At 36.8% G+C, this 118467-nt stretch overlaps 10 protein-coding genes across 15 annotated transcripts; 5 read left to right on the top strand and 5 right to left on the bottom strand.

Annotated features, from left to right (window-relative positions):
- Positions 1-4746: 4746 nt before the first annotated feature.
- LOC128862920 (uncharacterized) lies at positions 4747-29532 on the top strand. 2 transcript variants are annotated; one of them, XM_054101747.1, is made up of 3 exons: positions 4747-4837; positions 4906-5326; positions 29318-29532. In XM_054101747.1, the coding sequence occupies exons 2-3, from the start codon at positions 5083-5085 to the stop codon at positions 29398-29400; spliced, it is 327 nt and encodes a 108-aa protein (XP_053957722.1). In that variant the 5' UTR covers positions 4747-4837; positions 4906-5082; the 3' UTR covers positions 29401-29532. The 2 variants fall into 2 exon arrangements, with proteins under 2 accessions (XP_053957722.1, XP_053957723.1); XM_054101748.1 differs by having other exon boundaries at positions 4756-4837; positions 4909-5326.
- LOC128862919 (histone acetyltransferase KAT7) lies at positions 12768-49092 on the bottom strand. Its single transcript, XM_054101746.1, has 7 exons — positions 48962-49092; positions 47248-48908; positions 46823-47195; positions 38800-38887; positions 15983-16140; positions 15776-15871; positions 12768-13346 (listed from the first exon to the last, which is right to left on the bottom strand). Exons 1-7 carry the CDS (start codon positions 48980-48982, stop codon positions 13230-13232), a joined length of 2514 nt encoding a protein of 837 aa, XP_053957721.1. The 5' UTR covers positions 48983-49092; the 3' UTR covers positions 12768-13229.
- Positions 49093-50334: 1242 nt separating this feature from the next.
- On the top strand, positions 50335-53072 carry LOC128865408 (probable ATP-dependent RNA helicase DDX23). The gene is made up of 2 exons (XM_054105758.1): positions 50335-52234; positions 52297-53072. Exons 1-2 carry the CDS (start codon positions 50478-50480, stop codon positions 52958-52960), a joined length of 2421 nt encoding a protein of 806 aa, XP_053961733.1. The 5' UTR covers positions 50335-50477; the 3' UTR covers positions 52961-53072.
- A 590-nt stretch (positions 53073-53662) lies between these two features.
- On the bottom strand, positions 53663-68412 carry LOC128865407 (cysteine-rich protein 2-binding protein). 3 transcript variants are annotated; one of them, XM_054105757.1, is made up of 11 exons: positions 68327-68412; positions 56607-57080; positions 56396-56547; positions 56187-56343; positions 55722-56120; positions 55138-55602; positions 54835-55075; positions 54611-54763; positions 54413-54548; positions 54164-54345; positions 53663-54094 (listed from the first exon to the last, which is right to left on the bottom strand). In XM_054105757.1, exons 2-11 carry the CDS (start codon positions 56987-56989, stop codon positions 53918-53920), a joined length of 2445 nt encoding a protein of 814 aa, XP_053961732.1. In that variant the 5' UTR covers positions 56990-57080; positions 68327-68412; the 3' UTR covers positions 53663-53917. The 3 variants fall into 3 exon arrangements, with proteins under 3 accessions (XP_053961732.1, XP_053961731.1, XP_053961730.1); XM_054105756.1 differs by lacking the exon at positions 68327-68412 and adding an exon at positions 57169-57320; XM_054105755.1 differs by lacking the exon at positions 68327-68412 and having other exon boundaries at positions 56607-57320.
- On the top strand, positions 59342-60230 carry LOC128865410 (cytidine deaminase-like). The gene is made up of 2 exons (XM_054105760.1): positions 59342-59608; positions 59681-60230. Exons 1-2 carry the CDS (start codon positions 59545-59547, stop codon positions 60091-60093), a joined length of 477 nt encoding a protein of 158 aa, XP_053961735.1. The 5' UTR covers positions 59342-59544; the 3' UTR covers positions 60094-60230.
- LOC128865409 (cytidine deaminase-like) lies at positions 63767-64891 on the top strand. Its single transcript, XM_054105759.1, has 2 exons — positions 63767-63979; positions 64118-64891. The coding sequence occupies exons 1-2, from the start codon at positions 63907-63909 to the stop codon at positions 64540-64542; spliced, it is 498 nt and encodes a 165-aa protein (XP_053961734.1). The 5' UTR covers positions 63767-63906; the 3' UTR covers positions 64543-64891.
- A 1971-nt stretch (positions 68413-70383) lies between the features above and the next one.
- LOC128863296 (uncharacterized) lies at positions 70384-71604 on the bottom strand. Its single transcript, XM_054102402.1, has 2 exons — positions 71279-71604; positions 70384-71191 (listed from the first exon to the last, which is right to left on the bottom strand). Exons 1-2 carry the CDS (start codon positions 71489-71491, stop codon positions 70538-70540), a joined length of 867 nt encoding a protein of 288 aa, XP_053958377.1. The 5' UTR covers positions 71492-71604; the 3' UTR covers positions 70384-70537.
- A 3346-nt stretch (positions 71605-74950) lies between these two features.
- Positions 74951-78143, bottom strand: LOC128863976 (sorting nexin-32). Of its 3 annotated transcripts, none has more exons than XM_054103423.1 (8): positions 77937-78143; positions 77164-77580; positions 76989-77110; positions 76459-76903; positions 76185-76367; positions 75857-75874; positions 75442-75551; positions 74951-75382 (listed from the first exon to the last, which is right to left on the bottom strand). In XM_054103423.1, exons 1-8 carry the CDS (start codon positions 77940-77942, stop codon positions 75289-75291), a joined length of 1395 nt encoding a protein of 464 aa, XP_053959398.1. In that variant the 5' UTR covers positions 77943-78143; the 3' UTR covers positions 74951-75288. The 3 variants fall into 3 exon arrangements, with proteins under 3 accessions (XP_053959398.1, XP_053959400.1, XP_053959399.1); XM_054103425.1 differs by lacking the exon at positions 77937-78143 and adding an exon at positions 77702-77798; XM_054103424.1 differs by lacking the exon at positions 75857-75874 and having other exon boundaries at positions 77937-78141.
- Positions 78144-80209: 2066 nt separating this feature from the next.
- LOC128864054 (mediator of RNA polymerase II transcription subunit 15) lies at positions 80210-83540 on the top strand. The gene is made up of 9 exons (XM_054103541.1): positions 80210-80615; positions 80674-80813; positions 80931-81508; positions 81570-81783; positions 81856-82380; positions 82446-82588; positions 82661-82779; positions 82849-83069; positions 83161-83540. The coding sequence occupies exons 1-9, from the start codon at positions 80563-80565 to the stop codon at positions 83382-83384; spliced, it is 2217 nt and encodes a 738-aa protein (XP_053959516.1). The 5' UTR covers positions 80210-80562; the 3' UTR covers positions 83385-83540.
- Positions 83541-91237: 7697 nt separating this feature from the next.
- Positions 91238-97995, bottom strand: LOC128863481 (Krueppel-like factor 10). The gene is made up of 2 exons (XM_054102665.1): positions 97496-97995; positions 91238-93858 (listed from the first exon to the last, which is right to left on the bottom strand). Exons 1-2 carry the CDS (start codon positions 97559-97561, stop codon positions 92338-92340), a joined length of 1587 nt encoding a protein of 528 aa, XP_053958640.1. The 5' UTR covers positions 97562-97995; the 3' UTR covers positions 91238-92337.
- Positions 97996-118467: the final 20472 nt, after the last annotated feature.

Raw genomic sequence — 118467 nt, 5'->3', positions numbered from 1 at the left:
TCCTGGTCATTTTCTACATAATACCCGTATGCTATCGCTCATCCGCACCGTTCACCCTGCACCCGTCTGCAGCATTCTTTAGCAAGAATATGAAGAATAATATGTTGCTGCAGAAAGATTTCTACATTCCTATGCACGGCCATTTGTACTTTCGTACGTACTATACATTTATGTATGTATATGTGATGGTTCCAAATGTTGAATTGCTCGCATATATTTATTTATTTATTTACCGACTCCTATTATTTAGCTGATTCGGGTACGTGTTTTTTACGCCGATACTTTGTCATTATAGTCTTGAATATGCCGGCGCCGCGGCGTTTTATGTCTCGGTGGCACCAGTTTCCACTTATTCTCTGGCATTTTTCGTATCAGTTCAGCGGGTGTGTGTGGTTTCCTTTGTGTGCCAGCACTATGCACACTTGCGTCACCATTAATTTAGTCACCACTGCGGCCAGAGCCATAGTCGTTTTTTCATTTTTTTTCTTCATAAAATCTGCTAAAAATAACCAGATCTTAGGCAGTTAGTTCATTTGTTCCACAAGTAGTCGAAAATTAAACAAATATTCGTGTCTGTATAATGGGGAAAGGGGGCGAGCGAACCATTGATTGCTTTCTAATCGGGAATTTTTCATCGACACCAACAAAACAATATGCGATAAATGCAAAGTTTTCCGCTGCTAATGTCCTCAGCGTCGACGTCGCCTCACTGTTAAATGCATCACTACTTCTTTGTGCCACTGTATAGTATCCGAAGCTGGAGGCCGGCCTCGCAGAATTTCACAATTCCATAGCTTTTCCGGTCGAAGTGCACTTCCGATTGAATTGTCTTCGCTTTTCTATCTTGTTGGCCTTTTTTGCCTTTTGCCTCACATACACGCGCACCAACACTAGCGAATTTTGCGATTTGTAGGAGCAGTCGAGCAGTATCACAGTCACAAATGTACTTGTACACGGGAACACGGACACATGCAGACTGACTGCGCCGCCTATATACGGTACACGCATGCATGCATACATTGATATGTATGTGCGAGAAACATACATGTGCACAACACCGCACCGCAGTGCACAATGGCCGTTTGTCGTTTGCCGTTTGCCGCAATGCCGTCCGTCATATGACGATGACGATAACAATAGTACAAACAAGCACACACAGCAATACAATTAATTTTTTTTTGTTTTTTCAATATTTCAATATTGCCAAAAAGTATCCGCTTAGTGGGTTTTTATAACATTTTCGAAACGCGCAGCAACGCCTTTAATATGCTTAAAATCCAAATAACCCACATGCATGGTGCTGTAGCGTAATTAGTTGCTTATTGCGAAGTTTGGCTGTTGTTATTGCGAGGTTGTGTTTGCGATTGCCAATGATGGCCAAGTCCACCAGCGAGAAATCAGCTGTCCACTACCATCAGCGTACGCAGTCAAAATAGAAATAAATAACTGCCTGCAGTAAGACGGGTTGACTGTCTGACTATCTGCCCATTGATGTCTGCATGCAATATTTCTGCTTTGGTGTGCGTTTTGATTGTTTGACTTTTGTTCTGTCTCAAAAAGTCTCTCTCTCTATGTGTGTGTGTAAACACCGCTGCGTGGTAATCGACGTAGAGCAACTATTTTTAAGGCGAACCGTTCAGACCGGCTGTGTCTGATCAAATGAGTGTTGCTCGGTGTCGCTGTTCAATCAAAAGCAGCCAGCGCCAGCTATTCGCCACAAAATTTCATTCGGTCCGAGTTTACAAGTAAGCTTCGTGGTTTCTTTACTTGCAAACTGATTACCCGTATGTATGTGTAATATACATACGTTTCTATGTACGTACATACATATCTGTATGAATGCTCTTGCTGATTCTGCCCGTGCTTGCGTCCGGAGAGCTACCCAGTGTTTTGCTAATTCAAGTGTGTAGTTATTGTCAGTGTCAGAGTGCCGGAGACCGAGCCAGTGTTTCTCCCACCGTCGTTTGCCAATGCCGGTAATCGCGTACTGTTTTTTTGTTTTTTGTTTTGTAAAATGTGTACGCACATACATATGCATGTATTCATATATCCGTATGTGCATATGTATATATTTTTTCGCATACTTCGACGTCGTCGTCGTAGTCGCTGACGATGATGGCAACGACCCCGTCGCCCGTCTCTTGTCTTGCAGCTACTTCTTGTTGGACAACAAAGGCCATCGGCATTGCCACTGCCACTGTCGACGCCGCTGTTTCCGTCTCCGTCTGTGACTCTGGCTCAGGGACTCAGTCATCGCCATCGTCACCATAACCATAACCATCTCGATTGATGTTATGGCCGTATTCTTGGGGCGTTTAAGTTTGCTGTTTCTGGTTCTCGTGCTGTTGTTGTCGCAGTCGCTGTCGCTGTATATCGTGTCTGATGTAGCAGTGAGCAAGCGCCGAAAAACCGATTATGCACGAGTGTTTACATGCGTACGGTGAATACGAGACTTTCTTGCTTGCAATGACTGCATGTGTATATATGTATGTATTTGTGTCTAAAGTGCATAAATACGGTGGGTATGCATAAAGTTTCGTTCGAAGAAACGTCTTTAGAGAGAAGAGAGAATCAATTGTTGGTTAGCGTTCGAAAACATGGAAAAGCTTTGTAATTAAACATTTTTTTCAATTTTCGAGATTTCAAATCAAAACAGGTCACGAATATAAAGCTTCTGAGCCAATGAAAAAATAAATAAAAATGGATAAAAAAAAAATTAACAACAACATTGCATCTGCAGTTGAGCCTGCAGTGAAGGTCGTATATTTATTTGGTGGACAGTCGGATATGCCAGCTGATTCTGTACCCGGCTCCGCTGCATCCCATGTCATAGAAAAATTACGTTATCAACACCAATAGGGCAGGGTCTAAGCCTTGCTTTATACTAAGTCCTCATAACAAGACAGAAGAGTTCAGGAAAGAGAAGACATGATAAAAGCACAGAAAACAAAGAATTTGTTGGAGATTTTCAACTAGAAAAGCTTCAAAAGGCTAATTAATCTAAACTAAAAAAAATAGCTTGAATATGTTGTCAAAGTAGTGACAACGAAAGTGATTTGCACAAGCCTGGCGAATAGTCAAATGGTTTACGTTGATTTAGCGACGAAGCCGCAGAGGCTTTCGAGAACCTGTTGCTCGAGTGCGGTGCAATATCGAAAGGATAGTATTTTTTATATTCTCTAGGAGAAAAAGGATTAGGCGAAATATTGTACGCAACTGACTCTGAAATCGCGCTGAATAATACTGATAAGTACATACGTGCGCATGATAAATATTTATATCCTTGTTCACTCCGCTTGGGCATAGGGTCTCGACAAAACACTTCCATCGTACAGGGTTCTGGGCTTTGGTTTTTGCGCCGTCCCAATGTCGGCATCTGCTAGCTCGCGCAACGACGACCTTCTCAAAGTAATCTTTGGCCTACAGCAACCACTGCACGCTTGCGGTTTCCAGTCCAATGTAATTTTCGAGAAGCCATCAGGTGGTTTTCTAGGCGTGTGGCCTATCTATCACCCAGCAACGACGTGCTGATTGTGTTCGGCAAGATTATTCTGCGGATGATGCGGAGGCATTTGTTGACGAAAGATTGTAGTCTCTGTGTGATAGCTCTCGATAAATTCCACCGGGCACGCATCAATCATTATATGTCTTGCGTTGTTGTGGTTGATTCTCAAAGTCTTCGTTTTGGCGATGTTGATCTCCAGTTCGGCAGCGCGTGCCAGAGTCTTCGGTCTGTCCGCCTTCGCTTGCATGCCAGTGAGTTTGTGAGAGAGGAGGCAGATGTCATCGACGAAGTGCAGATCCTCAAGATGTCTGGTGAAACTCCATACGAGCCTCTTTTGTGCAAGGTTAATTGGCTCATGTCGACATCTAGAAAGATGGCGAAGAGAAGTGGCGGCAGGGGGCAACCTTGCCTTACGCCTGCGTTGGTGGTGAATGTAAGTACATTTACAGGCTTGGAGATTGGAGGCTCTCTCGAAATAGGCGTCGATTACATGAACTGGATTTGAATTTGGCCAATTTACCCGTCTACCGAATGTGCCCGACGCATGATGCCAATGTCAAGTTATCCTGGCACAACGCAAAGAGCTGTAAAATATATATTTGAATATAAATCGAAGAGTTATGTGAATCTCATTGTGAAGCTTGCAAAGATTGCCGAGCTTCATCTCGGTTATTAATTAAAAAACATTTCAAAAATCTATTTCAAAAATGACCAAAAAAACTTTTCCAAAAAGGGGAAAGAAATTCATTATTTTTACGTAATATTTTTGCGCAAATGGTCTATTAACAATTTTGAGCTCCGAATAGGTATCAAAATGAAATAACTTTTTCAAAATTTTTTCACTTTAGTTCTTATTATACCCAAGCCTACAAATAAACCAATTTTCAGAGGAATTGACGACAAAACTCAAGCACTTGAATCACTGACATGAGAATTTCTCAAATATTCGACTCTTGTACGACCAAGGACTACCACTCCAGCAGCATTTATAACATTTCTCGAATACTATTTCTTACCATTACAACAACAACTACAAGTACGACAAATATGCACTACATTTCGGAATTTTTAATCGTTCCCACACATAGCAGTTTACATGAACATCAATTGAACCTTTGTCGAACCCCACCTGGGTAGTTAACGCACCAGTGGTGATTCATTTCCATTGTTCATTCTTGAAATTGCAAACAAAAGCACTCCCAGACAGACTGAGAAATATTCTAGAGTGGCTTCTTAGACGAATTTAAGTTTGCTTCTTAGGCTGAGAAGCTTAGCTGGGAATCTGCGTCTATTTTCGACTTCATTGATGTGGAGTGAATTGCGTTTTAGCAAGTGTGTATCTCATATATTTATTGCTTGTGCCAACACTTTTTGAAACAAAATTTCCGATATGCGTTTAGCAGGTAACAACGTACTGACGCACTGAGATTGCAACTGCTTGATTTTTATGAATCTCAATTGAACACAAGATACAGCTAACCTCCAACGTACCGCGGCCGCCAAACCTTAGCCCTACCACCCCACCTTAAGTGCAGTTGTCAGTCACCATCGCTTCACCGCTGCCATTGTCATTAGTGATGTGGCAGTGGGAACTTGTGCAGTCGAATTTGGGTGTATCGGGTGATGTTGTTGAGCACCCAATGGCGTGTTTCATATATGAATACGCTTTCCAGCCGATGATACCTGCTACCTCCAATGTTAACTTACTAAATTTACTCGGTGGGAATGCAAGCGAACAGGGCGGCACAATGGGGCCAAGTGACAATTACAGGAGATATGAAGTTCACTCAAAAGATCGTAATTTACTGCCTATATACGGAGGTATGTATATGTGTATGTATGTATTTACTAATTATAATGAAATATGAATGCGTAAGCCCAAAAATCTCTCGCGAATTTTTACGAAATTTTGCAAATTAACATTTATGCACAACATTTATTTGGTTGTGAAGGTTCTCTGCTAGATGTGCCACACACACAAGTGTGTATATGTATTATTTTTATAAAAAGGGAAAGTAAAGGGTCTTACAAAAGTGGCACCCACATGCCAGCAGTGAATAATTCCTAAACGGTACACTTTTTTATGTCAACTTTGACATTTCTCAAGTGGACAGATTGCACAATTTTATATCATACAGTAGAACAATACGTTAAAATTCACCTTCACCTTTTCCATTGAGAAAAAATTTTAATTTATATATTAACTAAATATTGAAATCTATCTGGATTTATGGGTTCAGAATTTTCAAAAAATTTGATTTTGTTTGCAGTTTCTTAAAGTATAATGTCTTAAAAATATTGAGTGAAAATTTGAGGGGAATCCGACCAATACTTTTCGAGTTATTCAGCAATTATCAAAGGGCGCTCGGGCACTCCGGAGCAGATAGCAAAACTTTAAATGCGTTTTTCTAAAAACTATGTTTTTTGAACTGGTGATCACTGTAACTTAAAAACCGCTTGGTAGATTTCAATAATATTTATACTGCTTTTGAAAAACATAAAAAACTCGTGCCTGATCGAAGAATTTTTTTTCCAAAAATTTCAATTTTTTTTAACAATTAATTGTCGGTTTCGAAAATCTGAAAAATATTTCCTGAGGCCGCCATATTGTTAATTTTGAAAAAAAGGGTCGATGAGGCACAAGATTATCTATCAATAAAACAAATTTCTCTAGTCCGATTGATTTTAGACGAATCTCCAAGGACTTGTGATGATTACCGCAAGGGACTTCTGGAGAAACGGGATCCACACAAACAGCGATAACTTTTACAATTATTAGTTTTTTTTTTTAATTTTGCTAAAGTCAAGTCGAAACATGCTATGTATTAATGGTATGTTTTTATTTTTGCAAAATAAAGCAATTGACTAGCAAAAAAAATTATTGAAAATCATAATTTTTTCGGGCCTCTGGCTACTCCTCTTTTTTTTTTTTGTGGGTGGGGTAAGGTTAAAAATGTCTTCACACTAACAGCGACCGTCGTGTACTGCGTTGAGTGGTGTGGCCACTGGAACAATCCTCCTCTTCCTCCTCTTCTGGGGAGACTCCTTTCTCGGAACTACTTTCTACATTACTTCGGGAGCACCCAGAATGACGTCCATCAAATGTACCAGTTCTATTCACTCATGTCTGGGTCCACCATATTTGTAATCAGCTTCCTGCTATAGGCTCGTCTTCTTATGTCTCTATCTGTGTCGCGTTTGTGTCTATCGGCCACAATTGGTTCCTGCGTGCTCTGCTTTTGACATATAGCAGTTTTATGACATCGATAGTCTCAGTTGCTCCGCTTTTTGAAGCAAAAGAATCATTGAAAAAAAGCGATATCAAATTTGTTAGTACCGACTTGCATCTCGTCTGATATCGTCGTGAATCAAACAGTTAGAGCCTTCTTGGTATGTAAGAAACATTGGCTTAAATCGTGACCTCAAGATTATGTTGGTATCTGAAGTTGTGAAAAAATATGCTGCAACTCATACCAAAAGGACTTGCTAATCCAGATAGGCAATGTCGGAGGCTTAAGTGGAGAAAACCTTACGATCTTGTTCCAGAAATTAGAGCGGGTGACCAACAGATATACATTTCTGTCACCTCTCTTCCAGTATGTTTATGTATTTCCTGTAAATACTGTCGCATTTTAATTAATAAAAAAAAAATGACTTGATAATTGTAACTAAGCGTAATTGAATGAAATGTATTTAAGAACTTACGAGTATAACATTAAAAAAAAAAAATTAAAATGTTTGATCTTTAAGAAAAACATATTGGAAAATTCGTGATTATGTTGGTGGACATAATCGTCCGAATGGGTCGAAAATTAAAAGGTTGTTGAAAAAATTTCAAGGTAGTGGTTCTGTCGGTTGTGTGCGCAGAGAAGGAGAGCAAACTGTTAAAGGTTGCACGCAAAATTTTGGGATTGTTAACAGTCAGAATTGGTGTGTCATCGACTTTAACCTTGAGTTGCAGTTTGACCTCTTTTGTCCATTTGGTAAAGAGGGTCGCCGTGGACTTTGTGGGGGAAAGCTGTATATTCCTCGCAGTGAAAAAACGAGAAAGATTGGATAGGTAATCGTTCACTTTGGCGCTCAGGCCATCAATGTCATTGCCCGACGCCATTATCGGGTAATCTGCAGCGTAGGAGACCATCAGCATTCCCATGGTAGCCGGTTCTACGTTATCGGAATGACTCGGGTTTTTCCCGACCAAGACCTGCCGCCCCAGTAAGCTAGCCCTGTCTAGAGAACCGTATACCATCCCCTTCTATCAACTTGTTGGTCTTTGTCCTTTGACTAAGTGGAAAATTTCTCGTAGGGATCTTGGCTTACGTGCCTATAAAATACAGTTCATACAAGAATTGAAGCCAAATGAGCACCGTTCACGTTGTATTTTTGCTGATTGGGCTCATTTAGATTTATTGTTCAGGAAAAAGTAGGCAAAAACTCCACTACTTACATGGCATATGCCTGATATCTTATTCACAAAAAGCCATGAAATAATCTACCAGATTATAATAAAAAAAATGAATTCCAACAATTTTTCTGTTTTGTATTATCATTTTAAATTCTCAAGCTCTTAAGAAAAACACCCTTTATATATAACAGGAGGCCCAAGCTGAGGCTCGTGAGTCCCATGCGGCTCTTAGTAGGATTATTTGTGGCTCTCGGTAAATGTACCCGAGTTCCCTTTTCATTTTCTCTTGATTTTTTCTGAATCCATTTGAAATTAGTATAAGTCAAGATGAGTTTTCCATTTCCAATATAATTATGACCCAAAAAGCATCTGGAGAATTAGAATTAATAGAGCTGCAAGAAGATTATGCCCTACATCTGAAATATAAATTGACTCCGACTACTGAATTTTGGAAATTTTTACCAGAATCGAAGTATCATATCTTGAATGAAAAACGACCGCTTGTTGAATTATTTCAATATTTTTTTTTCATTTCATTTTACTCCACTTTTAAATTTGTGAAATCCAAACATCGATCGGTATTAATTAACCAACATCTCAAAGAATTACTGAGAAGTGCTGTCACCAATTATGCACCAAATTTTAAGGAATTATCAAAATAAGTAAAATAAATGTGTTTAATTTTTGATATTTAAATTTAATACAAAATGTGTACTTTTATTTATATGTTTTAAATAAATATAATTTCTGTAAAAAAGGGTTCTAATACCTTTTGGCATTACCGTTCAAATACTTATTTAACTGCGGTTTCCGAAAATTTTCAAATTAAAAAAAATGGCTCGGCCTATCAAGGAGCTTGACCACCACTGATTAAGGGTTTTCCAATAAGAGGTATTTTCCCGTAAAAGATCAATGGTTTCGTTGCTTGTGTGGCACGTAGTGCCGTCTTATTGAAAATAAACGTTGTCCAGATCAATACCATCCAATTCCGGCCATAAAAAATAGTTAATCATCTCTCGATAGCGCAATCCATTCACCGTAACTGTTGCTCCAGCTTCATTTTCGAAAAAGTAAGGTCCAATGACTCTGTCGGACCATAAACCGCACCAAACAGTCACACGTTGAGGATAGAGAGGCTTTTAAACAATAACTCTTGGATTTTCTAGGTCCCAGATCCGACAATTTTGCATGTGCACGAAGCCACCACGGTGGAAATGGGCCTCATCACTCAAGATTATTTTTCGATGGAATTCCGTATCTTTTTCATGCATTTCAACGACCCAATCAGCAAAGACACGACATTGTTAATGATCGGCCGGCTTGAGTTCTTGTGTTAACTGGACTTTATAAACGTTAAGACGCAAATCTTTATGCAAAATACGGTGTAATGACGTTTGTGGAATGCCTGATTCCAAAGAAAGACGAGGAGTGGACAAACCTGGGTTTCCTTCAACACTTTCGGCTAAAACAGCAATATTTTCAGCTGTTCTTGAGCGACGTGCACGGGTTTTATTCTTCACATCACTAACTTGTCCCAACAGTTCGAATTTTTTCACCAATTTCTGTATTGCGCTCCGACAAGTTGCTTCACGATGACCCAAAAATGTTCGAATTTTACGAACCGTCTCTGCTTATTTTTCACCATTTTTATAGTGAATTTTAATAACTTCAATGCGTTGTTTAAGCGTAAATCGTTCCATTTTTATTCATGGCGTAGTTTCTACTTGTCAAATATCAAAAAATGACAGCTTCAAAAATGATATCTACCAAAATAGCGGGCTATTCAAAATAACACCTGTTATTGGAAAACCCTATATATAGAAATATCAGGTCAGTCCATAAGTTCGTGCGTATTTTACCCATAATTTCACTTTTGTACGATTTTTGCATACAAAAAATTATTCGCGGAATATAACGGAACTATTTATATTTTCTTTGATATATTGTGCATTCAGCAAGTGATTTTAATCGCGGATAGAAGCACGTGTTGTTAAAAAATAAAATGGAATCTTCGAACGCGTATAAGAGGCATATTTTGTATTCTTTTTATAAAAGTGGTAAAAATGCAACAACTGCTGCTGCAGAAATAAACACTGTTCATGAAGAGGTAAGGACTGCGCAAAAGTGGTTTTCAAAATTCCAAAGTGGTAACTGCGACGTGGAGGATGCCCCACCCGTTCGACGTCCTGAAGTCTTTAACTCCGACGCCTTGCTTGAAATCGTGGAAACTGAGCCAAATTTGACAGTCGATATAGATGCTTTCCATTTAAATTCAACCGGGCTATTCGGGTCATGTTCTTCGATTTCGATGTAACTTAAATATGTTGCTCTCTGGTCAAAATAATGAGACACGTATTTTTTTGTTCGCCCGAAAAAATTTTTTTTCAAGAGTTATCGGCAATTTTGTTTTTCGCCTCAAACTCGATTTTTTTTAATTATATAAGAAACATTTTTTTTTAAATGCCCATAACTTAGTCAAAAATGAACCGATTTTAATAATTCTGGGTTCAAAATGATCGTAATTACATACACAAGCGACTTCATGTAGAAACAATTGCAAAAAAGTAGTTGAAATTTTTTTATTTAGCAAAAAGGAAAAAAAATTGAAATTTTTTCGAAATTCAATATTTCAAAAAGTGTATTTTTTTTTTTTTTATAACTTTTTCCAAATTAAAAGGACATCTCAAACTTTAATTGAGCTGCATGCCTAGTAGCTAAAATGAGTTGTTTTTGAGTAATGAATTTTTGAGTAAACACCCTGTTTCGCAGTTTTTGTTTTTTGCAAAAGAAAAAATTTTCAACTACTTTTTTGCAACTATTTCTACATGAAATCGCTTGTGTAAGTAATTACGATTATTTTGAACCCAGAATCATTCAAATCGGCTTATTTTTGACTAAGCTATGAGCAATTAAAAGAAATTTTCTTATATAGATTCTTTCCATTTCAATTCAAAAGGGCTATTCGGGACATGTTCTTCGATTTCGATGTAACTCAAATATGTTGCTCTCTGGTCAAAATAATGAGACACGTATTTTTTTTTTCGCCCAAAAAAAATTTTTTTCAAGCTTTATCGGCAATTTTGTTTTTCGGCTCAAAATCGATTTTTTTTTAATAATATAAGATTTTTTTTTTTTTTAATGCTCATAACTTAGTCAAAAATGAACCGATTTTAATAATTTTGGGTTCAAAATGATCGTCGTTACTTACACGAGCGATTTCATATAGAAATAGTTGCAAAAAAGTAGTTGAACATTTTTTATTTTACAAAACACAAAAAGTGCGAAACTGGGTGTTTACTCAAAAATTCATTACTCAAAAACAACTCATTTTAGCTACTAGGCATGCAGCTCAATTAAAGTTTGAGATGCCCTTTTAATTTGGAAAAAGTTATAAAAAAAAAAAAAATACACTTTTTGAAATATTGAATTTCGAAAAAATTTCAATTTTTTTTCTCTTTTGCTAAATAAAAAAATTTCAACTACTTTTTTGGAATTGTTTCTACATGAAGTCGCTTGTGTATGTAATTACGATCATTTTGAACCCAGAATTATTAAAATCGGTTCATTTTTGACTAAGTTATGGGCATTTAAAAAAAAATTTTTCTTATATAATTAAAAAAAATCGAGTTTGAGGCGAAAAACAAAATTGCCGATAACTCTTGAAAAAAATTTTTTTCGGGCGAACAAAAAAATACGTGTCTCATTATTTTGACCAGAGAGCAACATATTTAAGTTACATCGAAATCGAAGAACATGACCCGAATAGCCCGGTTGAATTTAAATGGAAAGCATCTATATAGCTCAGAGTTTGAATTCAGCGCATGGAACAGTTCACAGGCACCTGGTTCAGTTGGGAAAGGTTTCAAAGCTGGGAAAATGGGTTCCGCATAGACTTTCCGTCGCCAACATTCAGCAGAGAGTGAATGTGTGTTCTCAGCTGCTGCAACGGCTTGGAAATGAAAGTTTTTTGAACCGTATCGTTACTGGTGATAAAAATGGGTCCTTTACAATAATCCTGTTCGCAAACGCCAATGGTTAGATAAAGATGAAACACCAGAACCGACCCCTAGAAGAAGATTCTCCTGTCTATTTGGTGGGATATGGCCGGTATTGTTTGCATGAACTTCTGGAACCAAACCAGATGACTATCGACGAAACCATCAGCTATCAAACCTGAATGAGACACTTAAAAAAAATCGACCGTCTTTAGTGAATAGACGCAAAGTTTTGTATCACCACGACAACGCAAGACCTCATACCGCAAGGCAAACATTAGGCAAGCTGAACGAGCTCGGATGGGAGCTAATGCTGCATCCACCATACTCTCCGGATATTGCACCTTGTGATTATCACCTTTTCCGTGGACTTCAATCCCATATGAGTAACAAGAACTACTCCTCAAAATAAGCTATAAAAAGGGATAGCGAAGCGTATTTTGGCTCCAAGGACAAACAATTTTTTGAGCAGGGAATTAAAAATTTGCCTAAACCTTGGGAAGACATTGTAAATAATGAAGGAATATATATTATTGATTAATAAATACTTTAAACATATTTTTTTATTAATTTTAAAACCACCTTTAAAAAACGCACGAACTTATAGACTGACCTAATACAATGTTTTTAGTATTTGACGAGCAGTGTTTTCATCACTTAGCTCAGGACGACACTGGTTGCATTTTTTAATTAACTCGTCTGAAATCGAGTCCGTTGAACGATTCGGTTCCACATTTTTGTACTTACGAATTACAATAAAACGAATACCTTTAAACGGCGTAAACTCCAACTCGCATGGACAATAAAAACACAACTGGTTTATACGTTCTATAAAAAGATAAATATTACACTTTAATCAATATCTATTTTGGTACTTGGTAATAAATTCTATTGATTTTTTCTAAATATATATTTTACAAGCATAATTTTTATTTTAGTTATATACATATTTCGTTTGTTAAAATTGTTCTTATTGTTGTGTGGGGAATTTGTCATTTCTCCTGCCATTCGCACTACTGCAAAATGCCCTAAATAGTACCTAATATATACAAAGAGTGATACAAAAAACTATTTTTTTAAAACATATTTTCTACACTTAAGTGATTAATTGAGAAAATTTAGTAAGTTGTATGCAAACAGTTATAAAGTAAGTGTGTGAGTGCATTTGATGATCACAAAAACGCTAAGTAACTAAGTGTGTGTAAGTATAAGTAAGTATATGCATGGTTACTAACTAACCATATAACGGTATTAGTTGAAATATTCATATTCAGTGTACGTAGATAATAACTATGGTCTCCGTACGCGAACTTATAGCCTACTATTATGGAGAGTTATTAGTTTGTGTTGGCACAAAGGGACTCCAACGCAAGCAACTGTCATCGATTTTCGGGAAATTACCCCGTTGCTTAACACGTTTTTCATACTCATCGAGCACATCCTGCAAAAAAAATTGAAAATAGTTGCAAATCGTTAGTTTTTCAGACATTCAGCGAGGTGTTGCATTTGAAATGAGCGACAACGAACAAATATTTTATGTATAAAATTGAAATTGAAATTGGAAAAGTCGAACACCAAGAAGTATCGAGGGATTCGGTAACTTCTAAAACACTCAGGCTAAAAAGCCCACTGTATTGGGTTGGGGAAGAAGTTCATAGCGTTTTTATATTTTCTTTTATTTTACAACGATTAAGCTTGGAATTCCGTACAACCCCTATTGCAGAAGCTGAGGAGATCGTGCAAAGAAAGATACTGTTGAGCACTTTCTCTGCAAATGTCCGGCTCTGGCGGCTAGGCGCTTGCGATTCCTTAGCGTGCCTTTGGCGATGGCTTGAGGAAGTTCTCCAGCCTAGATCCCTTTTCTCTCCTCCACTACATCAATCGCTCTAGATGGCTGTAGATGGTTTTCTCTTTCCCTAAATTTTTTCGCAGGTAGTGGTCCACGTTATGGTATCAAAACGGCACGTAAGTGCTACTTGTAGTGAACCTGTGGTACTCTTGCTAGGCTTAGAAATGGAATACCAAGTTGGCAAAAATCAACATTTTCGACACCTGCTCTTCTTTGCTTTTCATCGAGGTCAGAAAGCTGGGACATTTGTGACGTGTATGGAGAAGGTGTCACAGGTGAGTCTACAGCACGGAAATGGTTTGCAAAGTTCAAAACTAACAACTTGGACGTCGGTGACAAGTCCCGCAGCGGAAGACCTTCTGAATTCGATGAAGAACGTCTCAAATCAATTCTGAAGGAGACACGGTCGCCAAACCAGTCGTGAATTGGCAGAAAAAATGAACTGCGGTCATAAAACGATTCTCGATCACCTTGATGCAATAGAATTTACCGAAAAATTGGGAGCTTAGTGTCTCACGGAAAAACAAAGAAAATCGCCTTCAAATTGCTTCTCAGCATCTCGCCCGCCATCCAGCAACACGCGCATCAAAAACAGCGCTTTTTGCACCCAATCGTCACGGGAGATGAGAAATGGTGCCTCTACATCGATATGAAGCAAAGAAAGAAGTGGGTAGCTCCAGGAGATACGCCAAAGCCAAGAGTCAAGAAGCTCATGATATGTGTTTTGTGGGATTGGGACGGCATGGTGGACTGGGAAATGCTCGAAAAGAATGCCACGGCCAACAAAGAGTCTCTACATTGCTCAGCTACACCGCTTTTCGACTGAAAAGACCTGATCGACATGGTCACTTCCACACCAGGCCCCATATTGCACAAGTCGTCAGAGCCTCACTCCAAGAGCTCGAATGGGAGGTCCTTCAGTATTCACTCTCCGGAGCTTGCACCGACCGATTACCATCTTTTTCGCTGCCTGTTAGACTATATGAACGGCGTTACCGTCGATAACAAAGATGCCCTCAAAAACTGGCTCAACAACTTCTTTGACAATATACCGATTTTTGGCGAAGCGGCATCAAAAAATTGGTTGAGAGGTGGGAAGAGTTTGAAAAAAGCAATGGCGAATATATAATTGATTTTTTTCTTCCTGATTCACTCCTCTCGGGAGCATAGGTCCTCGACAAGACTTGTCTTGCATTAGTTTCGTTAATCTATTTGATGTCTGGCAGGGTAGGTGATTAGCCTGACGCTACCAATACTACGTGGTGGAAATGCCCACCTGCTGTTGTTTAGGAACAACGCCTTTTTACTGCTTGGAGCGCCATCTGTGTTTCACATTTTTCTGGCAGAAGGATCGCACAGATGGTTGAGGACTTGCGAAATTTTGGTGTGTCTGTGCTATTACCGCGATTGCCCGTTTCCTCTTGCTGGCGCCACTGATGCAATGTGTAACTGTTTGTTTTTGCTTTTTTTAGCAGCCACAATGCAAATAATGCGCTGAGTAAGAATAGAAAGGATAAGTTTTTGGGTGGAGGGGTACCATTTTTTCGTTTATTTTAAAAACAAGGAAAGTAGGTAAATTTGGAAAAGTGCGAGGGCCGTGCTTTATGTGGGATTCGAACCCACAACCTCTGGGATGGCAGGCTAGTGCACTTACGCTAGACTACAGAGGCTGCATTTATAATTGATGTTAATCAATTATTGATATAATTATTGTTTTTTGTTTAAATAAAAGTCTTCGAAAAACACGCTACGCACTTATTCCCAAACCCAATATTTAAAGCTCTGGAAAGGGAAAGCGTAGGTAGTCAAGAAAGAAAGCAGAGAAGGAAAAGTATAGAAAGAAGGAATAGTATAGAATAGAGAAATAGAGGTAGTTAGACCTGTGAGAATCTTCCAGATTCTTTGGTAAATCTGAAAATACACTCCAGTTTGAGAGCACGATTTTTTTATTCGTTCTCATGACAACGGAACCCGAAATTCGCATAACCCAATGTATAATATATATAAAATGTAGTACTCACTTGCTTTTTAAGCACAATATGTTTGCCTTTCCAGTACTTCATCATACCCAACGCCTGCAAGGTGCTAACAATATCGTATGAATATATAGCCGTTTCCTGCATAAAGTAAAAATGTAAGTGCACGTGAGATAGATAACACAGCACCAGTTATATACAGTTATCGCGTTCGCATGCATACCGTGTTTTTGGCATAGATCAACACCTTACCTGCGATACATCCTTGATGCTCAACGCACTTCCGGTTCTGCTGCAAAGGTAATCCAAAAGCACATCTTTCCAATAGGAGCGATATGAAATTAAGCCCAAGTCGGAGAGCGGCTTTTCCGGCGATCCAATCTTACCCTCCACTCTGGTCAAAAGGTAACCTAAGTAGGTAGAAAGAAAAAAACATAAAAAACAAACGGGAAATAGTTGGAGTAAACAATTTCGCATCTCTTAACATTTGTATTTATAACAACTAGTGAGAGTGCAGGGTCATCGTGTGAACGCCTTCAAGTTCTTTGGCATCACGTGTCTACCCTCAAACCAATGATCAATGACTGTATTTTTTGCTTTGCTGTCTGCTGCTGAACTTCTCAACCCTGGCGTTATGACCAACTTTGTCATATTCCCGTAATAAAATGCCATCTACATTCGTCTAGACAGACCAAACTTAAGGATGAGTACTTCAGATGTGGATATATAAATACCCGTATGTATACAGGCACATGCACACATACATGATGTATATATACATATATACTTGCATACCGCTTGAACGGGCAAAACCCTGGACGAACGGACAAACGATGCAGGAACAGTCCAATTCTATTCCATCATTCAAGTTTTGCAAACGTTTTACGGCAGCGCCGGCAAGCGTCCATTCAACCCACGCACCTTATAACTTATAATATCTACACACTCTGACATCCATGTATGTATGTATGTATGTATGTGTGTATGCATAAAGTTGTACATTGTCAGCGAATTACAATTGCAACCGAAGTGCAGTGGATGATGGTGCCGGTGCCGGTGCTGGCGCTGGTGGAGTTAGTGGTGGTGATGGTGCCGGTGCTGGTGCTGGTAATGGAGTGATGTGTTCGAGTTTGTGTTGTAACAGTTTATGCTTTTGGCTGTTGGCGTCTGAAGTTCTCCGGTACCCCAACTCACCTAAACAGCAAATTTGCTGTGGCAGTCTCGTACGACGGGGTTGAATGCTTTCTGTGCGTTGCATCGCACAACAACAGCAAAAACGCGCACCGTGAGTACCAACGCTGTCTCTGCTGCTCTGCCACACCCTGTCCTGAATTTCGCAGCAGACTAACAACATTCGTCCACATCCCCCAAAAGCTAGCACACACGCCCGTATGAGACACCCCGAGTATACAAACAAGTACATAAGGTAGCGAATCCAAGGCTGCTTTGATTTTTCTTTTCAACACAAATACAAAATAACATACATACATACATATCTACACAAAAATGCGACATAAGCATGGGGAATGACGAGACGACTTTATCGATCCAATTGCAGGCGTAGCCAAAAGTGTGATACTTCTGAGGTGAAGAACCGATTACTCGAACAGGAAAATAATTCATAATAAAATAATTAATTTAAATTATATTAAATGAAAATAATTAGAATAGTTTGTAATTAAAAATTAGTGCAATAGGTTAGGAAATACGTTAAACGCCTTAAAATATGCAACGATTATCTAATCACCCGCAAAAATAACTTCAGAAACAAGATGAAAGTTAGCACTTCCACTACCAATTTTCTGAACAGATTATATATGTATGTATATATATATAATTGGGGCTTGCACTCTTTTTGACCGAGCTCCTCTTCCTATTTTTGGTACGCGTCTTGATGTTTTCCCACAAATGAAGGGACCCACAGTTTTTAGCCGACTCCGAACGGCAAACTGTTTTTTAAGGAGCTTTTTCATGGCAGAAGTGCACTCGCAGGCTTGCCATTGTCTGCCGAGGAGTGACAGCCATTTGAAAAACCTTTTTCTTTCATTTTGATGTTTTCATGCACGGAGATTCGAACCTATGCACTTCCGAATGGTCGGCACGCACCACACCGACTTCAGATTGCCTAAGAAAAATAGGCACAATTTGCAACAAAAAACAAAAAAAAATAAGAGCATGCAGACTTCACTCGTTAAATTTCAAAATATGTATATTAGTTTGGGGAAATCCATTATTTTTGCGTAAAATTCAAAACTTTTTTTAAGATGCTTCGGATTGTCCGATTTCGGTCAAATATGCACCGTTTTGTTGTATAATTCGTTGCCATTTTAAATGTAGCTTCATAATCCCTCTCGCATAGAAGTCTTGTTTCTTTTTGGCGAAAAACTCTAGTAATCGGTTTTCACAATCTTCTCTTGCGACAAATTTCTTATCACTCAGAAAGTTTTGTGATGAGAAAAATCGCTTGGTGTCAGGTCCGGTCTACTTATATATCAAGCTTCCGGAGTTTTTGGCGAGTCACTACGGGCGTGTGTGGCTTTTCATTGTCCTGATGCAATACAACACCTCTTCTGCTGACAAATTCTGGCCGTTTCTGGTCAATCGCTAGCGTCAAATGGTTCAGTTGTTGACAGTGGAGATATGAATTTAATGTTTGGTCATACGGAAGAAATGCATAATAAAGGATTCCTTTCAAATCTCACCAAATATACAGTAGAACCTTCCTAGCCGTTAGTCCTGGTTTGCCCACCATTTGAGCTGATTCATCACGCTCTGACCACGTTTGTTTTCGTAGAACATTGGCGTATGTGACCCATTTCTCATCCCGAGTCACCATCCGTTTGGGAAATGGGTCGATTTTACTCCGTTTGGTCAAGGCTTCGGAGATGGAAATTCGATCCATCATATTTTTTTTGGTGTTAATTGGTGTGGCACCCAAACATCGAGCTTCCCTATGAATCCAGCTTTGCGGAAGCAATTGAAAACTCGATCTTTAGCTGCTGGGCGATGCTACGACTTCTAACACGCCAGTCAACTTCGATTATTTCTGTGATTTTATCGACATTTTTTTTGACATTATCTACATTTTCTTTAACATCAAAAATGTCAAAACGGAATCGATGAAGCCAAAATTGCGCATAATTCGCTGTTAGAGCTCGGCACCATAAACACTAGGGCGGGTCGATTTAAAAATCGCTCATTGCTCTGTGAAAATCGTATTCTAGGGATCAAAATAAGAAACTTTGCCGAAGGAACCATACCTCTAAAACGAATTCTGATGTCCCCCAATTTCAAAATATCACCATTTTTGGCCTTTACATGAAAAAATCAGCTAAATGGATATGTATTTTTATTTATTTATAATAATATCTATTTTTTCTCTTAAGAAATTTATTTAGAACTGATGTAAATGAAAAAATTAATTTAAGTGAGTTATAGAAAAGAAACTAAAAAGTTCGACCCAAATTGGGGGACATCAGAATTCGTTTTAGAGGTATGGTTCCTTCGGCAAAGTTTCTTATTTTGATCCCTAGAATATGATTTTCACAGAGCAATGGGCGATTTTTTTGCCTCCCCACAAATCGACCCGGCCTAATAAACACTATTCACAATTTTAGCGGCCTGGGTTGCATTTCAAAGAAAAACTTAAAACTGTAAAATGTACAAAATTTTCTGATGGTTGATGGTTTTCTGTAACTCACAACTGAATGTAACAAACGAACAACAGCACTTAAATTTTTCTTAGTGTGAAATGTCAGCTTGACAACGAGTATAAAATAAATAAACTTTAACTTGTTTGATCGATTTTTTTTCCTTGTTCACTCCTCTCGGGAGCATAGGGCCCCGACAAGACTTGTTGCGTTGGTTTCGTTAATCTATTTGATTTCTGACAGGGTAGGTGATTAGTCTGCCGCTAATCGATACTTGACGAGAAATCGATCACTCACCATCGACCGAGAAAGTAATGAATTTCTTTTTCTCCAAACTAATATCTAACTTGTCATACTTGTTCAAGCAAATTCTCCAACTAAATCAGTCAGTAGTCAACTTATGCATAATCCATTTTTCGTCTTTTGATACGGAGATCTGTGAATTTTCACATCACTTCGTCACTTTGCAGCCAATTTAAAATGTAATCGGTACTCAGCGAACCCGTCTGCTGTATGTACCACAACAAGGACGACGCCCTTTCATTGTGACCTGTCCTGACCTTTGTTGTCTGCTCGGCGCTATGTATTTCGTCGTCATCGTCGCCGCCACTGTCAACACAAACAAAATGACAATTACGCAAATCAATAAAGTAAGAAAACAAAAAAAAAAATTACATAAAAACGCAATAACGCATAAAGGATTTATTAATAAGCCTGAGTTTTACCAAACTTAAAAATAATAACTCAATAACTTTGTATTAGTCTGCCAAAGGAAATTTGTGTTTGCTACCTTTGGGAACAAGGAATTTTGTATTTATAAATGTACAAGAATTATATGCAGCAGATGAAATGGCACTCGATAGTGTTTTACGTACAATGCTTAGGATTATATGCATATGTATGTATGCATAAATGAAGGTTTATTTTTTGAGAAGGCGAAAGAGATAAAAAATTAGATATCCAAACCAGACTTGGTATACACAACCAGAGTAAGAGGATTGGAAATATATGAACTAAAGTAGTTCGAAATAATCTATTGTATTTTATAAAATTTTTCAATGGATGTGAACAATATTTTTATGGACATATGCAGTGATTAGAAATAAATCCACAAAAATTAATATACCCGTTCACAAAGGGCAGATTAGCTGCAAAATTAACAATGAACTGTCAAGACTGTTTTGTAAGGTTTTTCTTCATAGAAATTGGTATGGTGGAATATTTTAGTATTTTAGGTCCGTTTAATTATTATTAATGATATGAAGAAAAGGCAAAGAGCAGCACTGGTTAATTTAATTGCGCAATTGGCTGCTAGTAATAGACAGTTGAAGGGAGTCCGTAAACGACGTCTGCGGAGGTTGCAAAAAATTATGGCAGCAAAACGCATGCGAAATTCGATATTAAATTTTATAATAAGCAATAACAGATCAAAGCGTCTAAGGACACACAATTTTTTTCTATACAATGAATGCATAATTAAGAATATCTAGCAAACATTTTATTACAATTATGTCTTTGCCAGCGTCCATTTTATTTAGTTTTTACTTTGCAGTTTTTCCTTACATTCCTAATAATATAATAATTATCGATAATACAAAAAACGCCGGGTTGTTCGAAAAAAAGTACCTTTATAGTCTAGGATTATTTTATAATCTCAGATTTCGGGTGACAAATTTTGTATGGGTAATCTCGCTTTTTAATTAAGGATTTGGTTAGGTTAGGTTAAATGGCTGCCCTTGCTTGGGGCCTACTTGGACAAATATTCAAAATTCGTACGTTGTGATGCCATACAGGGCAAAGGAGAAAGGAGAAGGAAAGGAAGAAGGAGCCTTGGGATTAGGGGATGATGACCATGCACTTACGACGACGTTGACGGTGACTGGTGTTACGTTCGTAATTAGCCGCATCAAGCTACTGATGAACTTCACCAGATGTATGATATTTAAACCCGCTATATCCGCAGGCGTAGCGAAATGGTGTCGAAATCTTTAGCAGACGAGAGCAGGGCAGCAGCGAAGAAGGTGTTGAGATGAGTCCATCTCGTCCTGAAGACAACCTCTGCAGAACGGACTTAAGGGGGGGTAGGGTTTTTAGGGTAAAAAAAAATCGATTTTGGTTTATTTGAGAAAATGAATGTACATAATCTCAAGAATGTTGTGTCCAAATTTTAAGTCAATCGGTGCAAAACTCACAAAGTTAGAGCATTATAACTGTTGGCCGCTCCGACTCGGCTACCTGTTATAGAAAACTTTAAATCGATTTTCTGGAAAACGACGTCTTTCAAGTCGGTGGACCCTTTTTCTCTGAATCTACTCGACCGATCTTCCTGAAATTTTGTACACACTTTCTCTACATAATTACCGAGGTAACCCTGGGAGGTTTTTTTTCAATTTTTATTTATTTTACAATAAACAATATTATGCGATTTATCGTCTAAAAATCGCACTTCTACTTCAAATGTTAAAAAAAATTGAAAAAAAATTTTTTTTAATAAAAACTCGACAGGATTACCTCGGACAATTGATTACCTAATGAAAACTCTTTGATTTTTTGATTTCAGATGATCCAATGCTGAGAAAAACTGTCCACGGCAAATTGCCTTTTTTTCGAGACGTCTGCGTAGATCTGCTGTCAACGGCTCAATTTTGTATATTTTCTTGTGAAAATTTTTGAAAATATTTTTGAAATATGAGTTTACAGTATACTAATTGGATAAATAAATTTACATAAATCATCTTTCCAAAAAAAAATTCATAAATAAGTGCATATTTTTAGTGGAATTAACCCTACACAAACTTGGGTAGTGGAGGTGCACAAATGTTGACGGGAAAAACTAAATCCTCTTGTAAGGAAACCAGAAGCCTGTTGCTTGAGATGAAATGACGACAAAATCCTGATGTTTGAAATGAAATGAGGCCAAAAACCAAATTCTGTAGCAAGAATCGAAATGAGGACAAAACGAAAATCCTGTTGCTTGAGACGAAATGACGACAGAAAATATAAGCTAATTTTTTTAACTCTTTAAATTACGTTTTACATATATATTCTGTCAAAAAAGTACCGGGAATTGATCAATAAAACGCAAAAATTTATTTTGTCGCCTTCAAAATAGGCTCCATTCGAAGTAATACACATATACCACCAGCGATTACTCCAGACATCAAAGCACCTTTTAAACGCGTTTGAAGAGATCTTCTTCAGCTCCTTCAGCGAATTCTCCTTAATGGCCTCTATCGACTCAAAGCGGTGTCTGCAAAGTGGCACTTTAAGTTCTGGGAAAAGGAAAAAGCCACAGGGGGCTAAATCCGGTGAAATCGGTGGTTGTTCGAAGATACTTGTTCATTTTAGATCAAAAAAGTGTTCACAATATGAGCCTTGTGAGACAGTGCGTTATCATGGTGCAAGGTCCATGAGTTTTCTTTAAACAAATTGGGCCGTTTCCTACGCACATTTGGAACGAATTCCGAGTGCAGAACAACATAATAATCAAAGAAAACGAGTAGCATGACTTTCACTTTTGAACGACTTTGACGTGGTTTTTTGGATTTCGGCTCATGTGGATAGCGCCATTCAGCCGCCTTTTGACTGGTTTGCACGTCAAACTCATATACCCACATTTCATCACCTGTTATGATGCGCTGTATAAACGTTGGGTTCGAGTTCACTTGCTAAAGCATGTCCTCAGCCACTTTCTTCCGATGATTTTTTTGAAAGAAATTCAACTCTCTTGGAACGAATCGAGCCTACGCGACTCATGCACAATTGGTAGTGTAAAATGTTGCGAATTTATTCGTGAGGGCACGTTCCACAAACTTAAATGATGGTTTGATGGTTTTCCAGCACCATTTCCTTGACTTTGTCGACGTTTTCATCCGTTGAAGGCGTTGATGGGCGACCAGATAGGGGCAACTCTTTGAAAAAGCACACTAGCCATAGGCTTTCTGCAACATTTTCAACGATTCGGCACACGAAATCCCATCCCATTCAGACACACAAAATTTAAGACATATTCTTTGTCCGATAATTTTATCCATAGTGGAAATCGCAGAGCACACCTACGGTTGACTGATATAATTGAATGTCAGAAACAAACTAATTGACGCTCAAACTCTGCGACACTATAGAGGATAGTGGTACCAACGTGCCACCAAAAAAAATTTAGACATATGTATGTGTAACGCGTGCTTTTTAAAATGAACAATTCCCGATATTTTTTTGACAGAATGTTTTTCCAAAAATATTCCTGTTTACCGCGTTTGCTCGATCTGGGTTGGAATATGTTTCCAAAGTCGCCCTATTGCATAAGGTCGACTCTATCGGTGCCTTTTGTGTTTTCTTTAATTCAAGATGACATTGATTGTGCGTTTCTTTGGCATCGCATTAATTTTCTTGTTCCGACGAGAACTTTACGAAGCTCTTATCCTTTTCATCACAAAATATTCAAAACGAATTACGAGTCCAATGAACCTATTGCTCGGACTCCTTGCTAATTCTATTTCGTTTGATTTTTTTTTTAATTTTTTTACTAAAAATCAATTCCCTTTTTTGTTGAATGTATCATTTTAATCGTTAATATAATTATTATTTTATTGATCAAATTGTATTTTAGCCTTATTATTATTATTATTTGCTAGCGCATCGGCTGGGGCGCAAAGATCCGAAACAAATAAATTCCATTGGGATCGATTTCTTGCTTTAAGCTTTATTTGCGGCCATGTTAACGAGTCGTTAGCTGTCGTGAAATCATTTTACAGGCTTCGTCTCCAAGATCCTTTGAGTCGGCCTCTACGTTGTGGGCTTTGTGCATTCTAGTCTAAGGACATTGTTCTGATACCAGTCGCAAAGCGCATAGCCAATACATCTCCACTTACGCTTCCGAATCTCAATTTCAACTGGCCTTTGCCTACCTCGGGTAAGAAGCTCATCATTTGACACAAAGTTAACGGGCCACTATATGCGCAGAATGACTCTAAGGCAGCGATTTATGAAGGTCTGGAGCTTGTTTATTGTAGTCTTAGTTATTTTTATTTGTAATTCTATTAATAGACAGTTATAAAAAACTTTTGTGTTTTTGACTAAAAAATAAATAAATAAAGTATTCGATGTGGTTATCTCGCCGTTACTGTGGAACCTAGTCTTAAATGAATTGCTTATTAGCATGAGTAAGAAAAGGATCAAGATAGTTGCTTATGCGATGTAGTCATCCTGATGACAGGGAAGTTTCTCTCGACTATCAGCGGGCTCATGCAATCGTCGTCGACCACGAACGGTGTAATGGTTAACCCAGCCAAGACCGAACTAGTTCTGTTCACTGGAAGATATAAGATACAGAGTTTTCAATTACCACCTATAGTTCGATAGTAACACTACCCCTATCGATCGAAGCCACGTATCTTGCCATAATTCTTGATTTAAAGCTTTCTTCGAAAAGGAGCACCGAGGAAAGGACGAAGAAAGCTTGTGATGCTCTATTTATCTGTAAGAGGACATTTGGCAAAAATGGAGCCTGAAACCGTATATCAATCACTGGGCGTACAATGCAATTATCAGACCCATTTTCACATATGGAGCTTTCGTGTGATGGGAGACGGTGCAGACACAATCTTACCTAAAGAATCTCACAAAAATCCAACAAGTAGTTTGTGTAGGAATAACAGATGCACTCCAATCGACGCCTTAGGCGGTGCTGGAAGTGACCCTACATATTCCATTCATTGATATATATGTTAAAGGGATTGCGGCCCAATCTGCTTCTAGGATTAAAGTAGCAGGCACGCTAAAAGAAAAACCGCACGGTCATGCATCAGGTCTACTATCTATAGAACACTTGCAAGATGCATCGAAAACAAATTATCTGGTTCCCAACATAGATCTGAACAGAGGCTATACAATACGAAGAACTGGCAGGAAGGATTGGCAGACCAGGGTCATATCAGATGAAAGTGGTCACCATACGACTTAAAGATAGAAAATGACACTGGATCCTGAGTGCTCTCGGATCGATTATACCTAAACTGCTCTTTTGGGCTCACAGACTGGTGTAGCGTGTTTCCAGCTAAGCTCTACGCTATAGATAAAGCCGCAAAAACGATAAGACTGATGGACTTACCTCCAACAAGCCTTACCATTTGTGTTGCTAGTCAGGCAGCGATCAAGACACTGGCCTCAACGCGCATCAGGAGGTCGTTCTCACTTATTCAACAACACAACACCACACTTTGTTGCGTTACCGGCCATTCTGGAGCCTTAGGGCCAACAAGTGTCTTGCCTTATGCAAGCAACCTGACTTACCTAACCTAACCTAAATACTCGATATTGTATTTGCCACTTGTGCAACTTAGCTCATTTTCTATAAAAAAAATTATTCGTAGCGTCATGAAATTGAAGAAACTTTGTTTAATTTGGTCTTAGTTCAAATAATCACCTCCGGAGAAACAAAACAAAATAAAACTCAGTAATACCGAAAAAAATAATGTTAGAGAAATTACAATAAATTCCTCTGAATCAACTTCAAGCCAGTAAACGACGTAGCAGTTTTATTATAGACATTACTGCATTAGCTTTTGGCTACATTTTTTAATCATTATGTAAGCAGCTTAATCTTTATGAATCACAAGCAGTGACGAATTTAAAGATTTAGCAGCCGAAAGGTTTTGCCGGTAATATTCAAATGAAATTCCCACAAAGGTATTTGGTGCTACACGTACACATGTGCATGTGTATGTAGGTATTGTATAAATGTAAAAAAAATTATGGGAAAAGTAATCAGCGTGGGTTAAATACTTGGATAAGCGTCCAGTAGTACAATAAATGAATACTCGCCACACTTTGTGTATCTGCTTTATAGTGTGAACGTAAATGTATAACAATTGAAATTATTTAATAAAATTTGTTAAGCCTTTTTCTGAGGATTCTCCTTCCGCGTTTGGGAGTTGAAACGTATGCTCCCTTGGCCCGGGAAATTAATATGTATCAACTGTCTGTGCTTGCTGGAACATACCACCAACAAAAGTCTAGCAAAAGCATGACAGACGCCAGCCAGAATGAATGCCGTGAGCTGCCAGATATGGCGCTACCACTGATATATGAGTATTCTTTTATATACACACATATACATATATATCACGTGCACACATATCTCCATGCATACGCGTAAATGCATTACATGAGTAGCCCGTGACGGCACATAAGCGCAAGCATAAGTACGGGCATGAGCACGAGAATATCAGCTATGTAAAGTGGTGTAAGGTCAATGTCGCTTGAAACGAAACGGAACACTGCACGTCCCTGCTGCAGACGTATACCCAGTCTGTGTGCTGTGTGTGGCGGCGACGACAACAGCAACAACAAACGCCAGCAGCAGTCAGCTACTCTATACATACAAATATAACCGGGCACATTACACCCAGTGCCAATACACCGTAACAAGGAAAAGCGACGAGGCGACAAGTCGGCAAATTGGCAACCGGCAACCGGCAAGGTACGCCGGCGCTTTTAGCTTTGTTGCTGTTGCTGTTGCTGGTGATTGTCAGGCGTTGCACTGTCGGTGCACAGTGATTCACATGCATTCGATGAGAAGGAATGGGATTAGGTTAAAGTACGGCTATGTATGCATTAATATACGAATAAAAGTATGATTACATATAAATTTGTATGTAAATGGATTTGTGTGCCCTGTTGGAAACTCGAAGAAAATATTTGGAAGGAATTGAGTAAGATGCAGACCTATGCCTATACTTGCCCTAACAACTATTAATTTGTAGCCTTGCAATTTCTTCTCCTATGGACTACACATGGACTGAAATTTCGGGCCTAAAACATAGATTTTTTGTAAGTTTTGCACTTCGACCCCATAGCCCATTGAATTTTAGCATAACAAAATGCAAGTTTCAAGTGACTACAAAATACCCTTGATTTTTTTGTTGTTGTCGGTTCTAGGCTTTTTAGGGGTAAGTAGGTATTATATAGAGAGAAGTAAGTTTTCTCTGCTGCTGGAATTCGTTTGTCATACGCCCTAATTTGCAAAATTTCAAAAGTAAAACTCTTACAAGATTTATTCCGCACTAAGAAAGTTATGGCGCATAGCAGACTTTATACCTCAAGACAATAAAACTACACTTGGGGAGAACTTTTATAGTTCTACTAATCTCATACAGTCAACTAGACCTCACATGTGAGCGAAAACTGCAAAAGGGCACTAAACAATTGTACCAGATAAGTATTTTCCAAGTGTAAGTTTGGTCACATTTTCCAATATAGCTATAAAATACTAAACTGCAACCTGGCTGTTTTCCTAAAAGATCGTAAGCTTTTATTTTTGCATATATTGATCCATAAAAAAAACCGGAATACCTTTTTTAAACAATCAACCATTGCGCAGTCAGTTAGTATGTAACCTCATTACACCAAAACACAATTACACTGTTTTCTATAGAATGTTTTTGCCAGTGTTGTCAAAATTTGGAATTCAATGCCGATTGCTATAAAATCCATTCAGAATGTTGGACGCTTTAAGGGGTTATATACCTTGTGTTGGACTAAAAAATCGAAAATTTTTTATGGCATATTCTAAAAGTACATCATCTTAAAAATATAAATTCAAAAACACACAAAGATCGGAGCACCAGAACGAAAGATACAGACCGTGGAAGCGCGTGACCTTATCCATAAATGAAGTGCACGCAAAACTTTAGACGCGATTAGCTCGAAGTCGTGTTTTTGAAAATTACCCTCGCGGTGATCATTATTTATCAAAAATAGTCCAGTCAAAAGAGACAAAAAAAATAGCCAACTAAGTAATTTTAGGAGTATGCGAGTTTATGGTTTTATTATGTAAAACCCATCACTGTGAACTTAAATTTGAGTTTTCGGGGTCGGGGGTTGTGTCCCTCGGCCGCCATCTTGGAAATAAGGGTGCAACTGGTTTTTTGCGTTTATCTCGTGAATTCCGAAAGTAACGAACATTTTGTAAGATACTTTTTTGTAGACAATAATATTATCTACAACTTTCATTCAAAACTTTTTATTGTAAAATTAATAATAAAAAAGTTATAAACAAAATTACGCGAAAAATTAAGGGATGAATTGTTTTAAAGCGTAATAACTTCTTTTTTATAGATTTTATGGAAAATATACTTCAAAGCTTTTTTATAGAGCATTCTTTTGTGAACATTTTTGTCTATAAGTTTTTTCCGCTATCTTTATTTAGTCGTATGATTTTGAGCTGCTAAGCGGAGCAACCAATACTTCGCTAATGTACATGATTACACAGGCCGACAAAATTTAACCAACATTCAGACCCACAAACCAGACTATATATTTCCGAAGGTTTATGAAGCGCTGAATCCAAATCTGGCTTCAGAATTGCTCTATCTGCTCTGGTTTTCGAGATATCCTAACCTAAAAGTGCGAAAAACACCATATTTGCCCATATTTGAGGTTATGTAGCCTTGCAGATGTTTTCTTTCACCAAAATTAAAGGATGGCATCTTTAAATACAAGCCTTCTTTTTTCAAATGGCGTTTTGTTTGCTCAAATATCATTTTTTTTCGCAGAGATATCGCATTTTGAAATTTTCATGTTTCGAAATTTTCCTACACCTGAAAATCGATTAAGATAACATAGACATGATATAGTCGATTACTAATTTTCTTGGGTTTGACTGGACTAAAACTATTTGACCGATTTGCATAAACTTTACTTTTAATTATTCGAAGTTACAACCTCGTGAATCTGAACGGTTCACTTTTTATAAATATTTGCATAGTTCGCTGGAATTAATTTTTTTTTAATTTTTCAACCCCCTCAAAAATCGTTTTTTTTTTGGTGCAAAGCGGTTTTCAAATCGAGAAATATTTTTTTAGGTATATTAAATAAACCGTTCAGATTCACTAAAAAACATTTTTCTATAATAATAATTTAATTTTTTTAATTTCAGTTGAGCTGCTCATGAGCTACCGTGATCACCGCAACCCTCTTAAAAAAAACGGCGTTTCGGAGGAGGGGCGATATCAACAATAAATAATAACATTTTTTTAAATAAAAACACCAAAATGTATTCTTCGAGAGTTACCCTTCAGTATGATATTATATATGCCTCATTTGAATAAAAGTTCTAAAACATATTTAAAAAAAACTATGACAATCGTCCATTTTTTCGGGCTCACAGGGTATATAACCCCTTAAATTTCTCTTATTGTTTGGCGCGATAACTGCTTAAGGACTCTCGGTGGTCTAGAATTTTCAAAAAATCGATTTTTTTTGATATTTCGAAAGTATAAGAATATATGTACTGTAAAATTTTTGGAAGGATATTCCTATTATTTTTGATTCTACAGCCGTTTGAGCAGGTAAAGTCAGATTCGCCACGCGCCGGCACCAATGGAAAGTATCCACTCTCAAAACTTTAAACTCAATTATCTCAAAACTACTTTTTTCGGCCTGGTGCTGTCAAAATAAAAAACTATTCAACCGAAACGTCTGAAATTTTAATATGTTGTTCACGACATCAATGGCTATTGCCCGTACTAGAATCATCAATCAATTATTTCGTATTTTTTTTATTAAAAAACTGAAAAAACCCGATTTTTAGAGTGCCAAATTCAAAACCGCGCCATTTTATCAAATTTTTTTCCTTCATTCTAGTACGGGGCATAGCTACAGTCATACTGATTTATATTTGTTTTTTGGTTTTTGTGTGAAGATAAATAGAAGAGCCAAAATGGACAACACCGTCCAGGTCCAATTTTTCGTGAGGGTCAACTTCAGCGCCATTTTTAAAATTATTAAAATTAAAAAAAAAAAATTTATATTTTTATGTAAAAGAAGTTAAATAAAAAGCCTAAAAATTTTAATATTGTTTTTCATTTTTTTAATGGCAAAAAAAATTCTGAAAATACCCTAAATTTTCGAGCGCCAGCCGTGAAGTGTTACCAAGTGAAGCCAAGTCCTTCCTCACCAGATCTTTCCAATGATGAGAAGGCCTTCCTCTTCCTCTGCTGCCAACAGCTGGTACCGCATCGAATACTTTCAGAGCCGGAACGTTTGTGTCCATTCGGACGATATGACCCAGCCAACGAAACCGCGATGAGCCGATACTTTTTTCCAACATACCACCAAGAATTTTTTTTTAATTTTTTTCTGTCGAGCAGACATACCATTCACTTTTCTCATAAGCGGACACCTCCCATAAGCAAACAAATGTGGCAGTCCCTTAGGTATCCGCTTAAGGGGTTATACGCAGTTATGACTTTCAAAAAAATCGTTTTTTTTATTGCATTTTTGTAATGTACATATATTCAAAAGTATACGCACGAAATTTGAAGTAGATCTAAGCAATACTTTCGGAGTTATACCTAAATATGTAGAGATGCCTCGGCACGTTTTAAGGTAGGTATTGAAACTTTAAACGTGTTTTTTTCAAAACGGCATTTTTCAAGTCGGTGTACACGATATCTCGAAAACGGCTTGTTTGATCGGTCAACCGTTTTAACTCAATCTTTAAAGATACATTTTCTAGTAATTAATCGTTCCTTTTGTAAATCTGATACTTATTTTCCATTTTATAATCAATTTACGGCCAAATTTTAACGTAAAAATCGAAATCATTTCTTTGAAAAGCTGCCATTTTGTGAAAATTCACTATTTTGATTAGCCGAACGATTAATTACTAGATAATCTAATATATTATTGTAACAAAATTTGTTTGGTTTTTTGATTTCAGATAATCCAATCCTGAGTTACGATGTACACCGTAAATCGTCTTTTTTTAAAGGAGGTTCCAGAAATCGCCTGCAGCGCGCTCTATAATCAACATTTTCATAAATAAAAAATTTTGTTACGTTCTTGAAGGATGCTTTTATAACCGCCAAAAATTTTCAAATTAAAATATTCTGAAGTTTCTTCAGGATAAATCCTTGACAACCCGTCTTTTATTTGCTTCATAACTGCGTATAACCCCTTAATCGAGAGTACACTATGCATATAATTCATTATTGTGAAGTATATTTAACGCTTTCTGAAACACTTCTCGAATGCGATGCCAATTAAGAAGAATAAATAAGCAACTCAGCCTAGTGCGGCCGGAAGAGAGGCCATGAGCTCAGCCCAACCCAGTTCCATCTTAGATTTCTTGAATGATGTATGGTGAAGAGTGAGTAAAGAACACAAAAGCTCCTAAGCTCGAAATTTAGTAAAGTGTGTTTCAAAAGATGCGCGTAGATGTTCTTTTAAAATGAAACATGCAACAACTTAGATTATTTCTTTCGTTACACCATTTTCATTCAAAATATGGCTCCTAACAATTATAGTTGAAAAATTACATCATTTATATGTACACCCATGAACACATCTACAGAAAAAATCCGACAAAAAGTCGATGCATGAATGCTTAATTGTTGAGAGCGTCGCGGTATTGATGATGAAGCAACACTTTGCGCTACAGCTGGAATATTCTCAACAGCACGTCGAGTTTTTGGGTTGCCAGTCCTTTTTCTGTTCAAGACAGAACCACTTTCCAACAATTTTTTTACCAACGTTTGAATTGTCAACTTGTTCGGACGATTATTTTTGCACAACGAAAAAAGTAAAAATCACGAATTTTGCGATATGTTATTCTTAATATGGACTATGTTCTTAAAAATTGCTCGTCTAGATTAGCAAGTCGCCGAGTCCCAGAGTTGGTTTTCGAGCCTTTTGTATGATATTTTTTCACAACTTCAGATACCGACGTAATCTTGAGGTCACGATGTAAGCCAGTGTTCCTCACACAGCATAATGAGTTTACTGGGACTTTTATAAACTTGTTCTGAAATCTTTGAATCATTGCAGCCCCACCGCTGTATGCTATGTGCCCACATAGGCTTAAATATTTGGTTATAAATTAAAGGTTTATTTTAAATGGAAAGAGGTGAACTTTTTCCTATTTTCATAATAAGTTTCAATAATTTTAACGCGGTGTTGTATCGTGTAAAATTGTGCATCTGTTTACTTGAGAAATGTCAAAGCTGACATAAAAGGATGCCGTGTAGGAACTATTTACCACTGACATCTAGGCGTCACTTTTGTAAGACCCTTTATAAGTATTTGACGGTTTCTAAAACACTGTTTGAAAAAGGTGTAGCTTCAAACTTAAGCGATGGAATTAAAATACGTTGCTGTGTGGGAGCTTTCTTCAATTTCAATTTCCAGCCGGGTTAATAACTGCCAAGCACATACATGCACAAGTATGTGTTAGTATATTATGTAGGCATGCATCAAAGGCACACAAAGATTTGCTCATATAAAAACACTATCTATGTACAAAATGTATGCATAATGCAATTCTACATCTGATGGTGTTGTTGCAGACACTTTGTGTGAATAGTCGAAATGCCGACTCTATTCAAAAATTCAAAAGCGAAGCAGTTACAGCGACGGCAATACATAGGTGTGGCATAACAATGAATTTTCCAAGCACAAAGCAATAATTTCATTAATACATTTTTATAAGGAAAATATTATAACAATTTTAGGATTTAGTTGTGGTCATGGAAAAAAGCGCCACACACACAAATGTGTGAACCCATTCGCACATTCATTTATACAGAAATTTTTTGCGAATGAATAACTGGACATAATTTCTGCTTTTATTTGGTTACTAAATTTCTCGTGTTACTGACTCATCAGCTTTGCTTTTGTCGTGAATGAAATGAGTAATCAGAGTTTGCATTAAATGCGATATCATTACGAAAAGTGTACGAGTATGGATGGGTAAATGTGCATTTTTCGCACTCAACCAAAAAAGCCGTCTTTTTAAGGTAACCTGATTATAGTAACACCTGAAGAAGCAGAAAGTACCTGCTATATACATAAGTTTGTATATGCCTATATATTAGCTATTGGTACGAAAATTTACGGTTCAATGTCAGCGGCCTGGCCGTAAGACATTAAACTGTACAAAAAAGTGGAACAATAATAAAAAAATAGATTATAACTCGAACAGCAATAAGTTTAATTAGTGACCCTTTTCAATGTTTGTACGAGGGGTGCCTTTTATATTTCGGGATTTGGCAACCCTGGTGTTGCAATCTGGCAACTGACAGCTGTATCGCAAAGTTTGACATTTTTTGGCTTTTACGTACTCAGAACGTTTTGAAATACCAGCGCTATTTGTGTTGTTTACAGTAACTTAAAAGATTCATCTCGGTCCAAAAATGAAATTAAATCGTGAACATTTTCGTGCGATTATTTTTTACAACTTTCGACGGGGATTAACTCAGCAACATTGCATGGATGAACTTAATTCATCTTTTGGCGATGAAGCTCCATCAAGGACCAGTGTTTATCGATGGTATGGTGAATTCAATCGTGGCCGTAGTTCACTCCAAGACGAATTTCGTGAAGGTCGTCCAAAATCAGTTGTTCCGAAAACCATTGATGCTGTGCGCGAACTGATATTGCAAGATCGTCATGTGACCTATCGTGAGATTGAGACAATCTTGGGCATTAGTGGACCCGCATACATTCAATATTGCATAAACATTTGACTGTCAAAAGAATTTGTTCGCGTTGGATCCCACACAATTTGTCAATCGCTCAAAAAAAAAAAGGCTCGTGTCGATTGGTCGAAGGAAATGCTCAAAAAATACGATCGCGGGGCTTCGAAACACGTCTATGACATCGTGACAGGTGATGAATCATGGATTTACGCGTATGAGCCCGAAAGTAAACAGCAGTCGGCTGTATGGGTTTTTCAAGATGAGCCAAATCCAACAAAAGTTGTTCACGCGCAAAGCACTTCCAAGCAAATGGTCGCGTGTTTTTTCGGAAAAACTGGACATGTCGCAACCGTACCACTAGCACAACGCAGAACAGTAAATTCTGAGTGGTACACAACCATTTGTTTGCCAGTTGTCTTCCAAGAAATTAGGAAAACCAATCGCCAAAGACGGATCACTGTTCACCAGGACAATGCGAGGTCTCACACATCGGCTCAAACAACTGCATTTTTGAGCACCCAAAACATCAAATTAATGGTCATCCGCCGTATAGTCCTGACTTGGCACCGAATGACTTCTTTATAATATACATATACCTGAAGAAGCGGTTGCGGCATTCAGAATGCATGTTTTGGAGGTACCTCATTCAGAGTGGCAAAAGTGCTTCGACAATTGGTTCAAACGCATGCAAAAGTGTATAGATCTTCATGGAGAATATTTTTAAAAACAATAAAGTGATTTTCGATGATTAAAATTTGTTTTCGTTCTCTAATCCTGACATATAAAAGGCACCCCTCGTATTACCGTTAGCTTCCATAGTTGGGTTGGTTTAAGGGTGGTCCCGCATCGAAGTGCCACATAGACCGCAAGTTGGGTCCGTTGTGTTGTCCTATAGTTTCCATAGTAACGCAATAATTTTTTGAACCGAGCGTGCATTTAGAGGTAAAATTCGTTAAAATTTCGATTTCGTAATGTAAATATCAAACAATCACAATCAGGTTAAAATTAAGAAATTAAATTAATACATATTTAGTCTCAAAACTCAACTTATGCACAAATACTCTATTGCATATGCAAAGGGTCTTTCCAAAGTGAATAATTCCTAGACGGCATCTATTTTTATATCCTCTTTCATTTTTGTAAAGGAGACAGATGTACAATTTTACACGATAGAACAACGCATTAAAATTACTGAAACTTATTACAAAAATGGTCGATTTTTAAGGAGGCCCGGTGGTCTAGAAATTTCAAAAAATCAATTCAATTTTTCGATATTTCGAAAATATAGTATCTTAAGAATATACTGTGAAATTTTCATGCGGGAATTCCCAATATTATAGCTTCTACAGCCCATTAAGTAGGTAGAGAGCGGTGCGCGCGCTCCTGAACTCATTTATCTCGAAACGACTTTTTTCGGCAAGACGGGGATGAAAACAAAAAAAAATATTAAACCGAAGCACTTGAAATTTGAATATGCTGTATATGGCTATCGTCGTAAGTAGAATCATAATTTTATTTAAATAATTTCCTATTTTTTACACTAAAAAACTAGTGGAAAAATACCCGATTTTACGAACTTTTTTTCAAAAGCGCTCCATTTTGTCAGTTTTTAATTTTTTCGATTTGTTCAAGTTCCGACCATAACTGCACGCTTTCTGATTAAGAATCTTCTTGAATTTTGTGTTTCAAATGAACAGAAGTCTCGAAGTCACCTACATCGTCCGGGTCCGATTTTTCGGGAGGGTCAACTTCAGCGGCATTTTTATAATAATAAATATTGTTTTAAAAATAAAAAAAAAATTGTTTGTATGCTCAATAGATGTAGTAATAAGCACGAAAAGTTAATATATAGTTTTTTTATTTTTAATGGTAAAAAAATTGTGAAAATAGGTGCAATTTGCGTGGTCTAGACCACGAAGAACATATCGCAAAATTTGTGATTTTTTTATGGAAATACTCGTCCACCAAAATTCGACAATCTAAAGGTTGGTGAAAAAATATCAAGAAACTGGTTCTGTCGAGTATAGAAAAAGGACTGGTCGAGTAGAAACTGGGAGTTCTGCTGAGAATATTCCAGCTGTAGCGCCAAGTGTTACTGCGCAACCTTCAGCATCGATATTCGATATCTCGACGTTCTCAACAATTAGGCATTCATGAATCGACTGTTTGGCGGATTTTACCTCCCCTGTCATATGGGCATTTAATTGATGTAATTTTTCACATAAAATTGTTCAGAATCACAAAGTTTTAGTTTAAAATATCAAAACGTGAAGGAATAAATGGTAGGTAAACAATTTTTATAGTGAAACATTTGATATTTCAAGGATGCACTCTTGCAGTGGATGAAACGAAGCTGATTCGCAAGCGCTAGAATCCCTAAGAAAATAGAGGATTGAGAGACTTATTTTAAATTTTTTGACTGAGAATGTCGAAATTGAACTACGAATTTATTAATAATTTTTGAGTTCTTGCTACATCTCGGCATTTTTAATTTTTTTGTTTTAAATTTTACTTGGGTACAATGAAATTGCTATAAATCAGCTGGTGCGAAAAAGCATTACCAAACTAATAGAAATAAATCAAAAAGGTCTTTCACAGCAAAACACATTTCCCGAAGTTCCAACTAACAAATCGCCAAAGAAGGAAAATAGTGTGAGTACCTCGATTACAAATACACAAATAGGCTGCGATTTAAGGATTCGGCTTATTATGCTAAAGAACGATTATTGATGTTGTATGTATAATCAATTCGGCGCTAGAAGTAAGCAACAATTATGCAGAGTATACACGCTCCAACCGTTGTATCGACACGTTGTACAATGAGTTGGACGGTGGTTTAGTATACACTAGGGCGGGCCGATTTAAAAATCGCTCATTGTTCTGTGAAAATCGTATTCTAGGGATCAAAATAAGAAACTTTGCCGAAGGAACCATACCTCTAAAAAGAATTCTGATGTCCCCCAATTTAAAAATATCACCATTTTGGGCCTTTACATGAAAAAATCAGCTAAATGGCTATGTTTTTTCCTTATTTTTATTTATTTATAATAATATTTATTATTTATTTATAATAATAGCTATTTTTTCTCTTAAGAAATTTATTTAGAACTGATGTAAATGAAAAAATTAATTTAAGTGAGTTATAGAAAAGAAACTAAAAAGTTCGACCCAAATTGGGGGACATAAGAATTCGTTCAGAGGTATGGTTCCTTCGGCAAAGTTTCTTATTTTGATCCCTAGAATATGATTTTCACAGAGCAATGGGCGACCAGGCCTAGTATACACGTATCTTGTTTTTTGTTTCATTTTTCTTTTAATTTTTTAATTTATTACTAACTTTTTTTATTAATTTTTTAATTTTTTTTTACAATATAAATTTTTAATTTTATTTTATTTAGTATTTATTATATTAAAAAAGAAATGATTTCTTTTTTATTATTTTATAAATATTTTAGGAGGAATCAAGTAAAATTTGCTTCATATTAATAGTTGATTAAAGTTTATTTTATTTATTATATATTATTTCTTATTTTATTTAAAAAAAAAATTTTAAATTTAATTTGATTTTTTTTTAATATTTTTAATTTTGGTTTAATTTGTTTATTTTTTTTTAATGTTGTTAGTGAAATTTGTTCAATAATAATAATTGATGAGATTTTATTTTATTTATTGTATTATATATTATTTCTTATTTTATTTTAAAAATAATTTTTTTTTTTTTTTTTTTTGTTAATTTGTTTTTTTTTAATATTTTTAATTATTTTTAGTTTGTTTTTTTGTTTTAATAATTTTAATTTGTTTATTATTGTTTTAATGTTGTTAGTGAAATTTATTTTATTTATTACATATTATTTCTTATTTCATTTAAAAAACAAATTTTTTTAATAACAATTTTTTTAAATTTTTTGTTTTATTATTATTTTGCTATTTTTTATTATTTTATTAATTTTTTTTACTTTATTTTCATTTTTAATACTTTTTAATTTTGAATCTTATTTTTAAAATGCAGGAATCAAATGAAATCTCAATAATAATTAATGACATTTTATTTTATTTATTACTAACTGTAATTTTTATAATAATCGGTCCAATAGTTTTTGAGTTCATCGCGAACATACAGACAAAAAATCATTTTTATACGAAGAAGATTTTTAAGAAGAAGAAGATTTGTTATTTTATTTGAACAAAAATTTTTTAAATTTTTTCTTTAATATTTTTAATTTCATTTTTATTTATTATTTATGTATTTTTTAATTTTTAATTTTACTTTTTTTTTTTTTTTTTTTTAATATATTTTTTAAATTTTTTTTCTGCGTAAATAACTAAAAGAAAAATATAAACAAACGTTCCAACTCACTGTACAACCGCTAACTCCACCCACCAAAACTAAAACATTTTAATTTTCATGCAACCGTTGAATCAACATACAACCATACTCTACGTGATACAACTGTTTATCCAACATGCCCATGTTGAAACTACGGTTGGAGCGTGTACCTATACTTTGCATTACTCTTGTCTGAAAATACCCATAAATTGAGTACAATAATTTATGAATACTCGCACACACACACGCACGACGATGATCACTGCCACAATAGCCAATTCCGTATGATCTTCACCACATTTCTCGGCTATCACTAAGCATAGATCGAGTAACTACTACAGCTATAGATATAAATAGATTCCGAGTACATTTTAGCTACAATAATAAATGTCAAGCTATACAATTCCCAACGATTGACCTCAGGGTAGTTTCAAAACTGTGACGTAAATTTGTTCAGCTTTCTTTTACGGTATAAGAATTTCCACATATCCCACAAATTCAACTAATTGCGATTTCTCTCCTGGAAGTCTTTTCTCAGCACTTAATTCATTTTTAGCATTTGTGAGACTAAATTAAGTATATATATATTAAATTTATTAAAGTTAAAGCACTTACTGAAGTCAATTAGCAGACGTCCATAGCCCTTTCGTTGATACGGCGGAAGCGTTAGTATACACGAAACGTTATAAAACGAGTTCTTTTCCTGCAAAGAGATATTAGAGATAGATGTTAAATTATTCAGTACATAAATTCATATATTCACATATTAGAGAAATTATCATGCATGAAACAGCAAAATGATAGAAACAGTTTTTTCTAATAGCGATTACCCCTCGGCAGGAAATGGCAAACCTCCGACTATATTTCTGCCACGAAAAAGTTCCTCATAAAAACCATTTGCCGGTTGGAGTCGGCTTAAAAGGAGTAGAAGCTGAGCCAAATACGTAACAGAAGAGTACGCGCCAATTATATTTTTATATTTTTTTTATCGGGCATTTAGTGCATTGTTTAATAGCTGTTTAACCGGTTACTGGAAAAGAAGCTTACTCTACTCATTTTCTATCATTTCGAGATAGTTGTAGTGGTAGGCATGGCAGTAAAACAAACTTTAACTTGTTAATTGCACTGTATTCAATCTACCTAAACCTAAATTCACTCCGCAAACCGAAAACATGGAATGATCTCTATATGAACTTTATAATGATATGGTGAAAAGATCCTTCGATTCGGCACGTGTAGGTGGATAAGGAAAGCAGAAGTGTCTGTGAACACATCCGAGTTTGTTCAGAAAGACTTGTTTGCTCTTGATAGTACGTATAAATGCCGCAACTCCGCAAATGATAAATTACACTGGCAAAGTGTTTTAGATTTGGACCAGCCCGTGAAACGCTTATACGCCAATGTCATGGCTCAACGTATTGGTACTTGGTACATCAAATATACAAAGGTCATAGTTGTGAACAATAAACATTAAAACGAACGAATAATTCTTGGTAAACGATCAAGAGTTAGTTAAAATTTGTATTTTATTGTTGTTATGACCATAACTGGCGTATGGTGCTGAAGTGACAGTCCTTGGCCGGCTATAAATCCGAGCTGTTTTGGTATCGTCGAATCGAATTGTTGTTGTTGGGACCCCTTAGAGTGTTTGAGAGAAGGATTCTGCGGACGATTTTTTGGACCTTTGGTGACGACGAGTGTCGTAGTATCGTAGGCGATGAAGCAATGAGCTGTGTGAGCTTTACGACGCCATAGACATAGCGCAGCGGATAAAGATCCAGATGCTACGTTGGCTGGGTCATGTCGTCCGAATGGATACAAAAGCTCCGGCTCTGAACTGGTGGTAGCAAAGGAAGAGAAAAGTCTCCTCTGGTGAGGTGTGGTAGTTCTTGGCCGGACATTAATTCAGGTCGTTCCAGTAACGTCGAACCGACTATTGTGGGAATGAATCGTCATAATTTTTGCCGGTTACCAGAGTTGGTTGGTAAGAGTTGCATGAGCCATTCGGTGCTTCTACGAATACGATTATTTTATTCACAATTTCAAAATTTTAGTATTACTGTAATCGTCCAACTGGTGGTAGTAGAAGAAGAGGAAGGCCTCCTCTGCGTTGGAAAGATCAGGTGGAGAAGGACTTGGCTTCACTTAGTATGTCCAATTGGCGCCGGTTAGCACGAGAAAGAAACGACTGGCGCGCTTTGTTAAACTCGGCCAAAATCGCGTAAGCGGTTATCGCGTTAAGAAGAAGAAGAAGAAGAAGTAATCGTTCAACTAATGAATTTTATATTGTAATTACATTAATTTTCGAAAAATTCAAATTACAAATATAAAATTGAAATTTGTCTTTAGTTAACGATTACAAATGTTTTAGTGTCAACATTTTGGAAAATAAAATTGTTTGAGCAATCGTAAATGAAACAATACACGAAATGTGCGAAACTTAAACGGGAAAAATGTTCAATAAAAAGCACTGCGAAGATAACCACTGCATTCCTGGTAAAACTTTACATGGTTTTTCTGTCATCCTTGAAATTGTTATCATTTTCTCATTATAACATATTTACATAAACATGAAATTTAATTCTTTAAATCTAGTTCCAGTCGAAGGTCCGAAATTACTGCAGTCGATTGCTGCAATCGTAATCTTAAAGTACGTTCACATAGCTTAAAAAGCACGCGATAGTAAAAGTAAGTTCTATGTATAAAACTGTCGTGGTTCAGCGTTCTGTTCAATTAAATTGTTGAACGAAAAAAAAGAAGCTTTAGTGCAGAATCGCATTTATGAAAGCTTGGTATTAAAACAAGGATGAGTCAAGGCCAATGACAGCTAAAAACCAAATAGTATTTACTATATAAGAGTTGGGAAAGGATTATTTCTCTACGCTACTTAATTTTATTACGCAACAGCCGCTAAAGGAGAGATAAACGTGAAGAGCTCGAACTACAGCCCTGATTCGACAATCACGACAAAGCGCAGCCGACGACGAACCACAAAGAGTAGCATCAATAATGCTCTATGAGTTTCCCAACATCTTCGCTTTGTTGAACACAACAATTGAAATTTTGAATTAGAAATGCTAGAAGATAAAATCAAATCTGACGACAAAAATGTGTACGTTCGTCTCGAAAAAAACAGCATTTGCGGGAGGTCATGCTTCATTATTACCTTTTAAAGAAAAGTGCAGCTGAAACATGTCGTATATTGATAAATATTTACGGTAATTACGCTCCATCAAATACAACTTATAAAAAATGGTTTCGACGCTTCTAAAGTGGCAATTTCGACGTGAGTGATAAAGATCGCGAAGGGGCACCGAAAAAATTCAAAGATACTCAACTACAACAATTATTGGATGAAGATGCATGCCAAATCCTTGATGATATGTCTAAAGAGTTGGATGTTGACAGATAAAGCGTCGGTAAACGTTTGCACGCGATGGGAATGGTCCAGAAAGCAGGTAACTGGGTGCCACATCAATTGAAGAAGAGGGATATCGAGAGACGTTTGGTGACGTGTGAGATGTTTCTTGAACGACAGAAAAGAAAAGGTTTTCTGCATCGCATCGTCACTGGCGATGAAAAGTGGATCTATTATGACAACCCTAAGCGTCGAAAATGTTGGAGCCTGCCAGGTGAACAAGTCCATCGACAGCGAAAAAAAATGTTCACGCTTCAAGGTCACACGATTTTTTCTATAAAATGAATGCATAATTAAGAATATCTAGCAAAAATTTTATTACAATTATGTCTACAAACCTCTTTTCTTTGCCGGTGTGCATTTTATTTAGTTTTTACTCTACCGTTTTCCTTATATTCGTAATAATAACACAGGTCAACAACGTTTTGTTCTAGGAAAGTGTAGGGCCATTTTCGAAGTAATTTCTTGCGTAGAATCCGAATCCGGGGTTTAAATTGCTCTATCACGTCAGGATTTTGAGATATCCTAGCCTAAAAGTGCAAAAACGTTGTTTTTGCCCATTTTTGAGGTTATGTAGCTACGCAGATTTTGCTCTTCATAAAAAAGTAGACGTGGTATTTTAAAGTATAAGTCTTCCTCTTGTAAATGCCGTTGAGTTTGCTTAAATATCTTTATTTTTCACTGAGATATCGCATTTAGAAGTTTCCATGTTTGTGAATTTTTCGATATTCGAAAATCCATTGAGATAACATGAGACGTGATACGGTCGATTACATAGTCGCACAAAAAAAATAACATGAAGACTTCAAAATGCGATATCTCAGTGAAAAATTAAGATATTTGAGCAAACTCAACGGCATTTAAAAGAGGAAGACTTATAATTTAAAATAACAGGTCTACTTTTTTATGAAGAGCAAAATCTTCGTAGCTACATAACCTCAAAAATGGGCAAAAACAGCGTTTTTTGTACTTTTAGGTTAGGATATCTCAAAGTCCTGACGTGATAGAGCAATTTAAACCCCGGATTCGGATTCTACGCAAAAAATTACTTCGGAAATGACACTACACTTTCATAGAACATTCCGAACCCATTTTTTTACAGACCTGTGTAATTATCGATAACACAGAAAACATCGGGTTTTGGAGGTTGGGCTCGAAAAAGCAGATAATCTACTTATATGTGAACATATTATAAGATAATTAGAAGATTGATTACATTAATAGTAATTCGTTTTTTTTACTTTTGAGGATTACCGTTACTAAGGTATTGAAAATATTAAAAATCTTCCCTCAGCGCAACGTAAGCCGTGCAAGTTAAAGACAAGAAATACAGAATTTGAAAACCGTTACACAAAAATATCAGAGTTGAGCCCTCTTTATAAAATATTAACATTTTCAATTAATTGTTTCTACTCAAAGTCATTTAACAATCTTCAAAACTGTTTAATTACGAGGCTCTATGCTTCTCTTTATTTATAATATTGTAAACGCTATTACCGAATCCAGCTAAATTTATAAATTTTTCCTTACTCCTACTTCGATCGAGTAAAGTGCATATATATATGTACATATGTATGTATGTATGTATATCTACCTACTTGATTTCTAAAATTTCATTTGCACAAAGGATTTGAACAGTCACATGAAATTTTGAATTTTCGGGGTTCATTGACCACAACTTATCGAAGTCATAGTCGTTTTAGTAGTGAGTAAAATAAAGGGAGCTGTCGTTGCGGCAAACGTTGCATATGCATGTATGTACATATGTACATATGTACTTACAATCGTGTATTGTCTGGGCGTATGCGTGCCCTGTCCCAACTAGATTTTCGTTCGCGGTTGCGATAAAATACAACCACCACGTTGTTCAGACTACCGGCGCAGACAATGTCAGCATCCTTTAAGTGGGGCGAATAAAATCTCGCTCCTGTGCCATCCCGTTATCCATGCCATTGCACTCGAAAATTCGGAAGCCAGACAAAAATATCTAGCAAAAAACAAACAAACAAAAAATGAGCGCCCCAAAACAACCGAAAAGTTGACGCCTGTGCAACAGCAACAAAATGGAGTAAGTTGCTGCAATTGCTATATTTGCGGCATCCTTTTCTGATGATGCTGCCCAAAAAGCGTCCAGGCCAGTACAACCGCTTGCAACTTGCCGCTCGCCACCAAACTTCAGCCGGGAAATACGTGTTGCGATTTTCCATTGTTACGTACTCCCTCATAAGCACGAAAAGGTTCACGACCTCATTACGTTGCACCCAGTTGCAGAGAGCAACTCTGTGCGCGCACACCCTTCGCGCCCCACTCAGTTTGAATGCCGCTCATTGTTCATTGGCTACAATCCGAAGCTTCCGACTTCGCGTCTGCGCCGACAACGACGACGTAAATATCATGCATACACACATACACAGATAAGCGCATATGTGCTTTTGTAACGCAGTCAATTCACATAAGCAGCGGCAGAGGTAGTGGCAGCGGCAGCGGCAGAGACCGAATACGAGACTGCTGTTGTCGTCGACGTTGACTACGTATGCACTTGTCTGCTCTCTTCCCATTCGTCTGCGATTTGTCTGCCGTTTGTTGTTATTTTCATTGTTTTTATTGTTGTCGTTACTGTTGGCATAGCAAACGAGTGCCGGTTGCCTTTCGCCGTCTGCAATGCACAGCTCAAGGGCGTGGAACGGGCGGCTTTGGTTTGGGTGGGTCGTTGGCTAAGTGGGAACTTGTTGTAACAGTAAAGTCTCATTCCTAGGGGAATACCCATAGAAATATGTGTATTTGTGTATACACATCTGCATACATATGTATGTGCATAGTCCTTGTATTATTGCATCTACTAACAATGCAAACAGGCTTATGTTTATATGTGCAGATGCATGTAGGAATGTATGTATATATGCATGTATGTACGGAAAGTTAAGTTTTCTACTTTGATAAACATAAATACATGTGTATACACATATGTATGTGCGTATGTTCATGCGCATACTACAACCTCCAGACAGAAACGAATTTCGTCAACGATTCGGCAGCCAATAGAAGCAACGCTTCTGAACCTACCACAAAAGCAACGCCGAAACAGTAACTTCGCTCTGCCATTGTATGCATGTACGGACACCTACAATGACACCTTATGCGTACATTCATCATCAGATTGCATCCCGACCTACTCTACTCATACATACATGCCCACCTAGCTATAGATCCCAACAACAATTCAAACAAATTCAACGGATGTTTGCATCTACATATAATCGGATGATGATATTGCAAAGTATGAAGTCGTCTCGTCCACTCTCGACTATGCTAGTACTTTTTTTTTTATCACATAGGGAGACAGTCAGACTTGAGCGTATTTCGGTGATGAAATGGTGTAGGCGCTTACAAGACTCTCTGCCCTCAAGCGCTGTCTGATTTTTATAACACTGAAAGGTGGCTTGAATGGAAGAGGCAACACAACAACAATAGCACTGACTATCCCGATCTTTTTTAACTTAAAGGCAACGACGAAGATGTGTAAGCCGGTGGTGCCAATGTGGTTAGTACCAACAAGCGTACAGCTAACAAAAAGCTAAGACCACGACATGCGCAATTTGTAACACAGACCCAGTCTGCTGTTCCCTTTTGAGCTGTGCTGTGCATTGCCGGCTACTACTGCACCACTGTAGAAGAAAAATCAATGAGATTTTGTCGCGCCAGCCAACACCATCGCCCGCCACTCGCCTGCTTCTGCGTTTGCTGTTACATTCACCACATTCGCCATGCTCACGACACGGCCCAGACATGCGCGTACATCAGAAGCTGCAAGTTGCATCGGAATTGGAGTCGGGGCAGGTCGAGGAACTGAGGAGCAAATTCTGTACATAATTTACACTTACAGTTACAACTTTTTTTGGGTATGGTCAAGAACAAAGTGTAAGCTCGTACCTTCATTTTTATGTACATACCGATGTATGTACATATGTATGTCTGAGGGTGCATTACATGCACATTCATAATTAGTTCTAGGCGTACGGTGAGAGTATTTCTGTTACAAAATTAATCGAGTTGCCTAAAATTCCATAAGAAACTGCGAACATTTGAGGCAAGTAGCCTAAATATTCGCAAAATTGGCACTGAATACAGAAGTTTAAGTGTTCATTTTATTTTTACAAAATTTGTAAAAGCTTAACGGTTTTTATATTATTATTATCAGGCTAATGTGCACTGCGAGCAAATGAGTTTTCTATGTAATTGAAAGTCTAAACAGCCTTACAAATTTTATGTTTTTTGTAACATAGTGTAATTTTATATACTAGGATTTTTTAATGTTTCGAAAATGAAAGGATCCCTGCAAGCGTAAATAGTTGTTGTTGTTGCAGCATAAACATTCCCCATCCCATACATGCTGCTGTAGTACCAGTCCTTTGCCGGATATAAATCCGGGTCGTTGCGGTTACGTAGAACGTAGAAGTAGTGAGAAGTGGTTGAATTTTTTTTCGGCATCATCGTGAAAAAATTTTTTTTTTTATTGATTTGTTCTGGTTTTTATTTTGAAATATTCTATGCAGTTACTACGTTTGGAATTATATCTTTGAAATCCTCCTCCCTCATAAAGTTGTTAGTCTCGCAAGTGCACAACATTTGTGTTTATGTAAAAAATTAAAGAAATGTTAAAAAATGTAAAATTATGTTGATATATTTAGAGACAAGAACAAATTAGGTCCTTTGATCGACAAAAAACTGTAGTAGATCTGGCCGTTTGTAGGAAAGCCCTTAAATGGGTCTCCACAATTTGCCAAGAGAAGGTAGGTAAATATGTGAAATTGTTGAAGTACCACTCTGGCACACGCCAAGCTCCCCAAACTAAAGCGCCGTTTTGATACCATTATGAGACCTCCAACAGGCAGATAACTACAGCCAGCCAAGTAAATCTGTTGATGTAATCGAAGAGATTAATGAAATTTAGTTTGGCGCACTGCCCCAGGCTGTCAAAGAAAGGGGCACCCAGTGACCTTATACATCTAGCGCTGCCACACCCGGGCATTTACAGAGAAAGTGCTCAATAGTATCATGCTTTGAAAGGTCTTCACAGCTTCTGCAATAGGGGTTTAATTGTAAACCTATCTTTTCAAAGAGCTACTCGTCTAAAATTTGCGAGAATTGAGTTAAAGTTCCAATTAAAATTGGTTATTAAATAACATATCTTTTCTAGTCTCCCTTACGCCGCTAACTTACCTTGCTAAAGTATCCCACTGTATGACAACCATCCACATCCGCCAATGTCATTATATAGAAAAGGAATGGTTCCACGTCGTAGTAAAGTGTTTTGTGGTCCAGAAAAAATTTTGCCAAAAGGCATAAATGTTGACAGTATTGTTTATGTCGTTTACCATCCACTTGCCACACTTGCAGTTTGCCTTTTCGATATATTTCGTCGCCTGGCGGATGCCGCCACACACACTTCTCTGCGTGCCGCTTAATCCCAGTTTCTGATTTTTGATATCTTAGACAGAACTCACAAATGTACATTTGAGGTAGACGCGCGGCATCGTCGGGATATGGTGATTGATACCAAACCTTCATCTTATATTTTCCCATTGTAATATACCTAAAGTAGAAAGTGCTTTTTAAACGTTCATGTCGGTATTTACTTTACTTACTTTATGCCCTTTCCAACAGGCAAGTCTTTCAATTCATCTTCTACTTTCTCGGATGCGATTGCTTGAGCGTCGCGAAACAATTGCAGATCGTAATCGGGCACTAGTCCAATTAAGTTAGGCTCACGATCCTCATCAGTGCAATCTTTTTCAAGTTTTACCTTGTCGGCGTTTATGGTCGCCGCTATTGGGCGAAATCTTGAACGCGATTCGCGAATTTTCGCCAAAAATTCGGTTTGTTCATTTGTGCGTCCTTTGGGATTGCATGCATCGGCATTAGCCAAATTACTGTTACTACTTCGCAAACGTCGCTCATTCCGAAGTTTTCTTTCGTTGACACGTTCTTTGCACTCTGATGCTGACATATTGTGATAAATTGGGCAGGCCTCGGGTAGAAAATGTCTATCTAAATTACCGCTTAAATGGCCTGACGAGTCACATCCCTCTATCGGACATTTCTTCTCCATTTGTTGCGGTGGTGATAGCGAACGCGGCTTTGCTGGTGCTGAACCAAATACCCCAGTCTCTTTCTTTACTTTGCATTTACTACCGCCACTGGTTGATATGCAGCGTTTTGCTGGACTTTTAGACAGCGAATGCTTCTCGGTGTCTAAATCTACATCTGATTCGCTTTCAGATCCGCCGTTGACGCCACCCGTGGATTTTTGTTGCTGTCTAGAGCGTCTGGTACTAAGTGATCGCGTGAGTTTACGTGGCGCTTCTTCATCCGAATCGGAATTTGCTATTTTAGCGGCTGTTGGCGCACGTTTTCCTTTTACCGATTTTACCGGGTGGGTATCATAGGAATTACTACTCTCCGTTGCTTCTGACTCACTAGAAGACGTTGTTTTGCCACTTTCCGATTCGGTATCCCCTTCATCTTCTTCTGAACTCTTATTCTTTGATTTTGCAACCACATTGCGCTTAGGTTGTGGCTTCGGCCGTGTCTGCTTCAATTTGTTTTCTGCAGTATTTCCAGCAGTTGTTGTACCAGCTTGTGCGGAGAGTTTCATGTGTCCTTTACGTTCAGATTTGTTTCTGCTTGAAGAGAACACTTCTCGATCTGAATCGTCTGATCCTTGCGATACGGCGGATGTATTCTTCTTTCCATCAACGCCATTTTCATTTGCTGATGCTTTCGCATTTCCAGCCGTAGTTTTATTTGTCTGTGAATTTAATCTGCCAGAGTTATTTTGAGGTACCTTCCCGCCAATCATTCGTTGATTGCTTTGATTTTGTGCTGTGGAAGTACTTGAAGCGGAGAGTTTACGTTTTTGTGTTGTACTGCTTGCAGCAACTGGTCTTACCGGCTTCTTATTGGGTGGAAGGTCATCATCACTTGAATGGTTACTTACACGTGGTTGTCTCAGAGATGTAGTATTAATGTTGCTTGGGCGTGTTTTCGAGGTTGACTGTGCACTCGCTGTAAGCTTTTCCGCTTCCGCTTTCGCTGCGCCCTTGAATTCTGAACTCTTTCGGCGAGTAGTTACTTGTGTTTTTGTGGCAGCAACTGTGGAAGGAGCATCCTCAACACCACTTTTCTCTTCACCGGAACTACTAGATTCAGTATCGGAGGAGCTACTACCAGAATTTGAACAGCTAGTACTACCACTTGATGAACTGCCTGATGTGGAGCTCGAACTTGATTCTGTTGTGCTAGTGCTCTAAATTAGATCGATTAATCTTTGATTGTATTCTGTATTATTTTATGTAATACCTTTTTACGGAATGAAGACATTGTGTTCGAAGTCGAACGTTATGCACCACAAAAACAATATTTACCAAAGAAACAAAGTTTTCACCAGCATAAACTTTGTTTATATACCGAATAGGATTGTAAAATTACAGTAAACGTATGCTTCTTCGTAGTTATTTCTATTCACAATAGAGTTATAGAGTCAAAGTTTACAACGACAAAGGCCTTTCACAGGGGCTATGCAAATTTTACTTATACCGATTAGCTCTTTCGATCTTTTTCCAATAATTACAGTTTTTGATTATTGAAGTAAGATATAGTATTATTTATTTCTATCAAATTGTAAGTAATATAAATAGAAACTTCAAGAAACGCGAAATAAAGGACTAAATATAAATTTATGAAGTTTTATTTTAAACGGAATTTAAATTAACATAATGGTGCAATAAATATGTATTATATAGTGTAACTTTTACCTTTTTTCTTGCTATAATCTTTTGAAGCAACTGCAAAGATTCTTTGAATTTGATAGGCTGCAACAAAGCAACATTTTGTTATGTGTTCCCAAAATAAAACGTGCCTTTATATTTTCGCTGAGTAAAATCATAGGATTGCTAAATAAAACTTTTAACCCAATGGGAAAACTATTTGGTTATTTTGTTTAATTTCAACGTTTAATCACTTTGTACATCTGCCAAATTTATGTTTTGACTTTGTCCCGCTTTCTCATGTGGACAACTTCCTGTCTTACCACTTCTTTTGCAAAATGTCATCAAGCAAATCACTACCACAATCAATCTGTGTGGGCGCAAACGGCTCGCTGAATTGAGAATTGAGTTGTCGAACTACGAAAAGACACCTGAGGTTGCAGGTTTCAACAGTAAAATTCGCGATCTCCATCTGCATGGTGAAAATAATTGAGAAGGTGTGCTCAATAACAGACCGTTATTCGGCTCTTAGTTAATACGACAGAATCAGCTGATTGACTGACGTAACAGGCGATTAAATAAAAACACAAAGTTTTTTTTCTTTCTCTTCTATATATATATATATATATATATATATATAAATATAATTGGCTCTTACACTCTTTTTGGGTGTTTTGCCGATGTCCTCCTCCTATTTGTGGTGTGCGGCTTGACGTTGTTCCACAAATGGGGGACCTACAGTTTCAAGCCGACTCCGAACGGCAGGTATTTTTATGTGCCATTTCTTTCTCTTAGCTAAAAGTAAAATCAGAAAGCATGTAAACGCGAAATATTTGTTTCTAATACTTAAGTTGTATTGCAGTTCGTACGCAATACGTTTGTAGTACGTCGCCCCGCCTTATGAAACCGCCTCAACAACAAAACTAATTTGTGATAAATATGTATCAAACATCATTGTGAATTAAGAAGGTTTAGAGGTACAAAAAGAAGAGATTAAATGCCAAAAGTTGCGTCAATTTATAAATGTAGTACTCAAACGTTTTCATTAGAAATCTTTGCTTTTCCATTTTGATTTATACAAAAGTGTTAAAAGGCAAAAAATAGTTATTATGGTTAACGATAAAAGACGTCGATCGCATTCAAGGGAACGGCGAGATAGAGATCGAGATCGTGAGCGTGACCGGGACCATGAGCGGGAACGTGATCGTGATCGAGGTCGGGATCGAGAACGCGAAAAGGAACGTAATCGACCTCGCTCTAGATCTCGTGGTCGAGATAGAGATTATACCACCGACAAACGTCGTACCGACGAAAAATTGAAGGAGGAAAGGGAGGAAAAGAAGCTAATCATCAAAGAGGACGATGATGTGGAGGAGGTCAAAATGGTGAATTTTGATAATGCCAAACCGAAGAAAGAACCTCTTTCCTTAGAAGAATTACTAGAAAAAAAGAAAAGGGAAGAGGAAACTCGTAGCAAACCTGTCTTCCTTACCAAAGAGCAACGAGCGGCAGAGGCCTTAAAACGACGCCAAGAAGAGGTAGCTGCGATGCGTAGTGCCCAAAGTGCTGCTACTGCTGCAGCAATAGCAAACAGCGAAAATACAAATAATAATTACGGTATACCGCCCACACAACTCAAAAATGAAAGAATGGATCGTAAAGACCGCGAGCGCGAGTACGACCGGCGTGATAGAGATAAAGGAAGAGATCGTGACCGGGATCGGGATCGCGATCGTGAAAGGGATAGGGACAAGGATAGGGATAACAAAAGAGCTGAAGACCTTTCTCACAAAGATAAAGAAAAAGAATTAGAGGCAATACGTGAGCGCTATTTAGGAATTGTGAAGAAGAAACGTCGCGTTCGTCGGCTAAATGATCGCAAATTCGTATTCGATTGGGATGCTGGAGAGGACACATCCATTGATTACAACAACTTGTATAAAGAGCGTCATCACGTACAGTTTTTCGGACGCGGAAATGTGGCAGGCATCGACATCAAAGAACAGAAACGCACACAAAGTAAGTTCTATGGAGATCTATTGGAGAAACGTCGCACAGAAGCCGAAAAGGAGCAAGAGAAGGTGCGACTTAAAAAGGTTAAACGTAAAGAAGATAAACAAAAATGGGACGACCGCCATTGGTCTGAAAAAGCACACGAGGAGATGACAGAGCGCGATTGGCGTATATTCCGTGAAGATTACAATATCACGATTAAAGGTGGTAAAATTCCAAATCCCATACGCAGCTGGGCTGAATCTGGATTCCCCAAAGAAATCATAGAAATTATTGATCGAGTTGGGTATAAAGAACCCACACCTATCCAAAGGCAGGCAATACCAATTGGTTTGCAAAATCGCGACATTATTGGCGTAGCAGAAACTGGTTCTGGTAAAACTTTGGCATTCCTTATACCACTGTTATCTTGGATTCAATCACTTCCAAAGATAGAGCGTCTCGAAGATGCAGACCAAGGTCCATACGCCATCATTATGGCACCAACTCGCGAATTGGCACAACAAATTGAGGAGGAAACTATTAAATTCGGACAGCCGCTAGGCATACGCACAGTGGTTGTGGTGGGCGGTTTGTCTCGTGAGGAACAAGGTTTTCGTCTACGACTAGGCTGTGAAATTGTAATCGCAACACCTGGTCGATTAATTGACGTTTTGGAAAACCGTTATCTCGTATTGAGTCAATGTACATACATTGTTTTGGATGAAGCGGATCGTATGATTGATATGGGTTTCGAACCGGATGTGCAAAAGATTCTTGAATATATGCCCGTAACAAATTTAAAACCTGATTCAGAAGAAGCGGAAGACGCCAACAAACTAATGGAAAATTTTTATTCCAAAAAGAAATACAGGTTGGTATTCTAAAAATGTAAATTTGAAATACTTGAATTCCTGATTTTGTTGACTATTTCAGACAAACTGTGATGTTTACCGCTACCATGCCTCCCGCAGTTGAACGCTTGGCAAGATCATATTTACGGCGACCAGCAACTGTCTATATTGGTTCTGTAGGCAAGCCAACTGAACGTACCGAGCAAATCGTGTTTATGATGGGTGAAAATGATAAGCGCAAGAAACTGATGGAAATACTTTCCAAAGGCATCGAACCGCCAGTCATCATTTTCGTCAATCAAAAGAAAGGCGCCGACGTGCTTGCTAAAGGATTGGAGAAACTGGGTTACAATTCATGTACACTTCACGGTGGTAAAGGTCAAGAACAACGTGAATACGCGCTTGCTTCACTCAAATCTGGAGCCAAAGACATTCTGGTGGCGACGGATGTAGCTGGACGTGGTATTGATATTAAAGATGTGTCGCTCGTTATTAATTACGATATGGCAAAAACGATTGAGGATTACACTCATCGTATTGGTCGTACAGGACGTGCTGGCAAGAATGGTGTGGCCATTTCATTTGTTACCAAAGATGACAGTGCTTTGTTCTACGATCTGAAACAATGTGTTACGGCTAGTCCGGTATCTATCTGCCCACCCGAGCTGATGAATCATCCTGATGCGCAACATAAACCTGGTACAGTGGTGACAAAGAAAAGGAGGGAAGAGAAAATCTTTGCCTAAGTTAAGTGGAAAGTCATTACCCGAACTAAATTGATTTAATTTTAAATTTGTAAAGCTACATTTCATTTTGCATTGTAAACTTTATTCAAAATAAATCTTTTAACACACACAATCTTACGTTGTAGCAATTGTTACAAATTATCAGGTTTTGTTATTCATATATCGAAAAATCTTGCAAAGTAGGTGAAAGTGAGAAAGCAAAATTACATTTCATTTTGAGGGGAAGTTGGAAGTTTGCAAAGTAAAAATAAAAACGAATGCAAATTAGCGAATTGAGTCAAAATACTAAGTTTAAATAAAAATGGTGATTAATAGGGAATATGTAAGTAAATATATTTTAGATAAAATTTATAGTTTATTAAGATTATTATTTTAAAAGTTTGTTATTTCGAAATATATTAAATAGGAATCGGCAATGATGTAGAGGATTGTACATCTGAATCACAGCCTCCAGGCGGGCTCCGAAACGCAAATCGAAAGCATTGAAGGCATATTTTGTGTTTCATGCTTGTACTTCTTGGTTATTAACTAATTTGGAAATATATATGTACATACATGCAAAGACGGACACAAGGAAAATATGAAGAAAGCTTTGACCACCACAACAGGACAATTGCTGGTTTCCTCACAGCGATAATTAAATGAAATTATAAAATCGTGTGATGCTACGCTCGTTGTATTGCATTTTATTAGCTTTATTTTGTTTTTTAATAATTTAATACGAGCTTGCTCAACTGAAAATATTTTTAATTTTTGGAATTCTTCCCTAATAATTTAATCAGCTGTTGGTAACAATTGCAAATTCGTACTGGTTTTACGGTTATGTACCTTTTTTTGATATTTTTCTCTTGAGAGCGCATTCTCTGAAATTAAGTTACTGGACAGACCTTTGTTTTTATTCTCTTTATTTTCCTTATATATATTTTATTTCTTATCTAATTCATAAACTAATACGCACTACGATCTCAATAGTCGTAGGAAAAATGCGGTTCGGCTTTGCCTTGAATTAGCGGGTAAATATTTTTCATAAAAGTCCAGGATTACCTCTTCAATTTTGAAGCCGAATTTCTGGTACAGCACAACGGCCGGATTGGAGGCGGATACATGCAACGTAATATCTTTTGACATGCACGTCTTTGAAAAGAAAAAGAGTTGAATATTAAGAGATCAAACATACAACGGAAACTCTCAAAAGATCTCTACCTGTATGAGATGATATAACATAAAAGTTCCTATGCCGCAACGCTGCCAATTAGGGCGAACGGCCATAAATGAAATGTATGCTTCATTGAAGCCTACGTCAGGTACAAGGAAGCCACAGCCAACGATCAATTTATTATAGAGCGCAACTACACTGTAATCCGGATAGCTGAGGCACTCGGACACTAAAAATATATAGAGAAATACATAGGTATTTCAGTGAATAAATGATTGTGGGTATAGTCGTCTTACTGTCAATGCCAGGCCAAAAAGTAGTTTGAAGCAAAGCATTCACTGCTGCTATATGATTAGGGCGCACGTAGCAAAAATCAATCGGTGAGCGGAAAGGATACTCTTTATTGACTGTAAATTGAAGCTCGCACATCAGCTGCAAAATAGAAAAATATTATTTAAAGTACAAAGCTTAAATGGTATCCGCATAAATGGTACCTTTAACCACGGGGGTGCTAATGTTTTATCCCTGTATATAAACGGGTGCAAAATTCGATGGGAATATGGTGATTCAAACATTTCGTAGTCAAATGAACCAGCGATGCGTGCATAAAATGATTTACGTTTACTTTCCGTTGAAAGCGAAATCAACTGCAAAACGTATGGGAAATGTTGTGAAACTATAAAATTTAATACGGAATAGTTAAACCCACTAAGCATACCTGGTAGCGGTCAATTATTTGCGTATTGGTGTCATTCCTATCATTGCTTTTGGCATTAATTTGCTCATCTAAATTAAAAAGCATTGTGCCACGTTTACGCTTCCATTCTCGCACACACAGTTTTCTGTAGAAGCGGCGCACATAAGCGGGAATTAGAAGTTTACATTGCTCCTCGCGATCAAACAATTTACGCAACTTGTGCAACAATTCAGCTTCCTCGGATTCACTCATCATAATTATTCTAAGGTGGTAATTTTGGTTTGTTAATAATATTAAAGATTTCTTATTAAACCATTAATATACCTTTCGTCCTGTTCAAATGGCTTTTTTTCAGTTGGCTGATTGTCCATTTGTTCTTTTGTCACATCATCCTCCTCCTCCTCATCGACCAACCATGGCCAATTCCGTCGAGGAACCTTCGTAAAGAGACTTGGCTTGCAGGCACCTAAAGTTGATGAGATTTCAGCGGCTTCATTTACCGATTTTGTGTGTTGTACTATTTTGGATTCATTAAATTCAGCGTCTTTCTTTTTACTCTGTTTGTTTTCAGTTTCTGATTGCTCCACGTCTGATTTTGCTTCTTTCTTTATTTCTTGCTCGAAATTAACTAATTGTTGTTGTTCTTCTGTCGATCGAACTTGGTATTTCTTTGGCGATTGTTTAAGTTGCTGGAAGTTTGTAACTTGTACTATGCGTGGCTGATGCTCATCGTCTTCTTCGGCATCATTACTGTAGTCGGAAGTGGTTTGCATTGAATCTTCCTGGGTGCTGAAATTTAAAAATAAGTATTTAATAATTCGGATACTGCATAAATCCAAGGATGATACGAGTATTGATGAGTATGGATGATATGGTACTCAATTCGCCTTGTTATAAACCCAACTTACAGCTGCTCAATTCCGATCGTTGCTGGCGTGTTGTGTTCAGTCTGATATTCTGTATTGCGGAAACTTTTGAACTTATCAGCTATTGACTCTGAAGAATTTGCGGCGTATATATCTGAGTTGACGTTGGCTTTGGTTTCAGGTGTATCAAATAGCCCCACATTATCATTGTGTGCATCTAGTAAGGGTAGCAAGTCATTTTTTTCATCGCCGCCCACTAAGGTTTCCGGTGCGATATTTGGCAAGGTACTGAATAAATCGTAGTTGGCTAAATTTTCAGCCAAAAAGTCCATTAAGTTTGATTGAACAGTGTTAAGCGGTTGTTGCTCTTGGAAATTTTTAATGTCATCATCCACAATGTTAAGTTGTTTGGCCAATTTGGGTGTGCGGCCCATGTACGGTCTAAGAAGAAGCACAAATGATTTTTATTTAAATATTTCTATTTGTGAATATTAAAAAGAAACGTACATTGTACGACTGCATCCGTCAGCTGCAGACGCCGTTTCGTTATCCGAATCGGGAAGTCGCGTTCGCTTGCATTCTTGCTCCTCATCTATGCTATCAGCATTTTCGTGCAGTCGTTTATCGTTACGCATTTGAGAACGCCTCTGAGTTAATTCCTCATCTGTGAAATTATGATTAGGTAATTGTTTTGACATAACTTTTTGATGGCTTACACTTTCGATGAATTATTCTTGGAGTTAAGTTAGTCTGAGTTAGGCGCCACCAACCCGACTTCTGAATTGTTTCTTGACCCGACAAGAAAAACTCAGGGCTATAGTGTGATAAATTTCCCGATATGGAACCAAACCAATTCTTGCGACGGCGCCTGCTTACAAGACACAACCATTTAATTGGTAACACATATGGCGATTTTTAAATACTTACGTCCCAGGCTCCATTAGATAATCCCAGTTTTTGTTGACGAAGCTCACTATGTGTGAGCGCCAATGAAAGAAGCCATGATGACTAAGTCCCTTAGACTTCATGAATAAATTGTATAAGGTTAAAGTCACTATCATGAACCAAGACAAACGCTGGCGCACGAAATTCTCCCGTGGAGCAACTGACTTTGCCGACGATGAAGTAGAGGGTGCATCGTATTGTAGATTCATGCAATCGGCACATGTGAAGTCAAAGAAAACATCACCCAACAAATCACCAGGCCGGCACGTGCGCAGGCATTTGGCATGCACAAGAGATTCACATTCTACGCATTCCAGATAGTCATCGTCCTCAGCAACAGAGTGATTGCAATAGGAGCAATGCATGGATATTTTAATTTATTTATTTTTATTTTTTGTGATTTGAATAGGTTGGCCAGGTTATTCCGCTGCTTTTACGGTTGTTTCTTCGAAGTGACTGAAGACAGTAGACATATTTCTATTAGAATTTATATAGCTATGTTTAAAGCGATGTGGCGTTTGATGTGTAGCTATGAAATTATTACGTTTTTAAATTTGATTTGATTTGAGCACAAATATTCTTGTTTTTGTTTAGAAAAACGAGTGAAGCGTGGCAAGAAATATAGGGAGACACGAACCAATTATATGAAAAAACCGCGAATGTTTATATTAATCTAATAACAACAAAACGTCATCTATGAACAAAACCACAAAGAAGATGTTCAAAATATCAAAGTGTTGCCAACACAAAAAGAATGCATGTAATAGAATAAAACAGGAATTATAATGGGGTTATGTAAAAATTTTAGCCTTTTTGAAGGGAGGGCTTGGCACTGTAGACCGTATTGCTAAATCTCCTCATAATAATAATAAATGTGGAAAGCCTGTACATCTAATTATCTTTTTACACGATTCTTTTCAGCGCATTTGATTTAACACGAGTAAGAAAGAAATAAACAACTTTTTTCTTAACATGATTTAATATTTTATTAATTTTTCTTGAATCTCATAGAGTAAACAAAGGGAGATTTGAGCATGTACGAGCGTTTAAGGGGTTAAGGGGTTTTCCAGAATTTTTTCTGAGAAAACTTTTAAATTTATTGATCTAAAAATGTTTACACATATTATGTTATCTTTTAACCGTATTTTAAGACTTAGGTTATGTTAGCCTGGTTGGCAATAAGCTACGCATAGACCTTTTGGTCCCTAGCGATACAAGATGGAGACCGACCTCTATGCATACCTAAAGTAGACGACATGTAGGATGTCAGCGCTTTTGGCGAATCTAAGCTGGGAGATCCGCGTTTTAGATGTCCTCCAGACCCTTAAACAATGGGGCTCCCAGGCATTTTAAACGCGTTTTTAATAATGCCGGACAAACGCAGAGAAGGTGTTCTAAAGTTTCCTCAACACCCTCTCTGCATTTCCTGCATTTGTCCGTTTTGCAATTTTAAGATTTAGTATTAGTAAAAATATTTATATGGAAAGGAGTTATAGCTGATCTTCGGAAGCTTCTCTCAAAAGACGTTTTGCGGTCACCCCTATATCTCTGAACTGGATCCTCTGAAATTAAAAACCAAACAGATTTTGTTAAAGTAATGTTAAATCTGGGAATTAATCGAAGGAATATGCAAAATAAATTTTTTTGAAAAAATGACGGCTTCTAAAAGAAAATCGATTTTTGACCAAAATTTCGGTCTTATAATACGTTTACAAATGCATTAATCACCTACAAATCCACCAAATTAATCTACCCGTTCACATATGGCAGATTATCTGCAAAATTATCAACACTGTTTTGAGAGGTTTTTCTTCATAGAAATTAAATTTGGTGGAATATTTCGGTGTTTTTGGTTTCTTTAATTATTATTAACGATATGAAGAAAATACAAGGAGAAGGAATAGCTAATTTAATTGCGGAATTCGCTGCTAATAATAAACAGTTGGAGGAAATCCGTATGAGACGTTTACTGAGGTTGCAAAAAATTATGGCAGCAATGCGCATGATATTCTATATTACATTTTATAATAAGTAATAAGAGGACAAAACGTTTATGGGGACACGCTTTTTTCTGTAAAATGAGTCCCTAATTATTAATATTTAACAAACATTTTATTAGAATTATGTTTACAGACCTGTTTCCTTTACCGGCATCCATTTCATTTAGTTTTTGTTTTGATGTCTCTCCTTACAATCGTAATAATAATTATCGATAACACAAAAACACAGGGTTGTATATCAAAAAGTATCGTTATTATGTAGGATTATTTTATAACCTTAGATTTTGAGAGAGAAATTTTGTATGGGAAACGTGCTTTTTAATACGGATTTTGAAATAAGCGCGAAAAAGTTGTCATTTTCTTATATGTGAACGTATTATAAATGAGTTTTTTCTTAAATTCCGTGCACAAAATACGGTTGTTTTGCATTCTTGTGCTACTGGGAATTTTACTCTCTTGTAGAGAAATGATTTGGCTTACTCTCTAATTACCGGCCCCAGTCGGGCTGTTAAGAAAATAATCTAATGCAAAGCGCATTTTTACAAGGTGATAACAATACCGAAGCTAGACTGTTTTTTCTTGCGATTTCGTAGTTTGAGTGGTCAAGGATTCTGTTTTGTTGCTGTTTTTTGTTCTTGTTATTGCGTTACTACTATCACCTTGTATGAATTCGCTTTGATCTTAAGTATTTTTAAACTCACATTGCTTTTTAAAACCCGTCAGTCCAAATATATTGAATTCGTTTAGAAATTTTATAATCATAAATGAAACTGATTGAAACTGTCGACTGTGTTAATAAACGTATTCGTGAAACTAACTAAGCGTTGGATAGCTTCAGTCAACATAATTCGGAAATTTATTCACACTACTATCATTTATTTTGCACGAATTTACCTAATCTTCATAATTCTAACTAGATAATGCCACGAGTAATGGTGCATAATGTCAATGATGACAAGCAACTACGGGATTTTAAAGATTTAAGTATGTCATCTCAATTCCATTTTTGGATAGGTACAATGCTTTTCTCATTCTCATTCTCATAAATTCTTCTAGCTGCTGATGCAAAAGAGCTAATAAAGGCAGCTATTGAGGCACGTCAATACGCTTATTGTCCGTATAGCAAATTTAAAGTGGGCGCAGCTATACAAACAGGTGACGGATCAATTTATACGGGTTGTAATATCGAAAATGGCGCTTATCCGGCAGGTATATGTGCCGAGCGTACAGCTGCTTGTAAAGCGATCAGTGATGGTAAACGCGATTTCGTTGCCTGCGCAGTTGTGGCCCAGCAGGATAGTGGCTTTACTACTCCTTGTGGTGTATGTCGCCAATTTTTGGCTGAATTTGCTATGGCAAGAGACTTTCCACTATATTGTGCCAAGCCAGCTTGCCCGCCATTGCAAGTGCTAGCGACAAGCATTCGAGATTTGTTGCCACGAAGTTTTTCTTTTTTGGGAAATAAATGAATTGGCGCGCGTATTATATGAGATGACATTTATTGATGCATAAAACTCATTGTGATGAAATACATATTATATATTTGGACATTATATCAAATAACTTCATTTGCTAAATCATACATTGTATATTTTCAATGATAATATAATAATAATACACTAAATTTTTTCAATTATTTCATTAAAAAACAAAAATGTTAAACTCTAAATTGGAAATTGTTTTCCGACTTCGTGAGATAATATGAGAACAGTAGGGCATTCTATTTATTGATATATTATGCTGCAATTTGGGTAGGTCGGAAATGTAGTCAATTATTGTATACCGGAAGAGTACACATAGCTTCCATTTCCGATTGGCGAGTACCATAGTAATTTTACTGAGGCCATGCGTGTTGTTTTTTTTATTAATAAACATAATTTTAAACCAAAGTGAATTTATTAAAGGTGGTATCAGTAAATCAGTTGATTTTTTTTTCTTTCGCTGTGTTCATGTGGATGTCAGCCCAGAGTGAAACAAGGCGAATGCATTCTTTGTTTTCTACTTTGCCAATACTTTTCTTTGACAATCAAATGTACAAAATATTGTTGTTGGTCTAGGGCCATTTCCTTTAATGAATGCGCCTTGTTTTAAACCGTAATTTTGAATGTTTTTGTTTTTATTTTTTATTCATCTGACAATAAATTGAATACAAATTAATTGAATTGAATGTACTTTACAGAAAATATAGTTACTTTAGAACTATCTTCTTTGGAAAACGAATAAAATGAAATGAAAAGTGATTGAAGATTGCGTTTCGATTTGAATGGTTTCCATGTCCTCTACTTATCACGGTACCTATTCCAAACCTGGCTCCCTCCATAAACCTTAAATGGAACTGGGTTGGGCTGAGCGTATGTACCTTTATTCTAGCCATACACGACTGAGCTGTCTATCCCTTCTCCTCCTTTCTTGGAAAATGAAACTAACTGGTTCTCGCTCAATACTCAGTTAACGCTTTCTACTATTTGCTTTTATGCGACGATGTGTTTAGACAATTTTCTGTAGATCTTTGCATTTCCTGTATCTCGCTCGCACGACAGTCAGTCCTACATTACCTGAACGACCTGGATTTATATATGACCAAGGGCGGCCTCTCCAGCAGTATTCCCCAAACAATTGTAAAAACAACAGCAGTTCTTTATATAGAATTCTGTATAAAATTAAAATAATTTATTATATGATATTGAGCAATGATTTTTACGTGGTTCCAGGTACGATTCAACGCCTTCAACTCAACATTCTGGTGTAGAAGCAGTAACATGAGATGCCTAGAATCTTATAAATGCTACACCAATGCTAATCCCTATTGAATATTCCACATGGTTTATGGGATAAGAGAAAAAACGCAAACTGTGGATAGGTTCTAAATATCTAATTATCTTTTTACACGAATTTGATTTAACACGAGTTAAAAAAAAAAAAAAAAAAAAAACACCAGTCTAACGGTTAGATGCGATAGAAGTGAAACCTTCCGTAAAACAAACTGAGAGAGAATAAGACGAAGGCAGCATTAGGAGCAAGATAATTATAGGTTCATTATAATATTGCTATAAAGTTCATATTTTATTTTCTTCATTTTATTATTATTCATCCTCAATGTTTTCAATTTCAACAAATGATACGAGTGGCTTATGATAGCTAAAATATGATACAAATGCTTTGGTTTCGATGTTGTCTTGAAATACCGCGCCAATGGTTGTTTTTGATCGTGTTGTCGATTCAGTGCGATTGTTACACATTTTTAAATTGAATGTTGTATTGAGAACGTCAATTAAAGGAACCGCTGTGTCCAATGCAAAATTTACGTTAAAATCGCCACTTAAAATCATTGGAACTTTATTGTAATCTTTTCTAAGTATCCGCGATACTTCTGGTGTATACTTTATTAAATTTTCGTGAATGAATTCCGTGATGCTATTTATTGATTTTTTTTTCTGTCGATATTCACGACACTTTTCTGCATTATTTTTCGGCATAATTGCGGTAAATATTTAAAAATGAAAATATTTACGAATATAAAAATACACACGCGATTGCTATTATGAGCGTCCCCAGCAAAATCTGCGTGACCGAAACTCTAACACAATTACATTTTTTTGAATGTTACAAACACATATGCACGCAGGTTTTGCTGGGGCGTGACCGAAACTCTAACACAATTACACATATGCACTCGTATTTGTTTGAAAATCGACTTTTTTTTTGGTTCTCCGTCACCTTTGGAAAATGTGTAAACAGTAAGCAAACTTTATTCATATATTTTTCCTCATTTTTGCATCAGTAAAATTAAACAAACGCCGTAGCCGAATGGGTTGGTGCGTGACTACTATTCAGAATTCACAGAGAGAACGTCAGTTCGAATCTCGGTGAAAACACCAAAATTAAGGAAAACTATTTTTCTAATAGCGCTCACCCCTCAGCAGGCAATGGCAAAACACCGAGTGTATTTCTGCCATGAAAAAAAGCTCCTCATAAACATATCATAAAATAAAAAAATAAAATAACTGTATAAAAAAAATTTTTTTCTTGTGATTCGAACCAAGGATTTTGGATCGGAAGTTCACATTGCTAGCCGCTCGGCTATCGCGCCATACTGTCGGCGCTGGCCTAAAAGTTATTTAGTTCGTCGCTACGTGTATATGTAATATTCGTAGCCAAGAGTGTCGCTTTTTTCGTTTCACTTTTTCTCAAATCACTCCCAACGATTCTAAAGAAGTTTTCACTTCAAAAATTTTTTTTGTACATGATTTTTTTTGTTTTAACACGATTTCAATCTTTTATGAATTTTTCTTGAATCTAATAGAGCAAATAGAGTCAGATTTTTCGACGCATGTACGAAGCGTTTAAATTAGTATCAGGAAAATTCTCTGAGACTCTGTAGATTTTGCTCTCACCGTTTAATAATTAATTTCTTATAATATTTTTATTGAATTAAAATGTGTAAACACGAAAGAAATTCTTAAGAATTCAGAATTTTTAAAAAAAATTTGAAAAAAAGCTTTGATCAGGCACAAGATTATCTATTAATACAACAAATTTCCCTAGTCCGATTGATTTTAGACGAATTATCCAAGGACTTGTAATGATTACCGGAAGGGACATCTGGACAAAAGGGCTCCACACAAACAGCGATAACTTTTACAATTATTAATTTTTTTTTTAAATTTTCCTAAAGTCAAGTCGAAACATGATATATTAATGCTATGTTTTTATTTTTGTAAAATAAAGCAATTAACTAGCAAAACAAAAATTATTGACAATCATAGTTTTTTCGGGTCCTGACTTTAAAAATAATTGTTTAATATTGATTTCACCGATTCTCTTTCTACACGAATTTTTTGGGAACGTATCTATCGTGTAAAAAGAGAATTGGATGTACACTAAAAGGGCGTTAGTTTGAAACTACTGGATTTTCCTGCATGGCACGTATCACTGAGTTGGTGGTGGTCCATGTGCTCTCTTTGAACTCTCTCAGCCAAATTTGCTGCAATCAGTTGGTAATAAATATTTGTCTGTATTTGTTTGTGGTGGAAGTATTGATAAGGAGAAGAGAACACAAAAGAAACAAGAAACTACAAATAGTTTTTGTTGGTTTTATACTAATTAGTTGTTTTTTTTATCTAGAAAGTAATTTGCGAAAGAAAACAGAAATTATTCAGTTGGCGATCACAATTTGAGGAGAATAGAAGGCGCACAAAAACGCACGGATTTGGAAAAATCGTACGAAATTGTGCTCTTTAAATTTTAAAATAGATATTAAATAATATAGCAATAATCGAAAAATGGACATATACGAGGTGACGGGATTAAAAAGACCAGAAATTGTCGAACACATTAAAAAATACGCTGATTTGGGTGAGTAGTTATTGTCTCAATGCTTAGAACGTGCGGACATTTATCCATACAAAAATGTTGCAAATGAAACAAAATTATGGATTCGCATGTACAATTGTGCATAATTGCTTACTTATATACAAATGTGCTTGATTGTAGATGCATCAACTAAGGAATTGATACAGGCAGCGATTGCCGCACAGAGAAACGCTTATGTTAAATACAGTAACTTTTATGTTGGAGCAGCTTTTCGCACAAAAGACGCTCGCATCTTTGCCGGTTGTAATATAGAAAATGCAAGTTTTACACCAACAACATGTGCCGAACGCACAGCCTTAAGCAAGGCAATTAGCGAGGGATACACTGAGTTCGTTGCCGGTGCAGTTGTTGCTTATCAAGAGGATGCCTTTACAACACCTTGCGGCGTATGCCGGCAATTCATCATGGAGTTTGCGCCGAGCGACATACCGCTTTTCATTACCAAATCGCAAGTTGGTGTTGAGAAGGCTAACGATGAGCTGGTTCTTGCCACATCTATTTACAATCTACTGCCGCATGGCTTCCGCACATTTAAAGGGAATTGATGGATAAATTGCGTGATGATTCAAAGAACAATTTATTAATCAATACATATATACATACATACATACATATATACTTAAGTAGTACTGCTTTATCAAAAAATGGACCTCACTTATACCGTTAGCCTGTGCAATAAAAATTATTACTTATGTAACTGTAGAATGCACTTATGTAGAAAACTACAGACTGGTGGCAATAGTAAAAAATATTTGTTTTGTAGTAAATAACAATGTAAAATTGTGTAAAAATGTGTGTTAAATTGTTAGAACTTTATACACTCGTGTTCATATTTTAAATGTAAATACATATTTTAATTATTATTTAAATAAAATGAACAGCTTTTTTAGTTTACTTTGCCGTATTAAATGAAAATTCCAAGTTTAATTGTAATAAATGTCTGATGAAATGTGTAATGCATAGCTGCTTTTTAAGTGGAAATGTCTGCGAGCAAGACATACAACTTCCTTGCCAATATTTATATTTTCTGTCGCGGAAGTCACTAGGTCTGTTCATAAGGCAAATAATTTGTACAAATTATCAAGTTTTGGTATTCATGTATCCGAAAAACTTGCAAAGTAGGGGGAAGTGAGAGAGCAAAATGACATTTAACTCTGAGGAGAAGTTGCAAGTTTTTACTGGACACATTTTTACTTGTAAGAATTTGCAAGTAAGAAAAACAGCTGAGCGCAAAATAAAAATAAATACGAATTTGCGAATTAAGTCAAAGTTCTAAATTATAAAAAATAGTGATTAAAGTGGAGAATGTAAGTAAAGATATTTTAGATAAAATTTGTAAAGTTTATTGTAAATCGGCCACAGCTGTTAGGCATTTTTGCAAGTGGATTCATTCCGCCATCTTTCGTTCGCTACTCTTACAATTTCTTCGAGGATACGTAGTTTACATATTTGCAAGGGTATACCTATATCATTGTCTATATACTCACCAGTCAATTTGATACAGATTTTCACTAGTTCATCGGCTCTGCAGTATCCCTCAATATCACAATGGCCAGGAACCCATGTTATCATTAGGTGAAATGATTCGGCCATCTCGTTAAGAGATGCGCGGCATTTCATGGCTACCTTGGAGGGTGACGACTGTTTTGTGAGGGATTTTATCGCCGCCTGGCTATCAGTGAAAATGTAGACATCATCTCCCGATATCGCATCATACTGTACTAGTATCACGGCTTGTATTATTGCCATTAGTTCAGCCTGAAAGACATTACAGCTGTCGGGAAGCCGAAAACTGAAGGAGATCCCCAGATGCTCGAAATATACACCTCCGCCCACCCTGCCATCGAGCTTTGAGCCATCTGTGTATGCATGACTTACCTCGTCCCGTTCCTACTCTTCCCTCGAGGGTAGGAGGATCATGAACGATGTAATGGCAGGTATAGACGGGACTGTATAGTCCACCTGTGCGGGAAGCCCCAACGTGTCAACCAGAGGTAAGTTACTGGATTTTGGCAAGTTACTGGGTAATTTTTAGCTAGACATACTATTTCGATATACCATTTTTGTGGAAGCTATTACTGGTGATATCCCTATTTTTGAGAATTCTTATACGCATTCGTAAAGATTTGTAGCACCAAAGCGTCACGTCTGTAAAATACGATAGTTATCGTGCAATTTGGAACTTTTCCGGTATTATTATTATTTAATATCCAAGTATTCGCTGAAACTCACTTTGATTAAAATACGGAGATTATTGAAAAATGATTGCAATTGCTTTGGCATGCCTTATTAAACGAATCTAATGATCTTCGAAAAAACGTGCATGCAAAATTCTTGAAAAAAGCACATGGAAAACATGATTTTTATACCCGCGCACTAGTACTCAAGGGTATTATAATTTTGTTTACGAAGCGGTTTTATGTAATAGCATAAAGGAATTCAGACAGATAGGTATATGTATAGTTAGCCAGTTCCGCCCGTCTGCCGGCCGCACGATTACAAAAATTGAAATATTTCAATGAAACTTGGGATACTTATTGCTTTTGATCTAAGGTAGTTTGGTACTGAAAATGGGTGAAATCGGCCAATAACCACGCCCACCTGTCATTTAACAGTAGTTTTTCAAAACGAAAATAAGCGTTTAAATGAAGCAAAATTACTTAAAGTTGGCACAAATAGTGAACCCAAGAAAAAAATATACTACGGGTTTACAATTTTGGAAAATGAGAGTGCCACGCCCACTATTAAGTAAATATGTTTACGAGTATCTCGATAAGAACTTAATAAAACGCGCTCAAACTTGGTATACATTTTGCTTTCCCTGCCTCATTTATGTGCGACATAGTAAATATTATTGAAATGCTGAATTTCTAAATTGCTTTAAGACTAAAATTCCGTTCCTCCCTCGGATGCTAAAAGCTACAACACTCATTGTCTATGGGCGCGAATTTAGCTTTCTTTAATTGTTTTTATTTTAAATAACTGAAAACTTTACAGGAATTTATCGTCTGAGTATCTGAAGCATGGAAAAAAAAAAAAAAAAAATTAGTAATTGGCGCTGACATCCTTTTTGGGAGTTTGTTTGGCCGATCTCCTTTTCCTATTTGTGGCGTGCGTCTTGATGTTGTTCCACAAATGGAGGTACCAAAAGTTTTAAGCCGACTCCGAACGGCAAATACATAGTTTTTATGAGGAGCTTTTTTTTCGTAGCAGAAATACACTCGTTGGTTTGCCATTCCCTGGTGAGGGCGACTACTATTAGAAAAATCTTTTTCTATTATTTGATGTTCATGCACGAATATTCGAATTTACGCACATCCACATGGTAGTCACACACCAACCTATTTGCGTACGGCGGCCGCTTTGAAAATACGTATACTCGTAGTCCCGTTAAACGTAGTTTACTGTGTTTTCCCCCTTATTAACTTCTAATAGTGATAAAGGAGTGACATCGTGGGGATATGCAATAAAATTTTCTTCGAATTGCTGGCAGGGTTTAAGCACAAAAACTCAAATATATACATACATATGTATAGCATACGTGATATGCATATATTTCAAGATTATTAGATAATCCATATTAACTCAAATGCAATGTGTTTTATCTTTGCGATAAGCATTGCAAATTGAGTACCTGCAAAAGTTAATAAATTTTTAAAAAGGTATGCAAGTTCACGCATAAGTACAATATATACTTATGTAAATATTCGTACTTCAATAACAACGATTAGTTATGAGCCCCCCGTTAAAAACACTCAGATTCATATAATTATTGGGCACATGCATATGTGTGTATGTATGTAAGCACGTACTCAAGTATGTTACAAGAGACTCTCTTACGTAACAATAAGGAATTTTATTTATTCTATATTTACGATAGGTTGGAATGACCAATAAAATAATTATTTGGATGTCTTGACGTGACTGCATTTACTAGATTTGTCTTTTGAAATTACGTCTTACAGACACTTGTTTTAAGTTTGTTCAAGCCATAAATTAATCTTTGGCAACGTTGAAGAAGATGCAGGAAAATGCCAATAAAATTTTTTACGAGTATTTTTATTTTGTATTTTAATTTCTAAAATCCGTGAAGTTTAACGGTATGAAAAATATCTTTGCACTCACTTAATAATAAATTTTAATAAAACTATTTAGAGGTCTTTATTGCTTGATTTCTGGGAACGCTTCCAATTGGCAATCAGTTCAAATTTAATGAATTTAACTTAATTTCATAACCACCTTTATTATACTAACAAAATATTTAGTTGTATAAGCCCAAATGCTTATAAATTTTGTCCTTACATATAACGAATTTCAAAAAATAATTACCTGAAGCACCTGTGACTGTTAATATGTACATATGTATGTATACAAATGATGTAAACAAATAACGTTTTTGCATTACGTTCGCGATTTTAGGAAACTACCAAAGGCATAACAACAAATTACCGTTACTTAACTCTATCTTCCTACCAGAGAATTCCTACTTCCAGAGAACATTAACGTTCCTGCTACTTCTCTCATACCTGTAGTTAGCTGTTGTTGCAATTTAGTTAATAAAGGCAAGAGGCAAATAAAGGCAACAAGTAAGGAAGGCTAAATTCGGGCCGGACCGAATTTAATTACCCGTGCACATTTGACTAAATTTTAATTTAGGTTGTCTGTTAATTTTTGGAATCAAACAAATCCATTGGCAATGAGAGTTATGGCTCGTAACATCAGAGCTACGAACGGAAATATTTTGTACAAACATATAAAAAGCGTAAAATATTTAAATAAATATTAAAAAATTGATGTATGTCGCATCTAAATGAGATGGGGAGCAATACGTGCACTAAATATAGGCAAGTTTGGTTAAGTCGTTTTCTAGATACTCGTACACGAATTTACCTAAAAGTGGGTGTGGCTCGTCTCATTTTCCAAAATTTTCTTCCGTCGTACAATTTTTTCTTTTGTTTATTCCTTGCACCAAATTTAAGAAATTTTGCTTCGCTTATACCCTCGTTTTCGCTTTTGAAACTACCGCCAGATGAGAGATGGATATGGGTGGTTGTTGGCCGATTTCGTCCATTTTTAAGGCCAAACTACCTTGAACAAGGAGTAATTGGAATATTCTATTTTTTGTTCTAGTAATCGCCTCAGCAGACAAGCGGACATGGCCAGATCGACTCCTCCCATTATTTCAAGAATTTTGGTATATATGTACATATAAATACAGGGTCCGGCACTCGAAGTGTAACCAACTTCAGACCGCTCGCGCAGCTAATGCACGGGCATCAACTGAGTGTTAGTTGGCGGTTTATATATGGTTTACAAGCGCGCGGCAACATTTTGTCGAGAGTAAACGCGAAAAAGGAAATTCAGTAATGGATTTCAAATGTAATAGTGTGATTGCATTATTTTGACTGGCAAACCTTAAAGTAAATAAAGTTTTTGTTCATCGCACCATTACTCGTTACAATTATACTGGTAGCATCGCGAAATGTCACGGAAGTGGTCATCAAAAGAGTGCAATGTCACGTGAAATGGTTTAAAGAGAGAAGAAGCGATTTTAGCGAAATCCCCACCGAAGTGCCAATCAAATGGTTAAAGAACAAAATATCTGGACCGTAGCATCCGCCGCATACTGAAAAATGATCTCAAAGTCAAGCCTTACAAGAACCAAAATGCGCATGATCTCACACCAAAGCAGCAACAAGTCAGACTTGAGCGAGCGAAGGAGTTGGTTCGCTTGGCCGAAAACGGTCAATTTCCGAACATTGTGTTTTCTAACGAGAAAATTCTTCAAATTGAGCAATTCGTAAGTTCCCAAAACGATAGAGTTTATTTGACCAACCGTTCATACGAGAATTCGATTCATTGATTGGCCACTAGGAGACAGCACCCGCCACAGGTAATGGCTTGGGCCGCTGTAACCGCAGATGGGCGCTCTCCAATTGTTTTCATCGAACCTGGTGTTAAGGTTAATGCGAAATATTATTGGGAAATTATTCTGGAATTTTCTTTGAAATCGTGGGCAGACAAACATTTCGATGGCAGATCATGGACGTTTCAACTCGCCACCATCTCACAAAGCTCGAGTGAACCAAGAATGGCTAAAAAACAGCGTTCCGAACTTCATAACGTCCATACGATGGCACTCAAATGTATCAGAGGCAAATTCGGTGGATTATTCTCTTTGGGCTATTTTGGAGAGCAAGTTTCGAACTAAAAGATTCACCCGTCTCGTCCCGATTCGTTTCTGGACCGTCTCAAGGCCATAGTCAAGGCAAAAGGTGGTCATATCGAGCAAAAGTGAATTGATTCTTAATTTTGTATTATTTTCACACATTTTTTACTTTGAATTGAATAAAAGTAATTTTCCAAACTAAATTTATGGCCTTTTTAAATGGTTACACTTCGAATGCCGGATCCTGTACTAGTCCAGCCAAAACCAAATAATTTGCATTTGTTTACGAATTTCCAAAACATGGTAATTTATTCAAAAAAACGTATGAGGTTAGCACTAATTTAAATTTCCTTTTTTAATGTCTTGCACCCTCAGACGTACTTCTGCGTTCGCTCACCGGAACCATATAACTTATATTCAGTGTCTTTGGGTGATGGAGTTACAGGATCGTGCGTCAAACGATTGTGTATGTGCGCCGTGTTGAAGTCTATGGCACGTTTAATGGGCTCTATAAAGTTGGCACGCACTTCGGTTGTCATACCGGAGTTAGGCACGCGCTTTACTAAGCTCGGAAATTCACAATGCCGCTTCGGGCATTCAGTGGCCGGCTTCTCATTGCACATAGTATCGTCGCGATCGAGAAAGACCCGCTTGGTGGGAGCTCTTTTGTCACTCCAATTCCAGAATGTTATGTTGTCATTTCGTGCCACACTATTCTTCAAATCATCGGGTGTGTAATGGACAAAGGCCAGACGTGAAGTTGTCGCTGCTGGGTCGAGCAATTTCGCACAACCCGGTTTGGCACGATTGATGACTGTACGTGAAACGGCGACGGCAGCAGGTAGAGGTATGGGGGTTGGTGGATCAACAGCTGATTGAGGTTTCCAAAGGAAATCCTGTTGCATCACGCTACTGGCTGGACGCATTGGACGACTTATGAAACGTAAACGGCGATCTTCAAAGTTTTTCATCAATTGCACTTTTGGGCCAAGTGAAGGATTTATTTTTTTATTCGGGTCATCGTACTGTGAATTAACAAGTTTATGGGCCATATGGAAATGTATAAATAAAAGGAGCACATAAATGAAGGAATAGACATATGAATTACTTACTTTCCATGCGTAGTTTGCCTTGTAATCGCTGGTGCGCAGTTTCTCTAGAGTTGGATCAACTCTATAGGCTTTCGATTCCTTGAATTTCGCATGCATATCTTTGCCCATCATTGTGTCAGTCATGTAAACGTGACTCCTATAGGTTGAGGTGCGCATATCGTCTTTGCACTCATCACTTGGCTTTTTATAATCGATGAATCCGAAGGCATTCATATTCCAAACGTTTCAGTTCCTTGTTCTTGCACAGTTACACAAATAACAAAAATTATACGAAATAGAATTAAAAACAAAAACAAATTTTGTGTTTTTTCCTGTCTGGTGACGGCAAATAGAAGTTAAATATTCCATTTCGCATGCATACAGTGCCTCACAAAAGTATGCGGAAATATAATTTTCCTAATAGAAAACCCAACAAATTTTATTAACTCGGCTTCACATTCAAAAACTAATTTTTTAATACAGATAAACAATTAGCTTTCTCTTGAAAGAAATGATTCAGCACTTCAAAAAATTATAAGTGGAAACCTTGTAAGCTTCTTGTTATGGACGCACTAATCAATTATGTAAATCAAAAATGGATTAGTGCCAATACCTGTGAAATTGCTAAGCAAACATGACCAAGGCTAAATTTACGTCTATCGAAGAATATTATAAAATTCAGTAGACTTCAAATTAGGACCTTAGTAGGGGCTCTCACAGGACATTGTCCCATAGGAAATCACGCAAGAAGATTAGGCGTTTACATGCATGATTTCTGTTGTAGCTGTAGGAATGAGGAGGAGTTGGAAACAATTCAACACCTTTTTTGCACATGCCCAGCTCTAGTCAGAAGCAGGAACCGATACGAATATTTAAGATCCTACTTCTTAATGAATATATGTAAATAGTCTACACACTTTAGGTGTCAACAACCCTTTACGCTTTGTCCAAAGCTCAAGATTATTCAATCTGGAAGGGGGAATGTAGCCCAGCCCTTGTGGCTCACAACGGAACCATTTACCTTCAGGCACAAGAGCACTTCTTTCCGCGAGCCATCTGTCACAACTAAAAAACGTGTGTTCAGCGTCATCGCTCAGGTTGGCTATAATATAAATAAGTTAAATTCGCGCCCAAAGTCGAAAAAGCCAGCCTGGCCAGACCCGCATGCCCAACGGTGGGTTAAATAAAAGCTTAGACCACAATGAAATGACTGAATCACTTTTTTATCAATAAATAAAAAGTGAAAAGAGTTTCTGATATTTTATTACCGAGAAAAAATATTGTCGAATACTCTTGAAAGGCACTGTATGTATGTACATTTATTGATGAAAGTTGCTAAGGTAGCGAGAGTATTATCGTAGGCATGGACATAAATAAATAATTGGCGCGTATACTTCTCTTTGTTGTTTGACCGAGCTCCTCCTCCTTTTTGTGGCTGGCGTCTTGTATTTGGGATGTTGTTCCACAAATGGAGGGACCTACAGTTTCAAGCCTACTCTGAACGGTGGATGGGTTTTTATGAAGAGCTTTTTCATTACAGAAATACACTCGGAGGTTTGCCATTACTTGCCGAGGGGACATACCAAAGCAAATACAGGTATCCCTCGTATAACGCGATAGTTACGTTCCAGAAGAATTGCGCGTTATGTAATTCCGCGTTATCTAAAACATAGTTTTCATATAAATTTGGGGGTTATGTGCCAATAGGTTTTTTTTAAATAAAATACATACAAAATAGCAGATGCGCATATATTTCAACTCAATACTAAAGTTTAGACTTTCTTACACAATTAAAAACACAAAACAAAAAATTTAAAAACAAACTAAAACAAATTAAAGGTTTATTAAAAACTTTATTGTTATTCTTCAAACTTCATATGGTAATTAATCTGTTTCATTGTCTTCAAAGATCTTTGCACGTGGGCGTTTTGGGGGAGCAATACCTTCATCAGAAGATATTTCTTCAACATAATTTTCGCTATTGGATAAGAAACTAGTTGTGGGACCTTGTGGTTCTTCTACTGGTTTTATAATTGCAAAATCTGTTATCAGTTTTTGGTGGGTGGTTTTTTTAAGCTCCTTTTCAATTTCGTAATAAGGTGCTAGATTAATATCTATTCTATCTATCTAAGGCAAAAAAGGGTAATTCCCGGTTTACATTAAAAATACATTACATATTATAAATATGTGGTACGCAAATTAGTGTTACCAGATTTTATAATTATGTATTTTCCCCTTCGCGTTATATAAGCCTAAATTTCGCGTTGTACTGAAACCTAATTTTTCCAAATCGCGTTATATCGAAACCGCGTTGTATAAGACCGCGTTATACAAGGTATACAGGTATCGCAAAGTTAACTACTACTACAACAACAACAGTCGACATGCCATATATACTTAGCGTTGCCATAAGTTCTGTTACAATTAAGTCGATTATAGATATGAAATTATAACACTTTTTTTAATGAAGTTAGTTTTGTTTAATTATGTGAATAAAAAAAAAAAATTTCATTCGAAATAGTCACCATTTGCTTTTACAGCCTTCAGACGTTTAGGCCATTCAGCTATTGCAGGACGCAGGGTTTCCATGGATATTGACGTCACTGCTCGAACCAAAGATTGTTTCAGACTCCCCAAATTTCTGTGAGGTCTTCGACAGGCCGTGTCCTCCAATTCTGACCACAAACTGTAGTCCAATGGATTCAGATCTGGACTTCTAAACGGCCAATCTGCGGCGGTTATGAACCCAGGATTATTTTTTTTTAGCCACTGCTGAGTGATTGATGCTTTATGGGTTGGAGAGAATCTTGCTGGAAGATCCAACGCTCTCCATTGAAGAGAGTACTGCTCAGCTGATTCACCACGCCTTCTAAGACATCGTCTTGGTACACTTTTGTCCCGGTCTTAATCACTTTTTCGCAGAAATGAAGAGATGTAACACCTTCCCCATTTCATCAAATGATTACGGAGGCTGGGTGGTGGCCACGCTGAACCCTTGGAACAAAATTTTTTCCGTCTTAAGAAGATTTAGCATAGATTTTGTTGCTTTGCTTATTAAAAACTTTATCAACAGTGAAAATTTTCTCTTCTGCGAGAGGAATACTTTCATGGCCGTTGACCGCGTGCCACCCAAGAAGCTGCTTGTATCTGTCGAGTCTAATTTCCTTCAAGCGCGTTGTCAAAAGATGACCAGTTGAGTGACGGAAAGCTTTCCTGTAGAGATCATCCCTAATTAGTCTTGATATGTATCTGGTCCATACATTCATTTCCCTGGACATGATTTTCTGCTTTCTAAGGGGATTTCCGATTCTGCTAAATTTTGTGAAACATAAAATAAATGACGTAGAATTCAAAGTTTCCCGCAAAAAAAAAAAATTTTCACCACACCTAACGACCAAACCTAACATCGTTTCCACGACAGTCGGTTCTACGATACCGAAACGACCCGGATTTATATCCGGCCAAGGACTGTCACTCCAGCAGTATTCTCCGTATGTAAATATGGGGAATGTTTATGCTGCTACAACAACAACAGCAGCAAACCTGGTATCTATCATCCTTGAGTATAATCAGGGCTTTAAATACTACTTGTGTGGAGTATGAATACTGCAATTTCTTCAAATTTATATTTAACGGATTCAAAAAAGCTATTCCCTAGTCAGCATTGAATTTATGGTACGACAAACGCTCAAATTCACAATAAGGTAAATACTTTTATTTGAAATTAAATAAGCTAATCAGTTTGGAATGCTCCTCGATTACAATATAATAAATTTTGAAATTTTGTGAATAGTTGCATCTTAAGATTGTTTTTTCACGTTGCGTCGTTGTATAAAATCAATATGGATTTTATGCTTAGAGCTCATAAATACATTTTTTAGAAATACTTTAACTGTATACATAATTTATGTGTTCATATTGTATATATGTAATATTGATATTAGTGTGGCATTAATATATATTGAATATATGTGTGTACGTAAAAATGAACGTAGATGTTGAGAAGATTGTAGCAATTACAAATCAGTAGTTCAGGCTATTTCTTTTAATGCCAAGAGCGATTGGCGAAGGTATTCATATTGAGTGCGTGCATGCTTGATTTCCAGCTCAGCAAGTTCGACCAACCTTTTAGAATAAAATTTAAATTTTTTTATTGGACCTACACACATGTATATATACTTTACCCCTTCTTAAAGGCTGCTACACGGCGATTGCGAAATCCAACCAACTCCTCCTTTCCACATGCGGACATTGATTCGAATTTCTCACATGCTTCTGCTTGCGCTGTTTCAGCCTAATTTTTGAGTAATTTTTGACAGCATTGAAAAAGAAAAATGTTTAAATTGTATTAGTTTCATTTACAGAAAGCTTTTGCAAAGCAAAATTATTTGGACGTTTTCAAACTGCATGCTGAGTGTTAATTATTAATATCAACAAAAAAGACATTGGTAAATATTTTTGTGGTCTTTTTGTGCTGTTTCAAGCGCTCGATTGGTGGACGGTGTGGGTAATAGGGAGTGATAGTGCAACAGAAAAACGTTAAAAGATAATTATGAATAAATTACATACATATGAGTAAACAAATATTACACCAAGTACCTCTTGAACATCCAAAGGCTGCATATGAATTCGTTGAAAGCAGTTTGTTTGGTTTTTGTATAGTTTGCATTTTAAAAAGTGTGAATAGAAAATTTTTAATTTAAAAATGTTTAACTAGTACAAAAAAGGTATATTTTGAAACAGTGAGTGTTGAAAGAATAAATACAAAAAAGTACTGCACATAAAATACTGAATATAAAAATTCAGCTAAACAGTGAGGCCGACTAAAACAAATTTTGCACGCTATAACAAAATTGCAATACGATAGCATTTGAATAGACCAATGAAATGAAAAAATTGGTTGAATTTTAATGTTAATAGTTCTTACAGCATGTACGTCCTTGTTTTTGGCACGAGCTTTCTCTAAATTTCGATTGGCTGCTTCATACGCTGCCAAGCAACGTAAGCGGCGTATTAGAAGTGCTTTGGCCGCATCGCTATCACGCTGGTAGTAACGCAGTGTATCACCAAGCTTCAAGTCCTGATCACTAGCGACGCGTGCTTCCAAATTCTGAAACCAAAAAAAAAATAAATAAAATCCGTTTGGTTATTCCAAAGTTGCTATAAGCAATATGCTTAAGCAGCAAAACTGTAGTTACTACCTTAATCTTTTCAAATATTTCCGCAGATTTGGCACAAAATGTCTCCATGCTCCCCTTCTCTGCTGTCGACAGTTGCATTAGCGCATTCGAGATTTTCTGATGACATTCACTCACTTCTTTATGGCGTTGCGTCATTTTCTCTGTACGCACTGCAGCATCGCGTAAATGCCCATGATATTCAATGAGGAATTGTAGTTCGTTTTCGAAGAAGTCGTTTACGTCCCGCACTGTAGCGCTCATCAATATTTCGTCTGTGGTCTTACCCAACGATTTAACAAATCCACCGAGTATAGCCATTTTCTTACGCGGCTTTGCGCAGAGATCCTGATCGTATTCGAGAAACACTTTCAAATGTTGATCCAAACGAAAGACTGGGTGATTTGCGAGTCGGCGTAAGAAAACTTCATGCATTGCAACGGTTTTTTTGAATGTGGCCAAGTACTCACTAAAGTATAAATAAATACACAGATATATAATATTTTTTAGAAGATAACTTCATATTCTCAACTTTAATTTTAAATACAACTTACGCTTCGAGCTCGGATTTCATTTTTTTAAACTCTTCTTTTGTCATATTGCCTTCGCCTTCACCAAGTCTCTGCAATTTTTCTCGAGAGGCATCAAAATCTGGGCGTGGCGGACATGGTGGTATCTGACAAGCAAAATTAGACGCAGTTCAAAGCTTGTTAATTTATACGAACTTACAATATAGCCAGCATATTCTTCATTCTCTTCGAAGCGATCGTGCAGCCAAACGAATTCTTCATGTTGACGCACTACATTATTATCTTGTTTAGCAAAGCCGGGCAGAGTCGTACGCGTATGCACTGTGAATTTAACCTTGTCTTTTTCACTTAATGCGTCGGAAATTTCGACGTGCAGCGTGTTTTCCGCTAAAGCAGCAGGAGTAATTGCTGATGAAGATGATTCAGAGGTGGCTGTACCACTGCCGTTATTTGTGCTAGTTGTTAACGGATTAGCACCGTCACTTTCTCGATGCAGCGTAGGAGAAGCTATCTCCATTGTTGTGAGATTGCTGGCTGCAGTCGTCGTCTCGACACCCAAAGGAGCAGATATACTTTTTCGCATATTTTCAATTGCAGTTGTGTCGTCCGTGCCGTCCTGTGAGCGGTGTAGAGTAGAGAAAAAATAATTGTTTTTAACTAGTGAATATTCACAAATTTGCTGAGAGCTATCGCTAACTTCCGTTATTATTGTGGCATTGACGCCTATTTTTATTTACATTTATTGTACAATTAAAAGTCAAAAAGAATTGATAAATATCGATAAGCAAAACGAGCGTGAAAAAAGGGAGGAACGGTGCCGTCTATTAGCTTTGACTCATGCAATTCACTGATATCAAAAAATGTGGAGAATCAAATTGAAATCAGCAATCAATTCAGCGATTGCACTCAAAATTAGCCACTTAATGCGTACGAAATTTAAACATAATAATTAGGGAGTAGTAATTGCCTTACCATCATTTTTCGCAAGTTGGTTTTCTTATATTTACGTATTGTCAAATTAATACACCAGCGCCTACAACAACTTCAACGACAACTTTTCTGACAATTCCTTCACGTTGCAACTTTCTGTATTCTTTTGTTAGATTTTTTTTATTATTATAAAATACTGCCAAAAGAGATAAGCGAAATTGTAATTGTTCTGTTGCTGCTCCCTCTTACTTTCGAAGATTGAAAATCAGCTGTTGCCGGTACAGACGTGTTAGTATCGTAACAACATAAAACCGGGTACTTAGTTTTATGGATTATCAATTTAATCTTCGGGTATTACGTACTTATGTGCAAGCAAGGCGAATTTATTACAGGTGACAGCAAACACATATAAGTAAAACCCTACATGTATTTGTTGTTGCGTTTGGTGCAAGCATCATGTCAAAATCAGCAAGCAAATGTAAACATACGAATGTAAACATACCAATACATACAAACAAAGCATATCATTTTGACGTAAGCCATACCTACGGCGAAAAATTCAGCTGGGTGAATGCTGTCACCTTATTAAATCCACCTTGTGTGCAAGTTAACGCGAATGCTGTCAAAAAAGGTTTTGCCGCAATGCCGAGTTTTTATTGTTACAAATACAATATTGTTACAAATACAAATATGATCGGAAGGTTCTTGCTTGAAGTAGTTAGAATTTTAGAATTTGTAGTAGTTGTAGTAGAGTTGTCATGTTGTTTTTTTATTATATATTGTGGACGGTTTTTCTTTATTTAAATTCTTATTAATCAAAATTCTTACTTTGACGTTGAGTATGTTGTGAAATTTACTTAACAGCGATAATTTGCTCTTTGCAAATGTTTGAAAAATACTTACGAGTGTATTTAAAAAAATAAAACTTTCACTTACATTTTCTAAAGATTGGGTATTAGTATTAATAAGTATCGCCCTAACTGAACATTCGTCGATTTGAAATAAATTTGTGCAGTTGTAATGAAATGCGCTGCTAGTAAAACAAGAACTGAAGTGAATAGCTAAATTTTAGAATGTCTATTTAATAAATACCTGTAAAATGTGTGAGGTGTAATAGGCTACGAATGTATGTATGTATATATTTATATACACATAAACACACATAAGTATACTTGAACGTAAGTCTACCGCAGCACATATTCCTATATATGTATACATACATATATAAATACTTTGTAAATATTAAAAATACGGCGGTCGCCGTAACCGAATGGATTGGTGCGTGACTACTATTCGGAATTCAGAGAGAACGTAGGTTCGAACCTCGGTGAAACACCAAAATGAAGAAAAAGTTTTTTCCAATAGCGGTCGCCCCTCGGCAGGCAATGGCAAACCTCCAAAGTGTATTTCTGCCATGAAAAAGCTCCTCATAAAAAAATATCTTCCGATCGGAGTCGGTTTGAAACTGTAGGTCCCTCCATTTGTGGAACAACATCAAGACGCACACCACAAATAGGAGGAGGAGCTCGGTGAAACACCCAAAAAGAGTGTATACACATATACATATAATATAATTGGTGTATAAATATTAAAAAATCGAGTAAATAAATAGTTATAAACATTAAAAAAGTTCAGACTTAAACAAGAACAACAACAGTGCGCACACATACACACACCTTCGTGCCACGGCGTCTTCCGCATAAAAACACAAACAAACTGCATTCGGAGGCTTTATATTAATTTGTGTTTTCACAATTTAACACATGGCACTTCGTTTTCATTACTGAAATTTCACAAGCATATTATTTAACTTCCTTGTGTTTGTTTTGTATTGCGAAGGGAGCTGACGTCAGACTTGTCAAAATCGCGAAAAATAAAGTAACTGATTTTTAATGGCATTACCTTAGATAGTCAATTCGCTTGGGGTTAGCGAAGTTTCACCGTTCGATATGACAGCTGCAACTTCTAGTAAGTTCTGTCACGCCAACTGCTGTCGTCATCAAGGCGAATTCATGTTTTTGTTTTGTCATCTCATTCGCTTGCTATTGTTGCCAGTCGATTCGCGAAGTTTCGCCGTTTACAGCATTATTATTTATCAGTATTTACAATTCTTAACATTATATTGTTTATTCTTCTCATTCCTAATATATACTGCTATAAAGGTATTTATTATTAAATGGTTCTGTCACCAAGACAAATTTGAAATGGTTTTTAACGTATTATAAAACTGTTATAACTATGGCATCAAAGGAAAAGTCTGGCATCATCGTTGCGTAGAAATCTATCAATTGCATGTGGTATTTTTAATATTCGCTTATTCGGTTTTCTCAAGGCGAATTGAGTACACCATCCTTGGGTTTTCTTCACTTCAATTATTTGCTTATTTCGTAAACATACATTTGTTAACAAGATAAGAAAAAAATTTTGGAGCCTTCATTGATTTATAAGTGAAATCTTAATATTCGTTTAATCTTTCCGGTGTGAGAAAATCAAGTTGTGCTATTCCGGGGTTTTTGTTCAAATATTCCACAGCCGAACAAAACCGACACAGAAATCAGCTGCTTCTAGCTTTTCGCTTCGTTTTTGTGAGCCTATTTCTGGCATTATTTTTCTCTGTATTGATTGTAAAGTTGTTAAAAAAGTGTGAGACTTATTTAATTGCATTAAAATGGCGGATGAATGGCCTTCGCAAAAGTTTCGCCAAACTATGATAGCGAAAATGTAAAGAGTTATTTACAACCAAGGTAAACATTATTATTAATGATAATTTTTTTCATAGAAATCAAGCGCTACAAACGACGGATCCTACGAAGAATGCTGGCGTTATGGAGAATCATATTTTTAAGAAATCACGCGGTAAAGAAGAGTATATGGGATTGGTGGCAAAGCTGTTTATGCATTTTCAAGATTTAGCACAAAGTGAGTATTTTTACTAAGTTTCATAACACACAATACACTTGAGTTCACACTTACACACCTCCCGTGTTAAGTGATTTTTGCCTAATTTGTTCAATTTTAAAACAATTGGCTACGCAGGAAAGCCGGCGCAAGCGCCGCCCCAACAGAATTCCGAAATGAACCAGCAGGGTATGATGCCAGATCCGTTAAATGCGCTCCAAACACTCGCCAGTCAAGGTAATCGCAATGCACAAATGGCCGGCGGTCCCAATCCCAACCAAATGGGTCCGGGTGGTCCTGTTGCGGCATCCAACTTGTTGCAAACTCTTAATCAACAACGGCCTGGACAGCAGATGCAGCAAATGCAGGGCATACGTGGTCAAATGCCAATGGGCGCTGGTCCTAGTCAACAGATGATGCAGCAAATGGGTGGCAATATGGGTGGTGGCATGCAAATGAATGTTATTGGGGGTGGTGGTGGTATAGGTAATACAGGTGGAGGACAGCAGCCGCATATGGTTGGCAATGCCCAGCAAATGGGTGGAATGCCGAGCCAAATGAATCAAATGGGCAGTGGTGGGCCTGGCGGTCCGGGTGGACCTGGTGGCGGAACCCAGCAAATCCAGCTGGGTCCAGGACAGATGCAAGGCGGACCTATGAATGTAAATGCAATGAATGTGCAGCAGATGCAACAAATGGGACAACAACAAATGGCTGTATGTATAGATGATAGTTCATACGTATGTATTTTGCATTCATATATTTCTATTCGTTCAGCAAATGGGCATGAACCATCAGCAGTTAAATCAAATGATGAACGCGCGTTTGAACGCGGCCGGTCCAATGGGTCCTAATGCCGGGCCACAAGGCATGCAAGGCATGGCACCAAATATGCAACAGAATCAAGGTGGCCCAATGCATGCGGGTACTGTAGTGGGCGGACCGCAAGGTCAGCAAGGTGGTGGCATGCCGCAAAATGCTGGACAGCAAGGTAACAAATTCTACTAATCTAATTTATAACAAAATCTGTCATTTAATTTTAATTTTACATTCTTTTGTATAGGTGGCATGGGCCAAATGATTGGCATGGCTCCAAATATGCAACAGAAAGCAAACATTCCTATGGGGCAAAGTGGACAGATGTTTCAGGTGAATCGTGGTGTTCCGGGTCAACAGCAACAGTTCTTGCGACAAAGTCCTTCCCCGAGCACTGTGCCCTCGCCTGCTGGAATGGCCGCTGCACAACAGCAATTGCAACAGCAGCAGCAGCAGCAACAACAACAACAGCAGCAAACGGCACAAAATCAGCAGCAACAGCAACAACAACCCCAAATGTCCAATGCGCAGATGATTCCAAGTCCAGCACTAGTGCCAACATCAAGTCCACAAATGTCAAACCTAATGCAGAACACCCAGCGGCAAATGCGCCAATCGCCTAGCGCGCCGCTGAATACACCCGGTCAGGTGGCAAGCAACAGTCCATTTAATCCGCAGGAAGATCACTTATATCGTGAAAAATACAAACAGCTAACAAAGTACATAGAACCGCTAAAACGCATGATGGCAAAAATCGGGACTGATGGAGCGAGTAATTTAAGCAGCAAAAAATAACACTGAACACGCTTATCTAAAAATTTTATTTTATACTTTTAGATACCGAAAAATTCACAAAAATGAGCAAACTATTTGAGATTTTGAGTAATCCAAATCAGCGTGTACCACTAGAAACTTTATTGAAGTGCGAGAAGGCGTTGGAAAAATTGGACATCGTTAACTTCACAGGACAGCAATTTGGCGTAAGTAGTATTTGAACATTTTTACACGCTACTTATAAGATTAGTAACATAAATTCTGTTGACCTACTGCAGAAATCATCCAACCCACTGATGGAAGTCGTAAATACAACGCTTCAAAGTCCCATTGCCAATCATACGCTTTATCGCACTTATCGTCCTAGTTTGGAGTTACTTTTCGGAACTGATATATGGTAATTATTTAAAAGAAAAAAGTTCAATTGAGTAATAAATATTAAAGAATTTAAATTTATATCGATTAGTGCGCCTGCACCACCGAAAATACAGCGCTTGGCTGAGAAATCGTCTCAGTACGAGTGCGAGATACCTCACATACTGCAGGGCGAAATAGCACGATTAGATCAGAAGTTTAAACTGACGCTCGATAGTACCGCTCAAAACAACCCGAAATCGATTAAAGTGATATGCTGTCTCGATGACAAACGCTTGCCATGTGTTCCACCGATCACTGTTACTATTCCAGGTTCGTATTTGTTTTTTTTTTTTTTCATAGTAATCCAAAAATATTTTTCATATACGGCCTTGATTAAATATTTTGTTTTAATTCTTTTCAGAGGAATATCCTTCTGTGTCGCCTTCCTGCGCTTTGGCTCAACATGAATATGGTACTACTCCATTTTTGAAAGCAGTGCAGGAGGCACTGAAGGCACGCATTGCCAAGTTGCCGAAATTGTATTCGTTGTCCCACTTGCTGGATACTTGGGAGATGTCAGTGCGGCAGGCTTGTTCACCAACCACGAAAAATGTCTTGGATTTAGCTGCTGTATTTGGCGCTTAAGAATGCTCGAGAATTTTTCCTAACTTTTTTTTTACTGAAAAACCTTGCTTTATTTTATTGTATTGGTTTAGTATGCAGAATCATAATTATTGGTTTTTCTTTTTACCTTTTTTTGTATGTCAAATATTCATATTTTTAATATATATACATATGTATATGCATCAAATATTCAAAAATAATGGTTTTTAGTTGCTTAAACTTATGTACGAAATTATGAAAAATGATAAAGTAAATTCCATCTTAGTGACAGTCCTTGACCGGATATAAATTCGGTTCTCACCATCACCTACCTAAAAGCGCCTTCTGCTTCCTCAACCTTCCATATCTTCTCAGAAGGTTCGGATTGCAAGATAAATGCTTCATCGCCTGGGTTGGTGGGAACTCAGGCGCGAGCTCATGGCTGAGACGGGATGCTTTCAAAATCAGCCTAATCAGCCAGTATAAACCTCACCAAGCTTCTCTCCAACCACCTTGTATACGACTAATTTGGTCACGTTTCCACGACAGTCGGTTCTACGTTACCGAAACGTACCGGATTTAAATCCGGCCAAGGACTGCCCCGCCAGCAGCATTCCCCGTATGTAAGTATGGGGAATGTTTATGTTTCTACAACAACAACAACAACTAATTTGATTAAGGCTGCGTCACCAGTTCAGTTCGCGCCACGACAGGACGGAGGAGTGTCAGGATACTCCAGAACGCCGAAGAGAATGTTGGCCAAAGTAATCTTAATCCACCTCCAATGATCTTTAGAAACACCACAGTCCTTCCTTGCCCTATACACGGCAGCTAACATCTTGTCGCTATCTTTGACGACAGAGCTATAAAATGACCTTGGACCAACCCGACTAAGGTCTGCCACCCCAGTAAACTAGCCCAGTCTAGTGCACCGTACCTCATGGCTTTGGAACATCCTTAGCATCCTTGTGCTTTTGAACCGCATGTTGCTCCTCGGAAGACCTTTACCGTACCGTATAGGTAGGTAGGTAGGTAGGTAAGATGGCAAGAGTACCCCAGGTACGCTACAAGTAGCACTTACGTGCCGTTTTGATACCATAAAGTGGACCACTACCTGTGAAAGGATTAAGGGAGGAGATAAAACCGTCTACAGCCATCCAGTGCTGTTGATGTAGCGGAGGAGAGAAAAGGGATCTAGGCTGGAGAATTTCATCAAGTCATCCCCAAAGGGGACGCTGAGGAATCTCAAGCGCCTAGCCGCCAAAGCCGGACATCTGCAGAGAAAGTGTTCCACAGTCTCTTTCTCTGTAGGATCCCCACAGCTTCTGCAATGGGGGTTGTACGGAATTCCAAGCTTCTCCGCGTGAGTGCCGATCACCCAGTGGCCAGTGATCACCGCAATGAGTTTGGAAATTGAATGGCGGGGGGTTCCCATCACCTTAAGCGTTCTGTTTATATCGTATTGAGGCCATAGTGCTTTTGAAATGGCACACGATGAGACAGACCTCCATCTGTCTTGCGCTTTTCTTAGAAAGAAGTTGTGTAGTTTCCCTTTAACGACGGTCAAGGGGATACCGATGTCTGAGAAGAGGGCAGCTGGATTCGGCTCTGTCGCCCCCTTCCTGGCAAGCTCATCGGCAATTTCATTTCCCTCTATATTCCTGTGCCCAGGAACCCAGATGAGGGAAATGTTTCCTGCACGTTCGAGGCGTTTAAGTTCCTCCTTACAGGAGTTCACGAGAAGAGAGCTGCAATACGGCGACGACAGTGCCTTGATTGCAGCTTGGCTGTGTTTAACAAAACGTGCCTCTCCTGTCGCTGCTGTAATGGCAGAAGTGGCAGCTGGCCTGTTAAAACTACGATCTGAAGGAGTCGAGCCTGACATATTTGACTGCTCAGGAGTGTCAAGACTAGGCCCTCCCAAAGCCTTAGCAGCGCTACAGCTCAGAGATTGAGCATTGGCAAATGCTGAATTGGAGTTGTTGCTTTCTTCCGGTTTTGTAACAGATTTGGACTCTGCACTTTTAGTTTTTTTTTTTTTTTGTTTTAAAAAAAGCGAACTCATTTGTGGCTACCCGGCTGTAGAGCAAGGGAAGATCCTCCTGTGTGCAAGTAAGGGTGGATAATACAGAAGGTCACCAGGTATTCTGTATACTGCATTTGCGACTGTGCTATTTGAAGCAGGATTTGCATTAACTACTTCGTAGCAGTATTATTACCGAAAACATTGCTCTGATCATGCCACTACTCTGAACTTGAACAGGTGAGTAGTGGAGCACGTAGCGCAAAACACGCGATCAATTGTTTTACTCGGCTCCAAGCTACGTTTCGTTAATGCTGGTATGGTAGCTCAGAGTACTTGTCAAAAAAAAAAAGTTTCTGTACCTCTGTAGTTTGAGTAGTAACAGAAAACTTAGAATCGGCCGGAGTGCTACTTGCGAGATTATTTATGTGTACTTCAGCTAGCGCTACAACTCTCACTTTTGTTGCGCCACTATTACTCCCATAGCTGCTACTTGCTACTGCAGTGTTCGTTTTTGTTTTGTTGGATCCATTTTGTATGCGTTTTTGCGGAGGTACACTGGAAACATAAGCGAGAAATTAGGTGTGTCAGTATGCTCTAAGTTGAAAGTACGTTTTATTATTTATATATGTACATACATATTTATACATTAAAGTTTATATATCTAGCGAGCGTATTGTGTGAAAAGCTGAAGCCCACCGTCAACCAACTGAATGGACCTAATCAGTGTGGCTTCAGACCTGGAAAGTCTACCATCGACCAAATATTCACAATACGCCAAATCTTGGAAAAGACCCACGAAAGGAAAATCGACACACCATATTTTCGTCGATTTCAAAGCTGCATTCGATAGTACGGAAAGGAGTTACTTGTATGCCGCGATGTCTGAAATTGGAATCCCCACAAAACTAATACGGCTTTGCCGTCAGAATTGGGAAGGACCTCTCCGAGCCGTTTGATACCAAACGAGGTTTCAGACAGGGTGACTCGCTGTCGTGTGACTTCTTTAACCTTTTGTTGGAAAGGATCGCCGCAGAACTTAATCGCTTAGGCACAATTTTTTATAAGAGCGTACAATTGTTGGCGTATGCCGATGATATTGACATCATTGGCCCTAACAACCGCGCTGTCAGTTCTGCCTTCTCCAAACTGGATAAAGAGGCAAAGCAAATGGGTCTGGTGGTGAACGAGGACCACACGAAGTACCTCCTGTCTTCAAACAAACAGCCGGCACATCGCGTTTCGGCACCCACGTCACTGTTGACAGTTATAATTTCGAGGTTGTAAAAGACTTCATATATTTACGAACCAGCATTAACACCTATAATAATGTCAGCCTGGAAATCCAACGTAGAAACTCTTTTGCCAACAAGTGCTACTTTGGACTAAGTAGGCAAATGAGTAGTAAAGTCCTCTCTCCACGAACAAAACTAACACTCTACAAGGCTCTCATTATGCCCGTCCTAACGTATGGCGCAGAAGCGTGGGCGATGACAATATCCGATGAAGCGACGCTTGGAATGTTTGTGAGAAAGATTCTGGGCAAGATTTTGGATCTTTGCACGTTGGCGACGGCGAATATCGCAGGCGGTGGAACGATAAGCTGTATGAGCTTTACGACGACATAGACATAGCGCAGCGAATAAAGATCCAGCTGCTACGTTGGCTGTGTCATGTCGTCCGAATGGATACAAACGCTCCGGCTCTGAAAGTATTCGATGCGGTACCAGTTGGTGGTAGCAGAGGAAGAGAAAGGTCTCCTCTGCGTTGGAAAGATCAGGTGCAGAAGAACTTGACTTCACTTGGTGTGTTCAATTGGCGCCGGTTAGCACGAGAAAGAAACGACTGGCGCGCTTTGTTAAACTCGGCCAAAATCGCGTAAGCGGCTATCGCACCAATTAAGAAGAAGAAGAGATATATCTACACCCAAATATTTAAATTGCATTGCTTGTTCTATTATATGGCAGTCAGTCTCCAACTTGCATCTTTTAGATTCTTTTGATATTACTAAAGATTTAGTTTTTTCAGTTGAAACTTCCATATTGTAAAGGGTGATTTTTTAAGAGCTATAGGAAAGTTTTTCAAGAAAACACACGTAAAATTTAGAAAAATGCATGATATTTTTATTTAAATCGATAGTACAGTCCATACAATTTAATGGGTGAGGATTTTTCATGCAAATGTTGACCGCGACTGCGCTTCAAATGGTCCATCCGCTTAGTCCAATTTTGGCATACTCTTTCCAATGTTTCGGCCGGTATCTCACATATAAATGCTTTAATGTTGTCTTCCAATGCGTTAATTGAAGCAGGCTTGTCTGAATAGACATGACCTTTAACATAGCCCCACAAAAAATAATCTAAAGGCGTTATATCGCACGATCTGGGTGGCCAATTGACAGGTCCCGAACGTGAAATAAAATGTTCACCGAACTCGCCTCAACAAGTGCATTGTTAAGCGTGCTGTGTGGCATGTGGAACCGTCTTGCTGAAACCACATGTCATGCAAGTCAAGCTCTTGCATTTTGGGCAAAAAACAAGTTGGATATCATTTCACGGTAGCGCTAACTATTCACAGTTGTTCGTTTGTAAGACGATTCTTGGTTAAATTATAGACCAAACTGAAGATGTTTGACAGTGAACCAAAACACGAAACGTGCGTCAGCTGTTTAAACCAACTGTTTAAAAAGATAATAGCTAAAAAATCACCCTTTACAAGTAAATATATGTACCATACATATGTATACATTTATATACGCAATCTAACAAAAAAATGTTTCTACTTTAGAATTTTATTCGAATATTTGTTTATTTAAATATTGAAAAATCAGCAACGGCGTGTAGATGCAAGCAAGATGGAAATTTCCAGAAATACATCAAGTGATTAATATTTATTTATTACAAGCAAATGTCCTTTTAAAATACAGAAGTACAGGCAGACAACGAAATCTAAATCTTTCTCTCGCCGATGATTCAGTGGTTTTGAACCTTTTTCCATTTTCACGAATTTCATCAGGTAGGCGAGTGATAATGCGACAACGACAAAGGTGTGTAAATTTCGAAAACATATGCCAACGAAGCGCTGGAAAAACCTAGGGAAATGCTTAATTTTTACAAATAATGAGGTAATTAACGCGGCTGTTACCTGCTCCAAATACAGGGTGGCGCACGAATCGTGCTACAAAAACAAAACGTAATAACTTTTTTTCTAATCAATGTATTTAACTTTTTGTTTTTTTTATTGTATAGATAATTCAATTTTGTTTTATGTAACTAATTAGTTTTGAAAATAATAGAACGTAAATGACCTCCATGCTCATTCACGCATATGCGACACCTGATGAGAAAATTGTTCATTGCGCACTGAAGGGTTGAAGTCGGGATCGCCTCAATTATTGTTGTGATGGACTGCTTCAATTCAGTCAAATTACTTGGTTTTGCTTTATACACCTCTTGTTTGAGATAACCCCATAAAAAAAAATCTGGTGCAGTGAGGTCAGGTGACCTTGGGGGCCAGCGGAAAGTGGAATTTCTGGATATCAATTTATTTCTAAATTTTCGTTGGAGCTCCTCCATAACCGGTCTGGCTATATGTGCAGTTGCTCCATCTTGTTGGAACCAAATGCTGTTAAAAGAGATACGTCTTCGCCGCAGTTCTGGATAAAAAAACTCCTTCAACATGTTTAAATAACGGTCCCCATTTACAGTCGCTGTTACACCGTTTTCTTCGAAGAAGTATGGTCCGACAATGCACCTTGATGAAACTGCGCACCACACTGTGACTCGTTCTGGGTGCAGTTCCATCTCATGGAGTATTTGCGGATTTGATTGACTCCATATACGGCAATTTTGCTTGTTTACATTGCCGTTTAGATCAAAATGGGCCTCATCAGACATAAACAAGCAATTTGTGAAGTTGTTGTCTTCTTCGGCCATTTCAATAATTTTTTGGCAAAATTCCAGGCGAATAGGCAAATCCAGAGGGTTTAATTTGCTTGTGATTTGAACTTTGTACGGAAACAAGTTTAAGTCATCATGAACTATCCGCTACAATGACCGTCTGCTAACTCCAATTTGCGCCGACAAGTTACGAGTCGAAACTCTTGGATTTGCCTGAATTGACGATGCTACAGCCGCGATTGTGGCTTCGACCCGAACATGGGGATCTCGATGGTACGGTCTGCGTGCGATGCTTCCAGATTCAGCAAACATGTTCACCAGCCTCATAATGGTCCATCTGCTCGGGGGAGTGCCGCCAAACTCCCGCCTAAATTCCCTTTGGACGGAAATGATGGACTGCAAAGCATGGTACCGCTGCACTATCCAAATCCTCTTTTCGGTATCCCAAGCCTCCATTTTTTGTAAATCTAAATACTAATCTGCAAAATAAAAAAAAAAAAGCCGATTACTCACACAGAAAAAAAGTTATTACGTTTTGTTTTTGTAGCACGATTCGTGCGCCACCCTGTATGTAAAAATACTTTTGGTTTTATGTGAGATTGGTGCCTGTTCAAGTTCAGAGTAAAATTGAAAACGAGGAAGTAGCGGAGCAATTTCAATCCCTAATTTGATAAGCTGGGCTTGCAGCGAGGTTGAGTCTCGGCATGGTCGTATGACACCTTACTTCAGCCCAGGGGAGAAGGAAAGGAAAAGGAAGAGTAAGGATAGGGAAAGGAAAGTTGGAAAGGGATGACTACATCTTAGCTTTGGGACTCAATGAATCGACAGTCTTAGACCGTATTAGTAGTGCTCTATGAACTTCGCAAACATACTTATTTTTTCACAGTAAATTTCCACAATCTGGAAGCGCTGTACTGGCGTGAAACGATTCATGAAAACAAACACCCGAAGAGTTTTAATAGTCATTATTCCACCAAAAATCTATTCATATTAGGGCTGTTTCCATGCCAATCTATTGCTGACTTTTGCTAAATATTCCTTAATTTGCAAAATACTAAAGAAATATATTTTATTAGCATTGCGTTTTGATAACACTGAAAAATTAAAAAGACTTATCAGTTTGAAGAGATGATGATGAATAATCGGAACTCTTTTATTGATCACATAAGATTGTTCCCTAAGTCGATTTTTTATAAATCCTGCATTTGATTCATCATTCTATCAGCACCAATCATATAGCTCATTGCCTACGATACTCGCTGTCACCAACGTGCAGAGGTCCAAAAATCTTCCGCAGAGTCTTTCACTCAAACATTCCGAGGGACGCTTCATGACTTTACTAAAGGGTTTTCCAATAACAGGTGTTATTGGTGAATGGATTGCGTTATAGAGAGATGATTAACGATTTTTTTTGGCCTGAATTGGATGGTATTGATCTGGATAACGTTTAGACGGCGCTACAGTCACACAAGCAACGAAACCATTGATCTTTTACGGGAAAAGTTTCCGGAAAGCAAACGTTTTTTTGTACTACGCAGGGTGTACGAATAAATTGTGTGACAACTGTACGAACTTACCGCTTGTTTCTCTCATTTTTCATGCTCACATTGAGTTCCGAGCCCGGGAACTACCCCAATGGTAATCATATAGGTATAAACCTAATTGGCTCCAACGTCCAAGGAGCGGTTTTGTTTTGAATAACTTTTGTGCAAGACAAAAAAAGAAGAAAAATGATTTTGCGCGGTGGGAAATCTTTATATCGACCTCCAAGCGCTCCATTACTTCTCTCTTTGCATACCGCAGCTGTCTAGTTGACAAATGTCAAATATGATTGGCGTACGACGCGATTTGCAAAAACTTATAAACCTTCGTATAGGATGATTAATTTTGCGCCACCTAATACGAGTAAGAGTTTTTTGTGAGTACATCACCTCAGCTGCTTTGAAAAGTATTGCAAATAAAACACAGAAGTATTATATTTTAATAGACACTTGGGAAATTGTGTTTATTTTGTATTTAAGTTGAGTTTTTAATGCATAAGTTTGTCTTCTTCTTTTTTAATGCCTTCAATTACATATCTTCGTTTTTTTTTGTATTGTTTTTTTTTTTGCTTTGTTCTTTAGGCTTTGCATTAAATATTTTTCTTTGCATTTTTTCCAAATCACACATTTTTAACTGTCATACTTAATTACATAATTGCATTTATTTACATGCCAGTAAGAAAGTTTAGTAAGTAAATTTATGTACATTTATAATATAATAAATTAGCTGTAGTTCTTAGTTACATATACATATTCATACATATGTTATCAGTTTAAGAAAACTTAAATATCACAGATTTTAATTTTTACTATTTTTACATATTTGTTGTAGAGGATTTTTAAAAATTATTGGCTAGCAGTAAAAATTAACAAACAAATATAAACTTAACTCTTAAATGATAATTAGATAATTAGAGAATAATAAACATACACATTACTATGCCGCTAATTATAACTAAAACGGAATTACAGACAGTAATAAATACAGTATTTGAAAAGATAGGGAAATTTAGCAGATTTTGAGAAAGTGAAAATACACGCACACGTGCGTATTTTGTTGGTTGACAGCTAAAGTCGCTATGAGATTTAATACACTAGCTGCTAATAACATACGCCTAAATGTATACATCTAATGGTTCAATGCTTCTAAGGAATTCTTCACTTCTCCTTTATACATAATTTCTACTCTTCATAAATAAAAAGTAATGGTAGATGATAATTGAAATTCTAAGTATATAAATTATTTTAAGTGCATGAAAATCTAAAATATAATTTAAAATTTCTAAATGGAGAGCGAAGAAACACAAGGGGTATGATGCGTTTACAAATTTTGCAGGTGTGTTTGTAAGAAGAGATGCTTAAACGCTAATCCACGTATTATCTTTTCAGTTGACTGAAAAATTACTGTATTTTTTCAATATTTTTTCTTTGCTTGTTCTTGGAATGATGGACGCATATCTGTAAATTCCCAATTTTCGGCTATTTGCACTAGAGGGTTTTCTTCTTCTTCTTTTTGCTGCTTTTTTGCCGCTTTAGCGCTGCTGCTGTGCCTGCAATTGCTGTTGATCGGCAATGAGTGTGGCGAATGTCGCTGGCAATGCGCCGACTTGCTGTAAACGCAACAAGTCGCCTGCATTGCAGATTTGCAGTTGTAGTCCAGCGGGTGTTGCTGTTGCGGCAACTGGCACGTGCTTCGCCGTCACTGGCGCGCTACTCGCTGGCGCAATGGCACGTAAATGTGTTATATTGTTGTTGTTGGCTGCAACACTGTTAGCAACTGATTGCTGTGGTCCGCTTGCAGCTGCTGCCACGGCTGCTGACGCTACTGCTGCGGCCATGGTTGCCGCTGCCACATTACGATTCACACCATTCGCCTTGTCCTTGCCATGACGCTTGACGTGCTTCGATAAGTGATCGCTGCGCATAAACTTCTTCTGGCACACGCTGCACACGAACTTTTTCTCGCCGGTGTGTGTGCGCTTATGACGCGACAATTCGTCGGAGCGCGAAAAGCGCTTATCGCAATTTTCCCACTTGCAGATGAACGGCCGTTCGCCGGTGTGCACGCGCTGATGTGCCTTCAAGTGGCTGGATTTGAAGTAATTTTTGCCACAGTTTGGATATTCGCAGACATAGATGCGTCGTCGTTCGGCGGCAATTTGCGCGGCGGTCATTTTGTGTGTGGATGATGAGGCGGGTGTAGAGCTTGCGCTGTTGGCTGAATGGCCTGTGACGTTCTGTAATAGATTGCTGCTGGCATTTAACACTAACAATTGAGCTGGAATTACTGTGGTGGCATCTGCGGCGTTGACATTTGTCGAGCCGGAGATCGCTGCCACTGCGGGTGTAACGTAAATACTTTTTGGTGCAATTACTTGATACTGTGACGGTGAGGTGTTGAATAATTGCTGTTGCTGTTGCAGCTGCTGCTGCTGAGTTGACGTGGCTGTTGTTGTAACAGCTGGCAAAGTGAAGCGGAATTGTGGTTGATCCAAATGCTGTTGAGATTTTAACTCTGTTTCTGGTTGCTCTTGCTGTTGCTGCTGCTGATGCATGGAAGTTGGCGCAGAAAAATTGCCGCTACGCGCATGCGTGCGATTCATTTTGAATTTCAAGCTACGCCACACATTTGTTTGACTACAATCATCATCGGACGTTAGCAGTGGTGCCGGTGAGGCGGAAATGCCGCTGGTGGTGGTTGTGGTGGACACTGTTGAAGCGCTGGAAATGGTCGATGAGCACGAACTATCGTCAATGGCGGAGCAAATGCCAGAGCTGTTCACATGCATGATAACACTAACGCGCTGTGATTGTTGTTGCTCTGGAGGTTGCACGTGCTTCTGTGTTTCTGGTGGTGGTGTGAGTGCGGCAATAGGCTGTGGCAACTCTAGGCGCTGTTTCTTGCAAGGCGGCGTTTCAGCATCGTCTTCTGTGTCCGATGGATTTGGTGTGATTATTTGCTGTTGTTTCTTTTGTTGTTGTTGGCCGAGTTGTAACTGCAGCTTCGCCTTGAGCATCTCCTCACGCAAATCCTGGGCTGATGGTTTTTCATCCTACAAAGAAGAAGAAATAATGAATTAGTAAATATGTTAAGAGTGTATAATAGCGCCTATATGTAGGCAATGAAAACTGAATCAAGTGTAGCGAAAGATAAGTAATTTGAACGCATCTTTGAATTTTGAACAAACAAAATTTTGATCGCACAACAGCTTTTCCTTAATAAATAAATAATAACAACAATTTATAAAAAGGAGTGCTTTAAAAATTATCTATTTTATATAAATAGCTTTTATATTCACGCCGTAATATGTATTTGACGCTTTGTTGGGTTTTTTTTTTTAGTTTTAACAGGGTCACTAACATTTGTTAATTTTAAGTAACCAATAATGCAGTGGAAAAAGTCAATGAACGCGCACACTTGCCGTGTCGCAATCGCCTTTTTTGAACCTTTGGAGTTTTTGAACTTGAAATTTTCTAAAAACAATTAATGGAAAAAACCTTAAAAAAATTACAATCAGGGCATTCTCGCTCATACATACGTCGTCTCATTGTGAGGTCACCACCGGTTGTTCTCAAGAAGCGAATAACCTCAAATTCGAAATTAAAAACAATGTAACTTTATATGACAACTACAAAATCCCTCCCGCCCTGAGTAGAGAGCGTCAAAGCCATAAAAGCTCGAGACATACAGAATGTCTACCTTCGGAACGTACGTAAGCGCGTAATAGGCGCACAGAAATGGCTGCAACGCCTAAACGCGCGCATTAAGTGCTTTGGCCCTCATTGTACGAGTACTACGTAAGTGTAGGTACACAGGCTTTTGGGGGCAGCGTCATTGAGCAAAGCGAAATAGTAGAAAGAGAGAGCAAACAAGCGCACACCAGATGGTGAGCGTAATTATCTACAAATTTATAGTAAGTGAGCGTCTGTGCTAAAAATAATCCATAGGCTAATGAACACAACACAAATACGAGTACATAAATACTTAAAAACTATTCACTCACATGAGTACATAGTCCAAAGCGTGGCACGCACTCGATGCATGACAGCGCTAATAGAAACAGCAAGAAAGTACATGGCTGCACTACGTCATTGCTATTGTTTATCTCATGAAGTGGGCAAGTGAAAATATGCGCGCGCATGAGTGTTAATATGCGGCGTGTTTGTGTGCAAAGCTAGGCAGGTGAATGGATGTTGGTTGACGTTAAGGCAGATATGTTGGCGTTGGAATTTGCCAATATCAATCAGGTTAGCAAATTTAATAATTATATTGCCCCTGCAATTAAATATCTACTACCTTTTTTCAATATGTGGGTGTATTTTTCCCCCATTATGAAGGTAATCCAACAATTATACGAAAACGATAAGATTTTATTTTATAAAATACAATAAACAAACATGTAATTGCTGTCGCTGTCTTCATACGATTGTATGTATGTATGTACGTGTGAAAGGCTTGGCTTATGTTAGCGAGATTAGCTGGTCTTGTGATTATTTTTTATTCCCTCGCTGATTAGATAGTGAAATGCCAATAAATCTCGTGTTTAAACTTTAAACAAATTACCTTAGTTATTGTTTATAATTTGACAAAATAAAATCGTATTTTGTTGATAGTCATATACTTTATCGCTTAAAAACACTAATAAACGGAACAAGTTAGCGACGTCAGCAACCTCGCTTAATACCACCATGAAAATTTCACGTAGTCATTTCGTGTTCACTTAGCCATACAAACACTGTGTGAACACCGCCCCACTTTTTCGCCCATTCACTCTCAGAGTCAGAGAGCACTCATTATATGGCTGGCTTGTTGGCTGGCTCTCTCGCAAACATAGCGCAACAGTCCAACGTTTCACCAACCCTCCACTTGACTAGGCAATCGGTATACCAACAATATTTAAGTGATGAATAACTAGGGGAAGGCAGACGAGCAAGCAGGCAAGCAGCAAAGGGGTCATACGCTTATTACGAGCTACTCAAACGTACTTGGGAGTTTATGTATATATGTATGGCTGTATGAATGCTATTTGTATGTATGCACGTAGTTACACATATAGATAGACATTTGGAGGCATGACGGCCATGCACTGTTCACGTGAACACCAGCTGACGGCCGAGTGAACACGGCGTGATCGCTATACCGGCACTGAGTGCGAATGCGATGGCGAAGGTTTGTTTTCACAAAATGTGTGCGCATGAAAGCGATGGGCGTTATTTGTTTTTTTTTTTTTTGCTAGCACGGGTGTAGATAAGTGAATTCAAACATATACATATGTATTTGTATGTATATACTCGCATATGTAAATGAATGTAGGTGGTTTAGGTAGACTGGCGTACAAAATACAGACGCTTTGTCATACTTTAATGGGAATTGTTGTTGCTTCTTCTTCTGCGATTTCCTCTTTATGCTTAGCGTGGTCGTAAAAAGCCATTTTTTATAGCGTTTCTTACACTTTTTGCACTCAATTCATTGAATAAAAAAATATTGGTGAAATTAAGCATAGTTTTGTTTTTTTGTCAACATAAAATAGCTACATAAGTTGTACAAGCAATTGTTTTTATTGAAATTGTAAGTGATTTTTGCCATGCGCTTCAGTTCTTAAAATACTAAAAACCTCGAAATCAACAAAAAAAAGTGCATATAGTATGAAATCATTGAAAAGCGAAAAATGCAATAATAAAAAAAAATGTCAATGGTGCAATAAAAAAGTGGGAGTGTGCATCCGCTTTTGCCAGCATCGCATTTATTACATTTCGTATTGTTGGCGTTGTTGCTGCGTTAACCGATAATAACAAATTTAATGTGTCACTCATCGAGAGCGTGCAACACAAATCAAGCACACAAACACACATACGCACATACCTGCTAAAAGAGTATTACATGTGTGTGTATATATGTATGTGCGCGGCTGCCTAGCAAATAAATAAAATAAATGTATTTTTAATTAATTTTTTTTGTTTTTTAGCTTTTATCGGCTTAATGTAGCAAATATGTGTTTTTATAAAGGTTTTGCAAAAAATATACAAATTTGATAATAAATGCTTATGTATGTATGTATGTATATGTATAAAAAAATGTTTGCAAAAAATTTGTAAAATATGAAAGTGAAATTGTTTTATTAATTTTAGAGTGCTAATATATTTTTAACTGCAATATTTATAAAATAATAAATATTTTACTCACTTTAAATATTTAAAGAAAATAAAAAACGAATGGAAATTAATTTTCAAACTTAGATAATAAAATTTAGCAAATCAAGGTTTTTTTAGGCCGGAAAAATATTTTCTTCTAAACTATCATTACATACTCGTACATACACACATATTTATATTTGCTAAAAGCCCTTACATTTTGACTGAAAAAGAAAATCCAAACCATACTTATTTATATTTCAGTCAAAATGTAAGGGCTTTTAGCAAATTTAAGTTGTATTTGAATTTTTTTTTCCTTGAAAATTTTACAAAGGCAATCGCATATCAAACAAAATGATTTGGTCAAATATGGAATATTTAATAATTTTCTAAAAAAAAAGTATTCGCATACAACAGACTCTCATCAGCATATTTACGCCAACATTATGCGCCACTCCCACCTTTCTTTGTGCTATGAAACTCTCGTCTTTACACTACACTTCTTTTTCTGTACTTTACTTTTGGGTTTTTTTTTTGGGAAAATATTCGCATACTTACAGCTTCAATTTGTTTTTCGCAGAGCGGCGGTGTTGCTGGCGGTGAAGGCAATAATGCGATATCCATTTTGTTTGTGTATTTGTTCTCCACCAAAAATTGTTGTGCTTATTAATAGAGCTATATCCAAATGCTGATGGTTCAGTAATCCAAATAAAATGCTTTAAAATTCACTGTTTTCGTTTTTTGGTAATGCTTTAACCAACCACTTTATTTGTGGAAAATTTTGTATGCACTTTTCTCAATTTTCTTTACTTGCAAAACTCACTTTGCACTTGCACTTTTTCTGAAAAGTACTTGTTTTTGTATTTTGTAATTATTTCTTTAGTCACTTTTTTGCTTTGGAATTTGCAATAAATTCTATGTTTTTCTTTTCTATATTTTTTAATACAGTTTTGTTTAATATTTTCTTTGATTTTGATTTCCCTTAGCTTAGCGGAGCTGAGCAAAGAATATGGAACCGTTGTGTTCGATATTCAACAAACGAATGAAAACATTTTGATGCCTCGCTATAGGAAGCCAAGTCGGTCTGGTGTGGTGCGCGTCGCCGCGCAACCGAGACGTCGACAGCGCAACGCCACTCTGTTGGGTAGAGTCAGCCACATGCACAGTGAGTGACTGTGTTGACAATGTTGTTATTGTTGTTGCGTTATTGTTGGTATTACTTATTCGGGGAGTTCACGTTTGCGAGTTTGTTCGACATTGTTGTCGTTGGCGTTGGAAAGTGGGGGTAGGGAGTTTCGGTGACGGAGTCGTTTGGTACCCGCATTATTTAGCGGCAAAGTTGGCAATATTATTACTACTTATTGTTGTTGTTGGCTTTTGTTGTGGTATATATGTATGTACGTATGTTCTCATACGTACTGGAGCTATGTGAAACCCCTGTTGAAGTCAAACTGCAATCGCAACCTTCCAACGTCAAGTGAGTGAGGGGCTTTCGTGTAGGAAGGAGTGTCCAGCCTGCGCTTGCAATCGTCATCAATGTAAAAAACAAATCTGGCTCGTTATCGCCTCTGTGTTTGATTGTGTTGGTAGTGCGCGCGTCTATGTTGATACCAACAATGAGTACTACTTGACGTTGCAGCCGTCACTGCTGCCTACACAAAAGCGCCCTTCTGTCACCCACATTTCGAACTCAATGAATACATATGCCCGTACATACATACACACTTAAGTGCACACATACATATATATATGTATGTTGAGAGTTGTGTGCGTTGTACATATCCACTGTGGCAGGTGAAGGTAACTTGAAGTCAAAGTGTGGCCAACTAAATGTGGGAGCCAAAGAGCGCTCGGTGTGGATGTTTGCAGATGCGCGTGGTAAAACAAAAGTTGCGTAGGTTGGTTAAAAAGATGGAATAATCAGGAAATTTCTACACATACATATGCATATTTTGCTTAACCTTAACTTAAAATTAATGTTTATAAATAACCCAAAGCCACAAAGTATCAACAAATTTAAGCAAAAAATAAAAAAAAGAATTATAAAAAAATAGTGCAAAAGTGACAGGTTTTACAATATTATATGACATTTACAAACATTTTTGTGCAAATAAATTTATTTCAAGTTATTTGAGTTCGTAGTTACACTAGCACGTAGTTGTATGTACAGTTTTGTGCACAATTTAAGCAACCGCACATGAGCAAAGTACAATATATAAACATCTTGTGAGGTTTCAACTTTTCATAATTCGGCTAAATGAGGGTCGGTAGTGCTTGAATATCTGAAGGAAGTCTTATATCCGTTTTCTGAGTGTCAGATTAAGCACTTAAACAGAACCGGTAGAAGACTAAAGATGTGATTTCTCAATGTATGGTTAGGGGGCATCCGACAGTTAACTTCTGAACATCAAAAAAAAATTGATAGCTGACAGCAGTGAAAATAATTAATAAATTTTTGCTTTTCAATAATATGCAAGCTTACAAAGATTTTCTTTTTTAATAATGAAGCATTGGTATTGAGTATTTCTCGCGCACTTAAAAACTATTATTCATTATCCAATACCAGCCTGCTTGATTTCGCTTTATTTTTGCAAAAATTTAAAATTGATTTACTTAATATTGAAGTTTTATTGGTTGCTAACATTTTAGTTACCAAATTTGACTTGTTTTTCTTTATATTTTTGTCTAGTCCGTAAGGTAATTTGTACTGTAGATTATTAAAATAAAATAAATTCTTCTTATTCTCATGTTAAGAGAGAGTATTTTTATTTAATTTTTATATTCAATGTCATTTGAAGCATTTCTAGAGATTTTATTAAAACGCCCTTTCGCTCTTGCTTCCGGGAAGGCGCCTTCGTTCTCTTATTTCCAACAACATTGGGAATGCAATCAATAAATTACAATTTTGGTAGCCGATTTTTGTTTTACCTACTATTAAAATTAAATTGATTTATTTGGACTAAGGAAAGAAATTACACCGATGACCACTCATAATGAGTTTTTCGGATTTTGTTTTCATAATAATAAATAATAAATTGGATTTGAAATCATTTCCATTGTGAATTTTGTGAAAATTGTGGATTGGTGAAATTAAATTTATCATTTAAAGCCATCATTCGGTTTAATTAGTACGGGCTAAAAGCCATATTAAACAAATATTAAAAAAAATTACTCTCCATCTTGACAATACTCTAAGTAAAATTATATGTGCTCGAGGAGCCGGCAGAATTCTCTTTGATCGAAATTCCTTACCAATAAGCAGATAAATTCAAAGTCAAAATTTTCGATAGAGAAAGTTGAATAAATGGATTACCATGTAACGATATCAGATACGTAGCCTGGCAAACCAACGTATCGAAGTTGGCTGAAGAAACGCTCCCAACGGGCAATAAATTTTCCATGACAGCGGGTTATTTGCGCTCCATGTTTTAGGCAGAAATGCTAGCAATATCAACTTGTGCCAGCCCAAACCTCGATAAAGGTTTATCTCGAGATTACGATTAAATACATTATTTCATATTTTCATATAGTTAAGGGCCAACACACTTAACGTAAAAATTCGAAATTTCGTGCATATAAAGCAAGGAAAGTTGGTAAAACGCACTCTTAAAAGTATTTCAGTTTAGTTGTGTTATGCAGTATAGGACTAGAAATTAAAATTCTTATATTCTAATCTATTGGCATTACTCTTAGGTTACCATTACGCGGACAGATAGCTGTAAAATTTCGAAAAAAAATTTTTTTTTCACAAAACGTTAATATAATCATTTCAGAATATGTCAAACAATTTTTAGAACGTAAATTTAAGTATTTCTTATATTATAGATCGTCAAACGACTCTATTCTTTGCGTTCGAGTGCTGGGAAAGGTATAGTTACGTTGTATTCAAACTTTAGACGCGTTTTTCTCAAAACTATATTATATTTTTCGAATCACGATTTTTTTTTTAATTCATATAGAAATTTTGACATTAATAAACAAAAAAATGTTTGGTTTTTTGTATTCAGGTCACTGACGCCGATGCTACAATGCCTGCCGATTACGAAGCCCCGCTGCGACCTTCCTGGAAGAACTGAGTGTACATCCGCCATTTTAAATGATTAAAATAAAAAATAAAAATTTTGTATTATTTTAATGTATAAATAAACTGTATGCCTATTTTGAAAAAAATATATTGACTTCTTCATTATTTATTTTTAATTTTAATGAAAATCAGGGGAAATATGGCCGTTTACAAGTATCTGTCCCCTTAAGGGGGTAGTATGGTATTTTTTTTTTTTAATTTTTTTTTTTTTAATTATTCTATAACATCTTAAGATTATTGTGTGAAAGTTTGAAGTGCGTTAGAGTAAAATTGACAAAGACACAAAGGATTAAGTATCTACCTCTCCAACCGGATTTCACGCTGCCGAAAATCTTTAAACGCGTTTTTCTCACACTTGCCTTTTTTACGGTCGGTGTCCACTGTAGATTCATATCTACTGCACCGATTCTTTTCAAATTTGGTTTTTTTGTTTCTTTACTTTATTCACGAGGTAATGACGTCGAGTTTTTTTTTTTTTAAATTTTGTCATATTTTAAAACAACAAAGTTTTCAAGTTTTTTTTATGAAAAATCGGTGTTTTGACTTCAAAGCGCTTTAAAAAATTAAAAAAAAAAAAAAAAAAATTCGACGTTGTTACCTGCAAAACTTTATTAATATAGCTGATGAAATCAATTTGGTTTTTTGATTTTAGTTGATCCAGTAATGAGTTCTGAGGGACACCGCAATAAAACTTTTTTATGAGACGTCCGCGAAGATTCGCTGCCACCAACTCATTTCTTCATAAAAATCAATGAAAATTTCACACAATATTCTTTAAATATGACTTTATAATGAAGTAACTTTAAAATTTTGAATAAATCAACTGTGTCGACAAAAAAAATTTCGAAAAATATGCTTGTTTTACACCGAATTAACCATACTACCCCCTTAAGGTGAAGCTTAGGAGTGAAGAGCTAAGGATGAGAGATGTTAGCTGGCACCAAATTATGGGGCTACGTGAGGCGAAGTACAATCAAAAGTGGTTTAGGAAACTCATAACCCTCCCTAAGGATAAGCAGGCCATTGCATAATTCGCAGCTATCTGCACAGTATTGGGATATGCTCAACTTAATCTTGTTGTTGTTGTTGTAGTAGCATAAACATTCCCCATACTTACATACGGAGTAATGCTGCTGGAGTGACAGTCCTTGGCCGAATATAAATACGGTCGTTTCGGTAACGTAGAACCGACTGTCGTGGAAACGAACTTAATCTTGTCGTTTCTGCCACCAATCCCCGGATACTCCAGAGGGCATAAATGGCTATGAGGTCGAAGTGAAAACGTCAAATCTATCTATTCCATTCTATTACTCTAGTCGTGCATTCAACTATCGGCAATCAAAAATTTTCCAAGCATTTAACCCACCGAAGGTTTTAAGGTTTGGGTCTGGCCTTTTTCCGTCCTGTTCGAGGATCCTTTTTAAAACGTTATATCCATAAATCGATAAAAAATTAAATTTTAGGAAACTAACTGGAAGCTCAAGTTTTTAGCTGTATTAGAAATATGTTAAATGCACGTCCAAAGTCAAACGATTCTAGCCAGACCGGGCTAATATTCAAATGTATATGTAAGTATTTCCAGTCTGACTACAATAAATCTTAAGAAGATACGTATAGCACGAGAATTTTTTTAACAAAAAAATTGCTTAAGTATTTTACAGACATTTTTAATTTTTTGTTGTTTTTTTTCCTTTAAACAATTTCCAAGCAAAATCACTCAATTTTATTTATATTTATAATATATTTTTAGTCAATAACTAAAACAACGTAGATATAGCGGAAAAAGTTGCTTAAGTTTTGCACCAGATTGTATATTTGACATACGTTGTAGACGGTTGTACATGAGTTTTACTCGCTTGCTAACTTCATTTTTGCTGTACCCACATTTACTACTACTCCACTCGTAAGCTCATATGAGTGTATGCCTGTATGAAGGTAAATAATTTTCAAAAAATTGTCATATGCTTGCTTTTTTATGTGCGAAACTCTGGCGTTGCCGTGCCCCTATTCCCAAGCAGTTTCATACGTTTATTATAATTCGGACGGTTTTGTTACTCTTTCACTGCCGCACTTCACTGCTTTTCATTTGGCTTTACGTTGAATATTTTGAATGATTTTTTTTGCTATTATACTGTGGCGTAGATACAAAGAAATTGTTTAGTGTCTGTGACATGCACAAAGCACATAAGCGCAAATATGTAAAGTTGCCCAATGAACATTATGGACAGATTTTCGTTAAATAGGTCCGGATTTTCTTGTTCCCAAGAAAATCATGTTTGCTATGCCTTATAAGCGAACTCATTAGGTTTAAAAGCTGTCAACTAGTGTAGTTTGCGAGCCACTTATGTAGATATGTATATACATAAATAGGCTACCTCCGTGCTGTATAGTTTAGAGTAAACTACTAGCAATCGATTGGTTCCGGGTTCTATGCCAATTATGGCTGTTAAACATCAAAGAAAAGATTTTTTTCTAAAAGCAATGACTATGATATTACATACAAATATTATTATATACATATGTATAATATATAGTACAATATATATAATATATATTGAATATGTATAATATGTAGTAAGTACTATACTCACACCATGGGTTCTTTCTTGTACACTGACTGGCCGAAGAGTTAGACAATGCACGAAACATTTACTCTTAAAAGAGAATAAAATGACTAAAGTGTTGCAAAAAAAAAAAGAAAATACTCGCAATTTTTGCTTATTAAAATAATTGGTCAGTTAAAAACAAAAAGCGCAAACAAACAGCTGATTTTTCTTATGCAAGTAAAACTATAACCTTTGTTTTTGTCTTAAAAGAGCAAATATTTTGCAAGTACTCACATTTGTCGCATATTGCGATGCAATGTATTCCAATTCTCGCTCTCAATTACCCCGTTTTGAGTGCAAGAATAACATGTTTTTTCGCTGAAAGGGGAAAAGTACTTTACTTGTGAGGTGCTTACATTTTTTTCGTAGTATAAATTTTAACCCTTAAAGGCAGAGAGCTGTTTTTGTAATACTCGCCCATAAGACGACGGAAAATTAGGTGAAATTCTAAAACGTTTATGAGGATGAAAACTTAAACTAAACATTTAAACTGATTTATTTAGATATGAATTCAATATACTGCCAGTGTATGATCAACAACCCATGGATGTACAAAGTTGCAATATTTGTTAAAGAAAACTACAGCGATGATAAATAAATGAAATTAAAACTGGATTCTTTTCATGTCCCTGTAGCGGGGCCTTTCGGCCGTTAAGGGTTAATACATTTCAAAGCGCAAAAATTTTAAATTCTTATAGTTTCTTTTTTATTAAAAAAAAAGTAAATAATTGGCGCGTACACTTCTGTTATGTGTTTGGTCGAGCTCCTCTTCCTATTTGTGGTGTGCGCCTTGATGTTGTTCCATAAATGAAGGGACCTATAATTTTAAGCCGACTCCGAACGGCAAGTGGTAGGTAGGCAAGAAGGTAGGTAGGTTAGGTCCATAATGTGGACCACTACCTGCGAAAAAAAATTTATGGAAGAGAAAACCGTATACAGCCATCCAGTGTTATTGATGTAGTGGAGGAGAGAAAAGCGATCTAGGCTGGAGAATTTCTTCAAGGGATCCTCAAAGGGCACGTGGTTTTTATGAGAAACTTTTACATGGCAGAAATACACTCGGAGGGGTTTTGCCATTGCCTGCCGAGAGGCGACTGCTATGAGGAAACACTTTTTCTGTTATTTGGTGTTCATGCACGGAGATTCAATCCTACGCATTCTCGAATGGTAGTCACACACTAACCCATTCGGTAACGGCGGCCGTCATTTTAAAATTTGATGCAAATATTGAAGCATTTTTGGGTCAAATAAGCTCAAAGAAAATGATTGTAATGTAAGCCCAAAGAAGTGAATGTAAAGTACATCGACATGCAAAACATTTTTCTGCATTTTCAACAATAATAAAAAACATGATAATATCATTGAAAAGAGCCAAAAATCATTTTTTGTTAATTTTATTAGTTTTCTTCTAAATTATTGTAATATTTTTATTTTTATTTCGTATTTTATATTTATTTATTTTATTAATGCTTTTTTGTTTTTCTTTATTGAAAATAAAAATAATATACTATAAGCTGACATTTTTAAGAAGAACTAAAGAACTACTATAAAAAACACCTCTCTGCCCCTGGGTGATGAGGCTATACACAGAGTTACTTATTGCGGAAAGCTCTGTGATTGCCATCCACTTGGGTAAGGCCAGAAAAGAAGCCAACGCCGTTGTTGAATAGCTCAAGCAGCTTATAACTCCAGCTTCGGCAGGAATTTCCTGAAATAGCTTCTTGATAACTACCATGAAGTGAACTAATGTGTGAAGACGACAACCATAGGCCTGCTGGACAGTAAAAAAATTACTTTGGTACTGAACAAAAATTAAGTAATATCTTTTATCAATTTTTCGTTTTTTTACGATACATTTTTTTTAACGGCGCGGCCACACTATTTCTGGGCTATTTTGGAATTTTCCTCCTTCACTTTATAAGATTTTCGAACTAAGTTTTTTCTCCAATCGATAGACTAACTTCTCTTGTTCGTAGCTTAAGGGGGCATCCTCAGCTGCTAAATCGCGTATTGAGTTTTTGAATTTTTTTAGAACATGTCTTTTCAAAAAAGTGTGTAAATGTATAAAGTTTGTGAAATGTCGAAAATGTGTCTTCTAATTTGGAATTTTCAACACTTTTTCCATAGAGGCATTTTATAAGATTTTAAACTATACTTGAAGCAGATTATTTTTAAATTGATTATGCTTTCTCAATATAATATATATACGATAATCTTAAAATTAATGATTACTCAAAGCACTTATTCTATGCAAACATTTTTTTAAAAAGCAGAAAAATCTCCTTTCTTTGATGAAAACCAAACTTTTAACTTTAATAGGCCACTAAATCCTTTTACTACTAATAACTAGACAATTTTTTAATAAAGGTAAATCCATTTAATTTTTGGATTTAGGACGAATCTGATTTGCAAAATATCTTTATCCGACGGAGGTCACTTTGACCGCCCATATTTTATACTTTTTTTACATATTATATTTTTTTTCATATAGCCTCACTTTTCGAAAATAAATCATTTTTATAATAATATTCAATGTTTCATACAATTTTTTTTTTTATTTGAAGAAAACTTCTTTGTGATACAACTGGAGGTAACCCCTTAACAGAAGCGGTTCAATCAAAACATAATTTTCCGTTCTTTTTTTAAACTGCTTTTGTTGTTTTTGCATGCACAAGTCTGTTAAAGTTTCCCATTCAAGTGAATATTTGCTTTTAGTTTGTTGGCTATTGGGCAACTCTCACACTCGCCGACTACGCAGCATGAACCCAAAAAGCGACCGGACTTCAGGTACACATGTACACACCTAAGTATGTCAGAACACGTAGCTTGTGTGATCATTCACCGCTTCGATGAGGTAAGTTGAGAGAAGGTCATATAAAAATAAAAAATAGTTTAAAAAAACTAAAAAACACGCTTTTATTGCTAATCGAACTAAAAAGTAGAAAATAAATTTTAATGACAAAGAGACCTATAATGAAGTAATAGCAAATCGAACGATCAGTCATAGTCAACTACCTCAGAACAGAATTATAACAAAAATTAAGATACAAATAGAGTAATTCAAATTAGAGTTAAAAGCGTGGGATGCTTGATATAGTAAATATTACAATCATTCTATTGGCAACTACCTATGTACAGAAGGTTATGAAAGTGAAGCAAAATGCATCCCACGCTTTTAACTTTAATTTGAATTACTCTATTTGTATCTTAATTTTTGTTATAATTCTGTTCTGAGGTAGTTGACTATGACTGATCGTTCGATTTGCTATTACTTCATTATAGGTCTCTTTGTCATTAAAATTTATTTTCTACTTTTTAGTTCGATTAGCAATAAAAGCGTGTTTTTTAGTTTTTTTAAACTATTTTTTATTTTCTACTTTTTAGTTCGATTAGCAATAAAAGCGTGTTTTTTAGTTTTTTTAAACTATTTTTTATTTTCTACTTTTTAGTTCGATTAGCAAAAAAGCGTGTTTTTTAGTTTTTTTAAACTATTTTTTATTTTCTACTTTTTAGTTCGATTAGCAAAAAAGCGTGTTTTTTAGTTTTTTTAAACTATTTTTTATTTTCTACTTTTTAGTTCGATTAGCAAAAAAGCGTGTTTTTTAGTTTCTTTAAACTATTTTTTGTTTATTATGAATGAAAATTATTGTTATCATTGCAGTCAGTGAATAAATGATTCGATATATTCGTGTTATATTTAATTCCTTTCTTATCGACTGTGAGTCTAAAGCTATGCAGTTATCGGCCGTGATAAAGAAGTAATCGGGATGAAGAACTTATTTCGTGGAGGGAGCCTGAGAAACTGATTTACAAGAATAACAAAAGATTTTTTCATTTTACAACCAAATTCACCTTACTTTTTGCCCACATGTAAAAAAAGAAAATATTAATCCTGGCAATCCTAATAAGGATAATGGAAAACTTTTATCAAATTATTGCATTGTCATCGGTCCTTGATAGGTGTGCAAAACTTCAAGTCGATCAGATTTTTAGAAGCCAGTGAAAATTAAGCTCAAAGATTCCGTTACATGCATACATACATACATACATACATACAACCCGACCTAATAAAAGTGTGTTAATGAATGTTTGCATCAGCTTACATATATATATATACATACATTTGCAATTTTACTAGGTATATGTTTGCATATGTGTGAGGTATGTGTAGATATACACAAGTATTTATGCACTACATCTCTTCCATCGCAACGCTTGAGATCATCGGCACATGAGGGCAACAGAGTAAGAACATATGTATGTACATACACTGAAGAGCAAAACTGTAACAAAATGTAATACTTTCTATTTCAACACATTTTTTTTTAGACATGTTTTAACAAATCAAATATTTTTTTTGCATAACTTTATTGGCATGTATGTACTCTCTCTCTCAAACCGGTTTGGTGTCAATGTCAATAATGCAAATAAAGACAAATGTTACAGTTTTGCACTCACTCTTAATTTTCAAATTTTCCGTTATTTTTCTCGTAATTATATATTTGGTGGATTTTTAATTATTATAAACGTGACCGTGAATAAGACAAAATGTTAAATCGGGAAGTACAACGCCAAATAATTGATTTGCTGAAGAAGGGCGAGTCTATAAGAAAAATAGCTAAAAAATTCGAAGTGAGCCACATGGCTGTGCAAAGGCTGCGGAAAAATGTACCAGACGCTGTTCCCAGTAACAAAGGAGGCCGGCCAAGGAAGATAAGCGACCGCGATGCCCGCCATCTGGCAAATTTGGTAACAAGCAGCAAGGCGGTCACTCCCAAAGAAGCACTAAAGATGCTGGATATTGATGCCAGTCAGTGGACAGTCAGGCGCAGCCTGTCAAAACTGGGGCTAAAGGCAGCGGAGAAGAAAACCAAGCCAATGCTGACAAAAAGACATGTGCGGTTGAGGCGGGATTTTGTTGCGGCTCACCAAAGCTGGACAGTTGAAGATTGGGATCAGGTACGTCTTTATAAATGGATTATAAAAGACCTTTTTTCATAAAATTTCAAAACGATTGCAGGTTATTTGGTCTGATGAAACCAAAATCAATCGATTTCAGTCAGATGATCGGGCCTGGTATTGGGTTAAAGACCCAAATGCAGTCCAGCCACATCACATCAAGGAGACAGTAAAACATGGTGGTGGCTCCATTATGGTGTGGGGCTGCATTTCCAAAAATGGTGTGGGTCCTTTAGTACGAATAGACGGTATAATGCGGAAAGAGGAATACCTGGCCATATTGCAACAAAATCTGCCGGGTGTAGTGGAAAGTATGGGTCTTGCTGCTGAAAAAGTAATTTTTCAGCAAGACAATGACCCTAAGCACACCGCACATGTTGTACGAAATTGGATGCAACGCCAAAAATTTCGTAACTTGAAGTGGCCTCCACAATCACCGGACATCAACCCAATCGAAAATTTATGGAGTCATGTAAAATCGAAGCTTGCCGAATATTCAAGTCCGCCCAGTGGAGTTAATGAGCTGTGGGAGCGAACACGCGATGTATGGGATGCTATTCCGACTGACTTTGTCTTGAGGTATACACGAAGTATGCCCAATCGTATCCACGAGCTGAAAAAATCCAAAGGATATTGGACATCTTATTAATATTTATTTTATTTATTGTAAAAAATAAAAAATGGGTTGAGTGCAAAACTGCAACATTTGTCTTTATTTGCATTATTGCTTGCTACTAGTGTTGTTGTTGTTGCATTGACACCAAACCGGTTTGAGAGAGAGAGTACATACATGCCAATAAAGTTATGCAAAAAACATATTTGATTTGTTAAAACATGTCTAAAAAAAAATGTGTTGAAATAGAAAGTATTACATTTTGTTACAGTTTTGCTCTTCAGTGTACATATGAGTACATACTAAAAAATGTACTAATATACATTGTTGGTAAATTAAGAAAATCACGTTATGATCGTTGTTTGTTACAAAAAATATTTACATATAATAATTTAATGAGAATTGTAAGTAATAGCGGAGTTATATTTACGTATGTATGCCCCTACAGTTTGCTTGGAATATTAAACTTTTGACGCAGAAGGTGAGTAGTTGTTGCTTGTAGGCGCTTTTATATTTGTTTAGTTTTTGGGGTCTGGTGCTTGGGGGCAGGTAAATAATTTCAACATTTTTATATTTCTCGCAGGAATTTTTTTTAAACAATTTAACGCACGCATATGTACGTTTAATTATACATACATATGTATATATGTGCAAGTATGTACATACAAGCTTATGCAGTTCATCATCTAAGACAATTTCCTTTCTCCAGACTTCATATTCGCGATCTTTCGTTGCTAAGGCCAATAACATAACCAGCTTGCAGTTAACCATTAATCTTATATGGTACATAAATACATACATATGTATGTGCATACCTATGGGCAGCACACTCCAACAACGTGGTCAGCATCATCAGCCGCGTCAAATCACCAACACAAACATCAACCTAACACATGTCAGCAGTAACATCTGTGCCTTCTTGCTACTGCTGTTTTTTTGTTTTGTTTTTAACATACTGCTAATGTTGTCAGTGTTGACGTTTTTGTTAGATTTTCCCCTCTTGCTACATATGTTAGCATGAGTTTTGGTAGGTTTTAGTAGTGTTTGGAAATAAAAATACTTTGCATGCCTTTATATTACGCAAGCTTTATATTATGTAATATAAACCTTTAGAAATAGTATATTTACTAAAATAATGTATGAATCAAAATGCTGTTAAATTTCCTAAATCTAATATTCCGCTTTACCCATCTGCTTCAGCGTGAGACCGACCAAAAAACAGAAAATTGATTTTGCAATCGTTAGAGTTCTGTTTATTTAGGCACAACATTTTGACAAGTTTTGACTCTTTTTCTAGTTCTCGTTTTTTTTTTTGAATTTTCATTATTTTTACATAAAAGTATAACTCATTGCCTAAAAAAACCATATAATTTCAATTATCAAATTTTATAGAAGAATTGGAAAAAGTCCACAAACTTTACATCCCCATTCCAACTTTTAATTATAATTTCTAGAATAATAATTGGCATCCTTTTTATAGCCTATTAAATTTTTTGTGCAATAAAATGCAAATTTTAAGTTGCTACAAAATCCCGTAGATTTTTTATAATTTTTTAACTTGACAGTGATGTACATTTTTTTCATATAACAAATTCACGAAATTTTTTTCCATGGGGGGGGGAATAGTCAAAACTGATCCAAATGTTAACGTGCTAGCAGCTGTCGCGGCCTGTAGGAAAAAATAATTGTAGTGTCAACACTGATTATAATCACGCGTCAACCGTTTCTTTGGCACATTCACAGCATCACCATTTCATTAGGCCAAACAACAACAGTAACATCCACAGTCTCAGCAAAAGTAATATTAACAACAGCATCAGCTGTTTTTCCCCCCAATTCCAATACGTACACACATACATCACCACATACCTGTCGGCATACATTTATGCATTTACTGTACATATCTACTTACTACGACGCGCATGGACTTCGACAATGAAATCACGCTGCTAGTGCGTGATAACCGAAACACATACCAAATGTATGCATATACGTAGGCACGGAGTTGTGCTCGTAGATGTCTGGTCCGACAACTCACAGATAAAACACTTTGCAATGGTATTGAGCGCGCCAAATGTGCCCTCTTTGCGTGTACCCAGCAGGAATGTTCCAAAGTAGGGAAACTAATTTTTACTACACAACTTGTTTTCTTATGTAAAATCGGAAAATCTGATTTTTAAAGAATTGTTATGTGAATGCAAAGAAACAAATTAAGCTGATGACTGACTGTTTGGTTGAAGTGGTGATTCATCTAGAATCCAACTAGAGCTTAGGCTGAGAGTCCAAGCCATTTTTTCGCGGCATTTTGACGTTCTCAAATTCACCATTATAAGATTTGTTGGCTGAGTAAGACGCTGAAAGCCATAGCATCTGGTATGAATCGTACATAATTCTGGCTTAAGCAACTAGAATTTAGTAAGGCGGTGAATTCGTCGATATGTCATTCAATGGATTTACAAAAAATAAAAAAACGTTTTTTTAGGGATCTCGGCAAAAGCTTTATAAATTGAAACCGTTAATTTCGCAAGTATTCAAATAAGTTCAGAGTATTTGAGTAAGTTTTTTGCATCTAACAATAGCATTTGGTTAAAGTAATGATAAGAAAAATTGTGAAATATTTTAATTGCGCGATAAGAAGGCATTCCAGTGAAGAGAATTAGGAATGATAGTGGCAATTGAAGTGGTAATTTAAATAGTACTACCACTGACTGCAAGAAATCGTCATAATCTACAAACTGGCTTTAGGTTTTCAATTTAACGTGGCGATGATAAATACTTTCTCTTAGTAAGAGAGATAGGGCTAATAGATGCCCCTATACGTTTTTTAAATGGCATAAAAGAAAAGCTGCGTGCTTATAAAGGAATTAGTCGTTTTTTTTTAATTAATTAAATTTTTTATTTAAAGGATCAACAGCACAGAATAACATGGCTCAGTCATATAGCATACACAAATAAAACAGTCAATAAAATCGAAGGATATTGGACGTCCGAGATTAATACATACGAATGATTCTCGCGGCTGCATCATTTTTACAAATCAGATTTTTACAGCTAGCGTTTCATTTCATCGTAAAAACAAGGGAGTAGCGATTGATTAATAAATTCCACACAGTCGGCATTTAGAGTTCCCCATTGTATGAAATCAAGTACGAAAATTTGGGCTTGTTTCAAACCAAAAAATTACGCTGCAGGGTTCGTAAGTATTAACAGATGTACATGTTTTTTCTCTTGCTATGTTGAAGGCTCTGTATGTATGTAAAAGTATGATATTAGCGAATTCAAGTGAAGCCGTCACGAAGTTTGCGCCAACGTCCTATTTGGAGAGTGAGAGCGAAATGGTAACTGGTGCAGCTGCGCGGAGTGGGGCATGCCCTTTAGGAGACAAAGGTGTGTGTGAGCGTCGAAATGGAATGTTATTATTCTTGTTGTTGGCATACAGAAGGTTTTCGTTATGATTAAGAACATAAAAGAAGGTGGGTTCGAACCGATTTACTCGTACATACAAGTTTACTAGGAATATGAATTTCAATAGTAAAATATATGTTTTTTTTTTGCTAACTTTGACAAATAGCAGAAGATCTAATATATGTATGTATGTGTGTATATATTCACGTGATTTGTATAATCAATTAATCAATAATTGAAAGTTAACATAGTGATAGATGCATTCGTTTTGAATTTTGCAAGATAATAAAAAATAACACAAAAGCGAAAAATTAAAAAGAAAGAAGAGACAGAAACCAGTTTAGGAAACAAGTACTTAAAAAATTCTGAGAATAGTGCTGAGGTAGATGAGCTTAAAAAGAAGATTGTGCTGAGGAAATGTTTATGAAACTAGAAATGCAAACATGAATAAATTATTTGGAAATTGAAAATTGGTTTATTAGTAGAAAGATCTTTTCACTAATACTTCGGCTAGTTATATGAAAAAATGTATGTTCATACAATTAAAATAGTTTAAAATGCTATATGTACATAGCAAATGGAACGGGATAAAAGTCTATTAATAACACAATTAAAATGTATTTATTTTTAAATAATTTTTAGTATATTTATGCTTTTTATAAGATGTGAAAGTTATATATTTCATACATACAATAAATATTTAGTTTTGTTATCTGGTTAAGCAGTTTTTGCTATTCTCTTAGCCTCACCATTCTAATATCACTATACAAATAATAAAAATATACAATACCTTTCTGACCTTGTACTTTTCATTTCTTGTGTAAATGTTGTTCTTCTTCTTACTATTCTGCGCTTCCTCACTACGTACGAATGGGTGCACACATATCATTATATATACATACATACATATACTTATATGATCCTACTCATCCACTATCTGTATAATACATATAACCTGTCTCAACTGTTGATTTCTCCTATGACGAAATGAGAGCGCGCTGGCGCAAACGCCTTGCAGTTGGTTAGGAAGAGCGGCATGAATGTTTCAAATGAATGTAATACGTATGTATGTATGTATGTACATGTGTGCATAGCATTGCCAATGGAAAATTTTTATAACGGTTCGCTTCTACAGTACTCGTCTACTATAGAAATTTTCCATACGGACACTTCAAGTTTATACTACACTTATACTAGCCAATGGGGGGAATTTTGTGTTTAAAAAGTTTTAATTGATTACGTTCTGATTGGAGGAATGAGTTGGAGAAAAGAAAAATGTGACTCATTACTTTTGTATTGATCTTGACAAAAGTTAGATAAATATTACGTTTGTTCTAAAATAATGCTTTATAAGCTTAATAAGTACTCGATTGAGAGGTCACAAAATGAGTTCAATACAAAGGGTGAAACCCATTTTGCGGTTTGTTATGGTGAATCATCTTTCAAGCGATAATTTCACTATATGCAGAAAATAGTTAAGGTCAAAAGGCAAAGATTTAGCATTAATCGTGTCCAGATAATTTACTTTACTTTGTTAGTATAGACAAATTCATAGCCTTCGTAGATTTAATAATATAAATTACACAGGCCTGCGAAATTTAACTTTTTTCAGTTCAGTAGAATGGCTGTACTTGTTTCTTGTAGTTTTTTATGCGCTGAAAACGAATCTGACCTTCAAAATGCTCCATCACGTCAGGATTTTTGGTAAATGAAGCCTAAAAGGTCAAAAAATGGCCATTTTAGCCATTTTTGATAATTTTTTTTGGGATAGAAAATTTTTTTTTTCAATTTTCGACGAAAAGGTCGCATAGTACAACTCTTTAGCTTTAAAACCCATTTTTTAAAAATATTGTACGATTTTTAAAAAAAAAGTTATGACATTTTGAAATTAACAGTTTCAGTTACGCCAATAGACGTTATACCCAACGTATACGTAACTGAAACTGTTAATTTCAAAATGTCATAACTTTTTTTTAAAAAATCGTACAATATTTTTAAAACGCCAATAGACGTTATACCCAACGTATACGTAACTGAAACTGTTAATTTCAAAATGTCATAACTTTTTTTTAAAAAATCGTACAATATTTTTAAAACGCCAATAGACGTTATACCCAACGTATACGTAACTGAAACTGTTAATTTCAAAATGTCATAACTTTTTTTTAAAAAATCGTACAATATTTTTAAAACGCCAATAGACGTTATACCCAACGTATACGTAACTGAAACTGTTAATTTCAAAATGTCATAACTTTTTTTTAAAAAATCGTACAATATTTTTAAAAAATTTGTTTTAACGCTAAAGAGCTGTACTATGCGACCTTTTCGTCGAAAATTAAAAAAAAATTTTTCTATCCCAAAAAAAATTATCAAAAATGGCTAAAATGGCCATTTTTTGACCTTTTAGGCTTCATTTACCAAAAATCCTGACGTGATGGAGCATTTTGAAGGTCAGATTCGTTTTCAGCGCATAAAAAACTACAAGAAACAAGTACAGCCATTCTAGAAACTCACCCTCGCAGGACTGTGTTATCCGTTCTTTGAATATTCGTGCCAAGTTTTCGACAGACGGTGTGAGAAAAAATTTAATAACAACATTGATTTTTGCCAAATAGAGCGTATCTTATTTAAATTTTGAAGTAGATATGAATTCATACTTTCATACATTTCTACTTACATATGAGTATACCTAAATATCTACTATATGGTCATGACGGAAAATACGATGTGTTCTTTTTTGGTAACACTAAGAGAAAATGTATTTTATGATTTCAGTGCAGCAACTAGTAGCAAAAAACATATGTATAAAGGCTAGAAGCTGCAATCTCCACCCGTTTCTCTAACAAAGCTCGACTAGGAAATTTCACTAGACTAGTAGCAAATTCCTCTGCGTTGGAAAGATCAGGTGGAGAAGGACTTGGCTTCACTTGGTGTGTCCAATTGGCGCCGGTTAGCACAAGAAAGAAACGACTGGCGCGCTTTGTTAAACTCGGCCAAAATCACGTAAGCGGTTATCGCGCCAATTAAGAAGAAGAAGAAGAGAAGCAAATTCCAACAAATTTCTAATAATTTAGAACCAATTAGTTATTGTGTGATGCAAATTTTTACTGAGTTTTGTTAGCAGAATGGCCGGAAATTGCCCAATCTGTTCTTTATACTTCCATTGCTAATAGTCAGACATAGCATCTTCCTCGAAGTAGCCTAACAACTAAGTTGAGTTTTCTCTTCTATAACACGTTTTTCTTTTTCCCTGTTATTAATATTTAGGAAGCAGTCTCCGTTTCAATAAGGACAAGAAATCACCCATAGTGAACAGAATTAGTATTGCTGCTACAACAACAACAACAACGACAAAAACCAGACTATGGAAACCTCCTCGTAATTAAATCCAAGTCGCATTTAAAAATAAAGGGGTTTCCTATAAGAGGTGTAACTTTGATATTAAAAAAAAGCTATTTTTTAATATAAAATATCGATGTTTATTTCATTATAAAGAGGAAGGTATGCTGTTAATAGTGCAAAATAACATCAGGCAAATGACCACGCTTACAGGACAATATTCTTTTCATGAAATTTTCCGTAACCGAATTGCAAAGTGGCTGCCCTATGTCCTCGATAGCCTCACGTATTCCATCTTTGAGGTCTTTAATTGACCCTGGGCCTTCTCTTTCACGTGGCCCAAAGAAAAAAGTCACAAGGTGTTAAATCACAAGACCTCGGTGGCCAATTGTGATCTCCTCTTCGAGAGATAACACGGTCCGGACACTTTTCCCGTTAAAGATCAATCGTTTCGTTGCTTGTGTGGCACGTAGCGCCGTCTTGTTGAAAGTAAACGTTGTCATAATAATAAAATTATCTGAGCGTTGTGTTGCGTTTAATAGAGAAAACTCGCCAAAAAGTCTAGATTTGCACCGAGATAATCTATCATTTCATAAGGCTATAATTTTGATCGAGTTTCTGCTACTGAGTCAGCAAATATCATCGAAAAATCGCCATACTCACCTGAATGGTTCCCGTTAATAATATTCTTGTTCTAAAAAAACACATACTTCGATCTACTCGTTTTCAGTCGATGGATGTCAAGAGAAACAAAAAATTGCGATGAAAACTGAAGTCGATTACGAAACATATATTTGAAATATGTCTTGGTGATGAAATTGGTGCATTATTTCGGCGGAGCCCTACTTTGGATGAATAATAAATATTTTGTGTTTTATTGATCTCTACTAGGCACCTTTCTGACAGAATGTATACATTACGAACTCTGCAATCTATACACCAGCTTTGCTTACTTTATGTTTTCAAATCTGAAGAGCAGACAGCAATAACAGATACATATGTTTAAAACGTAGTAGAACGTTAAGTATTTCTACTGACAATGTTTTTTATTTTTGTTCCACATACGCGAGGTGCAGCCACCTCTATATAAGCTATATTCTCTCAGTTTCGAATAGTTCAGATCATCGAGTCCGTGGTGTATTTTAATTAATACTTTTCGATGATTTTTCCATAGTTCCTTCTGCTCGTAAAAGTAGGTATCTATTTATACGCAATAAAAATATTACAATAGTTTTCAAAGAATTTTATGACTAATTTGGAAGTTTAGCGCTAAGAGTAATTACGTACTTTGCGAGGTGAAAATTAACGTACTCAGAATGTGTTAATGAACGTACATATGCAAATACATACAATACATACATACGTATAAATATCTAAATATGCAAATTCCACTACTTCCGGTATATTTTGCCGTGTTTTCGGTGACTTTTGAAAATGATTAGGTTCATAAGGAATGAAAAAAACCTTACTACTTGTACATATAATATAACCAATTTTGCTTAGTTAATGTTTATAAAGTTAAAAAAGTCCCATTTAACTTTCACACCTTTTTGCAAATAAAATTCACTCAGACAATCAGTAAAATGTGTTTAAAGCAACACGTCATTTACACGCCTTAAAGTTTACTTATGTATGTGTGCACATACATACAATTGTACATACAACTGAATATAAATACAATAGAAATATGGGTACTTGAATATAATAAGTGTACTTGAAGTTATCTTGTTGTACGTATTTATAAGCGAATGCAATTACTTTCGGAATTTTATTAACGTCAATGCGTAATTTTCAAACTGGCAATAATGTGACAAAGCATTCCAGTCATAAAGCCACAACAACTAATCAACTCAAAGCTCTTACGTATATGCTCGTACAAATATGTGTGTAAGTATGTACTAACTATGTACATTGTAGCGTGTGGAGCGCCAAAAACTGTGCAATGTGCACAAAAAGGGGCTCGCTTGCTTGGCTCCCAACCAATCAACGTAAAGGTATTTCATACGAAAAATACCCCAGATGCCTGCAATCAGCCTGCAAAATGACGAGAGTATCAGAGAGTAAATGGCTCTAGGTTTTTTTCGACCTTAAGAGAGAGCACTACTCAAGTGAAAACAATAATAATACCAGCCGAATGCAACAGCAAAACAACAGCAATAAGTAACGAGCACTATAAATGAGTACGAGTGAACTAACACGCCTCACGGAATGCGAAATTCCAACCCAAACCGACAACTCGTGGGCACAACTTGTATTGTATCTATCGTGGACGTAGCCTATGTTGTTGTGCACGCATTGACCCCGTGATATTCGACGAATGTTCACGTGAACAGCACAACATAGGCATACTTATATGGAAGCAACAACAATGACGACAACGCGATTATTAGCAACTGCTTGGCATGGCTGGTTGACTAGTTGACGGTGTGGATGGGCGAACGGCCTAGCGTGCTTGGCATAGAGTAGGTAGAGAGTAGAGCGTAGGTATGTAGTGTGGTTAGGCTTGGCTGCAGATGAGTTG

Source organism: Anastrepha ludens, chromosome 5 (assembly GCF_028408465.1).
Source record: "Anastrepha ludens isolate Willacy chromosome 5, idAnaLude1.1, whole genome shotgun sequence".
NCBI lineage: Eukaryota > Metazoa > Arthropoda > Insecta > Diptera > Tephritidae > Anastrepha > Anastrepha ludens.
The sequence above is the reverse complement of the archived record's forward strand: the minus strand, read 5'-3'. Positions and strand labels throughout refer to the sequence as shown.

Coding starts and splice junctions, on each gene's coding strand:
- LOC128862920 (XM_054101747.1), top strand. CDS start 5,083: ATGTGGCAGTGGGAACTTGTGCAGTCGAATTTGGGTGTATCGGGTGAT. Junction 5,327..29,317: donor TTTACTGCCTATATACGGAG/GTATGTATATGT, acceptor TTTTAATTTCAG/TTGAGCTGCTCATGAGCTAC.
- LOC128862919 (XM_054101746.1), bottom strand. CDS start 48,982: ATGTCTTCATTCCGTAAAAAG. Junction 16,141..38,799: donor ACGTCTGCTAATTGACTTCA/GTAAGTGCTTTA, acceptor CTACCTACTTAG/GTTACCTTTTGACCAGAGTG. Junction 13,347..15,775: donor ATATTGTGCTTAAAAAGCAA/GTGAGTACTACA, acceptor TTTTTTTTGCAG/GATGTGCTCGATGAGTATGA.
- LOC128865408 (XM_054105758.1), top strand. CDS start 50,478: ATGGTTAACGATAAAAGACGTCGATCGCATTCAAGGGAACGGCGAGAT. Junction 52,235..52,296: donor TATTCCAAAAAGAAATACAG/GTTGGTATTCTA, acceptor TGACTATTTCAG/ACAAACTGTGATGTTTACCG.
- LOC128865407 (XM_054105757.1), bottom strand. CDS start 56,989: ATGCATTGCTCCTATTGCAATCACTCTGTTGCTGAGGACGATGACTAT. Junction 54,764..54,834: donor AAATAATTGACCGCTACCAG/GTATGCTTAGTG, acceptor TACGTTTTGCAG/TTGATTTCGCTTTCAACGGA. Junction 54,549..54,610: donor TAGCACCCCCGTGGTTAAAG/GTACCATTTATG, acceptor TCTATTTTGCAG/CTGATGTGCGAGCTTCAATT.
- LOC128865410 (XM_054105760.1), top strand. CDS start 59,545: ATGCCACGAGTAATGGTGCATAATGTCAATGATGACAAGCAACTACGG. Junction 59,609..59,680: donor ACGGGATTTTAAAGATTTAA/GTATGTCATCTC, acceptor AAATTCTTCTAG/CTGCTGATGCAAAAGAGCTA.
- LOC128865409 (XM_054105759.1), top strand. CDS start 63,907: ATGGACATATACGAGGTGACGGGATTAAAAAGACCAGAAATTGTCGAA. Junction 63,980..64,117: donor TAAAAAATACGCTGATTTGG/GTGAGTAGTTAT, acceptor GCTTGATTGTAG/ATGCATCAACTAAGGAATTG.
- LOC128863296 (XM_054102402.1), bottom strand. CDS start 71,491: ATGAATGCCTTCGGATTCATCGATTATAAAAAGCCAAGTGATGAGTGC. Junction 71,192..71,278: donor AGGCAAACTACGCATGGAAA/GTAAGTAATTCA, acceptor GTTAATTCACAG/TACGATGACCCGAATAAAAA.
- LOC128863976 (XM_054103423.1), bottom strand. Junction 77,111..77,163: donor AAGAATATGCTGGCTATATT/GTAAGTTCGTAT, acceptor TTTGCTTGTCAG/ATACCACCATGTCCGCCACG. Junction 75,383..75,441: donor GTAGCAGCCTTTAAGAAGGG/GTAAAGTATATA, acceptor TTATTCTAAAAG/GTTGGTCGAACTTGCTGAGC.
- LOC128864054 (XM_054103541.1), top strand. CDS start 80,563: ATGGCGGATGAATGGCCTTCGCAAAAGTTTCGCCAAACTATGATAGCG. Junction 81,509..81,569: donor TGGGACAACAACAAATGGCT/GTATGTATAGAT, acceptor CTATTCGTTCAG/CAAATGGGCATGAACCATCA. Junction 82,780..82,848: donor CTTTTCGGAACTGATATATG/GTAATTATTTAA, acceptor TATATCGATTAG/TGCGCCTGCACCACCGAAAA.
- LOC128863481 (XM_054102665.1), bottom strand. CDS start 97,561: ATGGATATCGCATTATTGCCTTCACCGCCAGCAACACCGCCGCTCTGC. Junction 93,859..97,495: donor GCGAAAAACAAATTGAAGCT/GTAAGTATGCGA, acceptor TCTTCTTTGTAG/GATGAAAAACCATCAGCCCA.